At 38.9% G+C, this 144,179-nt stretch overlaps 5 protein-coding genes across 8 annotated transcripts in view; 2 read left to right on the plus strand and 3 right to left on the minus strand.

The window, feature by feature from the left end:
• The first annotated feature begins 2,758 nt into the window (after window positions 1-2,758).
• antxr1a (ANTXR cell adhesion molecule 1a) lies at window positions 2,759-64,519 on the plus strand. Of its 2 annotated transcripts, none has more exons than XM_061906672.1 (18): window positions 2,759-3,232; window positions 7,915-7,986; window positions 8,063-8,134; window positions 10,977-11,058; window positions 11,148-11,181; window positions 13,768-13,847; window positions 14,073-14,141; window positions 15,638-15,718; window positions 16,882-16,942; window positions 17,049-17,147; window positions 22,461-22,530; window positions 22,630-22,708; window positions 26,041-26,136; window positions 32,453-32,494; window positions 35,519-35,614; window positions 35,696-35,863; window positions 37,369-37,449; window positions 59,422-64,519. In XM_061906672.1, exons 1-18 carry the CDS (start codon window positions 3,072-3,074, stop codon window positions 59,833-59,835), a joined length of 1,857 nt encoding a protein of 618 aa, XP_061762656.1. In that variant the 5' UTR covers window positions 2,759-3,071; the 3' UTR covers window positions 59,836-64,519. The 2 variants fall into 2 exon arrangements, with proteins under 2 accessions (XP_061762656.1, XP_061762657.1); XM_061906673.1 differs by lacking the exon at window positions 59,422-64,519 and adding an exon at window positions 43,892-46,205.
• A 12,842-nt stretch (window positions 64,520-77,361) lies between these two features.
• LOC133556591 (glutamine--fructose-6-phosphate aminotransferase [isomerizing] 1) lies at window positions 77,362-110,454 on the minus strand. Its single transcript, XM_061906674.1, has 19 exons — window positions 110,337-110,454; window positions 104,568-104,675; window positions 102,483-102,590; window positions 101,832-101,957; window positions 101,596-101,654; window positions 101,384-101,518; window positions 101,261-101,322; window positions 100,989-101,068; window positions 99,303-99,411; window positions 96,141-96,304; window positions 95,380-95,475; window positions 95,114-95,211; window positions 94,892-95,012; window positions 94,528-94,685; window positions 88,641-88,755; window positions 85,119-85,246; window positions 84,721-84,888; window positions 84,076-84,237; window positions 77,362-78,705 (listed from the first exon to the last, which is right to left on the minus strand). Exons 1-19 carry the CDS (start codon window positions 110,341-110,343, stop codon window positions 78,661-78,663), a joined length of 2,049 nt encoding a protein of 682 aa, XP_061762658.1. The 5' UTR covers window positions 110,344-110,454; the 3' UTR covers window positions 77,362-78,660.
• A 5,034-nt stretch (window positions 110,455-115,488) lies between these two features.
• nfu1 (NFU1 iron-sulfur cluster scaffold homolog (S. cerevisiae)) lies at window positions 115,489-127,146 on the minus strand. The gene is made up of 8 exons (XM_061906685.1): window positions 127,008-127,146; window positions 120,196-120,284; window positions 119,962-120,097; window positions 118,167-118,233; window positions 117,970-118,087; window positions 116,126-116,189; window positions 115,869-116,043; window positions 115,489-115,752 (listed from the first exon to the last, which is right to left on the minus strand). Exons 1-8 carry the CDS (start codon window positions 127,064-127,066, stop codon window positions 115,720-115,722), a joined length of 741 nt encoding a protein of 246 aa, XP_061762669.1. The 5' UTR covers window positions 127,067-127,146; the 3' UTR covers window positions 115,489-115,719.
• lg07h9orf78 (linkage group 07 C9orf78 homolog) lies at window positions 127,109-135,273 on the plus strand. Its single transcript, XM_061906683.1, has 9 exons — window positions 127,109-127,284; window positions 127,820-127,879; window positions 127,980-128,031; window positions 131,431-131,501; window positions 131,569-131,646; window positions 133,096-133,293; window positions 133,364-133,500; window positions 133,566-133,670; window positions 133,984-135,273. The coding sequence occupies exons 1-9, from the start codon at window positions 127,208-127,210 to the stop codon at window positions 134,079-134,081; spliced, it is 876 nt and encodes a 291-aa protein (XP_061762667.1). The 5' UTR covers window positions 127,109-127,207; the 3' UTR covers window positions 134,082-135,273.
• Window positions 135,269-144,179, minus strand: part of med22 (mediator complex subunit 22) — a 13,551-nt gene continuing 4,640 nt past the window's right edge. For 2 of the 3 annotated variants that reach the window (XM_061906686.1, XM_061906687.1), the window contains 3 exons: window positions 143,805-143,885; window positions 141,476-141,684; window positions 135,269-135,714 (listed from right to left, as the gene is read on the minus strand). In XM_061906686.1, the coding sequence (XP_061762670.1) occupies window positions 135,516-135,714; window positions 141,476-141,684; window positions 143,805-143,885 (489 nt within the window). In that variant the 3' untranslated portion in view covers window positions 135,269-135,515. Of the gene's footprint in view, window positions 135,715-136,097; window positions 141,685-143,804; window positions 143,886-144,179 lie in introns of those variants that run through there. The other variant, XM_061906688.1, reaches the window with a different exon arrangement.

Raw genomic sequence — 144,179 nt, forward strand, 5'->3', positions numbered from 1 at the left:
CAACCTACCAATCTCAAGGCGGACACTCTAAACAATGCAATAACATAAAATAACATACAAAAAATATATAATAAAATAACATAGATTAAAAAAATCTATGTTTGAATGCCTCGTGGCATTCATATAATACGCATTAACTAACGTAAAATAAAATAACACAAAATAAAAATTATTTAAATAACATTTAGTAACGTGAAATAAAATAAACAATACAAAATAATGTACGATAAAATACAAATAGATAACGTAAAACAAAAAAACATAAAATACAATAAAGTAAAAATAACATCCATTCATCTCCTACCGCTTGTCCCTTTTTGGGTTCGCGGGGGGTGCTAAAGCATATCTCAGCTGCATTCGGGCGGAAGACAGTGTACACCCTGGACAAGTCGCTACCTCATCGCAGGGCCAACACAGATAGACAGACAACATTCACACTCACATTCACACACTAGGGACCATTTAGTGTTGCCAATCAACCTATCCCCAGGTGCATGTTTTTGGAGGTGGGAGGAAGTCGGAGTACCCGGAGGGAACCCACGCAGTCACGGGGAGAACATGCAAACTCAACACAGAAAGATCCCGAGCCTGGGATTGAACTCAGGACTACTCAGGACCTTTGTATTGTGAGGCACATGCACTAACCCCTGTCTACCGCGCTGCCTAAAAATAACATTAAACAACGTAAAATAAAATACATACACAATAAAATAAATATAAGATAATATAACCACCCTTCCATCCATCTATTTTCCTACCGCTTGTCCCTTTTGGGGTCGCGGGGTTGCTAAAGCCTATCCCAGCTGCACATGGGTGGAAGGCGCGGTACATCCTGGACAAGTCGCCACATCATCACAGGGCCAACACAGATAGACAGACAACATTCACACTCACATTCACACACTAGGGATCATTTAGTGTTACCACATAAGATACCATAAAATAAAATAACATTAAACATGTAAAAAAAAATACAAATTAATAACATCAAATAAAGAAACCAAAAAAAAGTGTGTGAAGTGAATTACATTTATATAGCGCTTTTCTCTAGTGACTCAAAGCGCTTTACATAGTGAAACCAAATATCTAAGTTACATTTAAACCAGTGTGGGTAGCACTGGGAGCAGGTGGGTAAAGTGTCTTGCCCAAAGACACAACGATATATAGTGACTAGGATGGCGGAAGCAGGAATCGAACCTGGAACCCTCAAGTTGCTGGCACGGCCGCTCTACCAACCGAGCTATTAAATAAGATAACATAAAATATAGGATAAAATATGATCAAATAACAGAACAAAGTAACATAAAATAAAAATAATGTAAAATAACATAACATGAATAAAAAATAAAATAAAATACAATAACATAAAATAACATAGATAAAATAACATAAAATAACATAAAATGTAATAATACATGTTTGAATGCCTTGCGGCCTTCATAAAATAACATTAACTAACGTAAAATTGAATAAAAGGGAATAACATTAAATGAAACAAAATAATAAGAATTGAAATAACATTGAATAACATAAAATGAAATAAACAACATTAAATAATGAATGATAAAATAAAAATTAATATTGTAAAAAAAAGTACAGTAACGTAACAAAAATAAAATTAAAACAACATAAAATACAATGCACATAAAGTAAAATAAATATAAAATAAAAAAACATAAAATAACGTAGTATAAAATATAGTAACAGAAAATAACATACAAAAACTAAATAAAATACCATTAAACCATGTAAAAAGAAAAGACAAATTAATAAAATAAAATAACATAAAAAAACAGAATAACATAACATAATATATAGGATACAATAAAATAGTATAAAATTACATATAAATCAACATAAAATTATAATAATGCTGAGATAGGCTCCAGCGCCCCTCGCACACCCGAAGGGAATTAGCGGTAGAAAATGGATGGATGGATGGATGGACAATAAAAATCACATCCACTAAAAATTGTTTATTTTTTGCTTTCGGCGATGGCTAGAAAAGTCACTTTTGAAGACAATTACTATTTAACCATGCATATTTCTTGGACCAGTAGTGACATACAGAACCGATGGACCCAATAACAGGGCTGTGCAAGTTTGTCATAGACAAAACATGTTTTTCAGGTTTTTTTTTTCTATATGCAGCCCTCGTTGGAAAACTCTTGGGACAGTATATAATGTTTAATCACTACCAAAGCTTCAAGTGCATGACTCACTGCTGTTTTGGGGCATAACAAGTCTTCTTTACACTTTAATTTGTGTCTGTCACGAGCCAATTAAATTAATCAATATTTTATGTCTGAACAAATCAATTGTAGGCTTTTGTATTTAAAGAGCGGTTAGTGCATGCATGGCATATTATAGTAAAGGAATTCCCAGATATCATGAAAATACGCCCAAGCTCAGTTAGGGATGACCTCAGTGATCTGGGGCGATCACAGGGCGTTTCCAAGTGTGGCGAAATGAGCCTCTCCTCAAATAAATATTTTATGGTTGGGGCTTTTTTTATGCTGCAAAAAAGGATTTTCTGAAGCATATTTGTGATATTTTCTGCTAACAAATTTTGCCATGACAAAAACCAAAACCATCTTAAACTTCAGATGCATTTGCCTTCATTTTCCTCCTCTAGGGGGCAGAATACACTTATTGGTGGTGAAGGTTTACATCTCCCTCTTTTTATGGCCTTAAGGGAGCAAGAGGCAGAGAGACTTGGAGGGGGGACCTTGCAAACAGTGAGAGTTAAAAAGTCAGAAGATCCCTAGTTTGCAAGGTCATGCGGTGAACAAAAAATCAGCCCAAGTGGGAGGTTGGGTTGGAGAGGATCTTTGCATCATCTGTGTTGCAGGGGCCATTGATGAGAGTGCACTCCAACTCAAAACATTGCCTTTCTCTCTCCTCTCCACTTCATCCTTTGAGTTACACTTCTGTGTTGGATTATTGATTGTTTTGCACAGCAAGGGAGGGTGATTGTGGAGGACCCACAGAAGGACACGTCAAAGAGAGCCATCATTATTGAGACTCTTGTACTCTTCACATTCACCTGTGTGGGATCTTCAGATGGAATAATGCCTTCGTGCTGTAGTAGAAGATCCTCCTGGCTTCCAATTGTGATTGCTGCCACTCTGGTTCTACTTGCTCGCGCTCATGTCGGACCCAACCGGAACAAAAGGGAGGCTGGCTCGTCCTCCTGCTTTGGGGGCTTCGACCTCTACTTTGTCCTGGATAAGTGAGTTGTCATTTATTATATGCAAACACTGAAACCTACTATATAATGCATGATGGAGATCACCTTATATGTGTTGATTAGCTTTATAAAATGCATAAATGTTGTGAATGTTTTGCTTGCAGCCATTTGGATGGGTGTGCTGATGATGCAATATGCTCTCATACTGGCTTTAACCTACATTTTAACACATGGCATCCATCAGTGCTTTGTTGTTGATGAGTCTATCATCTGCAGGCTGGACAACATACAGTAACACAGCCTAACATGGACCACATGGGGGACATTTAACCCACAATTGTATCAGGCAATAAGTGTGTAAAAATGTTGTTTTATTGATGAAGTTATGGAGGTTTACCGGAATTTATAAACTTTAAATATGTAGTTTTTTTAAATAACATTTTCTACATTTCCATACTTATTTACTTTTATAGCGAGATAAACAACAAGAGCTCTGTAGAAAATCAGTTTTCATGATGACAACAATGCTAATTTGGAGAGCTATGAAGTCAATATGTTTATTATTAGGGTTGTACAGATCTGAGCAAAACACCAAAAGACGTGTGTTGGAAAATATCAGCATTGATCATAATTGTCCAATATACAGTAAGCAGTCTTGGGAAGGTCTTACCAATGCAGTTTATGCATTTTTGTTGGAATTTCCCGTACGTCCAAACTGCAACCCAGGGTTTAATTTTTGAAAATCATCACTGTAAAAATACAATGATTTACTAATGTGTTAGTAGATATGAATTGTTAGATCTTACTTTTTCCTTTTTAATACAAAGTAGTGTTGTCGAACGACTAATTTTCTTAATCGGACTAATCACACTTTTGTGAATTATATTTATATAGCACTTTTCTATAGTGATTCAAAGCGCTTTACATAGTGAAACCCAATATCTAAGTTACATTTAAACCAGTGTGGGTGGCACTGGGAGAAGGTGGGTAAAGTGCCTTGCCCAAGGACACAACAGCAGTGACTAGGATGGCAGAAGCGGGAATCGAACCTGCAACCCTCCAGTTGCTGGCACGGCCACTCTACCAACCGAGCTATACCGCCCCTTTTGAATGGTGATTCATCACAGTAGATTACAAGCCTGCATAATTTAGATTATGCTATTTTTTTCTTCATCAAAATGTCATACCTGAACCGTTTTTTAATGTTTTACTGGGTTCAAATCCAGGCTCGGGATCTTTCTGTGTGGAGTTTGCCTGTTCTCTCCGTGAATGCGTGGGTTACCTCCGGGTACTCCGGCTTCCTCCCACTTCCAAAGACATGCACCTGGGGATAGGTTGATTGGCAACACTAAATTGGCCCTAGTGTGTCAATGTGAGTGTGAATGTTGTCTGTCTATCTGTGTTGGCCCTGCGATGAGGTGGCGACTTGTCCAGGGTGTACCCCGCCTTCCGCCCGATTGTAGCTGAGATAGGCGCCAGCGCCCCCCGCGACCCCGACCGGGAATAAGCGGCAGAAAATGGATGGATGGATGGATTTACTTGAAAGCAAGCATTTGTTCAAAACTTCTAAATAGGGATGTCCGATAATATCGGACTGCCGATATTATCGGCCGATAAATGCTTTAAAATGTAATATCGGAAATTATCGGTATCGGTTTCAAAAAGTAAAATGTATGCCTTTTTGAAACGCCACTGTGTACACACACGTAGGGAGAAGTACAGAGCGTCAATACATCTTAAAGGCACTGCCTTTGCGTGCCGGCCCAATCACATATTATGTACGGCTTTTCACAAACACAAGTGAATGCAATTATACTTAGTCAACAGCCCTATAAACAACTTTAACACTGTTAAAAATCTGCGCCACATTGTGAACTCACAACAAACAAGAAAGGCAAACACATTTCGGGAGAACATCCGCACCGTAACACATCATAAACACAGCAGAACAAATGCCCAGAATCCTTTGCAGCACTAACTTTTCCGGGACGCTACAATACACACTCCCACTACCCCTACCCACCCGCACCTCAACCCGACCCCCTCCCCCCAACCCAGCCTCCCTCAACTTCCTCATGCTCTCTCAGGGAGAGCATGTCCCAAATTCCCAGCTGCTGTTTTGAGGCATGTTAAAAAAAATAATGCACTTTGTGACTTCAATAATAAACATAGCAGCACCATGTTGGCATTTTTTTCCATAACTTGAGTTGCTATATTTTGGAAAACCTTGTTACATTGTTTAATGCATCCAGCGGGGCATCACAACAAAATTAAGCATAATAATGTGTTAATTCCACGACTGTATATATCAGTATCGGTTGATATCGGAATCGGTAATTAAGAGTTGGACAATATCGGAATATCGGTTATCAGCAAAAAGGCCATTATCGGACATCTCTAGTTCTGAAGGAACATGTACACTAAAAAAAAAGTGTGATTAATCTGTGTTAATACTTGATTAATGCAGTATTTTTTGTGTTTAATCGTATGAGTTAATGCATTTAATAAAATGTTCCCATTGTGGGAGAAATACAGTCTAACAGCATTATTAGCTTATAACGCAATGCTGTAAATTGAGCCACACTGCATTGGTTTTAGCAGCTTTATCTGCACAAATTGTATTAAATTAGCTTTGCATTTCTTTTCCTTACTGTACCGGATATGAACAGAAAACACTTTCCTTCATGTCCTTGTACGTTTTTTGCCTTAATGTACACTACACCCAAAAGTTTGGAAAACACCTTCTCATTCACAACACAACTGATGGTCCCAACCCCATCAATAAAGCAAGAAATTCCACTAATCAACCCTGATAAAGCACACCTGTGAAGTGAAACCATTTCAGACGTCTACCTCTTGAAGCTCATCAAGAGAACGCCAATAGTGTGCAAAGCAGTAAGTAGAGCAAAGTGGTTAGTTTGAAAAACTAGAATATAAAACATGTTTTCAGTTATTTAACTTTTTTTTTTGTTAAGTACATAACTCCACATGTGTTCATTCATAGTTTTGATGCCTTTGGTGACAGTCTACAATGTAAATAGTCATGAAGATAAAGAAAACGCATTGAATGAGAAGGTGTGACAAAACTTTCCTCGACTGTTGCACGAACATCATGTGTTTTTTTTATTTTTTACATATGTATTATCATCTACAAATATCCAAAGAATTGCTATTGCGACATCTAGTGGACACATTCAAAATAGCAGTTTCTTTCATTTAAAAATTTCGGCTCACATTTACAGTTAGCAAACTCATCCCGTGGGCCGGATAAAACCTGTTCGCTGGACTGATCCGGCTTGCGTGCCGTACGTTTGACAACCCTTGGTCTACACCTATCACAAACACATTATAATGCACCTGGTCTGCCAAAGTATAAGGGGACAGAGCAGGAGATATCTGTGTCTTTGTAGCTATATTTAGCGAGTAATCAGACCCTTACAGATATTCTTTTTCAAAAAGGCGACAAATGTGAAGTCCTTTGGCGACTCTGACATGAAAGTACATATCGCTCATGCCTCCTCCTCCATCTAAAATGCTTCCCTTTTCATTGTGACATTTAGAAAAACGACAAAAACGAGCGACGGAAGTGCGTTCATTTGTAGTTCTGAACGTATAAGTTTCGCGTCTCATGTTTATTTTGGGCTTGTCAATGACATCATTATGTATTATTATTATTGTGTGCGTCTTATACTGAAATGCTGACAATTCCAGACATCTTAATGGCTTATCCAGCTGTCCTACTAAAATCTTTGATCTCCAGGGTGTGAGTCATGAGAAAAAGCCCTACAAATATATGTCATTTTGCAATAGTATGTTAATATTGCATTGTTTCCTTTTTTGTTTTGTATTGTATTTCCTCTTGGATGCAAAAAACGTGTCTTTTCGCCGTCGTCCTACGTCTTGTCCTAGCATTTGCCTTGTCTCTCTGCACTCTTCCATCATCTCCCGGCGTCTACGCAGCTTCTCATTCATTGGGTCCAGATGTTTTACTGTGTCAGCCTGTTGTCTTGGCCGTTTGTGCTGGAACTTATGTCGCGGTAACAATGGAAAAATAGGTGTTTCGTGAGAAGAAGGAGGAGTAGGAGGATCTGAGGTTATAAAAGCAAAGTTTAAATGAGGTCATCCACTGTGATTTAAAAATGCAAGCATGCACAATTGTTGATTTTTACTTGATAAACTATTCCCTTTCAGTGTCGTTTGCTAGTTACATAAACTGCAATCATAATGGATAGATATTGGTTGTCTTGATGATAGATTGCTTCTTTCCATTTTGTTTATTTGGTTTCTGCACAGGATATAGAAGACTTTGTAGCAGTTGCTTTACAGCCCAATAAAAACATTAAGAAAAAAAAATCTAAATACCAGCAGCTCAGTTTGGAGAGCATTCAGTGCGAGGGGAAAAGAGTTCAGGTTTGATTAACATCAACACTGACCTAGTTAGGATCACAGGCCCACTTGCAAGCAGGCTTTTAATGAGGTATCATGTCTGTAATAACAACAACATTTTGATTAATTGGGGCTGGATTATACAGTAAGGATGTTAGCAGTAACACGAGCAGAGCTGAAACTTAGCAAAACCTCTGGAGAAGGAGGCCTAAAGCTTCAAGCTGTTACTAATTTGCTTCTGTTGAGGCACTCTAGTTTGACTTTGATAGCAGTCAATTAAAAAGCAAATGTAAGAAAAATAAATCAAAACTAAGCACACAGTTTTTTCGTTTTTGCAGATCCGGGAGTGTGCTGAACCACTGGACTGAAATCTACCATTTTGTTGAGCATCTCGCTCATAAATTTATAAGGTAGGCCAATAAAGGAATCATCAATCATCAATAATTGTTTGTTCATCTAAGAGGGTTTATTTCCGTTTTGTTTCAGTCCACAATTAAGGATGTCGTTTATTGTGTTCTCCACTGAAGGAAAGATTTTAATGCGCCTGACAGAAGACAGGTGAGTACACTTGACCCACCTTACTTATCATGAGAGCTACTACAAAGTATTTGTCATAGGTCCAGATTGAATGGTATTACCAAGTACTGATTCACTTAAAATCAAACAAGTATTGCTGGTGACCTCACTGCCTCTACTGTAGGTATTGTTTCAATTGTCCATGTCAACAAAGCATCAAAAAGGAGCTTGAACGTGTGCTAGCTTGATGCTAATTTATATTGGATATGCTACAGACATGCTATTAATTACCATAAGCGATTTTATATGGCGACCTTCAACTACAACTAAGATGCATGTTACAATTAAACAGCTAGTGTGTAATAAGTTCAATACGTACGGTATAAACACTTAGTAGGAAGGACTCAACAGAAAAAAAGCGTGGCTTTGTCAACTTAATGGCAAATACTATTTCTTGGTAAAAGCAACACACCGTTGTCTATACACTACTGCTATCTAATGTCTTGGAGTTACAACTGCCATGCAATGTCTATTACTGTACATAATTCTTGCAAATGAGACTCAGAAGTGATCGAAACAAAGATATAATAACTACACCCCATAGTCATTATCATTATCAGATCACTGTTAAATGTTACATAAAATAGATTTGACTATCCAAAAAATCATCATTTATTAACGCATTGAACACACACAAAAGTATTGCTGAGTGCTGATGTAGATTACCTGGTACCGGGAATTAGTACCGTATCAACTCAAGTGTGAAAGGTACCCATCCTTTTGATTGATTGATTGAGACTTTTATTAGTATATTGCACAGCACAGTACATATTCCGTACAATTGACCACTAAATGGTAACACCTGAATAAGTTTTTCAACTTGTTTAAATCGGGGTCCACGTCAATCAATTCATCCCTACTGAAAAGTAACAACATGACTCATGTTTCACACTTTTTCTCCCCGTTTTCCCTGTGACTGTTCTTTATAAACTACACTGACACACATTTGGGGTGATAAAGTCGACCTAGAAATGTTCTGCTTTTGGGGTTAGTGTGCAAAAGGATTAGATTAGATTAGTGATTCTCAAACTAGTGGTATGCCAAAGAATCACTTAATTAAATATTCAAACAAAGTGTTACTGTTCAAACTGTCGGTAATGTTAGAGTGGCCAAAAATTTAAAATATACTTGTTAAAATACAACCTCTGCCTTGTTTTTAATGAAAACTTAATCCTACTACTAATATTTGCCAACGCTCCCAATTTTCCCGGGAGACTCCCGAATTTCAGTGCCCCTCCCAAAAATCTTCCGGGGCAACCATTCTCCCGAATTTCTCACGATATCCACCCGGACAACAATATTGGTGGCATGCCTTAAAGGCACTGTCTTTAGCGTCCTCTACATCATGTCGTCACGTCCGCTTTACCTCCATGCAAACAGCGTGCCGGCTCAGTCACAGAATATCTACGGCTTTTACACACACACACAAGCGAATGCAAGACATACTTGGTCAACAGCCATACAGGTCACACTGAGGCTGGCCGTACAAACAACTTTAACACTGTTACAAATATGCGCCACACTGTGAACCCACACCAAACAAGAATGACAAACACATTTTAGGAGAACATCCGCACCGTAACACAACATAAACACAATGGAACAAATACCCAGAATCCCTTGCAGCACTAACTCTTCCGGGACGCTACAATATACATCCCTGCTACCACCAAACCCCGATGCCTGAGGCTGAGCCAATCAGTAATGATACTTGAATGTGTCAGCATGTTGTCTTGCTTGAAAATACTTACTGTAATTTAGGACCAACAAGTGTATACAGGATTATTAGCTTTGTTGAACAGATGTCTTACATACGTTATATGCTCATGCACATTTTATTACATTCTACGTTTCAAAATTGTTTCTATACTGTATATTTCTTTGCACTGTTATATTATATCATTGCACTTTTTTATACACTAAGCAGGGGTCCCCAAACTTTTTTACTCGGGGCCCGCATATATATATATATATATATATATATATATATATATATATATATATATATATATATATATATATATATATATATATATATATATAATGTATATATATATATATATATATACATTAACGCATATACATGTATATATATATACACATACATATACATGTATTTGTGTATATATATATATATATATCTATATACATACATATATATGTATATATATATACATACATATATATACTGTATATACACATATACATACATATGTATATATATGTGCATATATTTATTCCTCGCACACTAATCGACTGAAAGAGCGTGCATTTCACATTAGTGGGAAAATGCATTTTTAGACAATATGATTTGCTTGGGCGGCTAGAAGACACCCAGAGTAACAAGCGGTAGAAAATGGATTAGAAAACACAGATTTAAAAAAAATAGAATTTTATTTAAAAAAAAAACCTTTTTTATTTTTTTTTAATTTGGGACTTCCCACGGGATGTAGTTTGGAGGACACCTGCACTACAGTTTCATGACACCGAGTGGAAAACACAATTTTGATGCTCTGTGTGTCGAGGACACATGGCAAATTTACAATAAAGACTCTTGAATCTCGAAAAAAAAACAATAAAATATACCCCCAAAAATATGCAATATGGTGAAGTTGCAATATTTAAAGCGCCATGTGGCGAGACGCTGCGGCTTATTATTTGATTATGGGATGGCATTTTGCAGCGTGAAAGTGCTGAAAAGAGACTATACTGTATATATACTGTATATATATGATAATAAACTCAAAACTACAGTATGGCTATGTTAAATAAACACCTTGATGTATATATATGAAATGTGGTGGTTGTGTGTCTGTCACCTTAGGGAGCGCATCCGCATAGGTCTGGAAGAGCTCCAGGGGGTTCATCCTGGAGGAGACACCTTCATGCACGAGGGCATCCTGAGGGTGAGATGCAGCACATTTCATCCAAAGACAACATCTGTTGCCTTCATGCAGTTGTTTGATATTTTATTGTCCATGTGTTTGTTTCTCAGGCCAGTGAGCAGATCTACCATGGCAACATAGAAGGTTTGTGCTATTGTTTAACACCCGTTTATGTATTTGGGGATTTTGTCCGATCCTTGTGAGTCGGCAAACAATTTTTTCAGTTTGCGGCCTTTTCATGCATCAAATATTTTTATAGCTGAAAGAAAGATAATAATGAAGTAATTATGTATATTTTAGAGGGGAAATTCATCAATAGCTAAGATTTAATGGACTTAGTAGAAAGTCAAAGTAAACGACACTCAAATGACCAAGTTTTATTTACGGGGGCATCTTGAAGTGAACCTTCACAAAATCAGGTCCAAGATTCTCCATGTGTTTTATGTACAAAGCACATATATCATACTATAGATACAACTATGGGGGACGGCGTGGCGCAGTTGGGAGAGTGGCCGTGCCAGCAACCTGAGGGTTCCTGGTTCAATCCTCACCTTCTACCAACCTTGTCACGTCCGTTGTGTCCTTGAGCAAGACACTTCACCCTTGCTCCTGATGGGTCCTGGTTAGGGCCTTGCATGGCTGCTCCCGCCATCAGTGTGTGAATGTGTGAATAGTGTTAAAGCGCTTTGAGTACCTTGAAGGTAGAAAAGCACTATACAAGTATAACCCATTTAAACTACAAAAGCATGGTTGTAAAAAAACACCAATTGTTGATGATATTAAAAAATCAATAAAAAAGCATAAACTTTTTTGTAAATTAAATGTAATCTATTAGGGTAGTGGTCCTCAAATGGGGGAATGCATATCCCTGGGGGTACTTGAAGGTATGCCAAGGGGTACGTGAAAGTTTTTTTAAAATATTTTAAAAATAGCAACAATTCAAAAATCCTTTATAAATATATTTATTGAATAATACTTCAACAAAATATGAATGTACGTTCATCAACTGTGAAAAGAAATGCAACAATGCAATATTCAGTGTTGATAGCTAGATTTTTTTGTGGACATGTTCCATAAATATTGATGTTAAAGACTTCTTTTTTTGTGAAGAAATGTTTAGAATTAAGTTAATGAATCCAAATGGCTCTCTATTACAATCCCCAAAGAGGGCACTTTAAGTTGATGATTACTTCAATGTGTAGAAATCTTTATTTATAAATGAAACACTTGTTTATTTTTCAACAAGTTTTTAGTTATTTTTATATCAAGAAAGACCACTACAAATGAGCAATATTTTGCACTGTTATACAATATAATAAAACAGAAACTGATGACATAGTGCTGTATTTTACATCTTTATCTCTTTTTTTCGACCAAAAATGCTTTGCTCTGATTAGGGGGTACTTGAATTAAAAAAAATGTTCCCAGGGGGTACATCACTGAAAAAAGGTTGAGAACCACTGTATTAGGGGAACATATATATATATATATATGTATATCCATCCATCCATTTTCTACCGCTTATTCCCTTTTGGGGTCCGCGGGGGGCGCTGGCGCCTATCTCAGCTACAATCGGGCGGAAGGCAGGGTACACCCTGGACAAGTCGCCACCTCATCGCAGGGCCAACACAGATAGACAGACAACATTCACACTCACATTCACACACTAGGGCCAATTTAGTGTTGCCAATCAACCTATCCCCAGGTGCATGTCTTTGGAATATATGTATATATATATATATATATGTATATATATATATATATATATATGTATATATATATATATATAAATGATAAATGGGTTGTACTTGTATAGCGCTTTTCTACCTTCAAGGTACTCAAAGCGCTTTGACACTACTTCCACATTTACCCATTCACACTGATGGAGGGAGCTGCCATGCAAGGCGCCAACCAGCACCCATCAGGAGCAAGGGTGAAGTGTCTTGCTCAGGACACAACGGACTTGACGAGGTTGGTTCTAGGTGGGATTTGAACCAGTGACCCTCGGGTTGCGCACGGCCACTCTCACACTGCGCCACGCCGTCCCATATATATATATATATATATATATATATATATATATATATATATATATATATATATATATATATATATATATATATATATATATATATATATATATATATATATATATATATATATATATATATATATATATATATATATATACACACATAATTTACACTAAATTTGAACGTGGACCTAATTAGAATGTGTGTTTTGTACAAACAAATCCAATAAATCAAGTAATTAATGGAGCTGCAAATTTTGTGTTTTTTACTAGTGACTTGAAACTTCAAATATCAAATCTAGACAATAATTTAAATGGATTATAACTTTATTACATTTAGTAGTTTTTTTGTTTGTTTTAAGTACCAGAATATATCAAGATGGGATTTTAAATAAAAATAATTATTTCCCTTCTGATTTGCTTTGAGAAATCATGTTATTGATTTTCTGTCCTTATGTGCACATTTTGGCGCATAATTCAACAAATCTGGTCCAAAAAGCAGATAATCCATCTTTTTGTTAGCAGTATTACCCAGGAGAGTCTTATTAAGGACGTATGAAAGCAATAACTGTAATCTGTCACTATGTCAGGCTTACAGTATCCCTGAATGGAATCTATGGTACATTTGTCAGTGGTACTGCCTAGATAAGATGTATTTGAATTACTATCTATTGTTATTGCATGAATTGTGTCTGCAGGTTATCGCACCGCCAGCGTTATCATAGCTCTGACAGATGGAGAGCTGCATGAGGATCTCTTCTACTATGCTGAGAGAGAGGTCAGATAGCTGCACACTAATTAGTAAAACATGTGTCTGCGCACGCCACAAACCCAAGTACAACGGCGCCACATTGCCATTTTGATCCCCCTGCTGTTTACTAAGTAAAAGCGTTTCTGTAAACGTTGGAGGTGTGTCAGGCGTTTGTGTGTGTGCACATGCACACGTTTGTTTGTCCATGTTGTGTCAAGTGGAAGTAATGTTGTCCCTTTTTTGTTGTGACAGGCCAATCGATCGCGAAGTCTGGGTGCCACCGTTTACTGTGTAGGAGTGAAGGACTTCGATGAGACTCAGGTTCGTTAGTCCAGGTCTCAAACACCTAAAGCATTTCACATTAATCCTATATAAGAAGACCCTACAGACTGGATATTTGAGTAAATACTGTAGTGAGGTTAGCCAGGTTTGTATCGTTTCACCAAAAATATTGTCTCATACAGTCGAAACTCAACTCACCTTAATGTGCGTTCTTAATTTTGTGTTGGACGTCTTCCATATATATATATAGCCCTGCGATGAGGTAGTGACTTGTCCAGGGTGTACACCGCTTACTGCCCGAATGCAGCTGAGATAGGCACCAGCGACTCCCCGCGACCCCAAAAGGGACAAGCGGTAGAAAATGGGTGTGTGTATATATATATATATATATATATATATATATATATATATATATATATATATATATATACTCCCGATGATGTCATGGGATAATGCATTTTTAGACAATATGGTTTGCCTGAGCGGCTTTGAGACACCGAGAGTAACGAACGGTAGAAAATGGATTAGAAAGGACAGATTTAAAAAAATAATAATTAACTTGGGACTTCGCGCGGGCCGGATTTTGGACGCCGTACTTTGGGGACCCATGTCTTGGATGAAGAGAGCAGTTATGATTTTGGTTTACAGAGCAAACAACTAAAAACTAAGGTTCTGGGCGTTGCTTTCTCTAAACGCATGCATTTGTCTAAATAGGGCAAATATTATTATTATTGTGGGTTTCCTGGACATCATCTTCATCATTAAAGGAAAAATCTAATCCGCGGGATATAATCCCTCTGCCATTTTCAAAAATGTTTCAATTTTTTTTTGAGTCGTCAGCTTGAAGCGTTCCTCTGTCTCCGATTCCCTCGTTGTCATGTGACATGAGTGGGTGTCTGTTATGATTTTGCTCTCTAATTGGCCAGTTTCTGATTCGCCCTAACCTTAGCCAACTGTGACTATTTATATGAACATCAACCAATCACCACGGATTTTCTCCGTATGTATGGATGTTCTTATTCATTCAGGTCATTAGATTTTATCCTTATTTTTTATGGCCTGGATTCACAGTCCATTTTCTCTATTTGTAGCTTGTAGCTTTGATGTATGCTACCTCCCTAAATGGGTCTAAAAATAGCTACTTGTGCAAAAAGTGGGAAACGTAGTGAAGCTACGAAGCTTCACTATTTGTATCTTTTTACTGCCCATCACAGTCTATATGGGGTTAAGAATACATTTGCGGTAAAATTTAATATTTGCATTTTACATGCGCTTATTAACGACAAATGGGGGCCCCACGAAGTCCGCGGCCCTACGAAGAGCATGTGTTAGGGAGGGGCGTTGCAGATCTTAGCAAAAAAGCAAAGGTGGACTTTTTAAATATGACCGCACTACTTCAGTGTGTACAGAATGTTATCATATGTCTTTAGTTACACAGCGGAGGACCACACTTTAACCAAAGTAATACAGAAGTAGACTTCAATTTAGGTGCAAACTTTTTGTATAAATCATGAATTTTGATTGCTTTTTTTTAGCTGGCCAAAATTGCTGACAGTAAGGACCATGTATTCCCTGTCAACGATGGATTTGAGGCTTTGCAAGGAGTCATTGACTCTGTAAGTATTCCCGCCTTGTTCACATGTGCACCTGCATGCCTTACTTTGAGGCCCTCCTCCTCCCATGGCAAAACATTTTTACCCTTTTTTTGTATTTATGTGAAATTATTTTTAAACTTTTTAAATACAACTTATTATAAATATTATGAATTTATTTTTGGTTTTGTATTAAAAAGTATAAATGGGATATATGGGTGCTAAAATGCATTCAGACGGAAGGCGGGTTACACCCTGGACAAGTCGTCACCTCATCACAGGGACAACACAGATAGACAGACAACATTCACACTCACATTCACACACTAGGGACCATTTAGTGTTGCCAATCAAATTATCCCCAGGTGCATGTTTTTGGCGGTGGGAGGAAGCCGGAGTACCCGGAGGGAACCCACGCAGTCACGGGAAAAACATGCAAACTCCACACATATTGAACAATATTGTTGATATTATATAATAAGGATGTGAGGGGAAATGTGCCATTATCCTCTTATCAGTGACAGAGCAGGAAGGGACTAGAAATATTTCATATGAAGCATCCAGTCATTCATTAATTTACATTTTAAACACGCTTATTAATGCAAAACAGAGCTCCCCACAAATCACAGAGTCCTTCGCAAAGCGTATATAGGGGAGGCACGGCCCTGGTGACAAAAGGCACAGAGGCCCACAGGAAATTAACATGAAGTATAAAATAATGCCATCGATTACTCACCAGATAGCATAGAGGACTTTGTGAGCTCTTCCATCCATGAAGCCAGGCCAGAAAATTCCAGAAAAAAATTCTGTGACTTTCCTGTTTTTGATCAGCGGGGCCCATGTTTTGCAGAGCGGGATCAAACAGCTTACTAAGTCTCTTGTGACTTCACTGTTGTCAGGAAATGAAAAACAGTTTTGTCGTGACAACACACTTTTTTCGAAACCCAGTTGAATTTCAGTGAGCATGCACGTTATTGTGGTGGCCAAGGACAGTTAAAAACAGTGTGAGTCGCCGTATCAAATGTCTAAAGGTTAGTTATTATAAGCACGATAATGAATAAAACCCTCCCTGTGATGGGAGACATTAGCATAACAAAACATTGACGCAGCAAAAACTCAATGGAGAATGCCAATTGCCAAGTTTTTTTTTCTTCATTCAGGCGTTTTTTTGTCCTTAACGTCTTCAGATCCTGAAGAAGTCCTGCATTGAGATTTTGGCAGCTGAGCCCTCCAGTATCTGTGCAGGAGGTGAGGAAGCAGGATTGGACTGGGGGATGGGAGCACTGAACATCACACATTAAGATGTTTTAAAATACCAAATATGGAGGTGACAAATAGTTTTCTCTTCCTCTAGAGTCCTTTCAGGTGGTGGTGAGAGGAAATGGATTCCTCCATGCCCGCAATGTTGATAAAGTCCTGTGCAGTTTTCGCATCAATGACACCGTTACCAAGAGTGAGTACAATTTGTTACTATCTGGACATGTTTATGTTTTAAATGAAAAGTCTACCGCACAGCTGGATTTCTATATGATCAAAGAATGGCGCCATGCTGAGCTTACTGCAATTATGTCGTTTTAACATGATAATAAAGTGTGTGCAGCATGCCACAGGGCCTTTAGGCAAAAACAGATTCCCCCACTGAACAGGGTTTAATTAAATAGTTAAAAGTACTTCCTATTAGGCACACCACCATTCTGCAGGAGCTACTGCTGTGATTAAAAATCCACATCAAACATTTGTGCCGAATCAGCCAAAATGCAAAAAGGCCTGTTGTCCGTCGAGCTAACAGTGTTGACATGATATTGGCAAATCTATTGGGAAACCACTAATAAACAATGGAAACAAACATGGAGTTCCCAAACGATGGATCAAGTGTAGACTGGTCCAAAATGTATTGGTAAAATGCATAATTAAGGTCTAACCCAACCCCTGATTGATTCATTCATTGAAGAGCATGTGGTAAATAAAATAAAGTTGGTGAGCAAGTACTTTTATTTGTTGAAAATACAATACAACAATATCTAACAATGGTACTGCATTTACATATCAACCACAAGTTAAATAGGGAGTCACCGTGCTTACTCAAATAATTCAAACAAAAATACTAGCAGTGTTGGTATAATTACTTTAAAATAATAATTAATTATAGCTATTGACTGCTTTCCTTCCAAAAAGTAACCAAATTAGTAACGGAAGGACTCGCTGATTAAAGGGGCAGTTTGCAACATGCTCAAGGTTACACTTTTCGAATGAAACTACCGTAAGTTCCTTATAGAATTGTATTTTATAATAACATACATTTTCGGCCCTGCGATGAGGTGGCGACTTGTCAATCAATCAATCAATTAATGTTTATTTGTATAGCCCTAAATCACAAGTGTCTCAAAGGGCTGCACAAGCCACAACGACATCCGCAAATCAGCGACCACACAAGGGCAAGGAAAAACTCACAACCCAGTGGGGCGTCCATGAGAATGAATATGAAAAACCTTGGAGAGGGCCGCAAATGTGGGTAACCTACTCCCCCCCCCCTTACGGGAGACCGGTGCTATGGACGTCAAGTGGGTCTGATATAATATTGTGAAAGTCCAGTCCATAGTGGCTCTAATATAATAGTGAGAGTCCAGTCCATAGTGGGGCCAGCAGGAGACCATCCCGAGCAGCGACAGGTCAGCAGCGCAAAGATGTCCAGGGTGTACACCGCCTTCCGCCCGAATGCAGCTGCAATAGGCTCCAGAGGGGAATGGATGGATTGGACAACACACATTTGTTTGAGCAAAACCAAGTCAATAGTACACAATAACTACTCTATTTTTTGGACTATGAGGCGCACTATAGTCCTTTCAATTTCTCAATAATTGACAAAGCGCCTTACAACCGGGTGCACCTAATGTACAGATTAATTGTGGAATGGAATGATATTAATTGTCATTGCACAATCCATCCATGCATCTTCTTTCGCTTATCTGAGGTCGGGTCATGGGGGCAGCAGCCTAAGCAGGGAAGCCCAGACTTCCCTCTCCCCAGCCACTTCGTCCAGCTCTTCCCGGGGGATCCCGAGGCGTTCCGAGGCCAGCCGGGAGACATAGTCTTCCCAACGTGTCCTGGGTCTTACCCATTGCCTCCTACCGGTCGTACGTGCCCGAAACACCTCCCCAGGGAGGTGTTCGGGTGGCATCCTGACCAGATACCCGAACCACATCATCTGGCTCCTCTCAATGTGGAGGAGCAGCGGCTTTACTTTGAGCTCCTCTCGGATGGCAGAGCTTCTCACCCTATCTCTAAGGGAGAGCCCCTCCACCCGACGGAGGAAGGTCCTTTCGGCTGCCTGTACCCGTGATCTTGACCATAGGTGAGGATGGGGACGTAGATCGACCGGTAAATTGAGAGCTTTGCCTTCCGACTCAACTCTTTCTTCACCACAACGGATCGATACAGCGTCCGCATTACTGAAGACTCCGCATCGATCTGCCAGTCAATCTCATGATCCACTCTTCCCTCACTCGTGAACAAGACTCCTAGGTACTGGAACTCCTCCACTTGGGGCAGGGTCTCCCCCCCAGCCCGGAGATGGCACTCCACCCTTTTCCGGGCAAGAACCATGGACTCGGACTTGGAGGTGCTGATTCTCATCCCAGTCGCTTCACACTCGGCTGGGAACCGATCCAGTGAGATCTGAAGACCCTGGCCAGATGAAGCCATCAGGACCACATCATCTGCAAAAAGCAGAGACCTAATCCGGCAGCCACCAAACCGGATCCCCTCAACGTCTTGACAGCGCCTAGAAATTCTGTCCATAAAAGTTATGAACAGAATCGGTGACAAAGGACAGCCTTGGCGGAGTCCAACCCTCACTGGAAACGTGTCCGACTTACTGCCGGCAATGCGGACCAAGCTCTGACACTGATCGTACAGAATTAAATTTTGTTGTACTTCTGTACAATAAATTTAAATTCTAGTTGTGCTTAATGACATCAAAGCCATTTTTATGAGGTACTTGGTGTAATTATAAGTGTGACTAGGAGATGGCAGTCACAAAAAAGAGATACGTGTGAACTGCAGGTTGATGCCTGTTCAATAAACAATGCGAGCAAGTACCGACAAATAAGCAACACCAAAACTTGAGAATATAGAACATTACACACAGCGCTCAAATATCTTGTCAAAATGTTTTAGTATGACTTTGGTAAGCTACGAAGCTGCACCGCTTGATGGACTGTTTCAGCATTACGGCTACTGTAGTCAGACGCAGTGTGCTACCACATATTATTATAGTGTGTGTAAAAGGAACCGAAAATGCCACCTATTAGGATTTTGTTTTGCAATATTACACAAAAACAACTTTTCTTACCTATTGGTACCTGCTGATGTGTATTTGGTCCAGAAAAAGGGCCCGGTCCACTATTGCAGTCCACGCCATAGTGAATAAGCTCCTTCTTTTTCCTCTATCCTCTTGTTGTGGTGCATTCATTCTTCGCTGTTGCCATTTTTAATATGAAGTAGTGTACAGTTCCAAGTTATATCTTTAAGTAGACCGCATATGGAAGCAAAAAAAACTAGCGGTGGAACAAAGATGGTGGGAGAAGACGCTATCGACGTGGAGGCACATACAGTATATAAGGCCGACAACACAAAAAGACGCATCCTGAAGAGATGGTCAGAAAGCAGCTTGAAGATGGTCTGCAAAATATCCATCCATCCATTTTCTACCGCTTGTGCCTTTTGGGGTCGCGGAGCCTATCTTAGCTGCATTCGGGCAGAAGGCGGGTACACCCTGGACAAGTTGCCACCTCATCGCTTTGGTCATCATTTTGCATAGATTATGTCTGTAAAACAAAATCTATTCAAAATGTTGACCAAAGACCCACCATTACATGTTATGTAGACCACAAGGAAGGGTTTTAGATGTGGAAAAATGACCCCTTATCATCCGGTGTACCTTATGTATGAAAATAAATTTGAAAAGACCCCTTCACTGACAGAGAGCCCTTTAACCCGGTGTGCCTTATGGTCCAAAAAAATACAGTAAACAAAAGCAAAAAACTATCTATTACTTAATGGAATCATTTGGTTTTTGCCCTCAAACACAAACTACATTTTTTCTTAGTTTGTAAACATACCAACAACAAAAAAAAAGATTTTGAGAAATTTAAAATGTCAATCTATCCTGCTATGTATCATTTACTGATACTAAACTTGGTATCAACACAATCGATTTCTTGATCCATCCGTCTTTCACTTACTTTCACTTGCCAGTGGCCGCTTATAGAATTCTTTCTCTCTAGACTCCTATTATTCCTACTTCTTCCTTTCCAGGTAGCAGCTGCTATCTTTTTGCTGCTATAAGTTAAGTTAAGTTAAGTTAAAGTACCAATGATTGTCACACACACACTAGGTGTGGTGAAATTTGTCCTCTGCATTTGACCCATCCCCTTCATCACTCCCTGGGAGGTGAGGGGAGCAGTGGGCAGCAGCGGTACCGCGCCCGGGTATCATTTATGGTGATTTAACCCCCAATTCCAACCCTTGATGCTGAGTGCCAAACAGGGAGACAATGGGTCCCATTTTTGTATAGTCTTTGGTATGACTCGGCCGGGGTTTGAACTCACAACCTACCGATCTCAGGGCGGACACTCCAACCACTATAGCCACTGAGTAGGCGTAGTGGCTAGTAACGCACTTCCATCTACACTTCTTAAACTTTACTACGTACTTAATTCTTCTATTGTTTCAAGCTAGTTTAGCGACTAGCTTAGCAATTAGCATGCCTGCTCTTCCTCCGTGTGTAACATGTTTAGTTTCGTCCCTTAGTGTTAATACTTGAAAGAAATGTGTTTTATTTGCCGCAGTGGAGGATAGTTGACTTTGGTAAACTGGTCCTCATAGTGAATGGATATACACATTTGCTAGCCGCCTCTGTAGCAGCTATTTCTTCTGATCGGAGGACTGAACATTGAAAATAGGATTCTGTTTGAAAATTAAAATGGTTTAAGGGAAAATCTGAATGCAAGACCCAGTTTCAAATCGACACTCAATGCCCAACCCCATCCCTAACAAAACCACTACAAATATGCAGCATGGTTGGTACAATATTTATGCTACCAATTATGTGGACTAGATTTCTGGCCAGTGCCTCAATCAAGGAGAGACCCCTGATGGTAGAAACTGAAAACATAAGTACTGTACATCATTAATATCCTCTATGAGTTCTAGAAGTACTAGATACTATGAAATTTTTCATTTCTAGCTTATCTCTCCATTTAGCACAGAGTTTCAAGAGCAGATCAGCCACGACCCATGTGGTTCTGGTGTTGATTTCCTCAGTTCTGGGGTATGCTCGCCTCCTGCCAGGATAAACATCATCCTGGTCATGGTGCATGTTGAAGCTGCTTTCCTAAAAGCCAGCTGGATGTGGACAAGACCTAGATTTTCCTCAGTGTTGTTGAGCTTTTATTTAACTTTTTTTTTTACAAGGGATAATGCCTTCACTCTATTGAAACCATTTGTTTTGATTTTGAGGAATCTCTCTTCTCAGAAGATCACTACTTTTTCCGTGAACATGTTCCTGGAGTCTCCATTGCCTAACATTTTTTTCTTTGAACATCACGACTTGTTGTTTAACAGCTGTGAACAAAACAATTTCAAATGGGTAAACAGTAGAGTATTTGATGAGTTATTTTTGGCTCTTTGTATCTCATTGATTAATCTGTCAAGAGAGGAATGTGTTGTTCATGTTTGCATAAAACATTTACATCTGTGTTTCTAGTGGTGAAACCTTTGATAGTAGAAGATACATATCTTCTTTGTCCAGCACCAGTGCTTCAGGATGAGGGAATGTAAGATAATCGCTCTTATTAAAATACATTTATCCCCCCTTCATCCCCAGTACTTCATTAGTATCATCAACATGACTACTTTTCTTTTTTGTTTTCCAGGGCAGCAAATCTTTATGTCAGTATGAACGAAGGTCTCAGTTTCATCTCGAGCTCGGTCACCATCACGACAGTGAGCTGCGTAAGTAACACCACTACGATACGTTTTTTTTTTTTTAATCGGCTTTAAAAGTACACACACAAGCACGGACAAAATCAGTCAGAACCACCAAAAGCATTTTTCCTACACGGTAGTAATAATATGAAGAATCCGTTGCAGGGTCAAACTGATACCATTGTTACATTTTTCAGAGTGATAAAATGTTTCACTGTTATACAAGCATATAAATAAGTTGACCACTAATGATATTTAGACATACAATAATAAAACAGTAGTATTTCAATTTAGGAGTTTACTTGGTTCTCTGACAGAGCTCTTGACTAAAAACACTTGTATCTTAAATCATTGTCTCGCATTGAAATGAATTGAAATCCATTTCACTGGTACGTGTAACATGCCTTTTAAAAATGAAAAACTAACTTTTAGATAAAAAACTATTGTATAAAAACAATACAAAAGAATATACTACTAACAACTACAGTAATTTTGTGAAGTAATGTAATGAAATTGTAAAGCAATGTACAATGGAATTCTACAATATCTCCTTCCAGCTGCTTTTTTGTCAAACACAATATCGGCAGCTTTTCCATATTTTCATGGATAAATGGCCGCCATGTAGATATCATTTCAACATTCTTGGCTGGCGTTAGACTCATTCTGCTTCAACATGGTGCAGACCAGCAAGTTTCTGATTATTTAATTAAATAAATATAATCAAGGGCTTCACGGTAGGAGAGGGGTTAGTGCATCTGCCTCAATATATGAAGGTCCTGAGTAGTCCTGGGTTCAATCCCGGGCTCGGGATCTTTCTGTGTGGGTTTTTTCCGGCTACTCCGGCTTCCTCCCACTTCCAAAGACATGCACCTGGGGATAGGTTGATTGGCAACACTAAATTGGCCCTAGTGTGTGAATGTTGTCTGTCTATCTGTGTTGGCCCTGGGATGAGGTGGCGACTTGTCCAGGGTGTACCCCGCCTTCCGCCCGATTGTAGCTGAGATAGGCACCAGCGCCTCCCGCGACCCCAAAGGGAATAAGCGGCAGGAAATGGATGGATGGAAATATAATACATTTCTTCTCAGCACTGTCCTTCACACTTAACTTTATTCTTCAAGGGAAGGAAGAAAGTATGTCCATCTCTAGCTATAAGCTAAATTCGGCGAGTACGATCAGATGTTTTGAGCGGAACTCATTTGACATTTGATCAGATTTTTGCTTGCAACTTAAAGTCTAACAATTAACTGACACACAGCATTTACAGTATCTCAAAACACACTTAAGTTGAGGTACCATTACACACAAGTCTGGAATGACAAAAAATAGTGATCCTCAATATTGACTTGCTTACCGATGCGGTATACGGTATTTTTTTCTACCTAATAAATATCGGTCAGTCAATATTATTAAAAACATATTGTAAATGTAATTTGCATTGCATCTATTTTTTTTTAACATTCTTACCAATTAAACAACAAATAGTATATACCTTACGCTGCTTATGATGAGGTTAAAGGCCTACTGAAATGAGATTTTCTTATTCAAACAGGGATAGCAGGTCCATTCTGTGTCATACTTGATCATTTTGCGATATTGCCATATTTTTGCTGAAAGGATTTAGTAGAGAACATCGACGATAAAGTTCGCTACTTTTGGTCGCTAATAAAAAAGCCTTGCCTTTACCGGAAGTAGCAGAAGATGTGCGCGTGACGTCACGGGTTGTAGGGCTCCTCACATCCTCACATTGTTTATAATGTGAGCCTCCAGCAGCAAGAGCTACAGTATTCGGACAGAGAAAGTGACAATTTCCCCATTAATTTGAGCGAGGATGAAAGATTTGTGGATGAGGAAAGTTAGAGTGAAGCACAAAAAAAAAAAGAAAAAGCGACGGCTCCAGGAGGCGGCAGTGGGACCGTTTCAGATCCCTTATCTGCTTACTGTTTTAATAGTGTTTTAGTGAGATTGTAAAGTCATACCTGAAAGTCGGATGGGTGCGGTGAACGTCAGTGTCTCTCAGAGAAGCCAATGGAGGAGCCAAGATCACAGCTGCCTTTTTGAGCTGCAGGAGGAAGTCCCATAAATCCACTGAAGTCTCCGGTAAAAGCCGACTTAATATCACAATTTTCCCATCCAAAAACTTGCTGGTTGATGTAGGGAAATATGTTCGCTTGACCGCTCTGTGTAAAAGCTTCACAACAAACAAACACCGGCTGTGTTTCGGTGCTAAAGGCAGCTCCAATCAACCGCTTTCCACCAACAGCATTATTTTTTATAGTCTCCAATATTAATTGAACGAATTGAAAAAGATTCAGCAACACAGATGTCCAAAATACTGTGTAATTATGCAATGAAAAGAGACGACTTTTAGCCGTGTGTGGTGCTGGGCTAATATGTCCCCTCCAACCCGAGACGTCACACGCACGCGTCATCATACGCGTCATTATTCCGCAACGTTTTCAACAAGAAACTCTGCGGGAAATTTAAAATTGTAATTTAGTAAACTAAAAAGGCCGTATTGGCATGTGTTGCAATGTTAATATTTCATCATTGATATATAAACTATCAAACTGCGTGGTCGGTAGTAGTGGGTTTCAGTAGGCCTTTAAAGTCTTATTGCTTTGGGTGTTGGAATGCACTTCAATTTACAAGGTAATCCTCTGATGCTTTCTAAAAATTCTGGTCTAATTATTAAACTAGGAGGAGTTGAGACGTTTCGTTGCATCAATTCTAACACAAAAGCACTAACTAATAAATCAGTAGTCTTGAAGTAGTGTACAGTCCATGCCAACAATGCAATGCAGATTTGTCTTTTCTCTACTAAACTTGGTATATTGTTGGCATGATGACATTACTGTTTTTAATTGTACATATGACATTATAAAAAGTAATATGTAGAATTGTTCCTGCATGCATGGCTATTGCAGCTGGCAGCAGATCACATGACCACCAAACAACTGTACCCCTCATTTAACAAAAAGATGTTGTGGGTGAATGTAGGGGTGACACCCATAACACCCCGGAGACTTTTCGATAGACTTCCCCATTGTGTGTGTTCCATCCAGTTCTTCCTGACCCTAAGCGAAAAGCATCTGGACCTCCTCAGTTGATCATGTGCATGTTGTTTATGTAGCTTGACTCCAAATGAAGAAAACATGGCTGCCACAAAGGAGGTTTGGCTATATGTGGTTGCAGAAATCCAGTAACACGCTATTCGGTAGTTTACAGTGTTTATGTCCAAAAAAGTCACACTACAATTTCCAATCATTTCCATGAAAAATGGCATTGTGGTACTTAATGTTGGATTCAATGACAACAGTAAATCTTTACATGGTTTGATGCTCTGTGTTTACATGTTACAGTCTGATGGGTCCATCCTGGCCATCACTCTGCTCATCCTCATGCTGCTTCTCATCTTGGCTCTGCTATGGTGGTTCTGGCCCCTCTGCTGCACTGTGGTAAGTCCCAACCCTTTTTGCTTACGTTCATGTATTTCAACCGGACCACCGCATATATACAAAACATACTTTTGGACTGCCATGAATACAAACCCCCTTTTCAATAAGAGTTGGGAAATTGTGTTAGATGTAATTATAAACGGAATACAATGATTTGCAAATCATTTTCAACCCATATTCAATAGAATGTACTATAAAGACAAGATATTTGATGTCCAAACTCATAAGCTTTATTTTTTTTTTGCAAATAATAACTTACAATTTCATGGCTGCAACACGTGCCAAAGTAGTTGGGAAAGGGCATGTTCACCACTGTGTTACATCACCATTTCTTTTAACAACACTCAATAAACGTTTGGTAACTGAAGAAACTAATTGTTGAAGCTTTGAAAGTGGAATTCTTTCCCATTCTTGTTTTATGTAGAGCTTCAGTCGTTCAACAGTCCGGGGTCTCCGCTGTCGTATTTTATGCTTCATAACGCACCACAAATTTTCGATGGGAGAGAGGTCTGGACTGCAGGCGGGACAGGAAAGTACCCAAACTCTTTTTTTACGAATTGTATTGCTGAAATAAGCAGGGGCGTCCATGAAAAAGACGGCGCTTAAATGGCAGCATATGTTGTTCCAAAACCTGTATGTACAATTCAGCATTAATGGTGCTTTCACAGATGCGTAAGTTACCCATGCCTTGGGCAGTAATCCACCCCCATACCATCACAGATGCTGGCTTTTGAACTTTGCGTCGATAACAGTCTGGATTGTTCGCTTCCCCTTTGGTCCGGATGACATGATGTCGAATATTTCCAAAAACAATTTGAAATGTGGACTCGTCAGACCACAGAACACTTTTCCACTTTGCATCACTCCATTTTAGATGATCTCGGGCCCAAAGAAGCCGGCGGAGTTTCTGGATGTTGTTGATAAATGGCTTTCGGTTTGCATAGTAGAGCTTTAACCTGCACTTACAGATGTAGCGACAAACTGTATTTAGTGACAGTGTTTTTTTGAAGTGTTCCTGAGCCCATGTGGTGATATCCTTTAGAGATTGATGTCGGTTTTTATATACAGTGCCGTCTGAGGGATCAAAGGTCACGGTCATTCAATGCCGCTTACGTGGAGTGATTTCTCCAGATTCTCTGAACCTTTTGATGATATCATGGACCGTAGATGTTGAAATCCCAAAATTTTTTGCAATTGCACTTTGAGAAACGTTGTTCTTAAACTGTTTGACTATTTGCTCACGCAGTTGCAGACAAAGGGGTTTACTTCGCCCCATCCTTTCTTGTGAAAGACAGAGCATTTTTTGGGAAGCTGTTTTTATACCCAATCATGGCACCCACCTGTTCCCAATTATCCTGCACACCTGTGGGATGTTCCAAACAAGTGTTTGATGAGCATTCCTCAACTTTATCAGTATGTATTGCCACCTTTCCCAACTTCTTTGTCACGTGTTGCTGGCATCAAATTCTAAAGTTAATGATTATTTGCAAAAAAAAAAAGAAAAAAGTTTACCAGTTTGAACATCAAATATGTTGCCTTTGTAGCATATTCAACTGAATATGGGTTGAAAATGATTTGCAAACCATTGTATTCCATTTATATTTACATCTAACAACTCATATGGAAACGGGGTATGTAGATTTGACCTCACCTGCTTGCCTTCACTCATAAACACATTATGATGGGACTAGGGTTGGAGAGTATTGTACTGTGGTACTATACTGTCCGACCCTTGGTAATATATAATGATGGGACTATGGTTGTACGGTATATTACCGTGGTACTAATGAATTAAAAAAGATAATATATTGCATTTTTGTCTTGTCCCCAGAATTTCTCCGTGTCTTCAACCATGAAATACAGTATGGCCATAGGATGCATGTTTTGGAGTAATATAAATTTTTAACAATTTGTTCAATGATATATTTTTTGTACGAAAATAACAAAATTAACTGCATTCAATAAATAACATTACATTGTTTTTTTACATTTGTTGTGTCATGTTTAGCTGGTATGTCCTGGCTGGGAATCAAACCATGTACGCTGGAACAAAAGTACTGATAAATAAGTCATTGCGCTACCAAAAATTTAAGATGCATTTAAACTCCTCTTGTTTGGATTTCTTGTTTCTGTTACGTGAATCATTTTGCTGTGTATCTCGCATCTGACTAATGCTGCGTTCTGTCATTCATTTTCACGCTGGCAAGAAGCCTTCGCCAGAAAGCCAATTATTGAGCATGAGGGCGGTGTAACGCGGATTTGGGGGCCATATTGAGAGAAAATCATGTGGCTCGGGGCTAGTGTGTATCTGTGTATGAAATAATATATCGCTGTAAAAATCTGCTGTATGTGTACTTTGGTCACTTTTTTCCGGCACACTAATACATAAATAATGTCGGATAGAATGCTTAGAATGACGGACCGCCTTAAAAAAAACAAGATGGAATTTTACAGTTTTTTTGACCGAATGACACACCCAGAATGCACATGATGATAAAGGATGTGGGCTTTGCAATATTACTTATGAAGGATAACTCACTGAATATTAATAACATACAAACATGGCTCATCTTTTACTTATCAGACAACCTACCCGATCGACATCTTTTACAATCACGCAAAACTCAACAAAAATGCAACAAAGCGGCATAGCTCGGTTGGTAGAGTGGCCGTGCCAGCAACTTGAGGGTTGTAGGTTCGATTCCCGCTTGTGCCATCCTAGTTACTGCCGTTGTGTCCTTGGGCAAGACACTTTACCCACCTGCTCCCAGTGCCACCCACACTGGTTTAAATGTAACTTAGATATTGGGTGTCACTATGTAAAGCGCTTTGAGTCACTTGAGAAAAGCGCTATATAAATATAATTCACTTCACACTTCACAAAGACGGCAAAATGTGAACGCAAAGGGTAAAAAACAGCAGCTAATCGGATACACCGTATTTCCTTGAATTGCCGCCAGGGCGCTAATTAATTTAAAACCTCTTCTCACTCCTGCGCTTATCAAAGGCATGCGGTAAAAGTAAGCATGCGCTAATTATTTTAAAACACGGGTGTCAAACTCTGGCCCGCGGCCGCCATGTAATTTCATTTGCCCCTTGGGGCAATATTATAATAAACATTAGAGCTGGCCCACCGGTATTATACAGCATTCACCGCTAATACTCATACTTGCCAACCCTCCCGAATTTCACTGTCCCTCCCGAAAAACATTCTCTCCATTTCCACCCGGACAACAATATTGGGGGCGTGCCTTAAAGCCACTGCCTTTAGCGCCCTCTACAACCTGTCGTCGCTTCCGCTTTTCTTCTATACAAACAGCGTGCCGGCCCAGTCACATAATATACGCGGCTTCTACACACAGGTATGTGAATGCAAGTCATACTTGGTCAACAGCCATACAGGTCACACTGAGGGTGGCCGTATAAACAACTTTAACACTGTTACAAATATGCGCCACACTGTGAACCCACACCAAAAAAGAATGACAAACACATTTCGGCAGAACATCCGCACCGTAACACAATATAAACACAAAAGAAGAAATACCCAGAAACCCTTGCAGGAATAACTCTTCCGGGACGCAACAATATAAACCCCCCGCTACCATTAACCCCCCCGCCACCCCATTTATTTTTAAATTTATTAGCCTGTGGAAAAAGTTAATGTTGATTTTTACCTCAGAAGGCTGCAAATAGAAAAGAGGCATTCATTTTTTTTTAATTAAAATTGTATTTAATATGCCTTTAATGTTTTTTTCATTTGTTTTTTGAAAGTTGATTTTGCACTATTAAGTTGTATAAGCGTTGCTTGTTCCATATTCAGTGTTAAAGCAAATCAGTGTAGCAATCTGAGCAATAACTACTGATATTTTATTATTATTATTATAATTATTTGAAACTGGATTTTGCACGTCACTATAAAGTTATGTAAGCCTTGCTTGTTCAATATTCAATGCAAAAGTTGTCCGGGTCCCTTTTAAAAGGTTAATTTGTTGAACCTTGGCCCGCGGCTTATCCATCCATCCATCCATCATCTTCCGCTTATCCGAGGTCGGGTCGCGGGGGCAACAGCCTAAGCAGGGAAACCCAGACTTCCCTCTCCCCAGCCACTTCGTCTAGCTCTTCCCGGGGGATCCCGAGGCGTTCCCAGGCCAGCCGGGAGACATAGTCTTCCCAACGTGTCCTGGGTCTTCCCCGTGGCCTCCTACCGGTTGGACGTGCCCTAAACACCTCCCTAGGGAGGCGTTCGGGTGGCATCCTGACCAGATGCCTGAACCACCTCATCTGGCTCCTCTCGATGTGAAGGAGCAGCGGCTTTACTTTGAGTTCCTCCCGGATGGTAGAGCTTCTCACCCTATCTCTAAGGGAGAGCCCCGCCACACGGCGGAGGAAACTCATTTCGGCCGCTTGTACCCGTGATCTTATCCTTTCGGTCATGACCCAAAGCTCATGACCATAGGTGAGGATGGGAACGTAGATCGACCGGTAAATTGAGAGCTTTGCCTTCCGGCTCAGCTCCTTCTTCACCACAACGGACCGGTACAACGTCCGCATTACTGAAGACGCCGCACCGATCCGCCTGTCGATCTCACGATCCACTCTTCCCTCACCCGCGGCTTAGTTCAGTTTAAAATTTTGGCCCACTCTGTATTTGAGTTCGACACCACTGTTTTAAAACACTTACCAAAGGTATGCAGTAAAAAATTGAGTGTGATGTAAGCTTGGACCTTAAATCCTACTGAATAGCTCTTAATCTTCTTCCCTTATGCGATTTCAAATTACCGACATTGAAATCATCCTCCTCCATTTTGAAAATGATGACAGGGGAAGTGTCACTCGTGACATCACGAGTTTGACCAGGTGGTAATACTAAGCATGCGCTAATTATTTTGGAAAGCGAGTTCGACCCGGCAGTAATTCAAGGCAGGCGCATACTATATGCCCTGCGGCAATTCAAGGAAATACGGTATTATCACTTTTCCGCAGACCTTTGTTGTATAAATCTGCTTCCACAGACAATCCCTAACACCCGAGTCTCAGGCTGACTGCTCTATAAACAAACCCTGCCCACTTTGCGTCATGCTTTTACTGCCTGGAGCTACTGTGATGTAGTCACTATGATTACTGTAACCAATTATTGGAATATTGTCTATAGTTCGAGGCTTGTATTAATTTAAAAATGACAATGCATATTAATAGTTTCGATGGGTGAGGTCTAAAAAAAATAATTTGGAAACGTTTCGCGGGGCAGATTGAAAAGCTTAATGGGCCGTCTGGTTGAAAGGGACAAGCTTCAGTCTAAGTGTCCGTTTTCCGCCTGGCACAAGTGTTTGACTTGTCTTCATTCAATAGCGTTACATTATTTTTGGACGTAAAGAAGTGCAGAGGACAAAAACAAGAAGACATGCACCCCCTGTGACCTCCCAAAAGTACGTCCATGACACCGCAGCTTTAATATTTTCATTCAAAGGTAGTGCACCTGAATACTTGGAATTTCTATGTGTAGAAAGAGAAACCTTACATAAGATGAAAAAATTTAGTGTTCTAAGGAAAATTATTTGTAAAGCTGAGAAATAAACGGTGTGTGGAACAAGACATCTGCATCAGCAACAAATTATCATGTCACGGTCAAATTCCTATCTTTCGCCCTTCAAAATCTAGTCTGTTATTACCAGAGCTGGAAAGAGCTACACCAGTATGTCCAATTTTACAACGTGGCTCTTTTGACACTCTCCTTTGTGAATTCTGCTTGAAGAGCATGCATGCATGTTTGGGAAAACGATGCCGGGTTACCATGGAGAGTCATTCTTGCTCCAAGTTTTGGAGAAGAATGGAGGAAAATCACAAATGAGAAAAATCAGGGTCACGCAAATTTGCCAAGTGCACTTAATTTGTGTCATTATTTGGTTTGAAATCAAGCTGACATCTAATGTGTAGGAATGAGAAAAAAAACAACACACGCCATACGTGTTCATCCCATGCCCAGCAGACTAGCACTGTACATGCAATATGATATTGTTGCTGCCAGGTGAATATGCTGATGCTGAAACAAGCATATCTAAAAGATGAGAAAATGATAAATGTATCACGTGTCACAGAGGATTTTGCTGCATAAAAAAAAATAAAGAAAATACTGCATTTTTGAAGCTCATACTTGCCAAAAAATGTGGAAAGCAGATTTCTAGGTCAGTGCATTGCTCATCTAAGTGGACAAAAGCATTTCCTCAGCCATGGGAGGAGACAACTAAGTTTTAAACATGCTTTCATGGTTTGATCTGCTCCAGCATCTTTCACATATGTGTTTATTTTCCCCCAGATCATCCATGAGCCACCACCACCTATTGCTGAGGAGAGTTCGGTAGGAGCAGCACCCTATTTTGACTCTTTAATGACTCATTTTGGACTTTCAGAGAGCTGCCAATGTTTACTTTATTCTGACATGTTAAACTTAAGTGACCTATCATTCTCTGCCTCCCTGAATTTAAAGTCTCCTTCAATGCGCTGGATTTTAACGCCTTTTCACATTAAGAGCGAAGACTATTAAGACTTCAGACTATTTTCCACATCATTCCAGTTGTATGTCTGATTTCAATTTATTACTTCAAGTAAATATCCCTGCATTATGTTAGGAAGATCCAACAAGCCACTAAAATGCTGCAGAAAAACACATTGCATTCATTTATGCTAATTATACTGTTTAGTCCAAAAGCTCCAAAACAACTCTGCTTATTAAAGCTTGATCTACTTGACAAGCTATTTAGCTTATAAGACGAACACAAAGTACATTACAAGGAAGACATGTCATAAAAAAAAGGAAAAAGCCAGGGAATTAATTAAAGAAACAATGCCTGCCGTCGCACAGGTTTTCCTCTAGGCCACAATATTAGGTATGAAAGACCTCTATCTAAGATTATAATTGACACTGTTAAAGTGGTTTTATTGTTGCAATATAGAGTGCTACTTTGCCTTTAGGAATTTTCGAATTTGTTCCAAACGGTCTGACGAGGACTGAATTTTTTCAAGACAAAAACAGTTTTCACAGGAAAAAATGCAAATTCAATTAGTCCTTTCAAGACACCCAACAATATTAACACAAAACTAAATAATTGTAGTTCAAATTTAATAGATGAATTTCTATCATTACTTGTATCTTTCGTAAAGACTTTTGTTTTAGATACTTCTACAGGTTATTCCTTGAACTAAATAGTGTTACTAACCTTCTTTATTAAAGTGCTGCCATTTGCAACTTCCTTTGGCACTACGGTGGAAGCCTGGGGTCACCAACGTGGTGCCCACGGGCACCAGGTAGCCCGTAAGGACCAGATGAGTAGCCCGCTGGCCTGTTCTAAAAATAGCTCAAATAGCAGCACTTACCAGTGAGCTGCCTCTATTTATTAAATTGTGTTTATTTACTAGCCAGCTAGTCTCGCTTTGCTTGACATTTTTAATTCTTAGGGAGACAAAACTCAAATAGAATTTGAAAATCCAAGAAAATATTTTAAAGACTTGGTCTTCACTTGTTTAAATAAATTCATTTATTTTTTACTTTGCTTCTTATAACTTTCAGAAAGACAATTTTAGAGAAAAACCCCAAAAAATATTTTAGTATTTTTAAACACATATACCTTTTAAATTCATTCCTTTTCTTTCCTGACAATTTAAATCAATGTTCAAGTATTTTTTTTTATTGTAAAGAATAATAAATACATTTTAATTTAATGCTTCAATTTAGCTTCTTTTTTTCGACGAATAATATTTGTGAAATATTTTTTCAAACTTATTATGATTAAAATTCAAAAAAATTATTCTGGCAAATCTAGAAGATCTGTAGAATCAAATTTAAATCTTATTTCAAAGTGGATTTTAATCTATTTAAAACATGTCATCAAAATTCTGAAATTAATCTTAAACAGGAAAAATTACTAATGATGTTCCATTAATTATTTTTTTGATTTTTTTCAAAAAGATTCGAATTAGCTAGTTTTTCTCTTCATTTATTGAATTTTGAATTTTAACGAGTCGAAATTGAAGATAAACTGTTTCAAAATTAAATTTTCATTTTTTTTTCGTGTTTTCTCCTATTTTAAACCGTTCAATTTAGCGTTTTTTTCCATCATTTATTCTCTACAAAAAAACTTCCGTAAAAGGAAAAAAAATGTACGACGGAATGACAGACAGAAATACCCACTTTTTTAATATATATATAGATTTATTTATTAAAGGTTAATTGAGCAAATTGGCTATTTCAGGCAATTCATTTAAGTGTGTATCAAACTGGTAGCCCTTCGCATTAATCAGTACCCAAGAAGTAGCTCTTGGTTTCGAAAAGGTTGGTGACACCTGCTCTACGCAATAGAAAAGTATTGAGACTAGTGGTGTAACTTGAATAACTACAAAAGCAAAATTTCATTAGGAACCCACCAGCCTTATTAAAAAAAAAAAAAATCACACTTTTTTTATTTATGTGAAACGATTGTTATACTTTTTCAGTGAAACTTGAAATCCTTTCCGATTTAATTTGTACTAAAACTTATTCATGATGAAAAAATTGCAAAACAAAAATTTCAATATACCGGTAACTAAAATACTAATTTATAAACAATTTTTTTTAACATAAGGGTAATTGAAGCATACGTTTATAAACCTTACCTGCTTGTTGATTGATAAGCTTTTTGTTTGCTTTTGTGTATTGCTGCACCGTGTTGAGGTCATTCGGTAGTGCAGTTGTCTGTGGCTTTATATCAATATTTGCCTGTACTTATTTGACTGATTTTTATTTATTTTTTAATTCTTATTTTATATACAAAAAAATAAAATAAATGGGTCGGGGAGAAGAACATTTGATTTTTTATTGACTCCAACACCCCCTGCGATCCAGAGAGGGACAAGTGGTAGAAAATGGATGGATGTATTGTATTTCTGTTAACTGATTTGTCCCCCCCAAAAAGTTCAATAAACAAATGTTGAAAAAATAAAAACAAGTGAACCTTACTAGATCTGCTCCAACTGGGGCTTTGAACCCAGTACCTTCCGCCTTCTAAGACAGCCATTATGAATGAACACGAATCCTATAAAAATTGGGGCATACGTCACAAAAGTACCACTGTATTCATTATTGTGGTTGTAGAAGTGCACTTAGTCCTTTTTTGGCTACAAGAGAGAATGGAATATTAGAAACACTTAATAGTTTGATGCAATGCACTTCTACACTTCATTAGATTGTGAGCGTGTGCTGTGCCTAATATTGTGGCCAGTGTGGTTTGCTTTGCGTTATATGAGAAAAGTCAAATCTGTAGAACTTTTAGGAGCACAATGTATGAAGCCTGTGACATGTCTCATTTAAAATCCCTAAATCAGATTTGCATCTGTCTCAATGCAATAGGATGATGAAGACGATGACACCCCAAAGAAGAAATGGCCCACAGTTGATGCCTCCTACTATGGAGGAAGAGGAGTTGGGGGAATCAAAAGGATGGAGGTGAGATGAAGTGAGATTTAAGAAGAAGGCTTACATCACATTACCAGAATCTATAGGAACTAAATAAGTCCTTTCTGTCAGGTTCGCTGGGGTGAAAAAGGCTCCACTGAAGAAGGAGCAAAGCTGGAGAAAGCCAAAAACGCCAAAGTAAAGATGCCTGAGCAGGATTACGTGCAGACACCCACGCGGGTTCTTAACAATGGCATGCACAAACCCCTGGGGGCCCACAAGTGGTACTCTCCTATCCAGGTACAAGAAGACTCTGACAGAACATGTTGTGTTAACTCTTTTAGACAGTAAAATTGTTTGGTACATACCGTGTGTACATCATCAAGGCAGATCATTTTAATTTAATTGGAAAATCCTTCATAGAGTGCATACCCATCACAATAAAAAGGTTCCTAAGTTTATTAAAAACTGCAGAGAGGAAAACACACACAAAAACTGATGTTATACATACAGTGGGGCAAAAAAGTATTTAGTCAGCCACCGATTGTGCAAGTTCTCCCACTTAAAATGTTGACAGAGGTCTGTAATTTTCATCATAGGTACACTTCAACTGTGAGAGGCAGAATGTGAAAAAAAAATCTAGGAATTCACATTGTAGGAAATTTAAACAACTTATTTGTAAATTATGGTGGAAAATAAGTATTTGGTCAACCATTCAACGCTTTCACTGATGGAAGGAGGTGTTGGCTCAAAATCTCACGATACATGGCCCCATTCATTCTTTCCTTAACACGGATCAATCATCCTGTCCCCTTAGCAGAAAAACAGCCCCAAAGCATGATGTTTCCACCCCCATGCTTCACAGTAGGTGTGGTGTTCTTGGGATGCAACTCAGTATACTTCTTCCTCCAAACACGACGAGTTGAGTTTGTACCAGAACGGATACATGGATGATACAGCAGAGGATTGGGAGAATGTCATTTAGTCAGATGAAACCAAAATAGAACTTTTTGGTATAAACTCAACTCGTCGTGTTTATTATACATATTGTCTATTCAGCAATTATAGGCACCAAAACAAATCAATATATCTGATATATGAAAATAACTTCCTCAACACTATAGTTGGTAACAGCATCTCCCAGAGTGCACCGATGGTGTGCTAAAAAGTTGGTTCTGTTGTCTACGTCACTCTGGAAGAGCGCTTTTATATCCCAAGGAAAGGTAGCGCAGATTTCAGTTGAATGCTTCATGTTCCTCAACATAGCCAAACACCACAGACTCAAATGTGATGCCATCAATGTGGAGGTAAGCTGTCTCCATGGTGACACGCAAAATCTTCATCTAAATAAGACAGTCAGCACCACTTTTGCATTTGTTATTAATTGCGCACACATTTATAGTAAATCACTATTAGGGTTGCTCTACTAATAGTACATTATGTGTATTTTTTTCATTCAGCATTTCATTCAGCATTTAGGACCTTAGTAGGTCAACCACACAATTATGCCAGCATAGAGTTGAAGAGAGTAACACTTCCCATTTAGCCAGAAGGAGATAGCTAATAGAAACCAGACCTTTGATAAACGGACCTCTGGGGAATGAGGCTGCAAGACTAGCATTTTTGTGAGAAACTAACAGCTGTATTGCCAGCCGTTATAGTCAAAGTATTTGCTTTGTTTAAAAAGTTTGGGTTTGAGATATTCTGTTTCAGGGACTATATTTGCTATTATTAAAAATTTAGCATTACAATATTTGCATGTGATTAAGATCAGATTTAATCTTGTTTTTTTTTTCTTTTTTTAGAGCAAGTTGGATGCATTGTGGGCCTTTTTAAGAAAAGGCTACAACCGTGTGTCTGTAATGAGACCCCACCCAGGTGACAAGGTAAGAATATCCCAAAAATACTAGTAAAGTCAATCAGGTAATACAGTGGTCCCCAAACTACGGCCCGGGGCCAGATTCGGCCCACCAGCGTTCGAGATCTGGCCCGCGGGAAGTCCCAAGTTAAAACCATTTTTTTTATCATTATTACTATTTTTTTTAAATCTGTCCTTTCTAATCCATTTTGTACGGCTTGTTGCTTGTTACTCTCAGAGTCTCCTAGCCGCTCAGGCAAATCACATTGTCTAAAAATGCATTTTTCATTAGATGACATGATATCATATACATATATATATGTATATATTTATATATATATATATATATGTATATACACACATATATATGTATATAGACATATATATATATATACATATATATATATATATATATATATATGTGTATATACATATATATATATATGTGTATATACATATATATATATATACATATATATATATATATATATATATATACATATATATATATATATATATATATATATATATATATATATATATATATATATATATATATATATATATATAGTAGGAATTTTAAAGAATTTATTTATAAAATATGGTGGAAAATACGTATTTGGTCAACCATTGAAAGCTCTCACTAATGGAAGGATGTTTTGGCTCAAAATCTCACGATACATGGCCCCATTCATTCTTTCCTTAACACGGATCAATCGTCCTGTCCCCTTTGCAGAAAAACAGCCCCAAAGCATGATGTTTCCACCTCCATGCTTCACAGTAGGTGTGGTGTTCTTGGGATGCAACTCATCATTCTTCCTCCTCCAAACACGACGAGTTGAGTTTATACCAAAATGGATACATGGATGATACAGCAGAGGATTGGGAGAATGTCATGTGGTCAGATGAAACCAAAAGAGAACTTTTTGGTATAAACTCAACTCTTTGTGTTTGGAGGAAGAAGAATACTGAGTTGCATCCCAAGAACACCATACCTACTGTGAAGCATGGGGGTGGAAACATCATGCTTTGGGGCTGTTTTTCTGCTAAGGGGACAGGATGATTGATCCGTGTATCGTGAGATTTTGAGCCAAAACCTCCTTCCATCAATGAGAGCTTTCAATGGTTGACCAAATACTTATTTTCCACCATAATTTACAAATAAATTGTTTAAAATTCCTATAATGTGAATTCCTGTTTTTTTTTCACATTCTGTCTCTCCCAGTTGAAGTGTACCTATGATGAAAATTACAGACCTCGTCATCATTTTAAGTGGGAGAACTTGCACAATCAGTGGCTGACTAAATACTTTTTGCCCCAATGTGTATGTATATATATATATATATATATATATATATATACATATATATATAAAATGAGCATATATATATATATATATATATATATATATATATATATATATATATACATATACACACACACACATAAACAGCCCGCCCCCCGGCCAAATTATTTTAACCCAATGCGGCCCCCAGGTCAAAAAGTTTGGGGACCCCTGAGGTAATATGACGATTTTACTGCTGACATGAGGATCATAGCTTTAAATTAACATTGTCTTAGAAGGAGATATTATTGTACTACTAAATGTTGAGAGTGCACAGTGATCCTCTGGGGAAAAAATGGGGTGAGTTAGACAGCATATAACATCTGGCGGCTATGCAAAGCAATGAAACGACGTCTGCTGAAGTCATCATAGGAAAAAGGCAATTGTTATTCCTGAAGGACCAGCTGTGCAGGGGGGATAACATTGCACTGAACTGTTGGCAAACAACATGCCATGTAAGAGTGGGGAATCTGTTTAAATGCACTAAAATACTGCAGTACATCGTGACTCTAATGTGTACATTATGTTTGAACTAGAATGGCCTACTATTTCGCTGTTCTAGTGTTTCTATGTAAACAGGCTACTTCCGATAATGACATAATAATTGTGTCATACCATTTTTGGTTCTGGGGTTTATGAGTCAAACTACTAACAATTACAATAGGATTCAGATTGGACTGTTAACAAAAGGAGAAGCAAATTACAAAGTGCCATATTTTTTTGTTTTTTCTGTTCGTAAGCTAGCAGCTTACTGTCTGGTTCATGGATAATGTTGTAAACAATATGATCATACATTTGTAGACATATGGGGCATATTCCCCAAAAATTGTGAAATCCCTTTTTTTGGAAAGACCCCACTACCCACTGCCAATGTGGTGTAGAAATGTGGTGCAATGCGGTGTCCTATCAGATTGCTGTGGCTCACGCGTGTTTACCGACGCCATTGTCACCTACGGTACGGCAGAGAAATGTTTTGGGGTTTTTAAGAAAACAGGACATTTCCGGGAATAACTGGTAGGGGGTTTTATGTAAATGCGTTAAATAGCTTATGCACTTTGCTCATATATAACAAACAGAAAACAAAAGTCTCGCATTTTCACGTCTGCTATTAACTTAGACGTAATAACATGTACAACACAGTCCCTACAGGATCTCGCTATGTTGCGATTCCGCCAATTCACGAAAACTCAAACAATACCTGCAGGGTCTCTACACTTTTTTATCAATGCAAGGTATGCAAGGCAACTGTCTAACCCAGTGGTTCTCAACCTTTTTTCAGTGATATACCCCCTGTGGAAATGTTTTTAATTCACGTACCCCCTAATCAGAGCAAAGCATTTTTGGTTGAAAAACAGAGATAAAGAAGAAAAATACAGCATTATGTCATCAGTTTCCGATTTATTAAATTGCATAACAGTGCACAATATTGCTCATTTGTAGTGGTCTTTCTTGAACTACTTGGAAAAAAAGATATAAAAATAGCTAAAAACCTGTTGAAAAATAAACAAGTGGTTTGGCTTCAAGCGGGAATATGTTCAACATTTATGCGACAGAAGTGTTGCTACAAAAATTGGTAGCACTGCTAATATGTAGCATCATTTGAAAATTCACCCGCTCGAGAATGAAGAGTGTTTCAAACTGTGCATATCAACATCTCCGTTCGGTACCACACCCACAAAATACAGAAGCAACCATTTCCAGATCAACACCGTAGGACATTGGTTCTCAAATGGGGGTACGCGTACCCCTGGGGGTACTTGAAGGTATGCCAAGGGGTGTGAGATTTTTTAAAAACATTTTAAAAAAAAAGCAACAATTCAAAAATCCTTTATACATATATTTATTGAAAAAAAAAATACAACAATACAATATTCAGTGTTGACAGCTAGATTTTTTTTGTGGACATGTTCCATAAATATTGATGTTAAACATGTCTTTTTTTGTGAATAAATGTTTAGAATTAAGTCCATGAATCCAGATGGATCTCTATCACAATCCCCAAAGAGGGCACTTTAAGTTGATGATTACTTCTATGTGTAGAAATCTTTTTTTATAATTGAATCACTTGTTTATTTTTCAACAAGTTTATAGTTATTTTTATATATATTTTTCCAAATAGTTCAAGAAAGACCACTACAAATGAGCAATATTTTGTACTGTTATACAATTCAATAAATCAGAAACTGATGACATAGTGCTGTATTTTACTTCATCTGTTTTTTTTTTCAACCAAAAATGCTTTGCTCTGATTAGGAGTACTTGACTTAAAAAAATGTTAACAGGGGGCACATCACTGAAAAAAGGTTGGGAACCACTGCCATAGGACATATACTATTCCATATGCAGCTCATTTTAATGTGACACTTATTGAAATAACTTGTGTTACATCATGCAAAAAAGTGCACTAATTGCTTGTTTTATAATGTCTCTGACAATCTTGCACTTTCTGTTTTGAAATTACATGAATGTTTGTGCCACTGCTTAATAACAGTATAATAAATACAGTTTTGGTCAATTGACTTAGTTGTGATTTCCCTCTTTGCATGAACGTTTAAAATGAGCATATATTATTATTAAACAAGAATGTTTTAATGTAGACACATCATACTGCTGTGATTATATGTATCAAGTGTTAACTCAAGGCTGAGGCAAAATATCGAGATATATATTGTGTATCGCGATATGGCCTAAAAATATCGAGATATTAAAAAAGGCCATAAGGCCCAGCCCTACGAGTACTACACGGGGCAACAGCTGAGGCACACTCATTTACTGCACATTCATGTAATCATGAATCAACCTTGGACTTTTTGCTATGTTTTCAAACATGTGCACACAAACCTTTAGTACATCAGGCCCGTAGTGTTACTAGCAACTTGGACTTTAACTGAACCATTGTTGTAAGCCAAATCTAGAAACCAAAGGAATATTTGTGGAAAATATTTCAAAACAACATTCTCACAACGATAACATGTCGGCAGATGTCATTGAACAAACAAAATGTTCCACGACGTTACCTAGAATGTTCAAAATTATGCAACCAGCCAGAGAGTTTCCAAAAACAAATTTTTCAACATTAAATCACAAGATTTGTCTGTGATGACTGGAAGATAATTTCGTAACATCATGCAAAAAGGTGCAGTGCCAAGTGAGGGATGTCACAACTTTAGAGTGCCGTCTGCTCAACATATTGGCCAACACAGCCATTATTTTTACCTTTTTGAACATTTCCCCATAGTGCTTCCAACTTCATTACTGTGCAGCTGCAGAACATATGGGTTGTTGGCTGTGTTAAATGCTCACACACAAATGCCCATGAGTCTAATTAACCTACACATTAACAGTTGTTATTTTTACATTTATACATTCAGTCCTCAAGTCAACCAAGTGAGTGAAGTCAGTGAGGGAAAATTGCAAACAGGTGTTTGACATTAACCTAAATAATATATTCACATGTCAAGTTTTATTTAGCTGCAATTTTCACTTAAAGTGTTTTAATACAACTCAAAATATGTTTGTGTTGAAAACCCACCACATTATTTTAGTAGGTGGTGTAATGGTACGTGTATTCGTATTGAATCGTTTTGGTATGGGGGTTTCGGTTCGGTTCGGAGGTGTACCGAACGAGTTTCCACACGGACATTTTAAGTAGCGTACCGCACCTTGTGTAAACAACAACACAAGGCATGCTAGCAGCGACCGGGCTACGATAGACTGACCATACGTCCTCTTTTCAGCGGATATGTCCTCTTTTGCGGGGCTGTCCGGGTGGAGTTTCTTAAATGCCTCAAATGTCCGGCATTTTAAGTTAGGGTTGTGTGTATTTTTAATGTACGTTCGGGGTTAAGATGGGGTTAAAAACAAAACAAATTGTGCACGCAGCAGCATTCGTGAGGGAGGGGCAGAGACAGAGAGAGCGAGAGAGTTATGATAAACGTGCATGCGTCGCCAGGCTCTGCTTTTTATCCATAGATTTATCAGATTTTATTTTTTATTATCCATAGCAGGGGTGTCAAAAGTGTGCCCCGGAGGCCATTTGCGGCCCACAGCTAATGTTTTAAAGGCCCACGGCACATTCTAAAAATACTATTAGAATCAACAAAAACATAACAAAAGTGAAATAAAAAAGCCTAAAAGTTCAATGTAATTTAGAAAAAGTTGCAATGTTCACTAATAAAACAAAGCTGTTTTTTTTCTTTCAAACTGTCATTGCTCAAAACATAATATTGAATCAAAATCAATGTTGTTATGAATTATTGACCTATTCAAGGTTCCTATTATTTCACATCAAATATTCCACTAAGAAAACAATTTTTTTTTGAAAGATTTTGCAAATTTGGTAAATAAATAACTAAAAATGTATATTTTGTTGTTTTCTTACTGTACTGAAAATGAACCGAATCGTGACCGAGGTACGTACCAAACCAAAATGTTTGTGTACCGTTACACCCCTATATTTTAGGGCTTGAAAAAGTGACTAACTATTTAAACATTATTATAAAGTAATGCAATTTTATCTGTAACAGGATATACTGAGTTTTTTGTTTTTAAGTAATTTTATTTCAAGCTAAAAATAGTCAAATAGAATAACACAAATAGTTGGGTAAATTTATTTCAATGGAGTACATATTTAAAGAAGGGAGGGGAATCCTGAAACATAATACGTAGAACAAAAGACAAGGAAGGAAGAATCGTGCACTTTCAGGTGTGACAATGAATGTGTATACTGACAAAAATATTAAAAGCTACGATAGAAGAAAAGTAGAAAGAACATTTGTGATAAATGATAATTGGTACAATCTGTCATTTCATTTCTGTTTGTTTCCTGGGTTTTGTATTTACATTACTTCCCGTCAGTGCTCTTATTTTGTTATATTTCCAGTTTGTTCCGCGGAGCACTGTTTCTCCTCACTTGCCATTGATTGGCAGCCGGTCCACACCAGCTGCCAATCAACATAGGTCTATTTATGTTTTCACTCGAGCACTCCTCAGTGCTCAATGGTAAACCTATGTTTGGAACATTTTTGCTAGACAGCTCTATTTTCTGTTTTTGATGAGTATTTAAGTCATCTTACCTGCTCTTACCTCTCCTGGTTCTCGCATCACTGGGGTAACAAAACGGCAGTCATGCTGTTTCATAACAGTATCATCAAGCCAGAATATGGTTACCCCGTGAGAACCCCTGTCGGCGATCCACAGCCGACGTTCTGGACCGCACATTTCTTGGAGACCTTGAAAGCCAGGTTTGTGCGGTCCCAGCCCACATCAGGCTCGGACCTTCTCCTTCTGCCTCGACCGCCGGTTCCGGCTTTCCGACCGGCAAGGCCACCGCCGCCTTCCTTCCTCCCGGCTCGGCCGCCGGTTCCGGCTCTCCGACCGGCGCGACCACCGCCGCCTTCCCTCCTCCCGGCTCGGCCGCCGGCTCCGGATCTCCGACCGGCGCGGCCACCGCCGCTATCTTCTCCGTCGCCTGCTGTGCTTTCCTTCCCGGCTCCGCGGCAAACGCCTTTGCTGGCGCGTCGACCACCGGTTCCCACACCGCGTCGCACGCCGGTCACAACCCCTCGTCTTACGCCGGTTGCGGCGCCACAAGGCCCAACACCGGCTGGACCCCCAGCACCTGTCCCTGCTCTTAGGAAGATTCCAGCAGCTGCACCACGGCTGCTCTTCCTGCCAGCACCCACTCGTCCTGCCAGTCCGGCGATGGCTCCAGTGGAGCGCACTGTGATGGACAGCGTCTGGCGTCCGCCTAGTGGAGGGGGAGCTACTACCGGCAGCGGTGCAGCCAAGCACACGCCGCTGTCATCCCCGTCATCGTCTCTTCCCACGGCGCAGATATCTTCCGCGTCACCGGTTGGACTCTGCACGGTGCCGCCATCTTCATCGTCGGCAGCGGATCCGCCGACGACGCCAGCTGCGCGACCTCCTTGACCTCATCCTCGTCTGCCTCTTATGTGGCCGTTCCGTGGTCGCCCGCCTCGCCAGTGGCGGCGGCTTTTAACGCGTCACCGCTACCTGACTCTCCCTCGCTGGCTGCGGTGACACTTGGTTTGGCGACCCTCCGCCAAGTCCTCCCTCCGCCCTCCCTTAACTTTTGGACATTTTTTTTTTTCTCAAGGGAACATCTGGAATTTGTTCCTTGAGGGGGGGGGGGTCATGTGATGATCTGTCACTTCATTTCTGTTTGTTTCCTGGGTTTTGTATTTACTTCCCGTCAGTGCTTTTATTTTGTTATATTTCCTGTTTGTTCCGTGGAGCACTGTTTCTCCTCACTTGCCGTTGATTGGCAGCCGGTCCACACCTGCTACCAATCAACTTAGGTCCATTTATGTTTTCACTCGAGCACTCCTCGGTGCTCGATGATAAACCTATGTTTGGAACATTTTTGCTAGACTGCTTTATTTTCTGTTTTTGATGAGTATTAAAGTCATCTTAACTGCTCTCACCTCTCCTGGTTCTCGCATCACTGGGGTAACAAAACGGCAGTCATGCGGTTTCATAACAGTAATAGTAATATTGATTGTTCTATAGTTCTACTAAATGAAGGAGGAGAGAACAGAAAAAATGCAGGCAAACAGATGCCATCCATCCATTTTTCTACCGCTTATTCCCTTTGGTGCCAAGCTCAGCTACAATTGGACAGAAGGCGGAGTACACCCTGGACAAACCGATTGAGTCGAAAATTTTTAAAAGTTGAATATTATGGTTTTTTTTTTCCTATAACTGAGTGTATGAGAGCTTATTTGACACTTATCCTATGGCGAGCCCATTCCGCCGTGAGCAGGCAGGGCCCGAGCCTCCCCCAGCACACACTACAGAAAACGACAAATCATTTTTGTCAATAATTTTTAAATGTAGTTGTGTAGTAGTAGTGGAAAGTCAGAGTTGACCTTAAATTGGTTCAGAGTTGGATTTTTTCTCATAGGAAATTATAAAAAACTGAACATTTCCTATGAAAATGGAAATGATCTGATCCGTGGTCAAACAGCTATCATAAACCTTTTGATAAATGTCTACTATTGTGCAGAAATGGCATTTCAATTATGTTGTGTCCTTAGAGCCTATACAGGACCAGATATCAAATTTTTTGGATGAATTTCAAATTGTAGCACCTCAGGGACTTTTGACCTGAAAGTTCCACAACTTTTGATTGCCAGTCATTGCAGACGTAATGCTAAGTTTGTACACCTTTGCTGGCTGTACTATTTAGGTGATTAAAATTACACATGGTTTGAAAAGTGGTAGTTGCTCTGACATAATATTGGCGTCACAGTTGCAGAGGTGCTCAGATGTTAACAGACCACATGGTGGAAAAAAACGTGAAACAATCCCAATACACTATATCTTCAGCATTTTTATATGGCAACTCTATGTGACTCTGTAGAAAACCATGATTACATTTATGTCACTAATGTTAAAGATGATAACTTTATTTAAATGATAGGAAGATGACTGTTTCAAAGAAAACTAAAATAAAACTTCATGAAGCCGAAATACAAAAAATACAAATGCCTGAAATTATTTATTGACATTGACATGTGGAGCAAACATATACCATCTGCATCATTCCTGACCTAATTTTGTCAATCAATCAATCAATGTTTATTTATATAGCCCCAAATCACAAATGTCTCAAAGGACTGCACAAATCATTACGACTACAACATCCTCGGAAGAACCCACAAAAGGGCAAGGAAAACTCACACCCAGTGGGCAGGGAGAATTCACATCAAGTGGGACGCCAGTGACAATGCTGACTATGAGAAACCTTGGAGAGGACCTCAGATGTGGGCAACCCCCCCCCTCTGGGGGACCGAAAGCAATGGATGTTGAGCGGGTCTAACATGATACTGTGAAAGTTCAATCCATAGTGGCTCCAAGACAGCAGCGAGAGTCCCGTCCACAGGAAACCATCTCAAGCGGATCAGCAGCGTAGAGATGTCCCCAACCGATACAGGCGAGCGGTCCATCCTGGGTCCCGACGAGCGGTCCATCCTGGGTCTCGACTCTGGACAGCCAGTACTTCATCCATGGTTATTGGACCGGACCCCCTCCACAAGGGAGGGGGGGACATAGGAGAAAGAAAAGAAGCGGCAGATCAACTGGTCTAAAAAGGAGGTCTATTTAAAGGCTAGAGTATACAGATGAGTTTTAAGGTGAGACTTAAATGCTTCTACTGAGGTAGCATCTCGAACTGTTACCGGGAGGGCATTCCAGAGTACTGGAGCCCGAACGGAAAACGCTCTATAGCCCGCAGACTTTTTTTGAGCTCTAGGAATCACTAATAAGCCGGAGTCTTTTGAACGCAGATTTCTTGCCGGGACATACGGTACAATACAATCGGCAAGATAGGCTGGAGCTAGACCGTGTAGTATTTTATACGTAAGTAGTAAAACCTTAAAGTCACATCTTAAGTGCACAGGAAGCCAGTGCAGGTGAGCCAGTACAGGCGTAATATGATCAAACTTTCTTGTTCTTGTCAAAAGTCTAGCAGCCGCATTTTGTACCAACTGTAATCTTTTAATGCTAGACATGGGGAGACCCGAAAATAATACGTTACAGTAATCGAGACGAGACGTAACAAACGCATGGATAATGATCTCGGCGTCTTTAGTGGACAAAATGGAGCGAATTTTAGCGATATTACGGAGATGAAAGAAGGCCGTTTTAGTAACGCTTTTAATGTGTGACTCAAAGGAGAGAGTTGGGTCGAAGATAATACCCAGATTTTTTACAGAGTCACCTTGTTTTATTATTTGGTTGTCAAATGTTAAAGTTGTATTATTAAATAGAGGTCGGTGTCTAGCAGGACCGATAATCAGCATTTCCGTTTTTTTGGCATTAAGTTGCAAAAAGTTAGCGGACATCCATTGTTTAATTTCATTAAGACACGCTTCCAACTGACTACAGTCCGGCGTGTTGGTCAGCTCTAGGGGCATGTAGAGTTGGGTGTCATCAGCATAACAGTGAAAGCTAATACCGTATTTGCGTATGACGTCACCCAGCGGCAGCATGTAGATGCTGAAGAGTACAGGGCCAAGGACCGAACCCTGGGGAACTCCACACGTTACCTTAACATAGTCCGAGGTCACACTGTTATAGGAGACGCACTGCATCCTATCAGTAAGATAAGAGTTAAACCATGACAGTGCTGAGTCTGACATACCAATTCGTATTTTGATACGCTCTAATAAAATATTATGATCGACGGTATCGAAAGCAGCGCTAAGATCGAGGAGCAGCAACATAGATGACGCATCAGAGTCCATCGTTAGCAATAGATCATTAGTCAATTTTGCGAGGGCTGTCTCAGTCGAGTGATTTGCCCTGAAACCGGATTGAAAGGTTTCACATAGATTGTTAAACGCTAAGTGCTCATTTAGCTGCTCTGCAACAATTTTTTCGAGGATTTTCGAAATAAAGGGAAGGTGAGACAACGGTCGGTAGTTTACCATGAGGTCAGGATCGAGGTTAGGTCTTTTAAGGAGAGGATGAATAACCGCTTTTTTGAATGCAACGGGAACAGTGCCCGAGGAAAGTGATAAGTTTATAATATTTAGCACTGATGGACCTAATAATACAAAAAGCTCCTTGATAAGTTTCCCGGGAAGTGGGTCAAGTAAACATGTTGTTTGTTTTATTCCATTTACACGTTGTAACAATCCTTCTAATGTTATTTCATCAAAACGAGAGAAACTATTTTGGATATTTGCAGTATCCGCCGTGTATACAATCGTATCTGTGTTACTATAACCCAGTTGTAGCTGAGACGCATTGTCTTTAATCTCCTTTCTAATAAGTTCAATTTTCTTATTAAAGAACTTCATAAAGTCATCTGCCGAATGGGTGGAGCTACTGGAAGGAGTCCCTTGTTGGGTTAGCGATGCTACTGTACTAAACAAAAATTTTGGATCGTTTTTATTAATGCGGATGAGATTTGAGTAATAATTAGTTTTAGCTAAGGTAAGCATGCGTTTATAAGTTATTAAACTATCACTCCATGCTTGATGGTGCACCTCAAGTTTAGTCGTGCGCCATTTGCGTTCCAGCTTTCTACATAATAATTTCTGAGCTCTAGTTTCTTCAGTAAACCATGGCGTACGCCTTTTTGGAGCCTTTTTTAACTTCAGCGGTGCTATACTATGAATGGTTTCGCGCAGGGCGTTGTTAAAGTTGTTAGTGAGGTTATCAATAGAGCCCACATACTTTGGGAACGGTGCCATTACCGAGGGCAGTAGGTCCGCAAGAGTCGTCGTTGTGGCAGCATTAATGTTGCGGCTGCTATAGCAGTTATTATTATTATTAGCTTGCCGAACATGAGTCTGAACTTCGAATTTTATAAGGTAATGATCGGACATTACTTTAGTATACGGGAGTATCATAACTTTGGAAACGTTGATACCTCTGACAAGCACTAGGTCTATCGTATTACCGCTGCGATGCGTCGGTTCATTTATTATTTGTGTAAGACCACAGCTATCAATTATAGTCTGGAGCGCCACGCACGGTGGGTCCAATGGGGTATTCATATGGATATTACAGTCCCCCATTATAATTATATTATCGGCGTGCGTCACTAGATCAGCAACAAACTCTGAGAATTCACTAATAAAGTCCGAATAGGGCCCTCGGGGGCGGTAGATAACGGCCAGGCACACAGGCAGAGGTGTGGCAGACTTCATAGAAAGCACCTCAAACGATTTATATTTATTATTTAAGTTAGGACTAAAGTTAAAGTTTTCATTGTATATTAGTGCGACACCCCCTCCCCTTTTGAGGTGACGGGCAATATGCGCATTCGTATAGTTAGGAGGCGATGCCTCATTTATCGCAAAAAAGTCGTCTGGTTTAAGCCAGGTTTCGCTAAGACCGATGACGTTAAGGTTGTTGTCTCTAATGACCTCATTGACTAATAACGTTTTGGGAGACAAAGATCTGATGTTTAGAAAGCCCATATTATAGGTAGTGGGCTGTTTTAAGGAGTTGTTGATAAAATTATCCGTAGTAGCAATATTAATAATGTTGCGTTTATTATGCGCAGTGTACTTAAAACAATTACGACCATATCTAGGAATTGATATGACGGGAATTTTCAGATTGTCTACTTGGCGCTGCGATAAACTGAACGCATCATAGTTTGCCACCTCAGTAGAACGCATGTCTAACTCTGACGTAGTCATAGACACAGTAGAAAAAACATTTTGTGAGTTGTGTATTATTCTACGAAAATTGCTATGTGTACAGGGATCATCCAGCCTGGCGCTGGCTAGTTCTAACTTAACTGACTCCATACCCAGGCTAGCAGGCTCTGTAATTGCCTGTGACCGGGCATGCTCTAGTGCAGTTAGTCAAATGTGGCTCAATGCGAAGTCTATGTTCCGAGACAAGAGGATAGCGCCTTCCTGGTTAGGGTGAAGGCCGTCTCTCCTCAGCAAGCCAGGTTTGCCCCAGAAAGAGGGCCAATTATCAATAAACGTAAATCCCTGTGTTAAAGGAGTCATATTATAATTATTTTTCTACATTTAAAACCCTTTTTTGTGCTCTACTTTTAATGTAATGGTGGTTCTCTGGTCCGAATTTTGCATGGATTATATTTTACAGACTATTTGACCGTTTTTTCAAGATACGCCGTTATGTGGGCGGTCTTATTTACGTCCCATCACTTTAACTGCGTCATCGTAGTTTTTATTGTCCATATCGAGTCTACTGATGGATATTAGTTAGATCTACATGCTACTTTGTTTTAGAAATGCCAATGGCGGACAATGCAAGAGCATGTATGAAAAAAAGAAGGATCTTATTGACTACAGTGTAAGACTACAATAGAAGACTGGCGCACAGCTCTTTGGGTAAATGTATACAATATATGGATATATTCGTTGAAATCACCTATTAATAATACCTTACAAATTGACTTCTTTGAAAGAAGAATGAAGTAAGGCAAGATTTTGTTTATTTTATTTTTTTTCATATCTCATCCATGCCTCCATTGGTTTTATTTAAGATATTTGGGACTTATACAGATCCCAAATACACAAAAACAGGTACCAATAGGTGAGAAAAGTTGGTTTTGCATTATAGGTGCCTTCTAAATCAATTTGAATGACTAACATTGACTAAAAGTAAAATATTTTTTTGTCAAAAGACTATGACTAAAACAAAATTGAGAACTGCTGTCAAAATTAGCACTGCAAATAAGAACAAAGGCCAGCATACTGTTGGCATGAGTCTGCATCAGGATAGTGGAAAAAGCTTCCTTAGGGTTTTGCAATAAACAATCTGATCTGCTTGCAATTAGGAATCTCTTGTAAAAGCCTTGTTTTTATAACTTCCTCTGAATGAATACAGCTGAGGGACTGACAAAGTCAATGTCAAGTTCCTGTAACTTGTCGTCTACTGTACCACAGTGCCCATTCGGATCAACTGTGTTTTTCTAAGTTGTATTAGGAGATACGGGACTCACTAAAGCACAACATAGTGGGTCTAAAAACAACAAAGTACATCTCAAAAGATATTATTACTTTTCGGCTGTAGCTACAGCACAATAAAAACAATATGCACTTGTGAAGTTCAATGCTGGGTCTCATTATTACCAAGTGAGGTTGTTAATTTTAAGGTAACAAAATACATTTTGTGTTTGTATGTGCAAACCCCAAAACCAGAGAAGTTGGCACGTTGTGTAAATCGTAAATAAAAACAAAATACAATGATTTGCAAATCCTTTTCAACCTGTATTCAATTGAATAGACTACAAAGACAAGATACTTAACGTTCGAACTGGAACATTTTGTTATTTTTGCAAATATTAGCTCATTTGCAATTTGATGCCTGCAACATGTTTAAAAAAAGCTGACACAAGTGGCAAAAAAGACTGAGAAAGTTTAGGAATGCCCATCAAACACTTATTTGGAACATCCCACAGGCAAACAGGCTAATTTTGAACAGGTGGGTGCCATGATTGGGTATAAAAGCAGCTTCCATGAAATGCTCATTCACTCACAAACAAGGATGGGGCGAGTGTCACCACTTGGTAAACAAATGGGTGAGCAAATTGTCGAACAGTTTAAGAATAACATTGCTCAACGAGCTATTGCAAGGAATTTTGGGATTTCACCATCTACGGTCAGTAATATCATCAAAAGGTTCAGAGAATCTAGAAAATTCACTGCACGTAAGCCATGATATTACGGACCTTCGATCCCTCAGGCGGTACTACATCAAAAAGTTAAATCAGTGTGTAAAGGATGAGCTCAGGAACACTTCAGAAAACAGCTGTCAGTAATTACAGTTCGTCGCTACATCTGTGAGTGCCAGTTAAAATTCTACTATGCAAAGCGAAAGCCATTTATCAACAGCACCCAGAAATGCCGCCGCTGGGGCCGAGCTCATCTAAGATGGACTAACGCAAAGTGGAAAACTGTTCTGTGGTTTGACGAGTCCACATTTCAAATTGTTTTTGGAAAGTGTGGACGTCGTGTCCTCCGGACCAAAGAGGAAAATAACCATTTGGATTGTTATAGACGCACAGTTCAAAAGCCAGCATCTGTGATGGTATGGGGGTGCATTAGTGCCCAAGGCATGGGTAACTTACACATCTGTGAAGGCACCATTAATGCTGAAAGGTACATGCAGATTTTGGAGCAACAAATGTTGCCATCCAAGCAACGTTATCATGCTTATTTCAGCAAGACAATGACAAGCCACGTGTTACAACAGCATGGTTTCATAGTAAAAGAGTGTGGGTACTAGACTGGCCTGCCTGTAGTCCGGACCTGTCTCCCATTTAGAATGTGTGACGCAATATGAAGCCTAAAATACGACAACAAAGACCCGGGACTGTTGAACAACTTAATCTGTACATCAAGCAAGAATGGGAAAGAATTCCCACCCGAAAAGCTTCAAAATTTGGTCTCCTCAGTTCTCAAACATTTACTGAGTTTTGTTAAAAGGAAATGCCATGTTACACAGTGGTAAAAATGCCCCTGTGTCAGCTTTTTTGCAATGTGTTGCTGCCATTAAATTCTAAGTTAATGACTATTTGCAAAAAAAAAAAAATAAAGTTTCTCAGTTCGAACATTAAATATCTTGTCTTTGCAGTCCATTCAATTGAATATAAGTTGAAAAAGATATGCAAATCTTTGTATTCTGTTTATATTTCCTAATTACAAACCCTGTTTCCATATGAGTTGGGAAATTGTGTTAGATGTAAATATAAATGGAATACAATGATTTGCTAATCCTTTTCAACCCATATTCAGTTGAATGCACTACAAAGACAAGATATTTGATGTTCAAAGTCATAAACTTTTTTTTTTGTTGCAAATAATAAGTAACTTAGATTTTCATGGCTGCAACAAAGTAGTTGGGAAAGAGCATGTTCACCACTGTTACATCAACTTTTCTTCTAACAACACTCAATAAACCTTTGGGAATTGAGGAAACTAATTGTTGAAGCTTTGAAAGTGTAATTCTTTCCCATTCTTGTTTTATGTAGAGCTTCAGTCGTTCAACAGTTCAACAGTCTCCGCTGTTGTATTTTACGCTTCATAATGCGCCACACATTTTCAATGGGAGACAGGTCTGGACTGCAGGGGGGCCAGGAAAGTGCCCGTACTTTTTTTACGAAGCCATGCTGTTGTAGCACGTGCTGAATGTGGCTTGGCATTGTCTTGCTGAAATAAGCAGGGGCGTCCATGAAAAAGACGGCGCTTAAATGGCAGCATATGTTGTTCCAAAACCTGTATGTACAATTCAGCATTAATGGTGCTTTCACAGATGTGTAAGTTACCCATGCCTTGGGCACTAATCCACCCCCATACCATCACAGATGCTGGCTTTTGAACTTTGCGTCGATAACAGTCTGGATTGTTCGCTTCCCCTTTTGTCCGGATGACATGTCGAATATTTCCAAAAACAATTTGAAATGTGGACTCGTCAGACCACAGAACACTTTTCCACTTTGCATCAGTCCATCTTAGATGATCTCGGGCCCGGGCATTTCTGGATGTTGTTGATAAATGGCTTTCGCTTTGCATAGAAGAGCTATAACTTACACTTACAGATGTAGCGACGAATTGTATTTAGTGACAGTGGTTTTCTGAAGTGTTCCTGAGATCCTTTAGAGATTGATGTTGGTTTTTGATATAGTGCCATCTGAGGGATCTAAGGTCACGGTCATTCAATGTTGGTTTCCGGCCATGCCGCTTACGTGGAGTGATTTCTCCAGATTCTCTGAACGTTGTGATGATATTATGCACCGTAGATGTTGAAATCCCTAAATTTCTTGCAACCGTAGATGTTGAAATCCCTAAATTTCTTGCAATTGCACTTTGAGAAATGTTGTTCTTAAACTGTTTGACTATTTGCTCATGCAGTTATTGACAAAGGGGTGGACCTCGCTCCATCCTTTGGGAAGCTGTTTTATACCCAATCATGACACTCACCTGTTCTTAATTAGCTTGTACACTTGTGGGATGTTCCAAATAAGTGTTTGATGAGCATTCCTCAACTTTATCAGTATTTATTGCCACCTTTCCCAACTTCTTTGTCACGTGTTGCTGCCATCAAATTCTAAAGTTAATGATTATTTGCACAAAAAAAAAGTTTATCAGATTGAACATGAAATATGTTGTCTTTGTAGAATATTCAACTGAATATGGGTTGAAAAAAATTTGCAAATCATTGTATTCCGTTTATATTTACATCAAGCACAATTTTCCAACTCATATGGAAACAGGGTTTGTACACAAAGTGCCAACTTCACTGGTTTTAGGTTTTGTAATAAACATGTAAAACTTAGGGTCCATACTTACTGTAGTGGAGAGAACAAATAGCGTGCTCATTTGTTTTCACTTTGCTAGTCACACTTTATTTGTTTGCCTAACTCGTAAGTTGGGTCGTGTTGTTAGGGGAACACATTTGCTGTTATTGCAATGTATGAAGTCAAGAGCATTCGGGGAGCACAGACCTCTACAAGGCCTCAACATGGGACAAATAAGACGTTCCATGTTGAATTGACATTACTGGATCAGGTCCGTTTCATACAGTACTTGATTGACATTACATCTGCTGACCATGCATACACTTAATCACACATGTCAAATCCATTCTAACTGGATGTGACTGAGATATGATTTTCACATTACAGTGTGGACGCCCTTGGAGGAATATACACAAATCATTGAAATAATCCAGGCTGTGTTGACAGGGAGCTCCAAACTAACAAAACGCCTATATTAAAATTTTAAAAACACGTCCTTGACAAAGGTATCCCAAGAGATACAGGACATTTGCTTCATAATTTCTAGGTATGTGGTTGTAGTAGACACACAATAGCCCACACAAGATATATGTTGTCTTAAGAAAGAAAGCATCAGCTAAACAATGACAAAGCACTTTACAATATAGGGATGCAACAATTACAGATTTTGACTGTAAGATTAAATTCTGATTAATAATGACTATCAATATGCATTGATTAATTAAAAAAAAAGATGTATACAATCACAAACATTCCTTTAGGGATTCTTAAAATATAATAAATATAAACAAAAAGTATTATCATAATAAATAAATACATTTATAATTGTATTATTATATTAAGCATACTTGCCAACCTTTTGACCTCTGATTTCGGGAGGTGGGAGGTGGGAGGCGTGGTCGGTGGTTGGGCAAGGGGCGTTGTTGGGGGCGTGGTTAAGAGGGGAGGAGTATATTTACGGCTATCCATCCATCCATTTCATACCGCTTATTCCCTTTGGGGTCACGGGGGGCGCTGGTGCCTATCTCAGCTACGATCGGGCAGAAGGCGGTGTACACCCTGAACAAGTCGCCACCAAATCGCAGTATGTGTAGAAATCTTTATAATTGAATCACTTGTTTATTTTTCAACAAGTTTTTTGTTATTTTTATATCTTTTTTTCCAAATAGTTCAAGAAAGACCACTACAAATGACCAATATTTTGTACTGTTTTACAATTTAATAAATCAGAAACTGATGACATAGTGCTGTATTTTACTTCTTTATCTTTTTCTTTTCAGATCAAAAATGCTTTGCTCTAATTAGGGGGTACTTGAATTAAAAAAATGTTCGCAGAGGGTACATCTCTGAAAAAAGGTTGAGAACCACTGTTCTAAAAGCCGTAGATGTAATGGTCACATATGCATGCACAGTAGATGGCAGTATTGTCCTGTTTAAGAGTGTCACAACATTGCTGTTTACGGCAGACGACCTGCTTTACGGTAGACGAAAACGTGACTGCTGTTGTTGTGTGTTGTTGCCGCGCTGGGAGGACGTTAATGAAACTGCCTAACAATAAACCCACATAAGAAACCAAGAACTCGCCCTCGATCATTCTACAGTTATAACGTCATTGGGCAGGCACTCTGTTTATATTGTGGGAAAGCGGACGTGAAAACAGGCTGTCGACACGTCACTCGGGTCCGCATGGAGGGGCCGTGGCCTCCAGCTCCGCCTGAATTTCGGGAGAAAATTTGTCCCGGGAGGTTTTCGGGAGAGGCGCTGAATTTCGGGAGGGTTGGCAAGTATGTATTAAAGGCCTACTGAAATGAGATTTTCTTATTCAAACGGGGATAGCAGGTCCATTCTATGTGTCATACTTGATCATTTCGCGATATTGCCATATTTTTGCTGAAAGTATTTAGTAGAGAACATCCACGATAAAGTTCGCAACTTTCGGTGCTAAGAGAAAAGTCCTGCCTCTACCGGAAGTCGCAGACGATGACGTCACATGTTGATGGCTCCTCACATATTTACATTGATTTTAATGGGAGTCTCCAACAAAAACAGCTATTCGGACCGAGAAAATGACAATTTCCCCATTTATTTGAGCGAGGATGAAAGATTTGTGTTTGAGGATATTGATAGCGACGGACTAGAAAAAAAAAAAAAACGCGATTGCAGTGAGACGGATTCAGATGTTTTTAGAGACATTTACTAGGATAATTCTGGAAATATCCCTTATCTTTCTATTGTGTTGCTAGTGTTTTAGTGAGTTTAACAGTACCTGATAGTCTCAGGGAAGTCGACGGCAGCTGTATGGGTGGCACAAGCTCAGCTGATATCCGGTAAGAAGCAACTTTTTAACCACAATTTTCTCACCAAAACCTGCTGGTTGACATTCGGTTGGGATCCATGTCCGCTGTGATCCATAATAAAGTTTCACCTCCGTAAATTTTAAACAAGGAATCACCGTGTGTGTGTGTGTGGCTAAAGCTTCCCAACTCCATCTTTCTACTTTGACTTCGCCAATAATAATTGAACAAATTGCAAAAAATTCAGCAACACAGATCTCCAAAATACTGTGTAATCATGCCGTTAAAGCAGACGACTTTTAGCTGTGTGTGTGTGCAGCGCTCATGTTCCTAACAGTCCGTGACGTCAAGCGTACACGTCATCATTACGCGACGTTTTCAAGAAATAACTCCCGGGAAATTTAAAATTGCAATTTAGTAAACTAAACCGGCCATATTGGCATGTGTTGCAATGTTAATATTTCATCATTGATATATAAACTATCAGACTGTGTGGTGGGTAGTAGTGGGTTTCAGTAGGCCTTTAAGACTAAGATTAAACTTTATCGATAACTCAAATGCGGTATTAATAACTGGAATTGCATATAATTAGAAGTTATATTGTTTTTTATACTCGCTATATTAACTTAAAATGCCTATAGTTTATTCAACACAGGAAGAAGCGATCTTTAAATAAAGCGCTTGTTGCTGTTTGTTTATCAATGCTACGCTATTAATTGTAAGTGACAAGTTTAAATGTAACTCAATTCTTCATGAATTAACTCGCCACAACATAATTGAACTTGGTTATTACCGTATGTCTTGGTCATTTTTTAGGTACGCGGAATGTTACCGTACTGCCGACTTTAGCTTTTTTTTGGGTGGGAATCAGAGTTTCCGCTGGATTGCCAACATTCCCCCTGGTGGTGGGGGCCTGGTCAACACAAGGCCTGTATATGATTTGCATAATCTTCTATGGATCATCCATCCATCCATTTTCTCACTGGGGGTACTGGAGCCTATCTGAGTTATGGAACCCTGGACAAGTCGCCACCTCATGGCAGGGCCAATACAAATAGACAACATTTACACTCACATTCTCATACTATATAATTTACAATAAAAATATACATATAATTTCATACATACATACACATTTATACATAGATTTAAAAACAATTGGTATCGACATTATTTTTTCTATATCGTTTTGCTCTATTTTTTAAATTGTTGCCTCTTACTGTACAATGTAAATTGTTGAGATTTTTTCAAGTTCTTTTTTCTCGTCTTGTTAGTCAATTCATCTTTATCAAAAACAACGAGCGACATCTCGCATCTTTTCCTGGTGTTAACTTGCACATAGATTTTTGCACATCTGCGGTCCTCTCCAAGGATTCTCTTAGTCATTCTCATTGACGTCCCACTGGGTTGTGAGTTTTTCCTTGCCCTTATGTGGCCGCTGATCCGCGGATGTCGTTGTGGCTTGTGCGGCCCTTTGAGACACTTGTGATATGGGGCTATATAATGATTAATTGATTGATTGATTGATATTCATTAACATAATTATTTGTAAAATGGCTGTTATTTCTGCATTGTTGCTCTTCTGTTGAGTGAAATCATGATTTATTTTGTGGTACGCCAAAGAAACATCTAATCAAATATCCAGACACAGTGTTACTGTTCAAAATGTTACAGTGGCTAAAAATATTAAATATACTTGTTAAATAAAACATCTGCCTTGTTTTAATGAATCTTTAGGATTACAATGCTACTGTATTTTAATGTTGGTGATTATGGTGGTACTTGGAGAGGCAAGTGTTTTCCGAGCTGGTACTTGGGGAAAAAAAAAGTTTTAGAACCACTGGCTTAGACCAGTGGTTCTCAAATGGGGGTACGCGTACCCCTGGGGGTGCTTGAAGGTATGCCAAGGGGTATGTGAGATTTTTTTTTAAATATTCTAAAAGTAACAGCAATTCAAAAATCCTTTATAAATATATTTATTGAATAATACTTCAACAAAATATGAATGGGAGTTCATAAACTTTGAAAAAAATACAACAATGCAATATTCAGTGTTGACAGCTAGATTTTTTGTGGACATGTTCCATCAATATTGATGTTAAAGATTTATTTTTTTGTGAAGAAATGTTTAGAATTAAGTTCATGAATCCAGATGGATCTCTATTACAATCCACTTTAAGTTGATGATTACTTCTATGTGTAGAAATCTTTATTTATAATTGAATCACTTGTTTATTTTTCTACAAGTTTTTAGTTATTTGTATATCTTTTTTCCCAAATAGTTCAAGAAAGACCACTACAAATGAGCAATATTTTGCACTGTTATACATTTTTAATAAATCAGAAACTGATGACATAGTGCTGTATTTTACTTTTTTATCTCTTTTTTTCAACCAAAAATGCTTTGCTCTGATTAGGGGGTACTTGAATTAAAACATTTTTCATATGGGGTGCATCACTGAAAAAAGGTTGAGAACCACTGGCTTAGACTATTGCCCCAAATCAGTTGGGACAGACTCCAGCTTACCTGGTACCCAAATGAGGACAAGCGGTATATAAAATGAAAGGCTGTCTAATATCTGGTGCACTTTGTCATTTCAGGGCAGATGCATGAACTTCATCCGTATGAAGTCTGCACCTCACTATCCACACTACAACCCGCACTCATCTCCCATCTACACCCCTCCCTGCAGGAGTCCACCAGCCCCACAGGGAACCCTGCCGCCCATTCCCACTAGTCCTCCATCATCCCCCATGTTCTCTGCTACCCTCCCCTTCTTGCCTCCAGCAGCCTTTGACCCCTCTCCTTCCCCTCCCGTCACACCTCCCTATTACACCCCGCCTTCAAAACAGACTCTGCCCCCCACCGCCTTGCACATATTGGCCGCGCCCGAGCTGCCGCCAAGCCCTCCGCCACTCCTCTCGCCTTCTGGGGGTCTGCCACCCCTACCCCAAGGCCCCCCACCAGTCCGAGCCCTGCCCCCTACTCGCCCCCCGCCGCGCCCTGGCCTGTAGTTCATAAAAAGAAAGTCTCGCCTACAAAAATGAGCACAAGAGAGCAAAGCCCAGCAGGCTGTGGCCTTCAAAGGACAATAAGGACCTGCTTACTGCGAGTTGCCTACACTGACTCTTCTTGCCCAACAGTGCGATGGACGCTCTGGTGTTTGAATTACAGTGCGGACACTCTAAACGTGTCAACTTCCTGTCTAGCAGAGGTATTGTGGAGTCAAAACAGACTTCGACGATATTCACATGTCTTTATATCAGTGGTTCTTAACCTGGGTTCTATCGAACCCTAGGGGTTCGGTGAGTCGGCCTCAGGGGTTCGGCGGAGGTCCAAACACACCCAAGTCATTGTGTAAATACAAACTTCTCCCTATCTGCGTTTTACGGATCCGGCAACAGCTGACTGATTTGCAGGTGTGTAATTTGTTGTGAGTTTATGCACTGTGTTGGTTTTGTTGTTTGAACAAGGTGATGTTCATGCACGGTTGTGCACTAGTAAAAAAAAAAACATGGTAACACTTTAGTATGGGGAACATATTCAGCATTAACATTAATTAGTTGCTTATTAACATGCAAATTAGTAACATGTTGGATCTTAACTAGTCATTATTAAGTACTTATTAATGTCTTATTCTGCATGGCCTTATTATAACCCTAACCCTGTAACCGTGACCCTAACAATAGCCAAATAACTTAAAATTAAGTCTTTATTACTTAGAATATGTTCCCCTAGTGTCCAAATAATTCTATATTAAGTCTTTATTACTTAGACTATGTTCCCCTAGTGTCCAAATAACTGTAAATTGAGTCTTTTTTACTTAGAATATTTCCCCTAGCGTCCAAATAACTGTAAATTAAGTCTTTGTTACTTAGAATATGTTCCCCTAGTGTCCAAATAACTCTAAATTAAGTATTTGTTACTTATAATATGTTCCCCATAATAAAGTATTACCAAAAAGATAACTTTGTCTTGAATTAAAAAAAATAAAATAACATTTTGGTTTTCACTAAAGAAGGGTTCGGTGAATGCGTATATGAAACTGGTGGGGTTCAGTACCTCCAACAAGGTTAAGAACCACTGTTTTATATTATTGAAAGCTGAGCAACTGCATGTTATATCGGCGCTTTCATTTCCCTTGTTACAGTATGTATGCCGTATTGCTGATATCCATTTGGACTTATTATGTTGGAAATTGGCTGAGTTTTCAGGTGAAAAGAAAGTGTCCTCATCATGTTCCTCACTGTGCTGATGCAGCAAAAATGTGAGTCACAGCTGGCCTCTTTTATTGCACGTCACAGTAAATATCCCAGGACTTGGACAATGTGACATTTTGCCCATTGATGTTTAACTGTGCAATCACAGATGCAATCCTTCTATCAAGATGTGGAGAGAAATGGACTGGAATCAGGGAAAAAAAAGACTTACATACAGCTTTTACCTTTTGAAAGTGCCTCAAACACACGTCATGTGCTGCTTATCTATTTGGAAAGGGGCTTCTTCCTCCTATCACGTGACAGTGCAGAAATGTAAGGAGGGTACAAAGCCTTCCAGTGTGCTCGCTTATTGGTAAGAACCACAAACAAGTACTAAACTGCATCCAGGAGACACAAACATGCTGAGCCCCACCCTTACAATAACTCAAATACACGAACAGTACACCCCTTACATTTCAGCAACCATTGTGTTACAGTATATTTTCTCAAAGGCCAGTTCTAAAGGAATGAAAGTTCTCCTGGGAGCTAGGATACTCTCTGGTGGACATGCATAACAGAGATATTAGTACAAAGCGAAGGGTTTAAAGCGCAGAAAACAAGTAGTTTTATTAGGGGTTCTCAAAGGATTTTTCTGATTTTTATATAGTCTGATTCTAAGTAGACTCAGAATTTTAAAGAATACAGTTTCAAAAAGTAAGTATACTTTTATATACGTACACATTTTTAAGAACCAATTTAAAAAAACCAACAGTTTTTTAGGCCATCTCTGTGCTCAATGTGCCGTACACGCCATACGTCAGCAGACAAGAAAAGCTTTTATAAACTGTCTGTAAATTTTATCTTAAAGGGTTTTACACCAACTAATAGTATATTGGAAGATTCGATTTGAATTCGGAATCATGTTGAATCAAGAAGTGATTCAGAATCTAATAGTCAACCCAAGAATTGGAATTGAATCGAATCATGAGTTTTTGTTAGATTCACATCCCTACGGTCAATAGTCCGGAAATTACAGTAATTCTCTATTGTTTATAATCGTAATGTGAACATCTGGACTGCAACCAATATTGCTTGATAAAACTTTACAACAAAAGCCGGCAGGAGTCACCATGCACACGGACAGCCCATTGGAAGCTAAACCAACAAAACCCAAGAGGAATTGGTGCCAGAAAGAGCGAAGAGGAACTGCTTTTGTTAGGCTTTCAAAAAGTCAAACGCCAACCGAACAACAATCATTTGCAAAACATGTAACAAAAAAGGCGTTATTGGCCCACATACAGTGCGGCAAAAAAGTATTTAGTCAACCACCGATTGTGCAAGTTCTCCCACTTAAAATGATGACAGAGGTCTGTAATTTTCATCATTGGTACACTTCAACTGTGAGAGACAGAATGTGAAAAAAAAATCTAGGAATTCACATTGTAGGAATTTTAAAGACACGACGAGTTGAGTTTATACCAAAATAGAAACATGGATGATACAGCAGATGATTGGGAGAATGTCATGTGGTCAGATGAAACCAAAATAGAACTTTTTGGTATAAACTCAACTCGTCGTGTTTGGAAGAAGAAGAATACTGAGTGGCATCCCAAGAACACCATACCTACTGTGAAGCATGGGGGTGGAAACATAATGCTTTGGGGCTTTTTTTTTCTGCTAAGGGGACAGGACGATTGATCCGTGTTAAGGAAAGAATGAATGGGGCAATGTATCATGAGATTTTGTGCCAAAACCTCCTTCCATCAGTGAGAGCGTTGAATGGTTGACCAAATACTTATTTTCCACCATAATTTAAAAATTAATTCTTTAAAATTCCCACAATGTGAATTCCTGGAGTTTTTTTTTCACATTCTGTCTATCACAGTTGAAGTGTAACTATGATGACAATTACAGACCTCTGTCATCATTTTAAGTGGGAGAACTTGCACAATCGGTGGCTGACTAAATACTTTTTTTCCCCACTGTACATTCTTTTCTGTCAATAAAATGGGACAAAGTACTAACATTACCTTGAAACCCGGAAGTGAAGAAAATAACACACGGAACAAGCCTTACATAGTAATATCCATCCAATAGCAGAGTCTATGACAAGCAGTCATCGCAGACGCAGCAAAATTACAGATGCCATCTCTAAATTCATATTTGTAGACATGACATACAGTAGTATACACTTTCAAAAAGAAGGGCTGGCACTATAAATACTCCTTACTCTTTGTTTTAAAAAATAAAAAGTGTTTTTTAATAAAAGGAGAAAAGACAAGCAAAATGTCATTAATTTTGAGTGTATAAAGAACATGTTAAGAAAAAAAAATATATTGTGATATACAGTGGGGCAAAAAAGTATTTAGTCAGCCACCGATTGTGCAAGTTCTCCCACTTAAAATGATGACAGAGGTCTGTAATTTTCATCATGGGTACACTTAAATAGTGAGAGACAGAATGTGGAAAAAAAATCCAGGAATTCACATTGTAGGAATTTTAAAGAAGTTATTTGTAAATTATGGTGGAAAATACGTATTTGGTCAACCATTCAAAGCTCTCACTGATGGAAGGAGGTTTTGGCTCAAAATCACACGATACATGGCCCCATTCATTCTTTCCTTAACATGGATGAATTGTCCTGTCCCTGTAACAGAAAAACAGCCCCAAAGCATGATGTTTCCACCCCCATGCTTCACAGTAGGTGTGGTGTTCTTGGGATGCAACTCCGTATTCTTCTTCCTCCAAACACGACGAGTTGAGTTTATACCAAAATGGATACATGGATGATACAGCAGAGGATTGGGAGAATGTCATGTGGTCAGATGAAACCAAAATGGAACTTTTTGGTGTAAACTCAACTCGTCGTGTTTGGAGGAAGAAAAATACTGAGTTGCATCCCAAGAACACCAAACCTACTGTGAAGCATATATATATGAACATAAAATTGCATATGGTTTTGTCCATATCACCAAGCACTAGTGTGAGGAGTCTGACTGCTAGGTACAATAACTGAGACAGTATACAAAAAAAAAGCGAGATTTTGGTGCCATTTTTCATCGGAAATTGAGGCACATCTGTAACAAATATCAGTTGTTTAAATGTGAAGGGTGGCCTCATCTCAAATAAATGCCTTGCTTCTAATGGTGCATGTGGTTAAGTAAACAAAGATCACCTCGGTGTTTGGGGAAATACAGTACTGTAGAATCACAGTATGCTTAAATGTTTGTATTTAAGACAGAACCTTTTAGTAATAAAAGCACAGTTTCTAGTTCATGTTTTTTTTAAAGATATTCACAGTCAAGCTTGCAAAGAGCATGCATGTAAAATGGTTAGTGTATATATATTAATTATTTTGTATTATTTTGTGTTGTATTTTATGATGCTGATGAATGTGCACATTTGAATTTCATATAAAATTGAAAGAAACATGTATACTTTCCACTGACACAGTATGTTTAAAAAAATAAAATAAACTGTGTAAAGACATGACAGTAAACTTTGCATTTCTGGACTGCATTTCTCAAATTATCGTAACCATATGTATTTTTTTGCACTTACAGTCCTTGTGCTTAAAATATTGCAGAGTGGCCGTGCGCAACCCAAGGGTCACTGGTTCAAATCCCACCTAGAACCAACCTCGTCACGTCCGTTGTGTCCTGAGCAAGACACTTCACCCTTGCTCCTGATGGGTGCTGGTTGGTGCCTTGCATGGCATTTCCCTCCATCAGTGTGTGAATGTGTGTGTGAATGGGTAAATGTGGAAGTAGTGTCAAAGCGCTTTGAGTACCTTGAAGGTAGAAAAGCGCTCTACAAGTACAACCCATTTATCATTTATTTATGTGTACGGTATACTATATGTATTTAATGAGCCATTTTTTGAGCTATTCAGTTTCACTGAACAATCCTTTGGGACACACATATATATATATATATATATATATATATATATATATATATATATATATATATTCACACATATATATATATATACATATATATATATATATATATATATATATACATATACACACACACTCACATATACAGTATATATATTAACATACATATATATATATGTATATACACATTGGCATACACACACATATATATATATGTGTGTGTGTGTATGCTAATATATATAAATATATATATATATATTTATATATATGCGCACACACACACACACACACACACACACACACACACACACACACACAGTCGTGGACAAAAGTTTACATACACTTGTAAAGAACATAATGTCATGACTGTCTTGAGTTTCCAATAATTTCTAAAACTCTTTTATTTTTGGGTGATAGAGTGATTGGTATTTTTTGTGATAGAGTGTTTGGAGTACATACAAAAAACATTCATGGTGTTTGGTTCTTTTAAAATGTATCATGGGTCCACTGAAAATGTGACCAAATCTGCTGGGTCAAAAGTATACATACAGTAATGTTAATATTTGGTTACATGTCCCTTGGCAAGTTTCACTGCAATAGGCATTTTTGGTAGCCATTCACAAGCTTCTGGTTGAATTTTTGACCACTCGTCTTTCCCAAATTGGTGCAGTTCAGCTAAATGTATTGGTTTTCTGACATGGACATGTTTCTTCAGCATTATCCACACATTTAAGTTAGGACTTTGGGTAGACCAGTCTAAAACCTTAATTCTAGCCTGATTTAGCCATTCTTTTACCACTTTTGATGTGTGTTTGGTGTCAATGTTCTGTTGAACAAGCCCAGAGCATAATACTACCACCACCATGCTTGACGGTAGGTGTGGTGTTCCTGGGATTAAAGGCTTCACCTTTTCTCCTCCAAACATATTGCTGGGTATTGTGGCCAAAAAGCTACATTTTTGTTTCATCTGACCACAGAACTTTCCTCCGGAATATATATATATATATATCCATCTTCTACCGCTTATTCCCTTTTGGGGTCGCGGGGGGCTCTGGCGCCTATCTCAGCTACAATCGGGCGAAAGGCAGGGTACACCCTGGACAAGTCGCCACCTTATCGCAGGGCCAACACAGATAGACAGACAACATTCACACTCACACTAGGGCCAATTTAGTATTGCCAATCAACCTATCCCCAGGTGCATGTCTTTAGAAGTGGGAGGAAGCCAGAGTACCCGGAGGGAACCCACGCATTCACGGGGAGAACATGCAAACTCCACACAGAAAGATCTCGAGCCTGGATTTGAACCCAGGACTGCAGGAACTTCGTATTGTGAGGCAGACGCACTAACCCCTCTCCAACCGTGAAGCCATATATGTGTGTGTGTGTGTGTTATATATATATATATATATATATGTATATATATATATATGTATATATATATATATATATATTAGGGCTGTCAAGTGATTTAAGAAAAAAATCATATTAATTACATTTTGTAGTCTTTTTTTTGCCTGATTAATTACAGGTAATTACTCATTTTCATAATTTGCTTAAATGCAATTTTTTTTGTCAGAAAGTCATCCATGTCATTTATTTGCACACATTATGGTAACAGTTGTATCTAAAGTTCTTTCAGGCTGTATTTTGGAGTGAAATTTGCCAGCGAGCACACAAAAGTCTGACGTATGGATTGATGTGATCACTGACCGTATAGCGGTTATGGTAAAAGAGCTTGCTTGGTCAAAACACATGGCGTGATTAATATAACTGTGTTTATTAAAATGCAATATATTTTTGTGATTAATCACACTCTTTAATTTTGACAGCCCGAACATAAATGTATTTTCTTTAGATAGTTATATATTTTTTGTTGTTCCTAAATTAAGCCTTTTCAAGCATAAAAATGACTAAATAGTTAGTTTAAAAATATAAATATTACAGTAGTAGTGTCGAGGGGACCAGCCTAATCAGAGCGGGCTGTTCAGTATCATGCCCCCTCATTGGCAGACAGCAATATGTTATTGGATTAAAGGCCTACTGAAATGAGATTTTCTTACTTAAACGGAGATTGTAGGTCCATTCTATGTGTCATACTTGATCATTTCACGATATTGCCATATTTAACCTTAGTCCTAACATAAATAATAAATATAAATCGTTTGAGGTGCTTACTATGAGGTCTGTCACACCGCTGCCTCTACACCTGGCTGTTATCTACCGCCCCCCAGGGCCCTATTCGGACTTTATCAATGAATTCTCAGAGTTCGTTGCTGATCTAGTGACACGCGCCGATAATATAATCATAATGGGGGACTTTAATATCCATATGAATACCCCATCGGACCCACCGTGCGTAGCGCTCCAGACTGTAATTGATAGCTGTGGACTCACACAAATAATAAATGAACCCACGCATCGCAACGGTAATACGATAGACCTAGAGCTTGTCAGGGGTATCACCGTTTCCAAAGTTACGATACTCCCGTATACTAAGGTATTGTCCGATCATTACCTTATAAAATTCGAGGTTCAGACGCATGTTCGTCAAACTAATAATAATAATAACTGCTATAGCAGCCGCAACATTATTACAGCCACAACGACAACTCTTGCTGACCTACTGCCCTCGGTAATGGCACCATTCCCAAAGTATGTGGGCTCTATTGATAACCTCACTAACAACTTTAACGACGCCCTGCGCGAAACCATTGATAACATAGCACCGCTAAAGTTAAAAAAGGCTTCAAAAAAGCGCACCCCGTGGTTTACAGAAGAAACTAGAGCTCAGAAATTATTATGTAGAAAGCTGGAACGCAAATGGCGCACGACTAAACTTGAGGTGCACCATCAAGCATGGAGTGATAGTTTAATAACTTATAAACGCATGCTTACCTTAGCTAAAGCTAAATATTACTCAAATCTCATCCACCGTAATAAAAACGATCCTAAATTTTTGTTTAGTACGGTAGCATCGCTAACCCAACAAAGGACCCCTTCCAGTAGCTCAACCCACTCAGCTGATGACTTTATGCAATTCTTTAGTAAGAAAATTTAAGTCATTAGAAAGGAGATTAAAGACAATGCGTCCCAGCTACAACTGGGTTCTATTAACACTGACACGATTGTATATACGGCGGATACTGCCCTCCAAAATAGTTTCTCTCGTTTTGAGGAAATAACATTAGAGGAATTGTTACAACGTGTAAATGGAATAAAACAGACAACATAATTACTTGACCCTCTTCCTGGGAAACTGATCAAGGAGCTCTTTATATTATTAGGTCCATCAGTGCTAAATATTATAAACGTATCACTCTCCTCGGGCACTGTTCCCCTAGCATTCAAAAAAGCGGTTATTCATCCTCTTCTTAAAAGACCTAACCTCGATCCTGACCTCATGGTAAACTACCGACCGGTGTCTCACCTTCCCTTTATTTCAAAAATCCTTGAAAAAATTGTTGCGGAGCAGTTAAATGAACACTTAGCGTCTAACAATCTATGTGAAACCTTTCAATCCGGTTTCAGGACAAATCACTCCACGGAGACAGCCCTCGCAAAAATGACTAATGATCTATTGCTAACGATGGATTCTGATGCGTCATGTATGTTGCTGCTCCTCGATCTTAGCGCTGCTTTCGATACCGTCGATCATAATATTTTATTAGAACGTATCAAAACACGAATTGGTATGTCAGACTTAGCCCTGTCTTGGTTTAACTCTTATCTTACTGATAGGATGCAGTGTGTCTCCCATAACAATGTGACCTCGGACTACGTTAAGGTAACGTGTGGAGTTCCCCAGGGTTCGGTCCTTGGCCCTGCACTCTTCAGCATCTACATGCTGCCGCTAGGTGACATCATACGCAAATACAGTATTAGCTTTCACTGTTATGCTGATGACACCCAACTCTACATGCCCCTAAAGCTGACCAACACGCCAGATTGTAGTCAGCTGGAGGCGTGTCTTAATGAAATTAAACAATAGATGTCCGCTAACTTTTTGCAACTCAACGCCAAAAAAACGGAAATGCTGATTATCGGTCCTGCTAGACACCGAACTCTATTTAATAATACAACTCTAACATTTGACAACCAAACAATTAAACAAGGCGATACGGTAAAGAATCTGGGTATTATCTTCGACCCAACTCTCTCCTTTGAGGCACACATTAAAAGCGTTACTAAAACGGCCTTCTTTCATCTCCGTAATATCGCTAAAATTCGCTCCATTCTGTCCACTAAAGACGCTGAGATCATTATCCATGCGTTTGTTACGTCTCGCCTCGACTACTGTAACGTATTATTTTCGGGTCTCCCCATGTCTAGCATTAAAAGATTACAGTTGGTACAAAATACGGCTGCTAGACTTTTGACAAGAACAAGAAAGTTTGATCACATTACGCCTGTACTGGCTCACCTGCACTGGCTTCCTGTGCACTTAAGATGTGACTTTAAGGTTTTACTACTTACGTATAAAATACTACACGGTCTAGCTCCATCCTATCTTGCCGATTGTATTGTACCATATGTCCCGGCAAGAAATCTGCGTTCAAAGGACTCCGGCTTATTAGTGATTCCCAAAGCCCCAAAAAAGTCTGCGGGCTATAGAGCGTTTTCCGTTCGGGCTCCAGTACTCTGGAATGCCCTCCCGGTAACAGTTTGAGATGCCACCTCAGTAGAAGCATTTAAGTCTCACCTTAAAACTCATTTGTATACTCTAGCCTTTAAATAGACTCCCTTTTTAGACCAGTTGATCTGCCGTTTCTTTTCTTTTTCTTCTATGTCCCACTCTCCCTTGTGGAGGGGGTCCGGTCCGATCCGGTGGCCATGTACTACTTGCCTGTGTATCGGCTGGGGACATCTCTGCGCTGCTGATCCGCCTCCGCTTGGGATGGTTTCCTGCTGGCTCCGCTGTGAATGGGACTCTCGCTGCTGTGTTGGATCCGCTTTGGACTGGACTCTCGCGACTGTGTTGGATCCATTGTGGATTGAACTTTCACTGTATCATGTTAGACCCGCTCGACATCCATTGCTTTCCTCCTCTCCAAGGTTCTCATAGTCATCATTGTCACCGACATCCCACTGGGTCATTATTGTCACCGATGTCCCACTGGGTGTGAGTTTTCCTTGCCCTTATGTGGGCCTACCGAGGATGTCGTGGTGGTTTGTGCAGCCCTTTGAGACACTAGTGATTTAGGGCTATATAAGTAAACATTGATCGATTGATTGATATGTAAGTAGTAAAACCTTGAAGTCACATCTTAAGTGCACAGGAAGCCAGTGCAGGTGAGCCAGTACAGGCGTAATGTGATCAAACTTTCTTGTTCTTGTCAAAAGTCTAGCAGCCGCATTTTGTACCAACTGTAATCTTTTAATGCTAGACATGGGGAGACCCGAAAATAATACGTTACAGTAATCGAGACGAGACGTAACAAACGCATGGATAATGGTCTCAGCGTCTTTACTGGACAGAATGGAGCGAATTTTAGCGAATTTTAGCGATATTACGGAGATGAAAGAAGGGTGTTTTAGTAACGCTTTTAATGTGTGACTCAAAGGAGAGAGTTGGGTCGAAGATAATAAACAGATTCTTTACCGTGTCGCCTTGTTTAATTGTTTGGTTGTCAAATGTTAAAGTTGTATTATTAAATAGGGGTCGGTGTCTAGCAGGACCGATAATCAGCATTTCCTTTTTTTTGGCGTTGAGTTGCAAAAAGTTAGCCGACATCCATTGTTTAATTTCATTAAGACACGCCTCCATCTGACTACAATCCGGCATGTTGTTCATATATCATTGATATATAAACTATTAGACTGCGTGGTCGGTAGTAGTGGGTTTCAGTAGGCCTTTAAAACAGTGTAAAGGTTACAAAAGGTTGTTATTTTGTGTATAGAGGGTTGCTTTAATGTTGAAATACGTATTTAGATGCATAAAACATCGGTTTTATGCTGTCGTTATGAAAATATTTGATTTATAACTAATGATTCTTACTTCGCACAAATTAATCAATGGCGGTCATGTCCGTAAACAATTAACAACGATTAACAAGGGATTACTTGTACTTTTTCTTTCTTTTTTCTTGCTTTTATTTTCACTTGGTTTCTATTTGCGCAAGCTATCCACGGCTCAGTCTAAACTCATTATTGACTATTGTGTTACCTTCTTCGACTGTGGCCGGGTCATCGGGTTCACACTGAGACGCTTTGCAGGGCAGCCCACGCAGTGTAGCCGGGGAAGAAGAAGAAAAAAAGAACAGTGAAGGCATCAAGCTGGCTAACCATGTCCAGATGTTCACACACTGCATTATGCACACATGTGGAGAGCCATCATGGAAAATTGCAGAGCCCGACTAATCCTCTGGAAATATGGACGAGACTTAGGAAAGGCGAAATGTTGGTAATGGTTTGGAGGGCTGAAGGTCCGTTATGTTTGCTACATTGCCGCATACATGAAAACATCTGCAGTCCTCATGTGGCCCTTTTGCAAAATTCTCCTCGATCCTGTAAAAGTAAGATACTGACTTCGCCTTTAATGCAACAATGTTTCCCCATATCTTACAGATGAAATCAGTCATTTTGTTGAATTAAAAGAAGACAAACCCACTTTTTTCTTGGCAGCCTCACAGCAATGCATGAGCTCATTGGGCGTTAGGTCATTTTTTGGCTCCATTTGTGGATTTAGCACTGACACTTGTCCACATAGTTTTTGCAAACCCACTGGTTGCAGACATTTATGTTTCTATATTCAATTGATAACCTTATCCGCAGCACGGTGGCCTTGTGGTTAGTAGCCTGGAGATCTGGGTTTGAATCTAAACTGCAGTTAGGGTTGCTTACTCCCTGAAAAATAAATAAGAAACACCTTGTTGGCAGAGCCGGCGGTCCAGATTTGTGCGGGTGTTGTTGATTGTGCTAAACATTTTTATATTTTTAAACTCAAACCCTAATTTAATAGGTACTGGCCAATTTTCATTAAAAAGTATGTGATCGGCCATTGCCGACTAAATCATTTTAATGCTTTTATTTTGTATTGTTTTTATTGGTCGGAAAAAACAGGTAAGAACGAAGCATGGTTGGTTGCATGAACAAAGGCACTTGCGGCCTGGTAACCTAGCAAAAAACAAAGTGATCAATCAGTAAGCAATGGGAGGGATACGCTAAACAGCCAATCGCGTCTCAGTGTCGACTATTAAGTTAGGCTGTCCCATCTTGCAGTCTCCCTGTTGATTCTCTCTCCAAAAACTGAAAACGAGGGCTACGCAGAGCGAAGAAATTGTCGATAAAACATGTTACCTCAACAGTGTGGCAATCGGGCTGTAGTTCTTCAACTCTCGTCCGTTCCCTATTTGGATGTACGGAAACAATTGGTAGAGAACTGAATATATAAAATAAATAACAAAATATAACAAATGTGCTACTTCAAAATAATATCCATATCATTTCTTATGAAGAGAAATTACCTCCTCTCTTGACTTCTTTGACCACTCCCTGGACTTTACCATGTTGCAAATACACCATTGACCATCTACAAGAAGCTGAGCGTCAGTCTTTTTCAATCAGTTTAATTGTTGCTTGTTATGGTTCTAATCACATCTACAGGTGTTTTCAACACCTAATTGAAAAGACCTTATTCAAATTCTGTTCTTAAGAGTTATGATCTTCAAGGGGCTGAATAATTTTGTCAATGAGATATTTGGAAAAATTTCCTTTTTTGGTATTTTGTAAAATACAGAGTTACAATTTAAGTTGCATTTGTCTATTTGACACATCTTTATTTGATATGACTAGTAACAAAATACGGAATAAACTTGCTAAAACACCCAAAGTGTGTGGGTGTTGAATAATTTTGATCACAACTGTGCATATATATAAATATATATATATATATACACATACGTGTCGTGCGCAACCCGAGGGTCCTTGGTTCAATCCCCATCTAGTACCTACCTCGTCACTTCCGTCGTGCGCTATACAAGTACAACCCATTTTTCATTTATATATATATATATATATATATATATATATATATATATATATATATATATGGACATAAAATTGCATATGGTTTTGTCCATATCACCAAGCACTAGTGTGAGGAGTCTGACTGCTAGGTACAATAACTGAGACAGTATACAAAAAAAAAGCGAGATTTTGGTGCCATTTATTTTCGGAAATTGAGGCACATCTGTAACAAACATCAGTTGCTTAAATGTGAAGAGTGGCCTCATCTCAAATAAATGCCTTACTTCTAATGGTGCATGTGGTTAAGTAAACAAAGAGCACCTAGGTATTTGGGGAAATACAGTACTGTAGTATCACAGTATGTTTAGATGTTTGTATTTAAGACAGAACCTCTTAGCAATAAAAGCAGTTTCTAGTTCATGTTTTTTTAAGGCACACCCCTAATATTGTTGTCCAGGTGGAAATCGGGAGAAATTCAGGAGAATGGTTGCCCCGGGAAATTTTTGGGAGGGGCACTTAAATTTGGGAGTCTCCTGGAAAAATCGGGAGGGTTGGCAATTATGGGGGAGAGGGAAGTCTGGGCTTCTCTGCTTAGGCTGCTGTCCCTGCAACCCGACCTTGGATAAGCAGAAGATGAATGGACGGATGGGTTTTATAGGCAGAATAGAGCGGCTCCCATAGGGTTTCATTGTAAGCGGACTTTTGATACCATTAATTTAGTATTTAGAAAGTATATATATATAAAAAAAAAAAAAAAAAAATTGATCTTGACTTACGTAAGAATTGTTAATGATGGGCTAAATTCCCAAAAACTGCAGTTACCCTTTAAACTTATGAGTACACATTTAATGTCTACCTTTATGATATTCTCCATTATTAAAAACTGTATACACTTATGAATGTGTTTGGTTTGTACACACCTACTGTTTTGAGGAATTTATAACGACAATAATAAAAGAGCGGAGTTGATAAATGTGAGCTAGCATAGAATTACTCCTGCTACCGAATTAGCACTTACCTTGGGATTGTGATAGCCACTTGTCGCCTTTCTGTGGAGCAAAAATGTACTTCGGACTGACCCAATTCCTTCTTCCTTTCTTCCTTAAAAAAAAAACCTGATCGTCAATGTGCTAAAAAGTCACATTTGGAAACAAATATCAGAAGCTAGGCGGCTAGCTGTCGAGTTGTTCTGTCGACGTCTGCTACCCAACGATACTGAGCATGCGCACAAACGCAAATATTTCAAATATTTGACTGGAATACAAAACTTCTCGAAAGCAGCTGCCTGGTATACCTCGTGTAAAAGGAGGGATTATAATTAAGTTTCTTTCATCTTATCTTCTGAACAGCAAGCATGTAAACAATTACAGCGTGAGAATATTCACTTTGTATATTAATGGAGAGTAAGCATGTAGACCAGGGGTGTCAAACTCATTTTAGACGGGGGGGGGGGGCACATTAAAAAAAATCTTCCAAGTGGGCCGGACAGGTAAAATCACGGCAAGATAACTTAAAAATAAAGACAAATACAGATTGTTTTCTTTGTTTAAAAATAGAACAAGCACATTCTGAAAATGTACAATTCATAATGTTGTCGGGTCTATTTTACACTTACATGATGCAGCTAACAGTATTCTATCTTTATTTGTCGTGTGTGGAAAACTTGAACTTCCGGGTTTTTCGGATCACCAATCACGGACATGCCAGGCTCTTCCAGTTTTCCGAGAATGTTCTATTCTGCAATGAATTGTCTTTGTGCTTTTTAGCAATTGTCTTTTCGTCAGTCTCACTCGTGCTCCACCATCAACCACCCCTCTCTCCTTCCCGGCTGCTGCCTTTAACAGTGACAGGTGATTAGATAAGCACGCCCAGGTGGGCTATCTACGCACCTGTCGCTGATACCAAATTCCTTCCTGGCCCACCCTGGTTTGTTACAGGACTGCAGGCCACGCCCCCCCTCCACATCGTTATTTATACTTTCTGAATAAATTATGTGATAATGTTCATCAGTCAACTAATTTTCAATCTATCAGGATAAAAAAAACAAAATCTAATTACAGGATGTTATTTAAATAGTTTGTTCATTTACCTCAACTGATGCACTAACATGTTTTTTTTTTTTCTTACATATGTAGCGATTAGAAAGATACAAATAATTGCTATTGCGACATCTAGCGGACACATCTAGAACAGCAGTTTTTTCATTCAAAAATTTCGGCTAATTTTTGTACTTCGCAAACTCATCCCGCGGGCCGGGTAAAACCTGTTTGTGGGCCGGATCAGGTCCGCGGGCCGTACGTTTGACACCCCTGATGTAGACAAATACATCATCAGGAAGTTCACATTGAAGCAAACAACTGTAGCATACATGTTTCGTTTTAATCACCGTTGCATGCTACCCGTCGCTTTTTTTGAGAATTCCATGAAATTCAACACAACACCAGAATAAAACATCACACACACAAAAAACCAAGAAAAAATGCAACTAGCACAAATCCTCCCAAAATAGGATTTGAAAACCAAAATGGCTGACGACTTTTGCATCTTTAATATATTGTTGACAATTTACGTCCTGTCATGATGACTACGCCTTTGCTAAAGTCCCCAAAAAGGTTTTAGTTTGTAGAATACAGTAATAATATTAGTAAAGAATAATAAAGAAAATGCACCTCAAAATGGGTAAATTAACTCTTTAAAGCCTGAACCAATAAAATATTGACGTTGTGGCTTGTGCAGCCCTTTTGAGACATTTGTGATTAAGGGCTATATAAGTCAAATTTGATTAATTAAAAATTTCAAATATTTTAAGGTAGCGCTTTTATTGGTCCTTCCCACCAAATCGATTATATATATATATATAAATATATATATATATATATATATATATTACAGAAATCAATTTCCATACGTGATTTTCAATTTGTATCATAATTGACACAGCTAGTCACAAAATATATTTTGTACTTTTAAAGCAAACTAAAACATAATACCTTTGTTTGCCTCTGTGATATTTAGAATGCATAAAATGCAATTGAAGACTAATTTACAGTTGCATGTCAGAATAATTGTATATATGTTTTCACACAACTTTGTGTTCCCATGAGTTCAGGTCGCTCTGCGAGAAGACAAAGGCTGTCTTTGTCCGTATCAAGCAAAAGGCCTGCCGCTTGTAAACCTCCACTGTGTGCGATGAGATGCGGCGTAGAGGTGTTGGTTTCTTTGATCTATTGGACAGCCACGGTAAGACCTGGTCATTACCCGAGATCTACAAAGCAGAGAGGGAGCAGACTTGACATCGCTCCAGGCACCTTTTCTTTGAACTGTTTCTGACCGAGTGCAGCAGTTGTTTATGACCCCCCTCCCCTTAAAAACAGCTGCAGCTATGTAATCAGAAAAGGCCCAAATAAGGAAGGCGTGGTACCCTTTTGTCAGAGCGTGGGACGACACTGTACTAGGGTACAGGTCGACGTGCTCTCCTCATTAGCTAAATTGAATCCTGTCTCTGTCTGATTCCTTGCTTCATGTCTTGTCTAATAGATGTCATCAGTGTTTAAACCTGACATTGCATTGCCTTATAGACCTGCTGTTTCAAATTTGGTACACACATTTTCAACAGTTTTACAATAAATATTTTATGGAACATTAAGTAATTTCACATTGCATCATCAAATTAACTGTTCATACAAATGTGTCAGTAAAAAAAAAAGTTTTTCTTACCTTATCCCTTTCAAATTTAGCAGTTTCTCTTCAGGTGTCTCTCGTTTTTTGTAGGACAGTCCTCTAATAAGTCAATTACTGCGGTCATGTGGATTATGCTAAAGTATGCATCTGATCTGATACGTCAGGTGTTTGGATAAAAAAAACTAATTACACAGACGATGTAGAGGGCTCAAAAACGTATGAACCACTTATGATACATTTGCTTTATACCTAAAGCGCTTCACTTGTTCCACATTTTGTTATCCAACAGCCATGTTCCAAAATGGAATAAATTCATTTGTATCCTCAAAATTCTACACGAAATACCCCATGATGACAAAGTGAAAAAGCTTTTCTAAACAAATTTGCAAATTTATAGAAAATATTGGTTTTAATATCTCTGGTGTACATCTTTCAATTTTTCTGTATGCAGCCCTCACTAAAAAAAGTTTGTAACAAAGTGGCCCAAAGTCAGCTGGGATAGGCTCCAGCTGATCATGACTCAAATAATACATACATAAAATGGATATACCGGTACTTCAATTAGGAACCTTATCTATCATTTTGACACATGGATGACAGAAACATGCAGTAAGTACAAAATATTAATTGGTGCATGCAATAATTATTTATTGCTAAGATTTAAAGTGATTTGGTGCCTTCCTTCATTAGTCAACATGTTTGATTTAATGGTGATTTATCCAACCTCCGCTGTTCACTTTTGGGGTCTCTCAAATATGCATATGGAACATAGACACACACAAACAAGTACTGAAAGAATATTCCATATCATTTTAATGTCCATTTAAATGCAGGATGTTGTGCAGACTTAACTGCAAAGTACAATAGTCAGTATTTATTTCCAAAAGTGCTGCACCATGTCCTCCAATGAGCTCACTTGTTTGCATCAACTGTGATACTTAAATAGTGTCCCATTGCACCACCCTGTTCAACGACTTCAATCAAAGAATACATATTTCAAAATATAGGATCAATTTTGAGGAGATATGCATATCTTGAAATTACACTTGATTGCAGAAGCCAGATGAACGTCAAAAGTGAGCAGTAAAAATGTTAACTCCAGCAGCTCCCGTTCCTTCACAGCTGTGCTTGAATAAAATGGGTTTGTGTGCATATATATTGTCTACACTGCCATGACACAATGTTTAACAGAATATTTAGTTTTTGGCTAAAAAAAAAATAAAAAAAATCAAAATACAGGTTTTGGTTTAGTCAAACAATCAGCTTGTTTGGTTTGACAGGACGTTTTTCTGCAACATTCACATTTAAAAATTACACGATAGAAAAAAAAAACCTGATTCCTTTTTTCAAGAACATGAAAAAGTATAAAATGAATAGCCACTACAAATGGTCCCGATTTTGTGTTTGCAGTAGCTGGGTGGAAAAGTGTGGGCTGGCACTAAGTACTGTAACTTCATCTCACTGGTAACACTTCATTGTGGAAGCACTGTCATATGCTCTTGACACGCAACAAAAAAATCAACAGTCGACCAGAAGCTTTCCAACGGTGTGTAAAAGACAAACAAAAGAATGTAACAAACGCATGTGTGGATCAAGTTACGATAACATAAAGACTGGACCCACCAGTGTAAACGCCGCTACTTCAGTAACTGGTGTGCGCACATAAATCCAACATGTTTGGCATTTATGAGTCCTGTGGCCCGAAATAAATTGAGTAAAGACACTTCAAATGATTAGCTGCCAAAACAGAAAGACACGACTACACTACAAATCATTGCACTTTAACAAAGTTGCTCCAAAATGCTTCCAGTGAAAATCATTTACTCACTGGTTGACTGCATAACTTGGACGCAGGAACATCCAGGTGGAAGCTACAGGTGCACCAAATTGGAGCGAGGGGGAGGATAACATTATCAGTGCCAGCCCAGACCATGGTGCCACCAGCAGCCTACGACAACACCAAGTTTAACAGTGAGATACAGAGATGAGACAGTAAAATACAAGTCAAATGTACTTGTAACAAATGTAACAAACAGGATGTTTTTTGTTTTTCTTCTTCGCTCCTTCGCCATGTGTCCTGCTGTGAGGTTCACTCCACTGTCACTGACTTGGCCAGGTTTCTTGGACAGTCCACCTGAGCGTACACGACAGATATTTTTAAACAAGGTCATGTAATACAGAGCTGTTTAGGATAAAAGTCACATTTTTCTTTTAAGGCAACAGAGTGTACACTGCAGATGCAACAATTACAGATTGATTGTACAATTATAGTCTGAGTAATAATCTGTTTTACTATTAACTTGAATACTATACATTGATTAATTAAAAAGCACTTTTTTTTTTTAATTTACATTCTTTAGAGATTTTAAATTAATTTATTACCGTTGGAAATCAAATGACATAATACTAAATAATAAATATATACAAAAAGTATTAATAAAAATAATCATGTAGGTTTTCATACCCAACTATCATCCATGCCTATTTATTCATTTTTAATAGCCTATGTATTTTATGCTGTGGTAATAACTGGAATGCATATGATTAGATTTCATGGTCTTGTGCTAAGGTCTTCAACACGAGGCCCACAGAGCTCCCGTCCAAAGGCAAAACCTAGTAACTCACTTCTAGCTGATTTTGAGAAAACAAAGGAAAACCAATCTATCTTGATGCTGTCTTACAAAGACCTACAAAGTCATCAAACGTATTGAGGTTTTTCTTGAGCTTTCATTTTCTTGTCGATTGAGCCATGGATTGAATCTGCTCATGAACGTGTGCATTTCCTCCAGATATTTTATCACAATCTCGGGTGGGCCCCATTCTGCGTTTGCACATTGGGCAAGAGCCGTGTACAGCGTTCAGTTTTTATTTTGACCTCCACAGTTATCTGCCCAAAAGAGTATGCAAGGGGAAGAATCAAGAACAATACATTTAATGAAGGTGCTTGCAACGTCCTGGGCCAATCTTCCAAATATCCCCTCGTGCCATAATATCACATAATCAGGTTGACCGTCGGCCCCCATTCGTGCAAATGTCTCATTAAAGACAATAAGGCGACTGACAAAGAAGCTCCGATTGGTCCCTTGAGATACTATGTTTTTCTGTTGTATCTACGCGGTTATGTGGTAGTTGCTAGGTCCTGCCATGCGCGTAACAGCTTACTTACGGAACAAATTACAATATCGCATACACTAAAGCATATCACCTAGGAACTCCAAAATTATTATCAGCTCAGTTTTGACAAAAATTGAGTTACTGAGTTTTGCCTTTGGACGGGAGTTTACTTCTTTTCCATTTTTTTTTCTATACTCTTTGTAATTTTCCCAAATATTTACATGTCTTCATATACACATTGCCATTGATCCAACACACTGTGGTGTCGTTTTGAAGTAGCATTTTCATGGCCATCCTAAAAACATGAATACATAATTATATTATTATATTAATGTCAGCATTTAAAGTAGCTCGTGATTAACAAATAATTTTCTATTAGTGCATTAGTTGCAAGCTAGTTATTAGTGGTGCTATACTATTTTCTTTAAATATCTTAGAATTACACATTACCAAAGTTCCTTTTGGATCATTTTAGTTTAAAAACAATTACAATTCTATACAAGATATATAAAAATAGGGACACCCCGCTCCATCTTTATTATCTTCTTGGGGGTCCTTTGCCTGGAATACAATGGAAGACCCCTGGTCTAGTGCTTTCATTCTACAAGCTCTTGCTGTTATGTAAGCATTTTACATTTGCTATATCAACTTACGATGCCTAAAGTTTATTCCAGTGGTTCTCAAATGGGGGTACGCGTACCCCTGGGGGTACTTGAAGGTATGCCAAGAGGTACGTGAGATTTTTTTTAAATATTCTAAAAATAGCAACAATTCAAAAATCCTTTATAAATATTTTTATTGAATAATACTTCAACAAAATATGAATGTAAGTTCATAAACTGTGAAAAGAAATGCAACAATGCAATATTCAGTGTTGACAGCTAGATTTTTTTGTGGACATGTTCCATAAATATTGATGTTAAAGATTTTTTTTGTGAAGAAATGTTTCGAATTAAGTTCATGAATCCAGATGGATCTCTCTTACAACCCCCAAAAAGGGCACTTTAAGGTGATGATTACTTCCATGTGTAGAAATCTTTATTCATAATTGAATCACTTGTTTCATTTTTCAACAAGTTTTAGTTATTTTTATATTGTTTTTCCCAAATAGTTTTAGAAATACCACTACAAATGAGCAATATTTTGTACTGTTATACAATGTAATAAATCAGAAACTGATGACATAGTGCTGTATTTTACTTATCACTCTTTTTCAACCAAAAATGCTTTGCTCTGATTAGGGGGTACTTGACTTAAAAAAAAGTTGACAGGGGGTACATCACTGAAAAAAGGTTGAGAACCATTGGTTCATTCAACGCAGACAGGAAAAAAGCAATCTTGAGCGTTATATGGTCACTGAATTTCCTGTTGCCATTTGATTACACTGAAATTAATCTGACTGTGTGGCTTCCTCCCACCTCCAAAAACATGCACCAGGGGATAGGTTGATTGGCAACACTAAGTGGGCCCTAGTGTGTGAATGTGAGTGTAAATGTTGTCTGTCTGTCTTGGCCCTGCGATGAGGTGGCGACTTGTCCTGGGTGTACTCTGCCGTCCGCCTGAATGCGGCTGAGATAAGCTCAAGCACCCCCCCCGCCGCGACCCTAAAAGGGACAAGCGGTAGAAATGGATGGATGGACTTCACGCTAAGCTACTGATTAGGGATGTAACGATAAACGGTATAATGATATAATGAGGCAAAACTCCCGACGGTTAGTATTATCGGTTTTGAAATATAATTATTGTAAAACCGCGATTGATATCTACACTTTGAGAAACTCACGGGACTGTTGACACTGCTCATTTACTGGTAAAGCAAGCCAGCACTAGCTAGCTTAAATGCTAACATGAATACTGGAGACATTAACGTCTCTCCCCAGTAGGACGCAACATATCCCAATCTAAACATGTAGAAACGCATTAGTGTGTGAACAACTTAGCTACTGAATTGTGCACAATAAACCTACAGGCTGTATGCTCTTAGACAAAGTGATCGACATATACTTGAAAGAATGACAAACTCACATAGCGTCACATAAACTGGAAGTGAAGCACCCCAAAAAGCTCCACATAATTAAAACTGAAAAAATAAACATAGTAAACACTTAAATGAAAATAATACGGCTCTTAGAAGTCCACTATGGACTGGACTCTCACTATTATGTAAGATCCACCATGGACTGGACTCTCACAATATTATGCTAGATTCACTCGACGTCCATTGCACAGGTCGCCCAGGGGGGTTGGGGGGATCCCCACATCTGCGGTCCCCTCCAAGGTTTCTCATTGTCCCATTTGGTTGAGTTTTTCCTTGCTTTGATGTGGGATCTGAGGCCGAGGATGTCGTTGTGGTTTGTGCAGCCCTTTGAGACACTCGTGATTTAGGGCTATATAGGTAAACTTTTATTCATTGATTCATTGAGAAGCCAGAACAATATGTTATATTTCTTCAAGGAAAGATATTGTGTCTTATTTATTTTATTTCTAAATAAAGTTTGGTTGAAATATTTTGGTGTGTGTTTAGGTACTTTTTGAGCATATTTAACAATACCGCGATAATAATGATAACCGTGATCATTTTGGTTACAATAACCGTGAAATTAAATATTCCAGGTTTTCCCACACCTTCATTTATTTGTGGCGGCCCGCCACGAAAGAATTACAGCCGCCACAAATAAAAAAAATTAAAAAATTTTTTTTTTTCTTTTTTCCGGCTTTTGACTCGCTCAACCTCTCATAAAAGCAATGGGACTCTGTCTGTGAATGGAGCTTGTAGTTACATATTATATAAATATGTAAATATTATATAAATATGTATATAATTATGTACATAAAGTGTTGTAATTATATTCCAACTCCGCGTTCTTCTTGGTCATCGCCGCTGCCACCCATCCGCCCCTCGCCACCCGATCACACCACCACAAATAGATGCCTGACCTGTGGGAAACACTGTATTCATATCGTTACATCCCTACTACTGCTTGTAAGTGACACATTTATATTCAACTAATCTCTTCAAGGAGTAACTTGCCACCAACATAACTTAGTTATAATGTTTTTACCTTTCCTCTACAAGACAAAAGAGCCACGTTCCGCGGGTGGCCCGTATGTCATTACTTGGACACCACAGCTTGACGTAATCATACATTGGAATCGTTCTTAGTGAGAAACATGTATATTAAATGACAAAATAGGAAAATATAGCTTATTTAGTGTAACGATTGTACTTACATGAAAGAGTCCTTCAATGCGCAATTATATTTCACATTCCCTGATTTCTTACACATACGCAGATGCAGGGGGTGTATGAATTCTAATAGGAAGCATGTCTTGCCGGTGTTGGCACTTGACATCCAGACTCTATTGAGCACAATGCCAGACCTAGTCAATAGTCCTGCTAGAACATCTCCAAGGAAACAAGCAGAGCAGCGTGTTGTGTTGGCGTCAACACCTGTTGACATTTAATAACAGCGGTGCTGCTCGGTAGGTTAGACTCCACGGAAGTGAAACGAGGTGACTGGTTCCAGCAACTCTGGAATTTTTTTTTTTTAATTCCGGTCGGTGAGGTGGTGGACGTGGTCATGGAGCTCTTTGCACATACACAATGTCTGCCTCATGGGGCTTCTAGACAAGCCGCTGAAGCTGGCAAAGTGCTTGATTTGATGAAATGCAGCGGAGCCTGCTTTTAAAGTGTATATATCGCTGATGATCAACCTCATTTACCCGTGGCAGCCTAAATCGTGACTTGAATCTAATTTATTGGGAGATTTTGATATTGTTACATCCCTAGTATCAGGTCTTTTTGGCAATGTGAAAAATGCGTTCACCCTGCTGTCTTTCCGCACTAGTTAAAACGGACACTGATTTCTTCAAAGGCGAGTTGTCCTACCAATCAGTGCAAGTCATACAGAACAGTCACAAGGCCTGTTTTTTAAGTGGCTGGTAACTGGGGTTCCTAACTATGCTGTTTGTTTTGTGTCATGTTTGTAATTCACATTGCTTTCTGAAATAAACTTTCAAAAAAGTATTATTTTAACTTGAAGAAGGGTTGACATTAAAAACACGGACTTTCACTAAATAAAATGTGGAAAAACAGACGAGACGTTGAAGAAGTCCTAGCCCAGTTATGCATTTTTGGACCTTTTTCCCCTTGAAAATTTAGGCTTTACTGTAATGAATTTTAAATGTTTTCATGTGGAATTTTTAGACGGCAACTGAGTGTCACTCAGTTGGAGCTTCACTTGTATTCCGATCATGCCTCATTATTATATAAAACAATGACATGGTGGCGGTGTCAAAAAGCGTGCGGTTGGTGGCTGCATGTGAAGCCAAACGCTTTGCAGATGTCGAAGCAGACGAGTGTGAAGTGGCGGGACGTGCAGGCACTTACGTCGTAACCTCGGAGCACGGCCAGGTGGAAAGCGAGCAGCTGCAAGGGGATGACGCTCAGGATGCCCTGCAAGCAGTCCACGCAATGAGGCACTTTGATGGTGCGGCCCGAGTTGCTGATGCTCTCGAAGTCGTCCCGGTCGCAGATGACGATGGGGCGGCCCTGCCCGCCAATCAGAGAAGGAGAATTTAAAAAAGTCGATTGGACTGATGGCACTTCACACCCGTAATGAGGTCATCCAGAACCACAAGCGCTCCCCAAACTCAAATTGTTACTTTAAACTAACACTCAATATAAGAGCAATGAAGTTTTCATTGTACATTGCTACACTCACTTGCCATATTATTAGGTACACAAGCAGAACCGGCTCTAGGCTTTTTGTGGCCCTAAAGGAGTTCTTAAAATTTTTGACCTTAGGTCCCAATTTTTCCACTTTGAGTGGGACCCACTCAAAATATTACCACTTAATGAAAATAATAACTTTCTAATAACAGTATTATCCTTATCAAGGCAGGTTTTTTGATGAGCGCTTGTGTTGGATCTGGATTGTCTTTTGCAGGCTACATGTCACATAATTAGAATAGCTAGATAAATTGCAGTAATAGTTATGGTTCTATTGTAGAAAATTGGTAGAGTTTGTCTTACCTGGCGGGCTACAACTTGCTGCAGGGCATTCTGACATTTGGTGTAAGTGTTGTCTTTCATGATGATCATGATGACGGGCATGAGCTTGTCCACCAGGGCCAGTGGTCCATGTTTCAACTCCCCGGCCAGGATGCCCTCAGAATGCATGTACGTGATCTCTTTGATTTTCTGTGTGCGAAAGTTTAAGACATGTATTGTTTTAAACTAACAATGCCGTTTACTCAGGAGAACTGAAATTGGGTGTGAACTATGTACGTCATGCACATTGATTGTTAAATTGTTTTTGTGTGAACTTTTCTGGGGGTTCAATAGTTTCTCTGACTTGAATGGGAGTCTAAAAGCACAGAGCTAGAGAAAAACACAAGAAGAAGTCAGCAGAGGACAGATGCTTTCCTCACCAGAGCGCCCTCCAGGCAGGTAGCATAATGGTAACCTCTGCCCATGATCAGTACGCTCTTCTGATGGTAAAGCTCTGTTGCCAGCTTCTGGATCTCATCATCCAAACTGAGGACCTCCTTGATCAGATCTAACACAAAAACAAATAATGATTACCGTGCTGACATTATTCTGCAAGGCGAATTTAAAGTAAGTTAGAAACATATTGTACAAAGTTGGAAGGTGCAGTGTTCATTATGAGAAACCGAGTGTCTAAACATTGTTGTACTGTTAAGTTTACCATTCAGGACACGCCATCATCTGCTTTAGATATCCAAAAAGTCATGCGAGGACCCAAGAGAAGAGCCGCACCTCCCTACTCTCTTTCTTCATGAGTAGTAGTTCTCTTTATTTGGATTAGCAGCAAATAAAAACACACTAGCAGACTGCTTGATCTACACCCTAAAACTCTTGCTAAAACCCCACAATCTATCCAGCCATCAATCCATTTTCTAACGCTTGTCCTTTTGGGAATCTAACGACACCCAATACAAGTACTGTTATAATAGAACATAAAGAATGCTGTGTTGGAAAGGTGCTAATTTGACAATATATTTGAATATACTAGTTTTCTTACTGATACGATGATGCAACATTGTACAGCTCTTTCTTTCCGCTACCGATAGATGTAGCAGCTCTTCCCGCGAGCCAATGCCAGTTCACATGTGGTTTAATAAATGAATGCTTCTTTTTTTGTGAAGTCTTCAAAAGGATTTGACAAATAAACACTGCAAAAAATAAGACAAATGCTAAGATGTACGAATAGAAAAAGTCAAAATAGTAATTAAAAAATATATTGATCAATAGTCATCTAAGATAGTTTTTCTACTATTAACAATTAAGGCAGGTTAACAACATATTTAAACATCTCTGACTGTAACAGTTAGTAAAACTATAAAGTAGCTTTGGCTGGGCAGTTTTCTTTTAATACTGCCGGTCACTTCTTTTTATTTTTCTGCATAGACACAGTCTGTTTACGTGCATGATTTATATTCTGTCACTTTGATTAATAAGTGTAACTAATAAAAACTGATCAAATCTGGACCGCATGGAGTGCCTTTAAATGACTTTAAATACGCAGGCATAGTTTCCGCACGACCGCTGCAATAGAGCACACATGAGAGCGGTGGTGTGTGGGTACTGTGATTTGGGTGGCAGCAAACAGTGGAGATTTTTAATTAAAATACATTTGTTAAAAGTACAATTTTAATGTCTGTGCATTTATCATAAAAAAGAAAGAAGGATATGGCAAGCAAACAATCTTAAATCCAATCTATTCCCTTTAAAATATGTATTGAGGCTACCAAGTCTGTTTTATCATATTACTTAATTAATCAAAAGTTACTTGATTAATTAAAAAACCTAATCAATTGATTACTAAATTTTTTAGATGATCGATAGCTGCAGCCCTAAAAGACCCCTTAGCCCTAGCTCAAATATTGAGCACTTTATAGTCTTTGCAAATTACACATGGCGCAGTAGGAGAGTGGCCGTGCGCAACCCGAGGGTCCCTGGTTCAATTCCCATCTAGTACAAACCTCGTCACGTCCGTTGTGTCCTTGAGCATGACACTTCACCCTTGCTCCTGATGGGTGCTGGTTAGCGCCTTGCATGGCAGCTCTCTCCATCAGTGTGTGAATGGGTAAATGTGGAAGTAGTGTCAAAGCGCTTTGAGTACCTTGAAGGTAGAAAAGCGCTATACAAGTACAACTCATTTATCATTTACAATCCGAAGGTAAAACTTGGGCATAATTTCAAACTTTGGAAAAACTACAGTGCATCCGGAAAGTAGTCACATTGTTTCACTTTTTACAGATTTTGTTATTTAACAGCCTTATTCTTAAATTAAATAAATTAATTATTGTCCTCAAAATTCTACAGACAATTAACGCATACATATTAGAAGTAATATTTCAAATAGAGCTGTCCGATAATGGCTTTTTTGCCGATATCTGATATTCCGATATTGTCCAACTCTTAAATACCGATATATATATATAGTCGTGGAATTACCACATTCCATCCATCCATTTTCTACCACTTATTCCCTTTAGGGTCGCTGGTGCCTATCTCAGCTACAATCGGGCGGAGGGCGGGGTACACCCTGGACAAGACCCTATCTTCGCCATCTCACCGCAGGGCCAACACAGACAGACAACATTCACACTCACATTCACACACTAGGGCCAATTTTTGTGTTGCCAATCAACCTATCCCCAGGGGCATGCCTTTGGAAGTGGAAGGAAGCCGGAGTACCCGGAGGGAACCCACGCATTCACGGCGAGGACATGCAAACTCCACAAAGAAAGATCCCGAGCCTGGGATTGAACCCTGACCACTCAGGACCTTCGTATTGTGAGGCAGACGCACTAACCCCTCTGCCACCGTGAAGCCCGAATTACCACATTATTATGCCTAATTTTGTTGTGATGCCCCACTGGATGCATTAAACAATGTAACAAGGTTTTCCAAAATAAATCAACTCAAGTTATGGCAAAAAATGCCAACATGGCACATTATTTTTTTTAACATGCCTCAAAACAGCAGCTTGGAATTTGGGACATGCTCTCCCTGAGAGAGCATGTAGAGGGTGAGGTGGGCGGGGATGGGGAGTGTATATTGCATCGTCCGGGAAGAGTTAGTGCTGCAACGGGTTCTGGGTATCTGTTCTGTTGTGTTTATGTTGTGTTACGTTGCGGATGCTCTCCCGAAATGTGTTTGACATTCTTGTTTGGTGTGGGTTCACAGTGTGGCGCATATTTGTAACAGTGTTTAAGTTGTTTATACTGCCACCCTCAGAGTGACCTGTATGGCTGTTTATCAAGTATGCTTGCATTCACTTGTGTGTGTGAAAAGCCGTAGATATTATGTGACTCGGCCGGCCCGCAAAGGCAGTGCCTTTAAGGTTTATTGGCGCTTTGTACTTCTCCCTACGTCCGTGTACACAGCGGCATTTTAAAAAGTCATACATTTTACTTTTTCAAACCGATACCGATCATTTTGAAACCGATACCGATAATTATTGATATTAGATTTTAAAGCATTAATCCGATATTAGACATATTTAATTTCAATATAGATCATGTGCATTTATACGAAAAATTAAAGATGGTCGTGCGAGCAGAAAAATGTAACTGATTATTCAATTAATCGAACAAACTTATTGGTAGATTACTTAATTACTAAAAAAATCAATAGCTGCAGCCCTCGAGCGCAATGTGTTCTTAGTTAATCACATATACAGTTTCACTCAAAAATCTAGAATAAGCAATACCCCTTTTAAATTTCATCTATTTTCAATAGATGGCCGATCATTCTTTTTTTGTGACCGTTCTTAATATTGAATACTATTTATATATATTACAGTATACAATTAATATCTGGGTTGAGCTACTTCAATGTTTTTTTGGTTTATTGCAAGGTTATACACTTTTTAAATAAGTCAACTTACAATGAAGTTTGATAAATTTGGTAACTCTGTTTACCTGGAAGCACCCCCAGGCCTTGAATTATCTCACGACGTCTTGGCTGCATGGAAATCCTGTCATCACACATCATCAGCGCAAACATGATCAGGGCCACAAACTGGCTTGTGTAGGCCTGCATAAACAAAAGCAATGCAATATGTGTTAGCGTCAGCCATGAGTGTCCATGGACATACAAAGCACAAACAAATGGATTCAGGCAAAGCAATCTGATTGGATGTTGGTTTTGTGTGACTTACGGTAAGTTTTTTTGAACCACAAAAAAAATAGAATAAGCATTAAGATACTGCTTCAAACTTTGCTTTTTCAATGTTTCTGAAGCCTATCTCTTTTCTGCTCTGATAATGAAATCTGTCTCCAGTTACTAATCTGCAACAGATGCGGTTGTTAGTATTCGGCAGGCAAATGTGAAACTCGGTCAAACAAGCGATCATCCTGGAACTCGGTGAATACGCAACATCACGTCACGAAACAATCCTCTGCAACCTGACGCCTGCTGTCATCATCCACGTGCTGTTCCTTTCATACATCTTGGTGCAAGTTCAGGGGCCTAGGGAGTCTAGGACCAATGTAATAACGCTTAAGGTTTAATAACGCTTAAGGTTTTTCTTCACCAACCTTATATTTAACAAACAATTTGTTCCCATTTCAATAACTTTCTCCTATTTTTTTCAAGCTTAAATGCCCAAAACATTCAGTCACATAATTCATGAAGTCAGTCTTCCACTGATTCGTGAGTCGACATGCCAAACAGTACTTCATCATCACCCAAAATTTTGAAATTAAAATCCATGACGATTACATTTAATTTGATAATTGGAGGTCAAAAGCTTTTTTTTACGACTTTCAAAGCAGAACACATGAAATTATGGTCCAATATACTGGAGTTGTGGGATGTGACACATGTTCTCCGGTGATTTGGTGATCTAGGTTGTGCAGCGCTGCTTGTGTGTGGCCCAGCCAGCCAAGCAGTAAATGATGGCGTCTCTGAGGCGTGCTTGCAAGCTCTGGAGCAGCACCACTCAAGTCCCTGAGCCAAGTCCACGGGCTGGGCCAGGAAGGAACCTGCGTCACTCTCCCTCAAACAAATCGGCCCAGATATTATTACTTGTGAGCAATTGTGTGTATATACACTCACTGGTCACATAATTAGGTCCACCTGCACAATTAATAAGTTCCAAATGCACAAACGCTTTAAAGTATCTGGTATCTCAAATTATCATGACCTGAAGCTACTGGTCCTTGAGATGATGATGTCAGCGTTACGTTTACACTGGAACCAGTAAAGAGGAAAGCTGGGTTGTATTCCCTGTCACTGGGTGTTGGCTTCATTTCGTAGATGATGATACCAAATTTAGGAGGAAAATTTGCCAAATATGATAAACACATGAAAATACAGCACAACCTGCGATAAAGCGCGATTTTTGGGGAAACTCGTCAATACGCTGTCATATGTGCCAACACACTGTCACGGTATGAAAATTTCTTATCATGGCTGTTGTGACCTAAATTATTAGTTATTACCATTGTATTTTAAATGTGCTCAAAATTTTCAAAACATATTTATACTGAAATCTTTTAACCAAGTTTTATTTAAAAAAACCAACACATTCAAAATTATTTCCTTTGTAGAAGAAACATTATTGTAGATAAAAACACTGTTTCATGTACCTCAAGTAATAATTATATGTGCATATGAATGCAACAAAAGCATTACAAAGCAATGTAATATGGCAGAAACAAAAAAACAAATAACTAAAATGAATGTAAAAATTGTGCAAGATAGCACTTTATGGACATAAGAAATTCAAAAATAAAAACCAATGTAAGAATTTTGAAAGGTGGCACCTGATGGCCATAAGATGTAACTGTACTTTTTGTCCATATGGATAAAAATAGTGTTCATGTATGAGATCTAGTCGATATTATCCATAGGGCTGCCAATTATGGCCAAAGTAATCATTAAGATTATTTGTATCAATATTCAAATCATGATACTGATTATTAGGAAAATCAGTGTTGGGGTGTGAACGTAACACTATCATGTAATTTGTAATGTCTAAAAAAAAAAAAAAAAAGGCTATATATCATGGGTGTCAAACTCTGGCCCGCAGGCCAAATTTGGCCCGCCGTGTAATTTCATTTTGCCCATGAGGTAATATCAAATTAAGATTAGAGCTGGCCTGCCGGTATTGTTCTGCGGCTGTGCCTCTGTAACACCGCATTCACCGCTGATACTCAAACTTGTCAACCCTCACGATTTTCTGGGGAGAACCCCGAAGTTCAGTGCCGCTCCCGAAAATGGTTAAACAGCTCGCTCCCAATCAAAAGGGACTGGGTTCAAATCCCAGTCAGATCGATCAGGTAACTAGAAAAGCTTCAGCTGGTGGAGTTAAGCTTTTATATCACAGTTTACTGAGACAGGTTCTCAATTAAATATGTCATTGGGGCCCGAAATCTCCCTTTAGGAAGACCAGTAAATTATTTTATCCTTCAGGTCTTCCATTCACGTTCACTGTTCACCTACAAGGCCACCAGTTGTATGTGCTAGCAAAAGATGCAAAAACCTCATTCTGTTTTTAAATTGTTTTAGGAGTCTTTTTACGTGTTTTAGGAGTAATTTGTGTTTTAGATGTCACTGTGTTAGGAGTCATTTTATGTGTTTTAGAGTAATTTTTAATGTTTTAGAAGTTGGTTGTTGTGTTTTTAAATGTTTTACTAGTCAAAAACAGCTATCTCCCATTTAAAGAGGACTGGGTTCAAATCCCAGTCAGGTTGATCGGTAACTAGGAAAGAGCCAGTGGGAGAGTTCACCCGGACAACAATATTGGGGGACGTGCCTTTAAGGCACTGCCTTTAGTCCTCTACAGCCTGCCGTCATGTCCGCTTTTCCGCCATACAAACAACGTGCCAGCACAGTCACATAATACATGCGGCTTTAACACACACAAGTGAATGCAAAGCATAATTGCTCAACAGCCATACAGGTCACACTGTGGGTGGCTGTATAAACAACTTTAACACTGTTACAAATATTCGCCACACTGTGAACCCACACCAAACAAGAATGACAAACACATTTCGGGAGAACATCTGCACCGTAACAGAACATAAAACACAACAGAAGAAATACCCAGAACCTCTTGCAGCACTAACTCTTCCGGGACGCTACAATATACACCCCCACTACCACCAAACCCCGACCACCCCCAATTTTTATTTAAATTTTATTTGATATGCCATTGAGGTTTTTTAATTATTATAATTATAATTTGAAACTCAATTTTGCTTATCACTATAAAGTTATATAAGCCTTGCTTGTTCAATATTCAATGCAAAACTTGTTTGGGTCCCTATTAAAAGGTTAATTTGTTCAACCTTGGCCCGCGGCTTTGTTCAGTTTAAAATTTTGGCCCACTCTGTATTTGAGTTTGACACCCCTGCTATAGATAAACATTATCCATACTGCTGATGTAACAGTTGGTTGGAGGGCGCATAATAAATGAAAAATAACATAACAACATATCTAAAGACAAGTAATAGTTTTTTTTGTTCATTAATAATATCAACGAGTCATCTTTTTGTCATGACATGATGTCTTTATCTCTATTTTTACAGTTTGATATAGGGAGGTATTTTTTTTTAATTATTATAATTTTTTCAAAGTTATGTACATTTATTTATATGTATATGTAGATGCTGTATCGGGACAGATCCATTAAGAGTGAGTAGAAATACGTTGTTTAGGAATAAACTATACACAATCAAACATTAATAAAATGCTATGTCACATGAATGTTTTTTAAAGTAATACCTTTGTGACATGGAAAAAAGTAATGTTAAAAAAATATGGTGTTAACTTTTTGATATCAATATAAAACAAAAAGCAGTTTGGCTAATGAAGATGAAGTCTAATGAACAAACTTTGTTCTTCTCCAATGCCTCCCAGTGGTTTGGCCAGCAAAAATAAACAGGAGTGGTATCTCTCTTCACAGGCTTTGTTCATTTTGATGAGATGACAAAACATTATAGCTAGTATTTATGTTATTTGAACACTGATACAGTTTTCAGTTAAATCAAGGACGAATGAGCATCCCAGTAAACAAACTAAAGATTTTACAAACAAGTTGTGGCAACGTTTATGACAAATCGCCTGCTGCATGTTTCCTCACGTCATTAACTCTCAGTCCCAGCTTGTTTACTTTTCTGACTACCTCCTTAAAGTTTTGTAATCCATCAGAAATATCAAGCAGCTAAAATGCTTCAAACATGTCAAAGTATTCAGTGTCGTGCATTTTACTCACCAGGTTTGGAACTGGATTTTTAATGGATGTAATTTCAAATTATGTGTGGTGCTTAGACATTTTTTATAATGTCCACATAGTTCGGTGAGCAAGTTGTGTGGTTTTGTACCACATAAATAACGTTCTGTGTTGGTTTTTGATTAGTCAGACCATGAGTGTAAAAGCTGTCTGAATGGTACCTATATATTGAATCTACGCACCCTCACATACTCATGAGCAATGCTAAACATTACAGAACTACCCCAACCTATAGCAGCATGTTTCCACTAGATTAAGTTTAATGTCATTGGTTACTGACCTGGACACGTGTCGGACTGTGAATGCTGCAGGCCAAATTTGGGCTGCGGGGCATAGTTTGGGGACCATACCTTTTGCAAAGGCTTTTTTTCGCAAAACATTTTTGTCCTGCCCCTCCCTGTGGGACATACATTAACCACAACCCCTCTGAATTGCATTACTACTGAGAACTTGATAATATTTATTTTAGTTACATTCTTTACATATGCCGATGACAATGATTACTTGTTTATTTTCATTCCTGTCACGAACATCTCCAAAACTGTTAATTTCTGTTAACTTTGTACACATGGATTCCTTTGTGCTTACTACTTCTACTGCAGTTGTTCTCAAATGGGGTCCGCGTACCCATAGGGGTACTTGAAGGTATGCAAAGGGGTATGTTGTTCTCAAATGGGGTCCGCGTACCCCTAGGGGTACTTGAAGGTATGCAAAGGGGTATGTGAGTTTTTAAAATATTCTAAAAATATCAACAATTCAAAAATTCTTTATAAATATATTTTTTGAATAATACTTCAACAAAATATGAATGTAAGTTCATAAACTGTGGAAAAAAAAATGCAACAATGCAATATTCAGTGTTGACGGCTAGATTTTTTGTGGACATGGTCCATAAATTGATGTTAAAATATTTCTTTTTTGTGGATAAATGGAATAAGCGGTAGATATGAATGAATTAATGAATGTTTAGAATTATTTCATGAATCCAGATGGATCTCTATTACAATCGCCAAAGAGGGCACTTTAAGTTGATGATTACTTCTATGTGTAGAAATCTTTATTTATAATTGAATCACTTGTTTATTTTCCAACAAGTTTGTTATTTTTATATCTTTTTTTCCAAATAGTTCAAGAAAGACCACTACAAAGGAGCAATATTTTGCACTGTTATACAATTTAATAAATCAGAAACTGATTCCAAATAGTTCAAGAAAGACCACTACAAAGGAAACTGATGCCATAGTGCTGTATTTTACTTCTTTATCTCTTTTTTTCAATCAAAAATGCTTTGCTCTGAGTAGGGGGTACTTGAATTAAAAAAATGTTCAAAGGGGGTACATCACTGGGTAGAACAGGGTGCCTGATGATTAGATTGAGCACCGCTGCCACCTTGCTGCAGCGATGTATCATTCTAACAAGAATACTGGAAAGTAGACACAAATATGAAAATCCCCACGCAAGGGATCCCAACCCACTATTTGAGAAATACTGTGCCAATGTGTTGGAAGAGCCGCTGTTCAGCAAAAGGCAAACATGACAAGGATAAAAAAACTCTTCAGTCTCACCTTGGTGCTTGCCACTCCGATCTCCGGGCCGGCGTTGATGTGGACTCCACAGTCAGTGTCTCGTGAAATGGAACTGCCCACTGTGTTGGTGATGCCCACAGTTAAAGCCCCTCTCTCCTTACAGTAGCGTAGGGCCATTAAACTATCAGCCGTCTCCCCTGTTGTAAGGCATATAGAGTCAAGCTAAATTAAACAGGCTATTGATGTAATTCTGAGCATTAGAGTGAAGGCTGTAACTTCAAAAAGGATTCCACGGAAATGGAAGACAAACAGACTACTAAACAGTGCCCAGACTGACATGGAAAGTAGAGGACAGACAGGGACAGCGCACTAGATCAAGTCCAGATGGCACCGACATACTGACCTGACTGGCTAATAAAGAAGCAGACATCGTCTCGGAAGACGGGTGTGTTCCGGTCCATGAAGTCGCTGGCCAGCTCCACCATAACAGGCAGCTCTGTCAGCTCCTCCAGCACCTGACGGGTCTAAGGGAGAAACAAATCACTGCTTCGCATCATCTGGCTAAAACCCTTGAGCACAGGTCAAATGATGCTTGTTTCCACATAAAACCTTTGTTTCCACTCACCGCTACGCCGGCGTGGTAGCTGGTGCCGCACGCAATCAGGATGAGGCGTCGACATCTCTGGATCTCTTTGATGTGATCCTTCAGTCCACCCAGTGTCACTGGGAACATTCAAACAGTCAATCCAAAATCCACTTTCCACCTCAATAAAACAAAGCATGCTGAGCGAAGTCATGCCCTCACAAGCGTCTCTATGTTTACCTCATATTTCCTGTAAGGCGATGAAGATGTAAAGACTAATTGACTAACAAGTAGTGTATTTCTCTAACCTGTGTTGTTGTCAAAGTTGACTCTTCCTCTCATGGTGTTGACGACAGACTCCGGCTGCTCAAAGATTTCCTTCTGCATGTAAGTGCTGTAGTTTCCTGCATTGGAAAGATCAGATAACAGGAACATTTGTTACTATTGAAAAGGTAAATACAGCCTAAAAAGTGAGAGCTTTTTTCTGGAAATCTTTATTTATCTCAAATACACATTTAATACTTTGGGTAATACTGTATCGCCTTTTCCATCAAGAAAAACAAACATGGCACATAAGGGAGTTAATGCGTTTTCCAAAAACCTGGAATAAACTGTGACAGTGAAGTGTGTGTTTTTCAGTTTGCCTCTGACAGAAATTTGGGTCATGCGAATTAGGTTATTCAGCAGATTGCTTCCAGAAACAGAGGCGAAAGGCTGAGAATGATTGGACCTTAAAGGAATGTAGAGTCCAGACAACAGTAACTAATTTCTGCCCTCTGTAGGATGACTAGGGTACAACAAATATTGAAAATGTAGGTTGCACGCATCATACAAAATATACAAAACGTGTAGTTAGGAATTCTGGATTTCTGGAGTGAATAAAGTGACGCCGAGGGCTTGTAAGAACGTTGATGATCAAGGCTGATGGTTGTCAGTTTGTGCATTTGGATAAATGTCCTTTTAAAAAGATATGCAATAATAATAGGGCCCTTCTTTATCAGTGTCTAATTCAAAAGTCTACACAAAGGAAAAGACAGTTAAAGAAAATATTAAGTGACCCTCTACTCACCTTTCATGATCTGCTCCAGCTCTATCTGCAAGGTCTGAATAGCACGGGCCGGGTAGTCTCCAGCCCGGCGTTTTATCCTGTGGATGGACAGCCGTCCATCTTTCACAGCAGCCACGTCATCGTCTTCCAGAAAGATCACCCGGTTTGTGTGCTCTATCACTGCACTGTGAGAAAGTCCCAAAACAAGAGATATGATTTTGTATTGCAGGGTTTCTACAGGTATCAGCAAATCTAATGTAATGCTTTTTAATGCAACCTAAAAGTGATGATTTAAAAATGTATTCAAATGCCATGCACATGTCATACAGCAGATCATTTTTCTGTATAGACACAAATGTAGGCATTCGACAATGATAATGATGAATAGAAAAGTTTACATTAAAGATGCTGTTTGCAAATTTTCTATAGTAACATTTTTAAAGCAAAAAATATATCAAGAACTTTGTAGCTTAAGTTACCATCAATGGTTTAACAGAACACCTGTGTTTGATTATTGTAAATATTTTTCCCAATTACAAAGATTATGTGATAATACATTTTACCGGTCCAAATAAAATGTCTGGTGTTTATGGCAGTCACTCACTCCGACTCGTCAACACATACACCCTGGGAGCGCGTCAACACATACAAAAGCATTCCTTGAGAAGTAACGAACAATTTGCAGTCATGTTGTTGTTATGAGGCAATACACATTCAATGACAGATAATAATAGCAATATAAAAATGATTAGCTAACAACACCTAAAACTCTTGCGCATGCATGTGATATGTACGTACATAATTACGTCATTATCTAGGGAAAGTAGTAAGATGACGGGAAATACTGTGTAAAATACATTGGAAAGTTGGCTCTCTGTAAGCATCTGTGTAAATGTTGCAAACAGCCCCTTAAACTATGGCCCCATTATGCACTCATGTAATTATAATATAGCATATAAGCATTTAAAACACAATAAACATATTTTGCGTTAATGTAATATTTTTTTACTATTTTATTTGAAAGGTCAATAACTTAATTATCCTAAACAGGTAAACAAACGAAAATAAAATTGACTCTCAATCACATTAGCAAAAATTGCACTTCAATAGAGCAGTTTTTTCCCTGGTTGGAAGAACTGGGTCGGGTGGTTTGTTTTGTTGTCATTTTTGTTGCCAATGTATACCTCCGTGTGCGAACCATGTCTCTATGTACTGTACAAACGCTTCTTTCAGACATTCATTTTAGCGCCTGCAGACCTCCAGCGCCAGTCTCTCTCTCTCTTTGTCTGCTCCTTTTCGATGTCAGTGCATCCGGAAACAATACTTTAAATGTTCGTCATTGTATAATATGGTTGTTAAAGTTTAGGGACATTGTGATTTTGGATAATTTTCAAAGACACCATAGTGGCTTCTATCTGTGTGTACGTGTTGGCAGAGCAGCACGTGCTGCACAGTTCTGCTTGTTTTTAAATAATAAGTTGATCACTTACTCCTTGTTATGTTTGTTTGTTGTATTGTGTTTAAAGTGTACAAACCTTCACTAAAATATGGACTTTTGGGAGGCTGGAACCATATTTTTTTATGTATTTTGTTTTTTATGCAGAACTCTGCTTCACTATATGAACTTTTTCATTTACAAACAATGTTCAAGAACCAATTAAGTTCGTAAATTGAGGTTCCGCTGTACTTGCTCGTTTGTCGGTGCTGACAACTCATGCTGCTCATTCAGTTTAAAGATTAAATATTCCCAAACAGGGACACTTGGCTTTGTAACACTTTTCCCCCCCTAACCTGTATTACTTCGCAGTGCTTCTCACCAGTGATTCAGCTAGAGGTCCCGCCTGCTTGTACCGAAACAAAGATTGTGGATGACTGACAAGAGGCTTTACACCCTGTTCATTAAGAAAATGTGTAAAACCCTGAAGGCCAACCTAGGCTGTTTTAAGATTATAAGAAACTGCTTAACTCTCAGCTGTGCTTTTACTTTTATGAATTCAATGATTCTTTTACACATATCTTATGGCTTAACTACATGGTCCCAGGCACACCAGTCATCAGTCAAGACCATCGAGTGTCTTTATAACCGCGCCTTGAAAGTCCGAGACAAGAAGAGTACACGATATCATCATTGCCAAATTTTAACCAAATACAATATTTTAAGTTTTACCAATTTTATTTTGTTACATACAGTCAAACTGGTTTTTAAATGCTTGGATAACCCTGCTCACCAATTGCTCTGCAAGGCAATTACAAGACTGAAAAGTGGTACCTGATCTACCACCAGAGCAATGTCAAAAGGCAACTGTTGCGTTCCATTCCGTAGAACATCTTTTGCCCAGACTACCTTTTCAATAAAAGGACCACAACCATGGAACTCTTTACCTGACACTTTGAAAAGTATATCCGCACTTGTCACTTTCAAAAAACAAACAAAATGATGGTTAGTTGAGCAGCAATCGTGTTCCTATGTTTAGTTTTTTCTAATTTTTCAAATTTTTTTTAATCTAGTCTGTACTTTGTGTTGTTATTATTATTTGCTTTTATCTAGTTTGCACTTTGTCTGTATTATTTCTATTATCATTATTATCAACTCATTTTTGCTTTATTATTTTTATTTTCCTGTTTTAATGATGTTGGGTCTGTGTTGTTGTTGTTGTTGGGGACAAGTGTTGTAAATTAGCTTTGGCTACAAACACTATGATGCATACATTGGATAACTGTTTCAGATGTCTATGTTTTTCGTATCTGTCCCCATTTCAAATAAACCTTAATAATGACAATAATAATAATTGTGTCAAATGAAAGTGCTCAGGTGCAGACAGTAAAGCAGAGAGTGAGACCTCTCGAAACCATTTTGAAAGTCAGATACGAATAAAAGTAACACACACGGGACATAGCAATTTATCAATGCCCGCAAAGTTATCAAGTCAATTTTCATTTATCGTTCAATTAATTGACTTATTGACCATTGGCCCAGGTCTACAATAGTAGGCAATTTTTGTATGCCTCTGTATTTTGTATATAATGCTTTTTAATGCCATCTAAGGCCTTAATTTTCGCAAAATCTATTTAATGATTTTTCCTGCTTTTTAATGAACCGCAGAAACCCTGTATTTCGATAAAGCTACATGCGCCTTTTATCCACTTTAAAAGGCCACTGCAATGACACAGGGATGTGCTTACCTTGCATCTGAAGCAAAGTAGTACTCAACAGCTTTGTCATCCACAGGGAACAGGCAGGTGTCCTGGTCTGCCCTGGGAAGGGAAGGGCAGCTCTTCTTGTCTTTGCTGGCTGAAAAGAAAATAATAAATCAGCGCTTCACAGACCTTTTCCATGCCCAGCACCCCATGAAAGATTCCAATATTACAAGTTAATTACACCATCGCTCGTGGGTATTGATGGACGGCAAAGCTCCAAACTTTACTTTATCACATGATTATGCCCGAATTCGCAAGATCTCGTAAAAGTCTGCGCTATTTCGCTGCACGACGGTGGGGATTGCCAGACGACAGCTTGCATTGCCGTTACGTTTTGCTGGCGTTTTGCATCCTGTGGAAATCAAGGGTAATGAGGACAAGCTGCATAGGGAATGTAAAAGATGGAAGATTTTCTGTGTCTGCTTCATACATGTTAAAAGTTTGTAAATAATTATTGTTTTCTGTTTTTTAATGACTAACCCATTGGCTGCCAGAACAAACACCTCTCTTTTAGAACACCGAGATCCTGCTGATTTTTACTGAAAATAATGAAGAGGAATGCTGATAAAATTGATTATATAAACTACAGCGGTACCTAAACTTAAATGCGTTTTGAGATAAGACCCATCGGTCAGCTAATTGTTATGGTTTAAGTTGCAAGCAAAAATTTCAGTTATAAGCATCCCCTCCATTAGATGGCGTAGCAAATGTCACAGTAAACCCTGTAAGAGCCGCCCTCAAACATCTGGTTGGACTCACCAGCATTACCTTACAGCGATAGATAGACATACCTTTGTTTTCCAACCATTAGAAGGAAGAAAATGAGTGTGGAGGACAGAGCTGAGAAAATGAAGTGGATTATATTAATTTAATTAAAAAGAAGAATTTTAAGAAGGAGTCTTGTTCACGAGTGGGGGAAGAGTGGATCGCGAGATCGACAGGCGGATCGGTGCGGCGTCTTCAGTAATGCGGACGTTGTATCGATCCGTTGTGGTGAAGAAGGAGCTGAGCCGGAAGGCAAAGCTCTCAATTTACCGGTCGATCTACGTTCCCATCCTCACCTATGGTCATGAGCTTTGGGTCATGACCGAAAGGATAAGATCACGGGTACAAGCGGCCGAAATGAGTTTCCTCCGCTGGGTGGCGGGGCTCTCCTTTAGAGATAGGGTGAGAAGCTCTGCCATCCGGGAGGAGCTCAACGTAAAGCCGCTGCTCCTCCTCATCGAGAGGAGCCAGATGAAGTGGTTCGGGCATCTGGTCAGGATGCCACCCAAACGCCTCCCTAGGGATGTGTTTAGGGTACGTCCAGCTGGTAGGAGGCCACGGGGAAGACCCAGGACACGTTGGGAAGACTATGTCTCCCGGCTGGCCTGGGAACGCCTCGGGATCCCCCGGGAAGAGCTAGACGAAGTGGCTGGAGATAGGGAAGTCTGGGCTTCCCTGCTTAGGCTGCTGCCCCCGCGACCCGACCTCGGATAAGCGGAAGATGATGGATGGATGGATGGATGGATGGAATTTTAAGAAAATATCGAAACGGTGGACACGTAAGACAAGGTACTACAGTATAACATGTTTTAGTCCACCACGTAATGTAATTAGGAACCATGGACCTCGGTAAGTAAAGAAATCATATATGGACAAATTGGATAAAAAACAGCTCTTCAAACTCACATGAGCGATACACCACAGGAATATGGTCTGCCGACAGCTTGTTGTCGCTTCGCACACCAATCAGCAGAGGACTTCCCCTCCTGCACAAAATACGGTCAACAGTATAACTCCAGGGAATAAGCAGTAGAAATGGATGGATGGATGGAGGATACTTCCATTTTAGAGCTGTACATAAGCCTATAACAACTTGCTGAGTGCTAAAATGTGTAACTACAAGTTTAACATTTCTAAACATTTATGAGAACAAAAGATCAGAAAAATTAAATATTTACCTTGTGCCAACTGCCTCGGCAGGGTAATGAACACTCTTAAAGACCAGCGCAAAAGCACCTTCCTGAGATGGAAGAGGAACATTACATTCATTTGTTAACGATTTATTGCGCGTGTTCCCTTACCAGTTGCTGGGTCACCCTTTCCACCAGTGTGGCAAAACTGAGGTCGTCCTCCTCCCTGTTATCGTACATGTACTTCACCAGCTTGGCTATGGACTCGGTGTCTGTCTCCGACTCAAACATATAGCCTTTGCTCACCTGTTTGGGGGTACATTTTTGTCTAAGTCGTATGTGAGGACAATAAAAATGACTGACAAAGTAAATTTTCTGCTCACCAGGAAAGATCTTAGATATTTATAGTTGGTGATGATGCCATTGTGAATAACAATGAACTCTGCAAACCATAAAGAGAAAGAGTGGACATTGAAACATCAACATTGTGATCTGATTTCTAGATATAAAAAGGATCCGCTTTGATAATTATCACACACAAAAATAGTAAAAGTGCAGAAGTTTTTTATTTTTTTGACATTGTTTACTATTTAGTTACATAAGAACCAAATCTACTGACCATTAGTCTTGTCTGATCTGTGTGGATGACTGTTGACAGGGCTTGGCTCGCCATGTGTTGCCCAGCGAGTGTGAGCAATCCCGAGGTGAACATCGAACTCCACGTCGAGGTCAATATCCTGCTGTTCTACACACACATAAAACATGGCTGCCTTTTATCAATCTATATCAACAGAAGTCAAGGTGGTGTCTTTGTGATCTGCTCGAGTCGGATGGATAGATTAGATAAGATAGATAGATAGTAATACTTAGAAATAGAAAGTTAAAGATAGATTTACACTTTATTATAGGGGAAATTCAGGTGTCCGCTAGCATAAAAACATGTCCACCTATACCAACAACAATAGTAGTTAACACTTACTTCTCAAAGATACTGACAACAGTAATAAAATGCACATGTAAAGTTCAGACAGATCTGTTGTAGTCTTATGGCCAAAGGAACAAAAGATCTCCTAAACTGTTCAGTTCTTCAGTGTAATGAGAGGAGCCTGTTGCTACGCTTACTCCTCTGGGTGGCTTTTGTGTCATGCAAAAGATGTCAGAGGTTACTCAGGATACCCTGCATGGGAGCCCTCATCCTTCTCTCAAGCACAGCTCCCACAGAGTCCACATTTTCCCCAACACAGAGACACATTTCCTGATTTTAGCTTACTGTGAATCTCCTCATCGAGAGCCTTTACTTTTCCACGCTGCTTGATCAGTTGGATGCTTTTGGCGTTGGTCTCCCAATCCTTGCTGTTACCGCCATCGATGCCCACACCTGACAACAGCAGAGCTTCGTCTAAGTATGACTGATAAAATGTTGGTGTTATGTCAACATTATTCACCCACAGGCTATACCATTAGGTACACTTAAATGTGCTAATACCACAGTTCTTGTTTTCTCTTCATTGCCTCTGCCAGAGCATTAATAACAAAATGTGAATGAAAGGTGCAACAAATAGCTAATAATAAGGATGTGCCGATCGATCGGCCATTGATCAGTATCAGCCAATTTTTGTGGAAATGTGATTGCTATTGCTGATTGTTGCTGATCTGGTTGGCAGTTTTTTTTTGTCTCCCGGCTGACAAGCGGCGAGCAGCTAATTATGTGTCTTCATACACAGTGTAGAGCCATTCTCCTAAGTTGAAAACAATTTGAAAACAATCACCTCCATAGTGGGAAATAAACTGCATTTATTAGTATCTTAAAGGGGTCATAGTAAGATTGTATTTCTATATTCAAAGCACTTCCTTGTGGTCAACATAACATGTAATGGTGGTTCGTTGGTCAAAATTTTGTGGAGATTCCGGCCTAAAGCCGCTTTCTTCCGGATGCGTCATTTTGTGGGCGGTCTTATTTAAGTGGTTCCACTTCGACATTGTCTTCTGCCCATCAGTCATGTTGTAGTTTTTAATGCTTCCGTAGCGAGTCTACCGAGAGATATGAGTTTGAACTATACGCTACTTTGTATTAGAAATGGCGACAGCGGAGGATGCATGTGCACGTACGAGCTGGTCTGCCCCACAACAGGATGGAGAAAATAAGCAACTTATCGACTACATCATTGGACCACAACGGTGGACTTGCGCTACATATCTACCTTATAGGGGGATATCCGCTGACGTTACAATTGGGAAAAATGTCATAATCGGAGCAAATTCCGAACGGGTTGTTTAGAGGGAGTATGAAGTAAGGCAAGACTGTTTAATTAATACCTCTGCCGTGCTCCATGGTTTGATTTAAATTGTATTTATTTAATAAATTAATTTAAATTAAAAACAATTTGCAGGACTATTGTAGATCCAAAATACACCAATAACAAGTACCAATTGGTTAGAAAAGTTGGTTTTGCATGATAAGTTCCTTTTAAGTGTCATTATCACTGTAGTAGGGTAAACATGTCGCACAATAAGAGCAAGTCAGGAACAGATGTGCTAACAGCTAGGCTCAAGTAACGTAAAAAACTCAAATAAATCAGTGCTTAGTAAACTTTAAGAAGTGTTAATGGAAGTGCTTTGCAACAGAAAGTAAACAAGTTATTAACAGGAAATTAAGAAGCAGATTCATGAAAGTCAAGAGAAGGGATGTGTCGGCATTGTCGCAGTCATCAATATGATCGATATTTTTATTTTCTCAAAAGTACTTTTTTTTTTTTAAAGTTTCTTTACAAATTAAGAACAAGATTCTCTGGACACAAAAGAACCAAAGGATTTAAATACGTACTAGATGGTAGTTTTTGCTTTTGTTTCGTTATGGTGTACTATTGGCTTTGTTTTTCTCAAACAATTGTATGTAATAAAAGAGAATAAAAAACTGGTTTAAATTGTGTGTATATATTGTCAATAGTACTCACCAAGATTTACAGTTAATAAATGTGATTGGTATCGGCCTGGATACTCGGTACCAGCAGCCTAAATGCAAATCGGAACATCCCTAATGATAATGGCTGTCCATACTTATGAAACCAGATTATTGTGCATATTATTATACACATTTCGTTCTTTAAATTCTATTGCAAAGAATGTTGGTGACATTGTTGAAATGCCTTATTATGGTATTTTAGCAAGGATGTATTCCCTTTTCTATATTCACTGTAAGATTTGTGGATCTAAAATAAAGAAAACGTAAATAGTAGCGGATATTGACATAGACATAATTAAAAGGTAACTTTCTGCTGGGTTGACAGAGAGGAGAGATAGTCGTGATAAGCAGTCCAGAGCGTGTTGCTGATAAGAGTTTTCCTATGTGGCTCACCGGCAGAGTCGTAGCCTCTATACTCCAGACGCCGCAGGCCTTTGAGGAGGATCTGGAGGATCTCCCGGCGAGTCTTTGGCACGTGGTAGTTGAGATAGGCAAAGATTCCTATGAAGAGGACAGAGTTAGCATCCACTGATTGTTTGCACACCTGCAAATCCAATCCAATCCAATCTACATTATTTATATAGCACATTTCTAAACACAATGGAAGTTTCACAAAACGCTGCACAGAAGTTCAGACATACATACAAGGTGAGTCAGTAATATAAAACATTTAACTATAAAATGATAAACACATAAAACACATCAGAGAAAATAAAATGGACTAAAATCACACAACTCTCATGCTGGTTTAAAAGCCAAAGAGTAAAAATATGTTTTAAGACGTGATTTAAAACTCATTAAAGAGGGAGCCATCCTATTATAGCAAGATGTTTTGGAACCACAGCAGAAAATGCACGATCACCTCTGGATTATAAACAGGTTTTTCGAAGGACAAGAAGAAACTGATCAGTTGATCTCAGTGACCTTGTGGGGGTGTACATATTTAAAAGGTCTTACATATGTTGTGGCGCTAATCTGTAAAGAGATGTAAAAAAAAACAACAATATTTTAAAATGAATTAAATTATGTGGGAGCAGCGATGGGATGCTAAAATGGGGGTAATGTTCCTGTTTTTTAGTGCCAGTTAAAAGGCGAGCAGCAGCATTTTGGACTAACTGCAATGGAGGGATTGAGGTCTGGTTCGTTCCAACGTAGAGGGAGTTGCAGTTTTACACTGTAAACAGCTGAAACATCACTATATTTTCACATACAGTATTTGTTTTAAACACTCTTTTCAAAAATGTTCTTATTTTTCAGTTGTCATTTCTTACAGCAGGCGGCCAGATCATTATTTTAATGCAAAATGGGCACAATGTAAAGACAAAAAGCTCACATGTTGGTATTATTGACAGCAAAACTTATATTCAAAAACATGTTTCCCAGCGTCATATGATTAAGTTTTGAAACCATCTTACTGCATCTTACTGATAGAAATCTGACAGAAAATTCCACACTTGTAAGATCAGCACATACTTCTACCAGCAGTCAGGATATATTTGGCATGTTGGACTTGCCACTAACAATGGCAATAAGGGCGATTATAACGCCAACATGTAAAGAAGAAAAATGCTACAACTGACGTACAAGATGCACCTTTATTTTCAAAGTGTTAACATTTTCAAAGTAAGCCAACCAGTTGTACGTGCGTTACTAAGCTGTAAACCTGCCCAAAGAAAAATAAAGTTTTAAGAAGGAGTGACAGAGTGTGTGTGGGTGGATATTTATAAATATAACAACATTAAGAAACAAATGATCGATTATTTCAAATGAGTTAACGCTTTTGGATTTGAAATAACTGCAATTAATCACAGTAAATTCCTTTCTTACATAATTTAAACAATGTTAAAACAAGACCCCAATATTTTGACTAAAATACAATTTTATTTTACAACGTAATATAGGTAGATTGTCTTGTCATATTTTTCCAAAGTCCTGTCGGGGTGTATTTTGAAGCAAAATTTGCCAGTAGTACGTTATATATGCATTGACCTGATACTCACTAACCTAAGAGCAACCAACGCCGCCTCCCAGGTAAGCATCCGCAGCTAAAGTAAAGGAGCATGTTCACACAAAATAAATTCTGTGAATGATTTTCAACTATACATGATTAATGTGATCATATTTGGTGATTGATCACATTAGTTAAGTCATTTTTTTTCACAGCCCTAATACAAAGTTATAATTCTTACCTGTGCACTGATCAGTTTATTTTTATTTTTTTAATAATTCATTCTTGCAGTGAGTATTTGACATTAGTAAGTAGTTCAATAATGACCGAACAGGGGTAGCAGGGTAAATTTGTTCAAACAGCAGAGCATTGATAGAAAGAACAGATGCCCTTTTAGAACCTGCGGGCAACCTTTTAGTTTTAACAGAGCTTTCATTCAGAAGACCCAGGGAAGGAGAAGTTAACTGGAACAAAATGGGGCTTTTGTCGAAAAGCACTTAATAGACACCTCATTAGGTACACCTGAACTGTTGGATATCTTATAGCAGGGCTATTCAACTGACCATACCGGCCCATGAGTTCACTTGAAAACTTGCGAGACAGACATCTTGCCCCTGTTGTATTAATCTTTTTGACTTCAGGGTCCACATTTTTCCACTACAAAGGGGTCCGGAACCCACTCAAATATGAACACTGAATTGGTCATCTCACTTTTCTTGATTTCAATTGTAATCAATAATTATATCTAACCTACTTACAGTTAAACAGGCTAAGGTTTGTCTGATGATTCAAAATCATGTGTTAATCACAAAGATTATTTCAAGGCGTAGGTTAGACTGATTACAAAAATAATACTAATAAATGGTATATAATAAATAATAAACAATCATCAAATGTATTGCAAATGAAGGTACTCACAAAAACTGATTAACAATAAATTGATGAACTATACATGTGCTACAATAAATCATCCATCCATCCATTTTCTACCGCTTATTCCCTTTTGGGGTCGCGGGGGGCGCTGGCGCCTATCTCAGCTGCAATCGGGTGGAAGGCAGGGTACACCCTGGACAATAAATCAATTCTAACTAAATTACTAATAATGTGATTATTAAATAAACTGTCAATAACATTTAAGTGCAAATGAAAATACTGTTTTACTACTTTAGTCATAATTTTTACACTTAAAAAAACTTCTCAATGACTTTAGCTCCAGATTTCTTCTGTTTGTTTGATAGTCATTACTGCCACAAGTGGTGGAAAATTGTATTACAACTTGCCTATACGAACCACAGCTGAAAAATAAGATATTTTTTGTCTTCCCTCTAAAGAGCGCTCGCTAAACTACTCATAACTTAAATAAATTAAAAAAATAAATAAATAAAAACTCCCTCTCTCAAAATCTAAAAATATGGATAAAGGCATCATGTCATGACAAAAAGCTGACAAGTTGATATTATTAAAGAATAAAAAATATAAGATTTGTCTTTACATATATGGATAATGTTTATCTACAGTATTTGTATTCGACAATAGAAATGACATGATGGTTTTACGATCACACCCCAACACTGCTTTACCTAACAATCAGTAATCATAATTTCAATATTGATAACAATAATCTTAATCATTACTTTGGCCATAATTGTTTCATACATGAACACTCTATATATATATATATATATATATATATATACATATACATATATAAATAAATAAACACCAGGGGATTTTATTTATATAAAATTTTATACAAATAAAATGCCGATGAGCAGGGAAACCTGCAAAACAGACTTGCAGGGATGATATAGCCTGTGTTTTTTCAGTCCTAACATATGTTACTGCAAAACCTCATATCGTATTCTCCTTCGCTGTATACTTTTAGTGTGGGGACAAGTGTCTCCAATATTGTCCACACCTGTCTCTATCTAAACACAGCAGTGCGCTCTTAAACGCACGCCGGGAAGTGAGGGAAAATTACGTTAAACCCATTGCTTGGCTCTGTTTACTCAGAGGGGAAATCTGCGGCGCAAAGTCGGTGTCATTGGTCCGCCATGATTATAAAGCCAAACAACGCTAGTAGTGAGCATGGGCCTGACTTTGTGTTGCCGAAAATGCATTAATAAATAACGGGTTCAGTGTTGCTGATAATGCATTAATAAATGACAGATTTTCTGTAATTAAAAAATGAAACGGCATTACTAACCGTCGGGAATTTTATCGCAAATCATCATTATACCATTTATTGTTACATCTCTCATCCACTAACGTGCAAAAAGTCAAGGGCAATCAAGGCATGTTTTTGCCGCAAATGTTGGTCAATGTATAACATTTTTATATAAATAAAATCCCGACAAGCAAAAAACAAACTTGTAGAAATGATATAGACTTTGAGTTTTTTCTGACCTAATGCATAAGTATATATATGTGTATATATATCCATCCATCCATCCACCCATTTTCTACCATTTATTCCCTTTGGGGTCGCGGGGGGCGCATGGTGCCTATCTCAACTACAATCGGGCGGAAGGCGGTGTACATCCTGAACAAGTCGCCTATATACAGTGGGGCAAAAAAGTATTTAGTCAGCCACCGATTGTGCAAGTTCTCCCACTTAAAATGATGACAGAGGTCTGTAATTTTCATCATAGGTCCACTTCAACTGTGAGAGACAGAATGTGAAAAAAAATCCAGGAATTCACATTGTAGGAATTTCAAAGAATTTATTTGTAAATTATGGTGGAAAGTAAGTATTTGGTCAACCATTCAAAGCTCTCACCGATGGAAGGAGGTTTTGGGTCAAAATCACACGATACATGGCTCCATTCATTCTTTCCTTAACACTGATCAATCGTCCTGTCCCCTTAGCAGAAAAACAGCCCCAAAGCATGATGTTTCCACCCCATGCTTCACAGTAGGTGTGGTGTTCTTGGGATGCAACTCAGTATTCTTCTTCCTCCAAAACATGACGAGTTGAGTTTATACCAAAATGGATACATGGATGATACAGCAGAGGATTGGGAGAATGTCATGTGGTCAGATGAAACCAAAATAGAACTTTTTGGTATAAACTGATCTTGTCGTGTTTGGAGGAAGAAGAATACTGAGTTGCATTCCAAGAACACCAAACCTACTCTGAAGCATGGGGGTGTAAACATCATGCTTTGGGGCTGTTTTTCTGCTAAGGGGAAGGGACGATGGATCCGTGTTAAGGAAAGAATGAATGGGGCCATGTATCGTGAGATTTTGAGCCAAGTGAGAGCTTTGAATGGTTGACCAAATACTTATTTTCCACCCTAATTTACAAATAAATTATTTAAAATTCCTACAATGAGAATTCCTGGATTTTTTTTTCACATTCTGTCTCTCACAGTTGAAGTGTACCTATGATGAAAATGACAGACCTCTGTCATCATTTTACGTGGGAGTACTTGCACAATCGGTAGCTAACTAAATACTTTTTTGCCCCACTGTGTGTGTATATAAATATATATATATATATATATATATATATATATATATATATATATATATATATAGTTAACCTGCCTCGAAAGAAAATAATGTTTGCCTTGGTGGCCTAAAATACGAGCCCTCCTTTAATGCAACACTTGCCTTGACCTTTAAAAGCCTGCTATTGTGCATCTTAACAGGAAGAGGCAAAGTAAACAATCCCATCACACACATTTAAAGACATTGTTCAAAGTAAAATAACCAGCTGACCGACATTGTTTCCACCTTAGTTGTGTTAGTACACCTAGTGATACATAGATACCAAGCAATGGCTTTATCTTTAATTGAGTCGATAACCAAGTAAATACTAATTTAAGTCCCATACTGAATACATGCGTTATAATTGCAAAGCTGTATTTGAATGGGAAAGCCAAGCAGTATCGCTTTATGACGTTTGCTGTACCACACAAGCACGTAGTGATGTGTACCCACGTCACGCAGTTAGTTTACTAATTGACATAATTTGCCGAGGAACAAAAAAGCCAATTTAAATACAAAATGGTTTGTTTTTCTAAATATATGGCAGGCTAACAGACAGTTCAAGTTCGCTAACTTGTACTAGCCACCCCAAGCTAATTCTAACTGGCTACGAATAGACTGAACTCATATATGTCTTTGTAATTGATTTACATTGTTTTGTTGGTTTAATAAATAGTCGCGTATTCATGATTAAAAAAAAATAGATTTATTGAAGCACTCACCACACATGACTTCTGCTCGGCTGCCAGTTTCTGTGACTCAGGTCTCAGGCAGATGGGAATGCCTGTCATAGTGGCTCCGCCTTTTTTATTTCTCGACCAACCGGAGCCAGGGGATATCTGCTGCGTGTTATCTGATTGGTCAATATGGTCTATTATTGACGAATCACAGCCCGAGGATAGCTTCCGCGTGTTATTGATTGGCCAATATGGTCTGTTAAGTCAGGCTAGGATGAGACAAGACTGTCCTGACGTGGCAGGATGCATATCCGTGTGCTTGTGTCCTGAATAAAAAATAAAAAGAAGTGCTGCTTTGTAAATACATCACATAATCCGCTAGTTAACAACATAATTAAAGGACGGATTTTGATTTTTTTTTTTGAGAAAATGTCCCAAGGTCCTGGAACAAGAACATGTGTCATCTATCCAGCCATTCTTCTTCTTCCGCGTATCCGAGGTCGGGTCGCGGGGGCAGCAGCCTAAGCAGGGAAGCCCAGACTTCAATCAATCAATCAATGTTTATTTATATAGCCCTAAATCACAAGTGCCTCAAAGGGCTGCACAAACCACAACGACATCCTCAGTAGGGCCCACATAAGGGCAAGGAAAAACTCACCCCAGTGGGACGTTGAAAATAATGACTATGAGAAACCTTGGAGAAGGCCGCATATGTGGGCAACCCCCTCCCCCTAGAGGACCGAGAGCAATGGATGTCGAGCGGATCTAACATGATATTGTGAAAGTCCAATCCATAGTGGATCTAACGTAACTGTGAGAATCAAGTCCAAAGTGGATCCAATATAGTAGCGAGAGTCCCATCCAAAGTGGAGCCAGCAGGAAACCATCCCAAGCGGTGGCGGATCAGCAGCGCAGAGATGTCCCCAACCGATACACAGGCGAGCGGTCCATCCTGGGTCTCGACTCTGGACAATCAGTACTTCATCCATGGCCACCGAACCGGACCCCCTCCACAAGGGAGGGGGGGTACATAGGCCATTTTGTCCAGCTCCTCCTGGAGGATCCCGAGGCGTTCCCAGGCCAACCGGGAGACATAGTCTTTCTAACGTGTCCTGAGTCTTTCCCGTGGCCTCCTACCGGTCGGACGTGCCCGAAACACCTTCCTTAGTGAGGCGTTCGTGTGGCATCCTGACCAGATGCCTGAACCACCTTCGAGGTATAATTCCCTCCACCGATCCACAACATCCGCAGTCGCCACCATACACGGTGTTGACATTGCACTGCTCCCCTTTCCTGAGGCGGTGGATGGTGGTCCAGAATCGCTTCGAAGCCGTCTATAAGTCGTTTTCCATGGCTTCCCCGAACTCCTCCCATGTCTGAGTTTTTGCCTCCGCGACAGCTTAAGCCACACATCGCTTGGCCTGTCGGTACCTGTCTGCTGCTTCCAGAGTCCTATGAGCCAAAAGAACCCGATAAGACTCTTTCTTCAGTTTGAAGGCATCCCTCACCGCTGTAAGAAAATTTGTCGTTATTTTACATTATTTTTCCTTCTTGTCAATAAACTTATCGACATTTATTCTGTCACCATCCAGTATACCGTATTTCCTTGAATTGCCGCCAGGCCGCTAATTAATTTAAAACCTCTTCTCACTCCTGCGCTTACCAAAGGCACGCGGTAAAAGTAAGCATGCGCTAATTATTTTAAAACCTCTTCTCACTCCGGCCCTTACCAAAGGCATGCAGTACAAATTTGAGTGTGATATAAGCATACCATCATGAAAAGCACATTTAATTTAAAAAACGTTATTATGGTCTTACCTTTACTTATAAATATAGTCCATGCCAGCTCCTTCAGATCAAAATCATCGATAACTTGTTTATACAAGTCTTCCTTATGTTTCTTCAGTTTTAAAAGTCTCTCTGTCTCAATGGAGATCTTCCTTTATTACCTCCTGCTTCGATTGAAAGTCCAGTTTAGAAAACTGCTATAAGAAGGTACGTCATATCCGTCCCAGCACATATCACGTGACTCATTGTCACTTCTGCAGCCGGGTAGTCGCAAGAAGGATCACTAGCGCCCTCTACCACCAGGAGGCGGGAGTCATTTAATGACTCATATTGGACGCACGCAGCTACGGTATTGTGACAGTCTCAAGACGTCGTCTTGCGGGTTCCCAGGGCCACCAAGGAAGGACATGGCTTGAGCAGTTTGACTTTGTTTATTTTTCAATAAAACCTCAGTCCAGGTGGCTCTTCCGCTCCTCCTCTACGCTTGCTCGCCATCATCTTGGGCGTGCCCTGCCTGTCTGTCGAACCGTCGGCTCCACCTCTCCACAGGTACTGGTATATTAATAAAACATAGGTGCCTACTGTTCTTTTTTTTTTTACCTTAAATCCTACTGAATAGCTCTTAATCTTCTTCCCTTTATGCGATTTCAAACATGATATTGAAATCACCCTCCTTCATTTTGAAAATGATGACAGGGGAAGTGTCACTCCTGACGTCACGAGTTTGACCCGGCGGTAATACTAAGCATGCGCTAATTATTTTGCGAAGCGAGTTTGACCCGGCAGTAATTCAAGGCAGGCGCATACTATATGCCCGGCGGCAATTCAAGGGAATACGGTAGCCCAGGGGTCGGCGACCCAAAACGTTGAAAGAGCCATATTGGACCAAAAATACAAAAAACAAATCCGTCTGCAGCCGCAAAAAATGAAAAGCGTTATAAGTGTTATAATGAATGCAACACATGACTAAGTGTCTATAATAGCTATAAAAGCCTACTATCAAAAAGACTATGTGTCATAGGCTGAAGCAAATCTTCTTTGACAGAAATGTTGAAATGTTAAATTTATTCTACACATTTTTACATTAGAAACCAATAATAAATCAGAGGCTACTCAGGTGAAAATAATTGGCTTTTAATGGCCAAAGGTATAGATGTGTGTCCAAGTTAAGGCTGACTTCTTTTAATAGATGCATTAACAATCTTTGGCAAGCTAGGTAATGTTTGCTGTAGTCTGGAGCAACATGGCACACAAACAACTATCAGAAATGCAGCCAATATTACATATTACAATGTGACATGCAAGACTAAATTATGTATAAAGGGGATAAAAGTAAAGGATCTCAAATATATCTACAAATGAGGCATAATGATGCAATATGTACATTATTAGCCTTAATAGAATGTTAGCATTGATTAGCTTACAGTCATGCACTGACAAAATATGCCTGATTAGCACTCCAACAAGTCAATAACTTCAACAAAGCGCACCTTTGTGCATTCACGCACAGTATAAAACGTTTGGTGGACAAAATGAGACAAGGAAGGAGTGGAAGATTTTACATGCAAACTAACTTTTTTCTCCCAGTTCACACTATGATGAGTTCAATAACTGCCGAAATTAGTAGGACAAAACGATGTTCACCAAATATTCTCATCAGTGAAGCATACACACAAACTTATTAAACATTCGGCGTTCTAACAGATGGAAAGGTTTGTGTCAGGTTGGTCCTCAAACAAAAAAAGTATTTTTTCCCCATCTTTTTCATTTTTCAATCCTTTTTTAAAAATGCTCCAGGAAGCCACTATGGTGGCTCAAGAGCTGCAGGTTGCTGACTCCCGGGTATACACAAACAAACTGTATTCCATTTTAGGTTAATCAAGGTTTATACTGTTTTTGTTTTGGTTTGTAAAAGAAAAAATGCTAAAAATAACCACAATATATCAAGGTTTTTTAACCTAACTTTATAGCTATGGTTATTTTGTTCGAGGAAACCATTACTGTTGATGCGCATGCTCAGTAGCGTTGGGCAGCAAATTCTGTATGGATAGCAAAGTTTTCCTGAACACCTGTAGTCAACATCACTGCCCAAAAGGCATGTCTGACGTTAAAAAAAAAATCTATTGCAAAGTTTTGAATAATTAGTTGGAACATCCCCTTCTCTTGTGTGTCAATCCACCCTACTTGTTCTAGACCAGGGGCGTCAAACCTATGTCCCATGGTCCAGATCAGGCCCACAAACAGGTTTTATCCGGCCCACGGGATGAGTTTGCTAAGTATAAAAATGAGCCGAAATTATTGAATGAAAGAAACCGCTGTTCTAAATGTGTCCACTAGAGGTCGTAATAGCAATTCCTTCTATCTGTGTATGTTATGCCAAAAAAAAAAAATTACCACGATGTTAGTCCACCAGTCAAGGAAAATTAGCAAATTACATAAAACAACATCCTGTAAATTGATTTTGGGATTATTTTTTTATGTAATATGTAGGCTCTTCAGTGCCACCGTAGTGGCTCCCTAGAGCAATTTTAAAAAAGGATTGAAAATGGAAAATAATGGGGAAAAATACTTTTTTTGTTTGAGGACCAACATAACATAAACCTTCCCAATGGTTAGAACGCCCACTGTTTAATATTTTTGTGTGTATGCTCAGTAGCGATGGGCAGCAAATTTGTATGGATAGCAAAGTTTTCCAGAGCACCTGTAGTCAACATCACTGCCCAAAAGACAGATCTGACGTTAAAAAAAATCTATTGCAAAGTTTTGAATAGTTAGTTTGAACATCCCCTAAGACATCGAGAGGAGCCAGAAGAGGTGGTTCGGGCATCTGATTAGGCCTCTTTAGGGAGGTGTTTAGGGCACGTCCGACTGGTAGGAGGCCACGGGGAAGACCCAGGACACGTTGGAAGACTATGTCTCCCGGCTTGGGATCCCCCGGGAAGAGCTGGACGAAGTGGCTGCGGAGAGGGAAGTCTGGGCTTCCCTGCTTAGGCTGCTGCCCCCGTGACCCGACCTAGGAATAGCGGAAGAAGATGGATGGATGGAGGATTTTTTTATCTTGATAGATTGAAAATTAACACCAACTAGTTGACCGATGAACATTATTTCATAATTTACTCAGAAAGTATAAATAACGACGAATAAAGATAGACTACTATTAACTGCAACATGTAAGTGTAAAAACACCACAACAACATTATGATTTTTACATTTTCAGAATGTGCATTATGTATTTTTAAACAATCTGAATTTGTCTTCATTTTTAAGTTATCGTGCCGTGATTTTACCAGTCCGGCTCACTTGGGAGTAGATTTTCCTGCATGTGGACCTCGATATAAAATGAGTTTGATACCCCTAGACTCTTCATATTTTTAAATGTAAAAACAAAATTAATGTACTGTACACAAAATAAGGTTATTTATGAGTAAACTTTATTCACATAAATATTGTGCGTTTAAAATATCAAAGCCATTTGGAATAGCTTGATAAATTCCTATACTGACAGGAAGACGTGTTTAATGTGCAAAAACCTCAAATGCAGCTGATGATAATGCATGAATAGTATATATTAGCCACATGAGTGCTTCTTATTGGACAATGCAGGGAAGAATGTGCGCATGTTGTCCTTGTTGAATGTCAGTCAAACTTGAGCAGCCTCTTCCTCTTCCTTTACCTGTGGGGAGAAAAAAAAACAAGTATAACTTTTTCACCACCATTTTCCACCTGTACATCATCCTTTCATCAACTGGTTATACCATAAAAATGAGGTTTGTCACAAACAACACCGACCTGTTCAACCGATTCAACCTCGGGGACGTAAAACTGCAACATGTTTTGGATTCCACTTTTTAATGTGATAATGGAGCTGGGACAACTGGTGCAGGATCCCTGCAGCTTCAGTTTAACCACGCCGTCCTCAAAACCTCGAAACACAACATCGCCCCCGTCCTCCTGCACAGTGGGCCTAAAGGAAGCAGAAATGTGACAAAATGCAACAATACCAAGAGAAAGATGGATGTTGAAGTGTTTAAGAACCTCCTCATTACCTTATTCGAGTGTCAAGCAGTTCTTTGATCATCGCAACTACCTCATCGTCGTCATCTGATGGTGCTGAAAAGAGATAAACAATTCCCTCATGAATACCTGGCAATAGTTCTGGACAATTAATTGGATTTCGATTTGAACTTCTTACAATTACATTATAATTAAAAAATATATATCAATGGGCAGTGCAATGTGCATGAAAATTCCTGCGCTTATAACGTTGAAATGAATGAGTCAGCGTTTGAATGGAAACAAGACCCTGTCTACTCGATGTTTGGGATCTCACCATGGTTGTTACTTTTTATTTGACACAACGCTAGTATGCCTCACCAGTAATCACTAAACTCAACAAAAAAGTAAGGCTTTTCCGCGTTAACGGAGTCTCAGAATTGGCCTATAAAACAGGATTCGCTGTTAAACGCAGACAATCCCGGTAATTGACATACATGTGAGTGAAATGCTGTCGTTGTGAGGAGAAGGAACATTTGTTTGGGAAATTTTCCGGCACCGCTCATTCATCCCCGAAAAACGTTCTAAACTCAACAATCACAATATCAAGACGACCACTTGAAACAGCAACTAAACTAAAAGCTATAGATTTCAAAAAGTACCTTGCACATGCAAAATGTACTTAAAGCACTTATTGATACATTTATAAAAAAATACTATGCTTTGACTTCAAATATTAGTCATAAGTGTCCAAAAATATATAGCACAAATAAATGTGAGGATTTTGTTGCATTTTGTTAAATTGTATTAATGACCCAAAAACAAACACTCTATGGTGGTAAAATATGTGCAAAAGGCAACAACGGAATTAAAAAAAATTAAAACGTAAAAACTGAATATTATTGTTTTATTATGTTGCTGTTGTATTTTTATGGTATTGGTATTTTACCTGTTGTTTATTTGTTGTTACTAGGGGTGTAACAGTACGTGTATTTGTATTGAACCGTTTCGGTACGGGGGTTTCGGTTCGGTTCGGAGGTGTATCGAACGAGTTTCCACGTGGCCATATTAGGTAGCGCACCGCACGTTGTGTAAACAATGCAGAGCGAGGCAGGCTAGCAGCGACCGGGCTAGGACAACATGCATGTAAAAGCCAGAGCTGGAAGACCCTCCTGGCTCGTTAAGATCTCCCATTTGGGAACACTTTGGCTGCTTGATACAACAATGGAGGACTGAGGTTTACCGACATTGTTCAGCAGCAGTAGGGTATGCTTCTGCCAACGCGTCACCACCGCATTCAACCGAGTCAGGCAGGGCTGAAGCAATAACAAATGTTTTTATAGCAGCCAAGTTAGCCAGGCTGGGGGGGGGAATATGTACTGTACTGTGCAATCTACTAATAACAGTCTCAATCAATCAATCAATCAATCAAAAAAAGCACTTTATATGTAGAAAGGTTTTGTTAAGAAACCATTCTGAGCCTTATCTTATTTCGTTTTTATTTTACATATGTTGACCACATTAACCCTGGCAATGGACCCTGTGTGTATATGTATGTTATGCCATTGTTTACAAATTTGGTAAAGAAACAACCCAAAAATTTATATTTTGTTGTTTTCTTACTGTACCGAAAATGAACTGAACCGTGACCTTTAAACTGAGGTATGTACTGAAACAAAATTTTTGCGTACCGTTTCACCCCTAGTTGTTACCAATTTATATTTGTTGTTATTTAAATTATATTTAATGTTGGGTTTTGGTTGGTACATAAATACTCATGTTTTCAAATGAATGAATAATGTTATTAATCGTGATTTCAAAATTGTTGGAAATAATCGTGAATATTATTTTTGCCATAATTGGCAATACTGTTTACATTTAGACATGCACGTCTTACCTGTATCTTCACTTGGTTTAGCATCTTCATTGACGACAGGAAGCCCAGAGGTGAAAAAGTCCATAATTGCAGCAAATACATCCGGTTTGATTACTTTCCATTCCAGATTTGCATCAGTCTAAAAAATTAAGGGGGAGAAAGCCAGTATTTACCATTTTTTTTACACTGTGTATGTGTTTCACATGACCCTGCTGTACCTTGGTTATGGTGATGAAGTCGGGACCCAGGAAAACACTCTTTACACCATCAATTCTAAATAGCTGTCTGCAGACAATGCCAAACAGTTAGGTTCTGTTTAGGTTAAAATTGGGGAGTCAAGCAAGTCATGCAATTTGGAAATTTAATCAGCAGTTCAGTTTTTTGGTACACTTTTGACAGTATTTTTATAGTTTTTGCAGTAGTAAAAGTAGGAAAATGTAACTTCAATTTGAATGACATACAAAGATGCTATGACGTTCAGTAGTACTTACAGTAGTACTTACTTACTTATTTTTACACTTGTGGGACTGGTAAAAATGTGCAAAGTGTATTTGTTTTATTTTGGTCATAAAAGTAATTGTTTTATTAACTTTTTTTTAAACTTTTATGACAGGTAACGATGTTACATTGTGTTACGAGTTAGGGTGCACAAAAAATCGTATTCATTCCAATTCTAAATCCATTCATCATTTTCAAAAACGGATCAAAAAAACAAAATAATAAATATTTTTTTAAAACAATAACAATCATTTTTTAATAATATTTTTTTAAAGATGTCTTAGGCCATCTCCATGCAACCAGAGTAAGTTTTTTTAATTTTTTTTTTTTAATCTGTAACCTGATTTGAAAAAGCTTCACAATAAAAATTATACCAAATATTACATTGCAAGAACCGCATAGAATCGAGAATCCTGTTGAATCGGCGAATCGATTCTGAATCGAATCATCCCCCCAGGAATCCGAATGAATCGTTAGGTGCACGCCTAAAGACGAAATATTATTGGTCTCTGTCAACATTTTTGTCCCGTTTTTATTAGCTGACTAAATTGTAAAATATTTTTTAGAATTTTTTCATCAACATGCATTGGGTGTGATTCGTTATCATCCCATTTTAGAAGAAAAAGAAAAAAAGGTTGTTGACAATAACTTAGACAAACATTTTTAGTCAACATAATTACACTGATCTAAAAAAAAACTGTATACGCGTGACCAAACACAACTGAATATACTTTTTTGCCTCCATTTTCATGTGATCCGTGCGTAAAGATTTCTGAAGATGTCAGTCCTCATTGTGTCATGTCTAAAATTATTTTTTGTGTAGGGCTCAAAAGACAATTTAGCCAGGCAAGCGGGTAATGTAGTATCCCTGCTTTTACTGTGAAAGTAAAAACTTCTGGTGTTAGTTTTTTCGTTTCTGTTTACTAAGGATTCAAAGTTTTGGTTTCTGAAATAAAAAATGTAAATCTAACAGTATTTGCATATGTTGTGTTTGCTCTTTGACACCAACAAAGAAAAACGCTTTGTTTTTCATTTATATTTTTTGTCTTTTAAAATAAAATTCAAATGTCCCAGTTTTTCAATATCCATTCATTAAACAAAAATAAATGACTAAAACATACACTTACCAAACTGGTTTACAATCACATATTCGAGATATGTTAATCTCATCATTAAAAAGTAAAACAATCTTATACAATACATAATCCTGGAGACAGAAAAAGCTGCATGCTTAAACTTTATCAAGGTTTTTACATGTGTTTAAAAGAGAAAAACAATCTACCAAATTAGGTAAATAATTTGTTTTTTTAATGCAAGTAAACATATGTATGTGGGGCTTGACCATACATTTAGAGTGTGGTGGGGGCCCTTTAGGAGTACAACAATAATAATAATAAATCAGGTTTAGGGGACCACAACGCCTTGGACTGGCCCTGCCTGCTGCGTTATACCAACAACATATATGTTATTAAAAAGTAAACCATTATCTCAGATTATCTTTAAGAAACAACATACCTGGCTAAAGGTGATGTGTATGCATCACGTGGACCATCAAAATTCATCGTCCCGGACTCCATAACGATGCGTCCGGGCAGAAACTTGAGGCTGTTTGGGTTTGGTGTGTCCTGCGTCTGCACGAACATGCTCCTTTCTGAGAAGACACATTGCACAGTAAACAACATGCCATCGCTCTCGTAACAGAAAGCATGGCAGACGCACATACACCAGGCCATTGTCGGGGATACACACCAGGGACAACCCAGTGGGGGTTTTGAGGAAATCTGCTCTTGACTACGGTGTCTTGTGAAAGCCAGTGAAAACCACCACTCTGTAGTCCACTGCCAGTAAGATACAATCATTGTTAATAAAGTGAAACTTCAAACATACTGTACACAGTCCCAAATACATACATAATGTTAATATTCAGTGCATCTGGAAAGTATTCACAGAGCTTCACTTTTTCCACATTTTGTTATGTTAAAGCTTTACTCCAAAATGAAAAAAACAAACAGTTTTGTCTTCAAAATTCTATACACTCATCCACCCATCCACTTTCTACCGCTTGTCCTATTCGAGGTCACGGAGGTGCCGGAGCCTATTTCAGCTGCATACCCCATAATGACAATGGGAATTTTTTTTTTTTTGAACATTTTTGCTCCATACTTGGTTGATGCCCATTTGGCAGGAATTACAGCCTCAAGTCTTTTTTGAATATGATGCTAAAAGCTTGGCATGCCTATCTTTGGGCAGTTTTGTTAATTTCTCTTTGCGGCAAACTTCCATCAGGTTGGATTGGAAGCGTCGGTGGACAGCCATTTTTAGATCGGATTCAAGTCTCGGCTTTGGCTGCACTCAAGGACATTCAGAGTTGTCCTGAAACCCATTCCTGTAATATCTTGGTTGTGTGCTTAGGGTTGCCTGAAAGATTAACCGCCTTTCTAGTCGGAGTTTAAGAGTGCTCTGAAGAAGGTTTTCATCCAGAATGTTTCTGTACATTGCGGATTCATCTTTTTCTCTATTCTGGTTAGTTTCCCAGTTCCTGCCAATGAAAAACATCCCCCGCAGCATGATGCTGCCACCACCATGCCTCACTGTAGGGATGGCATTGGCCTGGAATTGAGCGGTGCCTGGTTTCCTCTAAACATGATGCCTGGCAGTCACGCCAAAGATTTCATACATTGTCTTGTCAGACCAGAGAATTTTGTTTCCTATGATTTGAGAGTATTTCAGGTGCATTTCAGCAAACTTTTTACTAAGTAATGTCTTCCGTCTGGACATAGCATATAGACCTGATTGGTGGATCGGTGAAAAGTTGGTTTTCCTTCTGGAGAGTTCTCCTCTCTCCACAGAGGACTGCTGTAGCTCTGACAAGAGTGATCATTTGGTACTTGGTCACCTCCTTGACTATGACACTTCTCCCCGATCGCTCAGTTTAGATGGCCGACCAGCTCTTGAAAGAGTCCTGGTGGTTCCAAACATCTTTATTTACAGATGCTGGAAACCGATGTGCTCTTTGGGACCTTAGAGGTATTAGATATCTTTTTGTACCCTTCCTCAGATTTGTGCCACCAGACAATCCAGTCGGGCTGGGTAATAGGGCCGAAAATTATATCACAATATACAGTAATTTTTTTAAATTAATCGATAGATAATTATTGACAAGTTTTTTTTACTAGTGTTATGAGAGTAGCGTATGTGCTCCTCTAAGAATGGCAGTGTGTGTATGTGACGTCAGTGAGTGAGTGGAATAGTGACGAGAGCAAGCGGTAGTACGGATGCGCAACAGTAGTAGAAAATGGCGAATATGTCCACCAGAAATAAGAATAAACACTCGTCATTCTGACCCAAAAGCGGAGCTCAGCAGACCTATTGTCGGGTAAAGTGACGAGTATAATCTCCGAGGAAAACATTGGTTCTGGAGGGAACGTCTACCCTGCGCTCCTCGACTACGGTCTGGGATTGGGAGCAGAACAGCAGAAAAAGTGTAACGCTCATTAATTGATACTGTTATGTGATTGGCTGTTAGCGTGTCCATCCCATTGCTCAGTGACACTTCCAATTTCCTGTTCTCTGCGTTTCTAAAGCGCAATGACTTCATGAAACGAATCTTGCTTCATCATTTCTGGTTTCTTCTGATGAAAAAATATAAACATGAGATCGTATTATCGGTTTAGCCCCAGTCTCCAGACAATTCCTTTGATTTCATGCTTAATTTGTGCTTTGCCATTCACGGTCAAGCGTGGGACCTGATACCGTATATAGACACGTGTGTGCCTTTCCAAATCATGTCCAACCAACTGAATTTACCACAGGCAGACTTCAATAAAGATGTAAGGATATCTCAAGGATGATCAGTTGAAACAGGATGCACCTGAGCTCACTTTTGAACTTCATGGCAACGGCTGTGAGTACTTATGTGATTTCTTAAATTTGATTTATTGTCAATACGTTTACAAAACTTTAAAAAAAATTAATAATAAAAAAAAGTTTTCACATAATGGTGTATTGTGTGTAGAATTTTGAGGAAAAAAATGATTATTTTTCCATTTTGGAATAAGGTTTTAAAATAAAGTGTGGGGAAAACGGAAGCACTGTCAGTACTTTTCTAAATTGCACTGTATATTTTGGTGAAGGTTGATTGTATACATGAGTGTATTTATGTATATGTGCATGTGCATGAATGTATGTATATTTATACAGTGAACGTGCGTGTGGATGTATGTACCGTGTGTGCATGTATGTTTGAATGTACGTACAGTCGTGGTCAAAAGTTTGTGAAGGACATCATGTCATAGCTGTCTTGAGTTTCTAATAATTTCTACAACTCTTATTTTTTTCTGATAGAGCGATTGGAGCACATACTTGTTCGTCACAAAAAACAATCATGAAGTTAATTTTTTTTATTGAATTTATTATGTGTCTACAGAAAATGTGACCAAATCTGCTGTGTCAGAAGTATATATACAGCTACATACATGATCAATTTTGGTGATGTAGCAAAGTTACAATCAAATCAAATTAGCTTTGTGGCATGGCCTCTTAACTTCATGTGAATGATTATAATTGACGACACCTGTTGACTTCTCTGAGCTCATTTATATAGGGCTAATGTAATTAGACCCGTTTACAAACCGGACAATGGGAAAATCAAAGGAACTCAGCACATCTCTGAAAAAACAAATCATTGACTTGAACAAGTCAGGAAAGTCACTTGGAGCCATTTCAAAGCAGCTTAAGGTCTCAAGAGCAACTGTGCAGACAATTGTTTGTAAGTATAAAGTGCATGGCACAGTTTTGATCAGGAAGAAAACACAAGCTATCACCTGCTGCTGAGAGAAAATTGGTCAAGATGATCAAGAGTCAACCAAGAACCACCCAAAAGCAGATATGTAATACATTGGAAGCTTCTGGGACACAGGTGAGTGTCCATGGTCAAGCGTGTTTTGCATTGCCATGGACTGAGAGGCCACTACGCAAGAAGGAAGCCCTTGCTCCAGAAGCGACACCTTAAGGCTCATCTAAAGTTTAAACTTTTAAGTGTTTAAAGCATAAAACCTTCTGGAGGAAAGGTTTGTGGTCAAATGAAACAAAAATTTAGCTGTCTGGCCACAATAATCAGCAATATGGGAAAGGAATGGCTAAATCAGGTTAGAATTAAGGTTTCAGAATGGTCTTCCCAAAGTCTTGACTTAAATGTGTGGACAATGCTAAAGAAACATGTCAGAAAACCAACACATTTAGCTGCACTGCACCAATTTTGTCAAGAAGATTGGTCAAAAATTCAACCAGAAGCTTGTGGATGGCTACCAAAAGTGCCGTATTGCAGTGAAACTTGCCAAGGGACATGTAACCAAATATTAACATTGCTGTATTTATATTTTTGACCTAGCAAATTCGGTCACATTTTCGGTACACCCATAATAAATCCATAAAAGAACCAAACTTCATGAATGTTTTTTGTGACCAACAAGTATGTGCTCCCATCACTCCGTCACAAAAAAATAAGAGTTGTAGAATTTATTGGAAACTCAAGACATGTTCTTTACAAGTATATTTAAACTTTTGACCCCAACTGTATGTATGAATATATATCTTGTTTGATTGATTGATTGATACTTTTATTAGTAGATTGCACAGTACAGTACATATTCCGTACAATTGACCACTAAATGGTAACACCCGAATAAGTTTTTCAACTTGTTTAAGTCGGGGTCCACGTTAATCAATTCATGGTATAATATGTTGCCTTATTTCCATTTATTATATTCAATTGTTTGAGCAAAACAATAAACCAAAAAAACCAAACTACTATTGTCTGTTATTCAAATCCCAAAGCATTCCTGTGTCTAATGACTTATTCCCTGGGTGTTTAAACACTATACTGTAATGCAGTGGTTCTCAAATGGTGGTATGCCTTCCCCTGGGGGTATTTGAAGGTATGCCAAGGGGTATGTGAGATTTTTAAAAAATATTCTAAAAATAGCAACAATTCAAAAATCCTGTATAAATATATTTATTGAATAATACTTCAACAAAATATGAATGTAGGTTCATAAACTGTGAAAAGAAATGCAACAATGCAATATTCAGTTTTGACAGCTACATTTTTTGTGGACATGTTCCATAAATATTGATGGTAAAGATTCCTTTTTTTGTGAAGAAATGTTTAGAATTAAGTTCATGAATCCAGAGGGATCTCTATTACAATCCCCAAAGAGGGCACTTTAAGTTGATGATTACTTCTAAGGGCAAGGAAAACTCACCGACGTCCCACTGAGGTGAGTTTTCCTTGCCCTTATGTGGGCTCTACTGAGGAGGTTGTTGTGGTTCGTGTTGTGGTTTGTGCAGCCCTGTGAGAAACTAGTGATTTAGGGCTGTACAAATAAACATTGATTGATTGATTTATTTATTTTTCAACAAGTTTTTAGTTATTTTTACATCTTTTTTTCCAAATAGCTCAATAAAGACCACTACAAATGAGCAATATTTTGCACTGTTATACAATTTAATAAATCAGAAACTGATGATATAGTCCCATCCATCCATTTTCTACCGCTTATTCCCTTTTGGGGTTGCGGGGGGCGCTGGCGCCTATTTCAGCTACAATCGGGCGGGAGGCGGAAAACAACCTGGAAAAGTCGTGACATAGTGCTGTATTTTACTTCTTTGTCTCTTTTTTTCAACCAAAAATGCTTTGCTTTGATTAGGGGGTACTTGAATTTAAAAAATGTTCACAGTGAAAAAAGGTTGGGAACCACTGCTGTAATGTATACAATATAATTAAAAAAACATCTATTTGTCAAGGGCTTCACGGGCTCGGGATCCTTCTGTGTGGAGTTTGCATGTCCTACCTGTGAATGTGTGGGTTCCCTCCGAGTACTCCAGCTTCCTCCCACTTCCAAAGACATGCACCTGGGGATAGGTTGATTGGCAACACTAAATTGGCCCTAGTGTGTGAACGTGAGTGTGAATGTTGTCTATCTGGGTTGGCCCTGCGATGAGTTGGCGACTTGTCCAAGGTGTACCCCGCCTTCCGGCCGATTCTAGCTGAGATAGGCACCAGCGCCCCCTGTGACTCCAAAGGGGAATAAGCGGTAGAAAATGGATGGATGGATCTATCTGTCTAATTAAACAGAAGGACAACTTAATAACATCACATTGGTGTCGAACCGATATCGGCGTGATATCATTAAAAAGGTCAATACATGCACTACATAAAAGCTAAAAGTAGTACAATAACTGTTCGAGTTTGCTTTCCAAAGTCTTGTTTGCAATGTTTAGTGGTTAAAAGATACACAATTACACATTATTAACCAGGTAGATAGAGGCAATGAAAATATGGTTTATACGGTTATCAACTACCTCATCTCATTATTCTGCATCAACACTTTCTTAAAGGCCTACTGAAACCCACTACTACCGAGCACACAGTCTGATAGTTTATATATCAATGATGAAATATTAACATTGCAACACATGCCAATATCGCCGGTTTGGATTATTAAATTACAATTTTATGATTACGTGTATGATGACACGTGTTTGTGACGTTATTGGTTGGAGGGGAAATTTTAGCCCAGCACCACACACAGCTAAAAGTCCTCTCTTTTCATCGCATAATTACACAGTATTCTGGAAATCTGTGTTGCTGAATCTTTTGCAATTTGTTCAATTAATAATGGAGAAGTCAAAGTACAAAGGTGGCGGTGGGAAGCTTTTAGCCACACAAACACACGGTGTTTCCTTGTTTTAAATTCCCGGAGGTGAAGTTTCACTATGGATCAGAGCGGTCAAGCGAACATGGTTCCCGACCACTTGTCAACCGGCAGTTTTCGGTGAGAAAAGTGTGGAAATAAGTCCCCTCTTACCGGAGATCAGCGGAGCTTCTGTCGTGCTGCAGCTGCGTGGCTTCCCTCAGAGACTCTGGCGTCCACACACCCGTGGCCACACCCCTCTGACTATCAGGTACTATTTAACTTACTAAAAGACTAGCAACACAATAGAAATATAAGGGATTTCCCAGAATTATCCGAGTAAATGTATCTAAAAACATCTGAATCGCTCCCAATGCAATCGCCTTTTTTTCCCCTAGTCCGTCACTCTAAATTTCCTCATCCACGAATCTTTCATCCTTGCTCAAATTAATGGGGAAATTGTCGTTTTCTCGGTCTGAGTAGCTCTTGCTGCTGGTGGCTATGATTATAAACAATGCGAGGATGTGAGGAGCCTTACAACCAGTGACGTCACGCGCACATCGTCTGCTACTTCCGGTAAAGGCAAGGCTTTTTTATTAGAACCAAAAGTTGCGAACTTTATCGTCGATGTTCTCTACCAGCAAAAATATGGCAATACCGCAAAATGATTAAGTATGACACATAGAAAGGACCTGCTATCCCTGTTTAAATAAGAACATCTCATTTCAGTAGGCCTTTAATACAACATGCGGGTATTGCATGTTCGCGAAAACTAACCATGGTTGGGAAACGTTTAAGGCGTATACAACAATGTGTTAAAATGTACAGCAATTGAAAATTCATGACTGAGGACAAATACAAACTTACGGACGGAGAAGTCGCGCCGAAACAGCCAAAAAACTGCCGAACTGCCTGGTACCCGCCATGTTTGTTTTGGTAACCGAAATAGACCGGAAATGACGCGCTGTTTTTGTGCGCCCAAATAAATCGTCCCCCTCCTAGCTAGAGTGCGCGACGCATTCGCTCGCCCATGCAAAGACGCAGGACAATAAAGCTGATTTAAAAAAATGCCTTCCAGCAAGAATTTTAGAAGGAGAAATGATTCGTCGGATGTGGAAGAAGACGAAACAACGCAAGAAGTCAGGTAAAACATTTAATCGGCGTTTGCACCAAAATGGGACTAGCATCTCGCGAGCTAATTGCTCCGTAGTTCTTTCATGGCTGTTAAAACCGTATTTCCTTGAATTGCCGCATAGGTGCTAATTAATTTAAAACTTCTTCTCACTCCTGCGCTTACCAAAGGCATGCAGTAAACATTTGAGTGTGATGTAAGCTTGGACCTTAAATCCTACTGAATAGCTCTTAATCTTCTTCCCTTTATGCGATTTCAAACAACCGGTATTGAAATCAGCTTCCTCCATTTTGAAAATGATGACAGGGGAAGTGTCACTCGTGGCATCACGAGTTGGACCAGGCGGTAATACTAAGCATGCGCTAATTATTTTGGGAAGCGAGTTTGACCCGGCAGTAATTCAGGGCTGGCGCATACTAAATGCCCTGCGGCAATTCAAGGAAATACGGTATGTCAATATGTACTCGTCATAATTTACACATTATACGTTTTTTAGTTGATTTTCCACCTAATCAAACATGTTTATTAATGTTCTTCTTTTCTTAAGATCTAAAGTAGAAGAGGCCAAAGAGCTGCAGAGTCTACGGCGACGGCAGAAGGGAGTCAGGTAACGTTTTGAAAGTATTCCTGGCGAGAAACCGTTGACGTTTAAAATGTGTAAAATGTAAGCTAACACATTATTGCTATTGTGTTTGTTTTTTCCACAGCGTGACTGCCTTATTAGTCGGAGAAAAGTTACCACCGGAAGCTGAGATTGATGTAAATAATCGGTCTTCAAAGTACAGTCGTACCTCAATTTACGAGCTTGGTTCGTTCTGTGATAAAACACTTATCTCAAATCAACGTCACCCATTAAATGGAATTGGTGCTTTTTCCCCATAGCAGCACACATTTTAAATGTAACATATACAGTGGGGCAAAAAAGTATTTAGTCAGCCACCGATTGTGCAAGTTCTCCCACTTAAAATGATGACAGAGGTCTGTAATTTTCATCATAGGTACACTTCAACTGTGAGAGACAGAATGTGAAAAAAAAATCCAGGACTTCACATTGTAGGAATTTCAAAGATTTTATTTGTAAATTATGGTGGGAAACAAGTATTTGGTCAACCATTCAAAGCTCTCACTGATGGAAGGAGGTTTTGGCTCAAAATCTCACGATACATGGCCCCATTCATTCTTTCCTTAACACAGATCAATCGTCTTGTACCCTTAGCAGAAAAACAGCCCCAAAGCATGATGTTTCCACCCCCATGCTTCACAGTAGGCATGGTGTTCTTGGGAGGCAACTCTGTATTCTTCTTCCTCCAAACACAACGAGTTGAGTTTATACCAAAAAGTTCTATTCTGGTTTCATCTGACCACATGACATTCTCCCAATCCTCTGCTGTATCATCCATGTATCCATTTTGGTATAAACTCAACTTGTCGTGTTTGGAGGAAGAAGAATACTGAGTTGCATTCCAAGAACACCACACCTACTGTGAAGCATGGGGGTGGAAACATCATGCTTTGGGGCTGTTTTTCTGCTAAGGGGACATGACGATACATCCGTGTTAAGGAAAGAATGAATGGGGCCATGTATCGTGAGATTTTGAGCCAAAACCTTCCATCAGTGAGCGCTTTGAATGGTTGACCAAATATTTCCACCATAATTTACAAATAAATTCTTTAAAATTCCTACAATGTGAATTCCTGGATTGTTTTTCACAGTCTGTTTCTCACAGTTGAAGTGTACCTATGATGAAAATTACAGACCTCTGTCATCATTTTAAGTGGGAGAACTTGCACAATCGGCGGCTGATTAAATACTTTTTTGCCCCACTGTACATAAAAAAAATAAAATAAAAAACACACTTTTGGAGTACAGTAGAATGCTCTAAGAATTACAGGAGTTTAATGAAGTAATGTAATAATGTATAGAATTTACCATGGATATTGACTTCCTTCCTTCCAGCTGTTTGTCCGTCAAACACACCATCAGCAGCTTTTCCATATATTAATGTCTGCCATACAGATATTATTTTAACATTCTTGGCTGGGGTTGGACTCATTCACCTCCAGTATGGTGCAGACAAGCAGTGATACGCTCAAATCCCTCCATCTGCTACACATGCGGTCATGTTTTGATTATTTTTTTCTTTAAAGGCCTACTTAAATGAGATTTTCTTAATTAAACAGGGATTGCAGGTCCATTCTATGTGTCATACTTGATCATTTCACGATATTGCCATATTTTTGCTGAAAGGATTTAGTAGAGAACATCGACGATAAAATTTGCAACTTTTGGGGCTGATAAAAAAGCCCTGCCTGTACCGGAAGTAGCAGACGATATGCGCGTGACGTCACGGGTTGTGGAGCTCCTCACATCTGAACGTTGTTTACAATCATGGCCACCAGCAGCGATAGCGATTCGGACCAAGAAAGCGATGATTTCCCCATTTATTTGAGCGAGGATGAAAGATTCGTGGATGAGGAAAGTGAGAGTGAAGGACTAGAAAAAAAAACACTATACAGTGGGAGCGATTCAGATGTTATTAGACAAATGTACTGGGATAATTCTGGAAAATCCCTTATCTGCTTGTTGTGTTACTAGTGTTTTAGTGAGATTATATGGACTCGTACCTGTACAACCTGAAGGTCGGCCCCACACCTTTCTTCACCACCAGTTGACGGGTGGTGGTGGCGATGCCCATCTTTGCCCTTCGCAAGGGACCCTCTTCGAAACACGATCTTTTGAAATGATCGCTGCATAATACACTGTACTTTGTGTGTGTGTGGTCCAATCCAACCGTGTTCGCTTGACCGCTCTGTTCCATAGTAAAGCTTGACTGTCATCTTTCGGGAATGTAAACAATGAAACACCGGCTGTGTTTGTGTTGCTGAAGGCGACCGTAATACACCGCTTTCCACCTACAGCTTTCTCCTTTGACGTCTCCATTATTCATTGAACAAATTGCAAAAGATACTGCAACACAGATTTCCAGAATACTGTGGAATTATGCGGTGAAAAGAGTCGACTTGTAGCTGTGAACGGTGCTGGAACAAATAATAATAATAATAATAATGGATTAGATTTATATCGCGCTTTTCTATTATATACTCAAAGCGCTCACAGAGAAGTGGGAACCCATCATTCATTCACACCTGGTGGTGGTAAGCTACATCTGTAGCCACAGCTGCCCTGGGGTAGACTGACGGAAGCGTGGCTGCCAGTTTGCGCCTACGGCCCCTCCGACCACCACCAATCATTCATTCATCATTCATTCACCGGTGTGAGCGGCATCGGGGGCAAAGGGTGAAGTGTCCTGCCCAGGGACACAACGGCAGCGACTTTGATGTCCATAGGTGGGAAGCGAACCTGCAACCCTCAGGTTTCTGGCACGGCCGCTCTACCCACTACGCCATGCCGCCCACAACAAAATGTCCTCTACAATGCGTGACGTCACGCGTCATCATACTGCAACGTTTTAGCATGATACTTCCTCACAAAATTTAAATTTGCAATTTAGTAAACTAAAAAGGCCGTATTGGCATGTGTTGCAATGTTAATATTTCATCGTTGGTAAATAAACTATCAGACTGCGTGGTTGGTAGTAGTGGGTTTCAGTAGGCCTTTAATTCAATGAATATCATTCACTTTCTTCAATACCCAGGTTGGAAAAAACAAATTTATGTTGAGCAAATGGTAGCGAGTATGTCCCGGTGTGAAGTGCGGTCTTTGTGGCGTCACTTCCTCTCTGAACTCAGTTTGTAAACGATCAATGAGTACAAAGCCAAGAGCCGGAGATTCAAGAAATACACGGCACACACACCCGTGTAAGAAATTATCAGAGGAGGGGAACCTTAAATGATGGTTTAGTGTGGTTAAAACGGGTTTTAGGCTAAATAATTATTCGTTTAACGGGTTATCCTGCTTAGTGTAGACAGCCTAAGACCAGATGTTTAGAGTGGATTTTACAGGGCTCACTGTGACATTCGCCACTAAAGATGGGCATGCTTCTAACTCTGAGTTTTGCTTGGAACTTAAAGCATAAGAATTAGCAGAGAGACCGCTCTTACCTCGAAACATTCTTAAGTTGAGGTACCACTGTAATGCTCAATTCAGTTTTTGTGTCTATTTTGTGCTGTCCATGACACCAGTCTCTCATTGTACAGAATGACCCTTTTAAACTGAAAACTGGAGGGGTTGTTGACATGAAGACAGTCAAAGATCGCAACCGAGACATGTAAGTAAAGTTATATTTTTTGTAATTAACACTTTGGTGTAGTCTGTAACCTATTTTGGCTTTGCAGGACAGAGGAAGACACAGACCTCAATCTGGGCACTTCATTTTCAGCCGAAACAAACAGACGAGACGAAGATGCAGACATGTATGTATGCAATAATCACCTCTACCTTCTCATGTCTAGCCATTTCTAAATGATCGTAAGTCACGATGCTTATTTTTAGGACAGACATTACTTTTTTTGTGTTATTGTTGCTCGATTGTAAAATAACATTTTACTTAGATTTATTTATGAACAGTCATTTAAACAATGTGAGTTAGTTTAATAATTCCTGAGAACGTAGATTCAGATTTAGGATCACAATACAGACATAAACAATGGGGCGCTGATTCTATGATTCACTTTAACAACTCGGGACAAATAATGCTGACTTTCTTTTCTCAGTTGGAACTGTAAGTGTTAATGTATTTATGGTACGTATAAACACATTAATTAAAAACTAAATAATACATTATAATATTGGGACTGATGAGAGGGACAATTCATGTCTGGATTGATGCATAAGGTTGATTGCAGTTGTTCATTGGAAAAACAAAAGAAAAAAAAAGTTTAGGAATAAAATATTTAAATTTATGTGCATACCCATGGGTGAAAAGCCCACATAAATGCAGCTGAAAATATCCTCTTTTAAATATATTTGACACGCACAGTCAATGCAAATGCAGTTATTTGATGTGTGGCTATATATTTAGTTATGTACTAATAAAAATGTGAGATATTTTTCTTAGAATAATAGAAATAGTCGACTTGTTAGTCATATATGAAATATCAAGAAAAAAAATCACTATTTTAAAAGAAAAAATAAAACCGAATAAATTTCTGTAATAAATGTATACATATAATGTGTGTATATATATATGTATGTATATGTGCATGCATGCATGTATTTATGTATATATATTCCTTTTTATTTTTTTATTTTTTTACAAGATAGTGTTTAAGTACCATGTACTTTAGTTTATAATAATAATTAAAGATTCTCCTGAAAACTAGTATCCGCTCTAATAGACATTTTGTATTACTTCCGAGGACGGTTCGGTTCTCAGCAGTATATAGAATTGATTTAGTTATGTTTACAAAAATGTAAAAAGTATATGTAAGTTTTTTTTGTTTATATTCAAACAAATTCAATCAATAGTAAATATCTGAAATCAAATATAGTTTTTGATATTTTTTTTCTTAGCAGTCTTATAAAAACATAAAATATTTAACCAACCATGACCTGAAAATGCTATCTTAACATAAATCCACAAGTCCCTACACTACATTTGCTGCTAGTCACTTCTTAAAAAAGGGTATCGAGAGGGTCTAAATAATCACTCAATGTAGCTAAGTACTACAAAGTTTGCAACACTGATCCCTACTGCTCAGTCTTCTTATTCTTTGGCAGACTGGTGCATTATATTATGACTATACGCCAAATTTATTTTGGTGGCCCGCAACAAATAAATTAATGTAGTTTACAAAATATATATTGTAACACATTTAGGTATGTGGGATCAGATACTAAATGACTCAATTTCTGTCCGTCAGGATGAAATATATTGAGACAGAGCTAAGAAGGAAGAAAGGCCTCGTGGAAGCGGTGGAGCAAAAAGTCAAGGTGAAAAATGCAGAGGATCATCTCTACGAGCTGCCTGAGAACATCCGAGTCAACTCTGCCAAAAAGACAGAAGAGATGTTGTCCAATCAGATGCTGAGTGGGATCCCTGAGGTCGACCTCGGCATAGAGTGTGTAGACTCTTAGAATGACACGTGAGATGATTAAAAATATAACTAATCATATTAATGTACGTCCCAGTGCAAAGATAAAAAACATCATCCAGACAGAGGACGCCAAAGCCAAGCTGATACAGGAACAAAGGAACAAGAAAAAAGACAACGGAACATCATTTGTTCCCACAAACATTGCCGTCAATTACGTACAACACAACCGCTGTAAGTTTAAGCGTTATGCATAAGTGGAGAAAAAGCTTGCTCACTCTGCTAATGTCTCGCCACAGTCTATCACGAGGACGCTAACGCACCTCAGAGACACAACAGACATCGAGAGGAGCCCAAAGCAAGGCCTCTGCGTGTGGGAGACACAGAGAAACCTGGCCCAGAGGGTAAGTGTGCACATGTACTGTGACATAACAATGTCAGGGAATAAGAGACCTTTACTTTGAAGGTGGTTTTCTCCCTCTTCTAGCTTCTGGAAGTAGCCGCACGACAGTCCGACAGATACTCGCATACACACAGGACGTGTTGACACAGGAGCTCAGAAACATGAAAACGTGTCTGACTGTTGTATGGCTACTACAAGAAGCTAAAAGAGGGAGAATCCCACATTCAAAATAAACATCCCTTCTCATTCCCTGATGTTACGTCTCTCACACACGTCGGTAGTAGTTATGTATTTTAATATCATTTTTATTGCAGCAACGCCGGCACCAAATTTCCGCAAACGACCAAACAATGAAAAGGCCACTGACGACTATCATTACGAGAAGTTCAAGAAGATGAACCGCCGATATTAAGATGAGTCGCTGAGATTTAAGCCTTCAGCCCAACAACCAAACCATGAGACACGCTCATAAACAAAAAGCCATTTAGGAAGTTCATGAAGATTAGGGAACAATGAATTTATATAGCGCGTTTTCTCTACTGACTCAAAGCACTTTTACAAGGTGAAACCCAATATCTAAGTTACATTTAAACCACTGGGAGCAGGTGGGTAAAGTGTCTTGCCCAAGGACACAACGGCAGTGACTAGGATGGCGGAAGCTCGGATCGAACCTGCAACCCTCAAGTTGCTGGCACGGCTGCTCTACCAACCGAGCTATACCGCCCCAATTAAAACAATAATTGTTTTGATTGCAAAAACATGTATTAGATGTATATGGCTTTCAGCTTCTTTTCTGTAGAGCAGGGCTATTCAACTAGTGGCCTGGGGGCCAAATCCAGCCCAGAAATGACACCCTAGCACGCCCCGAGTTCAGTTTAAAACTTGGCAGACAAACATTTTTTGCAGCAAATTACTAAAAATACAAGAGTGCTCCTGTTGAATAGAGGGACTTGGACCAGTGTAAATACATTGGCATATCTTTGAGTTGACATTTTAACCTTGCTAGCAAACGGAAAACTGGGGTTTAAACTTATTTACTTAAGCGTTCCTCAAAACACCCCTTTAGATCCACTACTTTTGGCAGTTTTTTTTTTTTTTTGGTAATTATTATGTAATTAAGGTGTTGCTGTAGTTTTATTTTAGATGCAATCTGTTGCTGTTTTTCCAACTTTTCTAGTCATACTAGTGGTGTTCCCCAAGGTTCCGTTTTTTTTCATCATTTGGGCTCTTCAACCGCTCAACGGGTTTAGTTGAAAAAACTTTGGAGAGACTCACATTTTTACAGCTGATTCTTAAGAACTGTTTGTGTGCTGATATCATCTTTGACTACATGTTTTGCAGAAGGTCCTTTTAAAAACTGCTAAGTGCTCCCAGGACACTGACAGAATAAATAGACCAACATCAAGTGTCTTTTGTAGAGGACGCTGGAATATGCAAAATAAGACAGTGTCTTATTTCTCCCGGTCTTTAGCTTTTTGGAAATGTGGCCCCCAAAACAATTAAATGTAATTACTCTTCTGCAGAGCTACCATGACCATGTTGTGCTTTGTAAATAATGTACATATTTATAAGTTCTACTTTAATTAAAGCACAAAAAAACACAATTTAGTTGTCTTTTTATTTGCATCATTTTCTTGTTTGACAAAAAGCTGGATATAATGAATGATTTGGTCCACAATGTAAAAAATGTAACAAAGCAAACTCAAAACAAAAGCTCGGTATAAACACTTTTCTTTTGGGCTATTTCAATGCAGGTTTAGTAAAACAAATGATTTGATAGCAATCGGCATTATTTTAACACTGACACAAACTGATGGTATTTGTGCACAATTTCATTCTTCTAACTTCATGACTTCTCGATAAGGCCGGTGCCTGCATTTCCGTTGAGGTGGTGTTGCGGGTTGGCGTCCTGTGCGGGGGGTCCGCCGTCCGTGTCCTCTTGCTCGCCCTGGCTAGAGCTGCAGCTGCTGCCTTGGGAGGCCCAACTGTCCCGTCGCCGGAATGCCTCACACAAGGGCAGGTCAACGCTATCCCACTGGTTGTAGCTTTGAGGGACGCGGCAGGCAAAGAATCAGCGCAGCAGAGGTAGAGCGGAGCAGAAGAGGAGCAGACAAAAGCGGCGAGTCAGAATGAGCACAATCATTCGCCTACGAGAGCTCGATCAGTCAGTCAGAGACAAGCGTGGAGAGTTAAGCAACAAAGCACCAGAAACTGGAAGACGACAGCTGCTGATGAACTTAGTCAACGGCGATCAACACTTTAAGATGATTAGTTGATGATGGAAGGAAAAGCAGAGCAAATGCAGCACGTGACACCTGGCGCCCCAACACACTTAAATGCTTTTTCATAGAAGAACACCACAAACTGAGTGTTTCTCCTGAGGTTAACTTCTTTAATCATTGATTTGTTGGAAACATTGGCACACGTCTTCAACCATGTGAAAGTTTTAATGTTTATTTTTGAGCACCTGAGTCACAAGCATAAAGGCCATTAAGGGAAAACCAAATTACTAAACATCTACTCACCACTTCAGATTTGATCTCAAATCAACATCAAACTGTAACAGTCCCTCAAAATGTCACTTATTTGATGCATTATTCAGAGAAATAATTATAAAATGTTATACAAAGGCCACTTAATTAGGTACACGTGTTGAACCTCTCCTGGGTTTAATATGTACTCACAAAACCACTATGCAGTGCATTTAGACAAGCACAGCTGATCTATTGAAGTATAAACAGAAGACCACATTAGTAAAGACAAGCGATTAAAAGGACTTTTAGAGTTTCATTTGATAAGGGTGTAACGGTACTGCATTCTCATGGTTCTTATTTATAGTACAGGCCAAAAGTTTGGACACACCTCGTTCAATGGGTTTTATTTTTGTGACTATTTACATTGTAGATTGTCACTTAAGGCATCAAAACTAAGAATGAACAAGTGGCGTTATTAACAAAAAAAGGTGAAATAACTGAAAACATCTTTTATATTCTAGTTTCTTCAAAATAGCCACCCTTTGCTCTGAATACAGCTTGGGGCACTCTTGGCATTCTCTTGATGAGCTTCAAGGTTGATTAGTGGAATTTCTTGCTTTGTCAATGGAGTTGAGACCATCAGTTGTGTTGTGACTTAGAAGGTGTGTCCAAACTTTTGCCCTGTACTGTATGTACAGTGCATCCGGAAAGTATTCACGACACACATTTTATGTGACAGCCTTATTCCAAAATGGAATAAATAATTTTCCCCCCCTCAAAATTCTACACACAATATCCCATAACAATGTGACATGTTTTTTTTTGCGAATGTATTAAGTAAATTACATGTACATAAGTATTCACAGCCTTTGCTCTAAACTTTGTTGATGCACCTTTGGCAGAAATTACAGCCGGAAGTCTTTTTGAATATGATGCCAGGAGCTTGGCACACTTACAGTATCTTTGGGCAGTTTCCGGATGCCATGTATCTTGGCATTAAGGCCAAATGGTGCTGTTAATTTTTGGCACAGCACGGGAACAAAATGTTTAACAAAACGGTCTCACCCTTGTGTTTAAAGGGCACCTATGATAAAGTTAGCCTTTTCTGACTTATAAATCTTATTACAGTGTTGGATAGTTGTGTAAAAAACAAACCATCAAATCATAAGGTTCATGCGCTGTTTGCAGGTTTTACAGTCTTGCTACGTTGTGACGTCGCGGCTTGGTGGACATACTTATTTGGACATTAAGCCCTCAGCCAGAGGGGGAGGAGCCCGTCCTCTTCTGCTTCAGGCTTTAAGGAAATACAAAAAATGTGGGCTAGAATATTATTTTCCTCTAATCTGAGATAAATAACTTTTTTTTATGAAGTTCTTAATTGATCAGTGTGCGCGCAGGTGTAGTTAATGTTGTAACCGAGTGAATCTATATGCAGTTTATGAAGCTAATTTTCAACCATGTATGTAAAAAAATAGTAATGATGACTTTAAGATATATAGTTAAAGTCAATTTTCTAAAGATATATTATGTTACCTTTAGAAAGGGTGGGGCATGGTTACATTTGTAATCTAGGAGCGCCTCTACAAACATCTTCCAGACTTACGCAGAAAGTAGGTTAAAATTTGTGACCGTGGAGCAAAATTCACGCATACTTTACACCAAAGAATATCCAATACATATTATCTTACCCACAAGAAAGTGATTTACATATAGATTACAATACCTTAGGTCCCCTTTGTGGATTTCAAAAGGAAGCATGAAATTGCATTTGAATGGCAGGGATTTCCCTAATAAATACGATTTTCAAATTTATAATAAATCCACAGTCGAAAATGTAGTCCGCTTTTAGTCACACCACCTGGGCTTGTGGAGGTGGATCACAACCTTAAATGCACACTTCCTAGATCACTCATTTGAAATCTGTGGAATCAGTATCAGTTACAGACTAATAAGAATCTCTGATAGCACAACACAAGGAGCCCTGAAAACGGAGACTCCAACCATAAAAAACAACACTCATAAATTAAAGCTACGATTTGTACAATATAAGACAGGAAAACTGATGCTTAGTCCCACCAGTTTGAGTCAGTCCATTACTTTTAGATAGATAGATAGTACTTTATTAATTCCTTCAGGAAAATTAAAATGTTCATGATATTTATAACCTACTCTATTTCTATCCATTTCTATTCAAGTATGTAAATTCTATCATTATTTTGTTAATCAGGGGCTAAATCAGACCTAAATTTCGTGCCATCTCATGTGTGCTGATATGACTAAAGTTCTTTGAACCTTTGCACGTTCACATGGGTGAGAATTCAACATGATAAAAGTGTGGATCCATCGAGAACCCTGTTCAGAGTTGTAGGGAAGCTGACGACACTCTGGGTTGTTCAACACAAAATGTGACATAGTGAAGACGGTCATTGAACCGTTTTGAGTTTACAGCCCTAAAGTAGTCTACTACAGTCGCCATTCAACAGATGTGATGTGCTGCAACAGGAGAAATATATCAGAGGCAAAAAGGGGTTTCTAACTCAAAATGACCCATCCATCTTCTTCTGCTTACCCGAGGTCATGTCGCGGGAGCAGCAGCCTAAGCAGGTAAGCCCAGACTTCCCTCTCCCCAGCCACTTGGTCCAGCTCCTCCCAGGGGATCCCGAGGCGTTCCCAGGCCAGCCGGGAGACATAATCTTCACAACGTGTCCTGGGTCTTCCCCGTGGCCTCCTACCGGTCGGACGTGCCCTAAACACCTCCCTAGGGAGGCGTCCAGGTGGCATCCTGACCCGCGGCTTTACTTTAAACTTCTCACCGTAGCTCTAAGGGAGAGCTCCGCCACCCGACGGAGGAAACTCATTTCGGCCGCCTTTACCCGTGATCTTGTCTTTTCGGTCATAAGCCAAAGCTCATGACCATAGGTGAAGATGGGAACGTAGATCGACCGGTAAATTGAGAGCTTTGCCTTCCGACTCGGCTCCTTCTTCACCACAACGGATCGATACAGGATGACCCAATGTGAACCAAATAAAACAGTCATTGTGTGCATTTTATATTATAGTATACCTTTGATTTAAAGGGGTACTGCACTTTTCTTGTATTCATTTTGTCCATCATTCACAATCCCTGTGTCAGACAAGAACACGTCATTTTTGTTTTATGCATTCTAACTGGTAAATAATTGCAAGCAATAGGTGGCTAACAAAGCATGTAATGGGATTCAATTTATTCCGCCTATAAAGCGTTATAAAAAAAATAAATAATAATAAATCATATTTTTATATACACACTAAGTATACAGTATGTGTAATATAGTTACAAGCTCATTCATAAAATGTAATTTTTATGTATTTTGGTCATTGTAAGCATTTCAGAGACACATTGATTTTACTAAAATAGGCAAACTTGAGAACACATGAAAAGCTGATCTAGTAAACTCGTGTGCAGAGGATTGTGTCCCCTTAAGTGAGCAGAATAAGGAGCTCAATCCATTTAGCGTGTCTGTCGTCATATTTATGCAAAATAAACGCTGTATCAGAATATTTGACAATAACAAATACAAGCAACCATGGCAGACTTCATGAGAGCCATTATAAACTATTTTGGAACAAATGATGATCCAGAACCTTGTAATTTAAGCCTGAATAATAAGGATGATGAGCTATACGTTTTATAAGCTGTGTGATAAGCAGTGCTAGCTTTCGAGAAACACTAAGTATCAGGTAACACTGATTGCTAAGTGCTAAACAAGAAAAACAAATTACGAACATAATAAAACTATCACCTACTTTAATAAAACTATCACCTACTGAACAATGGCCGCTCTCACAGGGATGCCGACTGATTGGATGTTTAAATCGTTCAGCACAAGATTTGAATTCTCCGTTCAGATGATTAATTCATCATAATTCTCACTCTTCTTGTTTAAAAGAAAAAAAGTGGGAGAAAACCAGCATATTGTTGCGTCTTCCTTATGATGTCTTCTGGACAAAATTGAATTTCAAAGTTGCCCAACTTCTCGGTTTATGGCCACAACCTTCTACAATACAAGTGAGAGGCATGATTTAGAACAGGGTTCCCCAAACTACGGCCCACAGGCCGGGAAGTCCCAAGTCAAAAAATAATAAATATATATATATATATATACAGTATATATTTTTATTTTTTATTATTATTATTATTATTTTAATGTGTCCTTTTTAATCCATTTTCTACCACTTGTTACTCTCGGTGCTCATATTGTCTAAAAATGCATTTTCCCATCAATAACGTGAAATCTTCGCTCTCAGAAAATTGATTTTTTTCAACCAGGAACAGCCCCCCCAATCCAAATGTTTGTGGACCCCTGATTTACAATCTAGAATTATATTTTACCAACTTTAGAGGTGATGAATCAGCTAGTTACCTCTCATGATCAAGGCACCACTAAAAGTAGTTAATTGGCGTAAGCTCTTATAATAGTGAAGTGAAGTGAATTATATTTATATAGCAGTTTTTCTCTAGTGACTCAAAGCACTTTACATAGTGAAACCAAATATCTAATTTGTACATTTAAACCAGTGTGGGTGGCACTGGGAGCCGGTGGGTAAAGTGTCTTCCCCAAGGACACAACGACAGTGACTAGGATGGCGGAAGCGGGGATCGAACCTGCAACCCTCAAGTTGCTGGCACGGCCGCTCTACCAACCGAGCTATACCTATCTATATAAAGCAGGTTATGGTAAATGCTGTTTTGTTAGCGGTTTTTTGAAAGGGCTTTATAGACTCCCCCATTAGCTACATTGTTAGCCGTCTAGTACTAGCCGTATTTTAAAATTTAGATTACACAAAAAAGAGAAAGACGTGTGTTCTTGTCCCACAAAGGGATTGTGGGCATTTTTTTTTTAAAGTGCAGTGTTTCTTTAAGAGCAGTACTTGTCTTGAACAAATGGTGTTTAGTGATCCAGGGAACTCTGCATTTTCTGATCAACAACAAATTTGTCCATAAATAAACATACTTTTACCGTCTAGTTTAATGATAATAATGTATTAAAACATGACCTTTTCCGCCAAATGTTGAGACGTACAGTACTTGCTTTGCTATCATATTTTCAGCGCTGAATTTATCCTTCTGGTAGTCTGTTCACTCTTTGGAAAGCTCAACTTTGGTCTGAGTTGAACAAATGAAACATTTCATGGAGAAGTAAACATAAAGCATGAGAATATTTGGGTAGAGCCACTATGTTACTATGGTGTGTGTTCACCGCTCACTCACAGCAAGAGATGGATGATGATGACGATGGTGGCAGCGGCGGGATGGGTGGGGGGTGTGTGGCGAGTATGAGCCTACTTGTACCTGGAGGAGTAATATTCTTCTTCAAGTTCGTACAGGTCGATGGCGATCTCGTCCCGTAGCGAGGTCAGCTTCTTGTCGCACTCCTCTTGCAGCGAGCGCAGCTGCTGGTTCTGGAGGCTGATGGCGTCGTTCACCGAAGGGAAGTCATTCAGGATCAGAAACTGCTTTAGGTCCGACACCAGTTTCATCAAGGACTCGCCCGCACGTACCTGATGATGCAGCAAAACATGTTGCACCATATCAGCCATACAAAGTAATGCATTTGTTATTAGACTTGAGCTACCGATTTTCCATTACTAGGCAATTAATGATTAAAACAAACATGTATTGTAATATTAACAAAGGATGTGGAGTACAACATGTATTATATTAAAATATACTGGATACAGGATATTAACATGACTGTAATACAATCATCAGTTCTACAGCATATCAATCCCCTTCCTAATAGAACTAAACAAAAAGGGCCTGATCTACTAAAACAGGCAAACTTGAGGACACATGGAAAGCTGATCTACTAAAATCGTGTGAAGAGGATTGCGTCCCCTTAAGTGAGCAGAATAAGGAGCTCAATCAATTTAGCGTGTCTGTTGTCATGTTTATGCAGAATATACGCTGTATCATCAGAAAGCCCATAATACTGAGGAGATGCAAATATAACTATTCAGCAGACGCAGTGTGATTTTTCAAGGCTGAAACTGCTCTGCAAGTGCTCTCTTGTGTCATTAAGTATGTCTGAAAAGTATATGCAAACTGACAGTTATGCAAAGGGCTGTGGGAAAGGAGATGGAGTAAAAAATATACATACAATCTATTCAAACATGATTGTATTGATGACTTTAGGGCCTGATTAAAACAAAAACAATTGATGCACTTTGGTGTTGTATGTTATAATAAATCTCCTTTATGAAAAAAGTCTTACAAAATGTATTTTATTGCGTTTGGATCAATTTCAGATGCATGAATGTGCTGCTGTTGTGATGGTACATCGCCTCCCTTCAGAGCATAGTCAGTGAGCTAAAAATAGTCTCTGTTGTCTTGACTGCGACTCTATATTGCAGAAAATGTGTTAACAGATTATAGATGTATGCTGCTAGTTCAACAACATCACAAACAGGTTGGAAAACATGTATGTGCAGTAAATGAGTGTTCGCAAATTCCTCATTTAAATAGGGCGATCTGCACCAGTTATGAATTCTACACAGTCTTGGTAGATCACACTCAACATGCCCACTAGTAGTACACATGCTTTTCAAGAGCGTGGTATTTGGGATTCTAGTAGACCAGACCCAAAGACTCCAACATAATCCATGGAGAGAAAAAACCCACGGCAGAGAGCAGAGGAGAATTATGATTTAAGCGTGACTATGAAGAAACAGAACTGACAATATGACGTGCAAATATTTGAGAACATACTGTAAGATTGTTCAGTTTATTTAAAAAAAGTAAATAAGTGACCCATTTTAGCACTAATGTATGCTTAAATGACTTCTTCTGTGATTTGGAAATAAAGAGAAAATACAATTTACACTAACATGACTTTGTGGAGGGTGACATTAACTCTGCACAGGATTGGGTAGATTTGAAGAAAAAAAAAATCTGGTTTGAAAATTGCAAAGCTGCAAAATTTCATATAATTCAAGATACATTTAGACTGCTACATATAGATGTGGCGCTACCTGTGGAAAAACACATTATAATGGGATTGTCTGCGAATGTAGCTTGTTGATGACATCGTGACTTTGTTTCATTCGCAAAAGAGAAGATATCAACATCCCATCAGTCGGGATCCCAGGGAGAGCAGATATTGTACAGTGAGTGATTGTTTTTTTATGATTGCAGTTTGCATTTCTTGTTTAGTATGTTGATGGAGTGATGAGCTGGATCTGCTCATCACTCAGCCTCTAAAACTTGTAGCTCATCCTCTGTATATTTAGGCTGAAAAATTTAAGGCCCCGGATCGAGGAATCATTTGTTGTAGAAATAGCGAACGTTGAAATGCGTCTGTGAAATCAATGTGCCACCCTGTGCTTGAAATTATGTACAGTATGTCATGTTATTATGACTGTGCCTGTTATTACGTTACATATATACTTACAGCGTGTATATAAAATGTTTTTTGTTTAATTTTTCACACGCTTTATAGGTGGAATACAGCAAATCCCACCACTTCCATTGTTAGCTACCTCTTATGTGCAGTTTATTTCAAAATAGAATGCATAAAGAAAGAAAGAAATGTGTTGTTGTTTCACATATGGATCGTGAATGATAGACAAAGTGCACAACAAATTCTGTGTGTTCTGTTGTTGTGTTGTGCGCTCCCACTTACGATGTGAGCTGCTCGTACATGCATCTCATAATGGTCCTGCTCTGACTGAGTTGCTCGAGAAACCTGCGTCTCATCCTCTATCTTGATGAACAAATGGGAAAAAAATTAAATGACAACATGTCACACATTAAAACACTTATTATAGTGTGTGCAAGAAAAGAAGACAGGGACATCACCAGTACAGAATGAAAGGGGTGTGTTTTTTTTCCATCATGTGCTTCATGAATTCATTCCTTATTTAAAGAAACAATAACTATTTTTCATTGCGTCTTCTCTAGAAGACAATACACCCTTCCTTTCCTCTCTTTAGTCTAAATATCATCTACCTCTTTATTTAAATTGAATAAGAAAAAAATTGAAATAAGCCATTTTCAA

The sequence above is a fragment of the Nerophis ophidion genome, linkage group LG07 (genome assembly GCF_033978795.1).
Source record: "Nerophis ophidion isolate RoL-2023_Sa linkage group LG07, RoL_Noph_v1.0, whole genome shotgun sequence".
Taxonomy (NCBI): domain Eukaryota; kingdom Metazoa; phylum Chordata; class Actinopteri; order Syngnathiformes; family Syngnathidae; genus Nerophis; species Nerophis ophidion.

What these genes read in the sequence shown, in the direction of transcription:
- LOC133556591 (XM_061906674.1), bottom strand. An exon ending in CAACTTTGACAACAACACAG is followed by an intron (nt 95,212 to 95,379) that starts GTTAGAGAAATA and finishes GAATGTTCCCAG; the next exon opens with TGACACTGGGTGGACTGAAG. An exon ending in CTTCTTTATTAGCCAGTCAG is followed by an intron (nt 94,686 to 94,891) that starts GTCAGTATGTCG and finishes GCCTTACAACAG; the next exon opens with GGGAGACGGCTGATAGTTTA.
- lg07h9orf78 (XM_061906683.1), top strand. Translation starts at nt 127,208, where the DNA reads ATGCCTTCCAGCAAGAATTTTAGAAGGAGAAATGATTCGTCGGATGTG. An exon ending in CACCGGAAGCTGAGATTGAT is followed by an intron (nt 128,032 to 131,430) that starts GTAAATAATCGG and finishes CTCATTGTACAG; the next exon opens with AATGACCCTTTTAAACTGAA. An exon ending in AAAGATCGCAACCGAGACAT is followed by an intron (nt 131,502 to 131,568) that starts GTAAGTAAAGTT and finishes TTGGCTTTGCAG; the next exon opens with GACAGAGGAAGACACAGACC.
- nfu1 (XM_061906685.1), bottom strand. Translation starts at nt 127,066, where the DNA reads ATGGCGGGTACCAGGCAGTTCGGCAGTTTTTTGGCTGTTTCGGCGCGA. An exon ending in TACACATCACCTTTAGCCAG is followed by an intron (nt 118,234 to 119,961) that starts GTATGTTGTTTC and finishes CATTGTCTGCAG; the next exon opens with ACAGCTATTTAGAATTGATG. An exon ending in AGGTTGAATCGGTTGAACAG is followed by an intron (nt 115,753 to 115,868) that starts GTCGGTGTTGTT and finishes TTCTCCCCACAG; the next exon opens with GTAAAGGAAGAGGAAGAGGC.
- antxr1a (XM_061906672.1), top strand. Translation starts at nt 3,072, where the DNA reads ATGCCTTCGTGCTGTAGTAGAAGATCCTCCTGGCTTCCAATTGTGATT. An exon ending in AGGACTTCGATGAGACTCAG is followed by an intron (nt 14,142 to 15,637) that starts GTTCGTTAGTCC and finishes GCTTTTTTTTAG; the next exon opens with CTGGCCAAAATTGCTGACAG. An exon ending in CAATGACACCGTTACCAAGA is followed by an intron (nt 17,148 to 22,460) that starts GTGAGTACAATT and finishes CTGTGTTTCTAG; the next exon opens with TGGTGAAACCTTTGATAGTA.